General features: G+C 40.4%; 1 protein-coding gene, 1 long non-coding RNA gene and 1 pseudogene across 5 annotated transcripts; 1 reads left to right on the top strand and 2 right to left on the bottom strand.

Annotated features, from left to right (window-relative positions):
- Positions 1 to 7110: 7110 nt before the first annotated feature.
- Positions 7111 to 97167, bottom strand: ENTPD1 (ectonucleoside triphosphate diphosphohydrolase 1). Of its 4 annotated transcripts, XM_047824834.1 has the most exons (11): positions 96485 to 96519; positions 90690 to 90772; positions 51000 to 51127; positions 32027 to 32144; positions 29263 to 29413; positions 27116 to 27275; positions 26181 to 26420; positions 24719 to 24976; positions 13693 to 13809; positions 11790 to 11927; positions 7111 to 9795 (listed from the first exon to the last, which is right to left on the bottom strand). In XM_047824834.1, the coding sequence occupies exons 3-11, from the start codon at positions 51063 to 51065 to the stop codon at positions 9589 to 9591; spliced, it is 1455 nt and encodes a 484-aa protein (XP_047680790.1). In that variant the 5' UTR covers positions 51066 to 51127; positions 90690 to 90772; positions 96485 to 96519; the 3' UTR covers positions 7111 to 9588. The 4 variants fall into 4 exon arrangements, with proteins under 4 accessions (XP_047680790.1, XP_047680791.1, XP_047680789.1 ...); XM_047824835.1 differs by lacking the exons at positions 90690 to 90772; positions 96485 to 96519 and adding an exon at positions 96993 to 97167; XM_047824833.1 differs by lacking the exon at positions 90690 to 90772 and having other exon boundaries at positions 96485 to 96625.
- LOC125147697 (uncharacterized) lies at positions 73791 to 77476 on the top strand. Its single transcript, XR_007145270.1, has 3 exons — positions 73791 to 73951; positions 74336 to 74410; positions 75730 to 77476. It is a non-coding gene; the product is annotated as an uncharacterized LOC125147697 (long non-coding RNA).
- Positions 93647 to 94724, bottom strand: LOC125147696 (60S ribosomal protein L10a-like; annotated as a pseudogene).
- Positions 97168 to 120480: the final 23313 nt, after the last annotated feature.

Genomic DNA, 120480 nt, shown 5'->3' with positions numbered 1-120480 from the left:
TTTAGTATCTTCATGATGTTGTGCAGCTGCTACCACAATTTTGGAACATTTTCATCACCCCTCCCTCCCCCCAAACCCAAGCACAGTAGCAGTCACTCCTCTTTCCCCCTAGCTTCCACCCCCACCTCCCAGGCAACCACTAATCCCCTTTCTGTCTCCATAGATGTGACTGCTCAGGACATTTCATGTAGATGGAATGGTGTATCTGCCCTTGGTGATTGGCTTCTTTAGCATAATGTTTTTAAGATTGACCTATGTTGTAGTGTATGGCACACTTCATTTATTTTTCTTGCCAAGTTAATTTTTCAATGGTTCAATTTATTTTATTGAAAAAAAATTTGACAAGATTAAATTTTTTGAGCAAAAATATCTTTAATCCTAATGTTATTTTTGGTTTTTAGGTTTTGACCTATTTAAAAAACAAATCCAGGGGCGCCTGGGTGGCTCAGTCGTTTGAGCGTCCAACTTCAGCTCAGGTCATGATCTCACGGTTTGTGAGTTCGGGCCCTGCATCGGGCTCTGTGCTGACAGCTGGGATCCTAGAGCCTGCTTCAGATTCTGTGTCTCCCTCTCTCTCTGCCCCTCCCCCACTCACATTCTGTCTCTCTCTGCCTCTCAAAAATAAAGAAAACTAATAAAAAAAATTGTTTTTAATCAAATCCAAAATAATCCAGAAATAAAGATGGATAACTTTTTAGTACTTCCCCCCGAAATCAGCACTCCTTTACTAATTTGTCATATCCTGTGTGTAGTACTTCCTAAAAAAAAAAAAAAAAAAAAAATTCAAAATACTTGAAACCCATGCCATGTTTTTATATGACCTCAGATGCATGGCAGCTTTGCTTTCTCCTACTTGCTCTGACATTGGGAACATATGAGCACATAGTTCAGAGTCTTTTATGCTGACCCCCAATTTAACTCAGCCTTTTCTTTCATTGGTCTTTAAGTTACTTTTTTAACATATTGAGATATAATTCACATACCATAAAATTCACCCTTTTAAAGTATACAGGCAAGTGGTTTTTAATATATTCATAGAGTTGTGTAATCATTGCCACCAATTCCAGATCATTTTCTTTCCCTCAGAAAGAAACCTTGTACCCATTTCCCCTCCTGTTGGCCCCTCCTACAGTCACTTAATCAACAGAGTGACCCAGGCTCCCCTAAAACCTTGTTGTAGAGGAAAATAACTCTTGAACCTTGTTCAATTGGATTGGTGCCATCAAAGATGTCATCTGTCATTTTTTCCCTGATTAGGTGACATTTTGTCTTGGATATCTTGCTGCCATGTCATACTTCAACATACATGTAACCAAACAATCATTTCTTTACTTCCACACCACTCCTTCCCAAAAATACAAATTAGCAAACTCTTTAACTTTCCTGTTTCTCCTGAAAGCACCACTGTTAAGCCTGTCAGTCAACTTCAAATCCCTTGAGTCATCTCTGTCTTTCTGGTATCCTATATCAGGTCAAGGGCTAAAACCTATAGATTTTTTTCTTCTATAACGTGTCTCATATTCTCCAGGTCTTTTACCTGATTATTCAGCAGCTCGTCTCTTTTATTCTTTTTTGACCGGTTGTGCCTAAATGTCATTTTCATACCCATTCCAGGTCCTTCCTAAAAAAAACTTCAGTTCTCTCTGCCCTCTGCATTGTTTTTAATGTGTTTCATCTAAACTCCTTTCCATATTCTTCAAGGCCCAATTTAATCTGGCCCCATTCTCATCATACTCTTCTCTGTTTCCTACAACAAACCATCTCTTCACTATCTCACGAACATTCTTGATTCTGTAATAGCAAGACTAAAAATGACTAAAGGTACATTAATTGGGGTCTGGATATTAAAATTCTAAAACACTATAGATAATATTATGCAGACATGAGAAAAAGGATTTTGATCTATGAATGTTGATACAGGGCAGAAGAGCTGGGAGAAATCTCTCTGAGGCACACCAGGCCTTCAGTGAGTGCAAGGCATTTGTTCCCCAAAGGCAGATAGCAAGGCAGACAGAAATCTCCAGAGGCATGGAAAACTGACCCGAAAAGAAACCCTTGAGGAATGTTGTGTAAGAGAAAGAGTAAGCTTTGTAAATTGCACTTGAGCTGGCCCACTGGGACAGGCTGCCAAATGGCATTCAGGCTGAAGATGACCACTTATCTGAGAGTCAGCAGAAGGAACTCCATGGAATGCTAAAGTAGTGGCATTACCATTCAGCTTGTTGGAAATGGAGAACCTCAGCCTCACCGCAGACCTATGCAATCATTTTTTGATTAACTAAAATTAATATCTATTTTGGGGTATCTGGGTGGCTTGAGGCGGTTAAACGGCCAACTCTTGATTTCAGCTCAGGTCGTGATCTTGTGGTTCGTAAGTTGGAGCTCCGTTGTCAGGCTCTGTGATAACAGCGCAGAGTCTGCTTGGGATTCTCTCTCTGCCCCTCCCCTGCTCATGCCCGCGTTCTGTCTCTCTCTCTCTCTCTCTCTCTCTCTCTCTCTCTCAAAATAAATAAAAACTTTAAAAAAATTAGTAGTAATTCTTAGGTGAGTTACATACACATTACATTTTGATAAGCATGACTTTTAGGGTGCATTCTAATCCTTAAAATTCTACTTAAGTAATATGTGCGATCAGGGGCTGTGTGGTGAGCTATACAGAAACTAAATGCATGGTCCAAGAAGGAAAAGTTCAATGTAGGTAATCCAAGGAGGCACCACCAAAGAATCAGGAGTTGAGCTGGTCCTTAAAAGCTGGCGGAAGACGTAGATCATGTCAAAGATTAAAAAATATGGATACCGAAGCAGAAATAGTGGTATAGACCAGACTTCCTGGCAGTGGAGATAGAGATTAACTAGGACTATTACCTTAGTTCCTGCTAAAATACCTCTGAGGCCAACTTTTCAGAGAGAAGTCACGTATCTTCCCCTGAGGAGCTTAACTCAGACACCGAATAGAACAAATAGAATGGTCTAAGTGTTCTTTTATTTTTAAATTTTTTTTTAATGTTTATTTATTTTTGACAGAGAGACAGAGCACGAATGGGGGAGGGGCGGAGAGCGAGGGAGACACAGTATCCAAGACAGGCTCCAGGCTCTGAGCTGTCAGCACAGAGCCCAACGCGGGGCTTGAACTCACAGACCACGAGATCATGACCTGAGCCGAGGTCAGACGCTCAACCGACTGAGCCACCCAGGCGCCCCTGGTCTAAGTATTCTAATGCAGGCCCAGGGAAAGGGCTGCCCTAGCAAAGGGAAGAAGTTTATTCTGACTTGGAGATGTGAAAAAGACTTCACTGAAGGCATCTGAACTGAGCTTTGAAGGTAGAGTGGGGCAAAGCTGTTCCAAATTGAGCAAAAACCTGAACAGTGTTGGGTGAAGAGGCAGTCTATCGTATTTGGAGTGTAGGTAATGTCAGAGGGGTGGAGTGGGATGTAAGCCTGGAGACAGCTTATAGGCATGGATCAAAAAGCTTGAATGTCTGTTGGAGAGTTTGACCTTATTTTGTAGGCAATGGAAAGCCACCAGCAATTTTGTTAGGAAGCAATGTGATAAAACCTCCTTTTTATTTATTTATTTATTTATTTATTTAAATTTTTTTTTTCAACGTTTCTTTATTTTTGGGACAGAGAGAGACAGAGCATGAACGGGGGAGGGGCAGAGAGAGAGGGAGACACAGAATCGGAAACAGGCTCCAGGCTCTGAGCCATCAGCCCAGAGCCTGACGCGGGGCTCGAACTCACGGACCGCGAGATCGTGACCTGGCTGAAGTCGGATGCTTAACCGACTGCGTCACCCAGGCGCCCCTAAAACCTCCTTTTTAAATATATATGTATATATTTATTTTGAAGGGGGGAGTGGCCGAGGGAGAGAGAATCCCAAGCAGGCTCCATGTTGTCAGCATTGAGCCTAGCACGGGGTTCCATCTCACGAACCACGAGATCATGACCTGAACTGATATCAAGAGTCAGACACTTCACCAACTGAGCCATCCAGGCATCCAAAACCTGCTTTTTATAAAACTTATTCTGGCTTTAATAGGTTGGAGACGTGACCACCATTCCTGGTATCAGGTCTTTACTGGGGTGATAAGAAGATTGGAAAGGGGAATCAGAATGAAAAATGTTGCCATGGCAAAGTGTGCAGGTGCTGTTGATGAAGTTGATTCTTATCCTGGTTACTTGAGGCAGTCGTGGCTTTAAGTTATACAGTTCAGGCAGGGCAGGTTGAGGAGAACCAGTATGGTTTAGGTCACAGCATTCCTTACCTAGCTCTCAAGGCTTGCCTCCCCTTTCTTCTTAGAACTTCATTATAAGGAATGATGTTGTTTCTTAGGTGACTGTGTCTCATTTGTCATCGACTGATCCATATTCTCTGGTGAGCTTTGCTCTTCAACACACATTCAATAGGTATATTAAAATAAAAAGTCAACTCAGGTGCTGATGAGGGTGATGCCACTACTGTATCAACTTAAATTTAAAATCGAGAAATGTAGGGGCACCTGGGTGGCTCAGTCAGTTAAGCTTCTGACTTTGGCTTAGGTCATGATCTCGTGGTTTGTGAGTTCGTGAGTTCAAGCTCCATGTCGGGCTCTGTGCTGACAGCTCAGAGCCTGGAGCCTGCTTTGGATTCTGTGTCTCCCTCTCTCTCTCTCCTCTTCCCCTGCTCATCCTCTTTCTCTCCTTCAAAAATAAATAAACATTAAAAAAATTTTTTAAATAGAGAAATGCAAGGGGCGCCTGGGTGGCTCAGTTGCTCAGTTCGTGATCTCACGGCTCATGGGCTCAAGCCCCTCATTGGGGTCTGTGCTGATGGTGCGAAGTCTGCTTGGGATTCTCTCTCCCTCTCTATGCCCCTTCCATGCTCTCTCTCTCTTTCTCTCAAAATAAATAAATAAACTTAAATAAAATAGAGAAACGCAAAAGGTATAGCAGTGCTTCTGTCACATGTATAGTCTTAAATGCCAGTTTTCTAAAGAGAAGGTTCATGGAGGTACTCCTTTCCCCGTTACTAAAAAATCCATCATACCTGTGATAAAAACCAATTATATTCAGTTGTATTACAGTTCATGTACAAATAAAAACCCGGTAGTTAACTACACATTGTCCTAAACACATAAAATGAAGAAAATAGACACATGTTCTTTTAGGAAATCTACCATTTGGGAATATATGGCTAATTTGCAAGCTGCTAGAGCATCCTGATTGAGGCTGTGGAAAGAAGTGGCAGATTAACTGTCAATTACTTGAAAGTAATGACATTTTTAAAGAAGAATATTCCTTGACAAGATAAGTAGACTATAATTTATAGAAAACACACTTCATGTTTTAGTTTAAGGAGACACTGTGGTGGGTTCAATCATTGTGCCCCCTGCTTCACTCCTCTGTGTATTGGGATCCATCATCTGTGTCCTTTGCCTTATGACCTAGCCATTCCTCCCAGTGTTTCTCCAAATTGTCATGTTGGGCTTGGTCACATGACCTACTGTGGTCAATAGAATGTGAATGGAAGGGACAGGGGCCTGTCCTGGCCAAGGCTATATAAGAGGCCTCCCATGTTTCCTCTTACTGTCTTGTGTCCCTGCCATTCATTTCTCGTAGGAGAATGCAAGATACATTGGAGCAGGCCTGAACCAGACCAACTGCCTGGAGGAGAGCTGCCCAGCTGACATGCAGACCCAAGGACATGAAAATCAACCCATGGACATGCAAAATCATGGACATGGGCTTACTGTGGTAAGCCATGCAAACTTTAAGGTTGTTACAAGTTTAAAAGATAAAACTCAACACAAACTGAAAAGAATCATGGTTAGCGAGCACAACTAACTATAAGCAACTGTCCTGTTCTAACAAGATAATGATTATTAGAACCTGAATCAGAGAGAGAACGGACCAATCTGGGTGAAATTCAGCTCATCTTTAAAGCTGACGATAAATAAGAATATATTTTAACAGTAATTTTAATATAATAATGTGGTAACCTTTGTGAGCTATTAAGAAACTAACCTTTAATATTCAGATTTACAATTTGATTATAGGATATAATCATCAAAATTATCTTGTGTCATCTTTGAATCCAGATTAAACTTCCCGAAGGTCTTTCATCAGGCATCTTGGCCTGAACAACAGGCATCTCTGCCTTCACAAAAAAAGGCAGCAAGACCTGAGGAATAAAGTGAAATTCTGAGCTGAGATCTTAAAGAAGAATGATGTTTTAAGAATAATGTTTTAACTTCATATATAATAAATAATAGCAAGATGCTACAGTGTCTATAGCTGTTTCTTTTAATCCCCCCTCAGTAGAAAGACAAAGGATTCTTGCCTGTGTCTTTTTAAGCCTTGAACGTATTTTTAGACATGTGCTGTCCAGTGGAGTAGTGACTAGTCATACGTGGCTGTTGATCACTTGAAACATAGCTGGTCCTCGTTCAGATGTGCTGTAACTGCAGTGCACAACAGCGGGCTTCAAAACTTAATGTGAAAAAACAAATGTTAGTGATTTTTATATTAACTACATGTTGAAATGATAATACCTTGGATACAGTCAATTTCTTAAACTCTTCTTAGTTCCCTACTTTGCACCATCTCTTGCAGAGATTTTGACTGATACAACATTAAAATGAAGTATACTTTTAAACACTTTCATTTATATTGCATTTTATATTTCTTATTAAAGAATTGGATAAGGAGAAAACTTTCTCTCTCTCTCTCTCTCTCACACACACACACACACACACACACACTTCATTCTTTTGTCTACAGAAGTAACCATTTCTGATGTGGTCCACAGAAAAAAGTTTCCCACCTTCTAAAGGAATGGCAGAACTAAGTTTAGGTGAAGGGCCAGGAAGGAATGGTAATCATTTATAACCAGTGGCCAATTCAGTATTAAAACCAGTTGACAGTGACCCATTTTATTTAGCCTTTCTCATACAGAATGGCCCAAAGCAGATTCCTGAATCTGCCACAAAACCATCTTTCCCTCCAACAGAAATGAGATTAGGTTGTGCCTGATGATCATCTCCATGACTTGAGACTTAAAACAAGTGGAATTTGGCTCCCGAATACCTTAATGCACTTGTTTTGGACCCAGGCCGCAAGACAGAAATGGAATAAGAAAAGATTTCCATGTTTATTGAAGGAAAATTGTGGATTATAATTCCAATTTGCCAAAGGACGGTGTTTATAGAAAAGACAGAGCAATAAACTTGGGACAGAATACATGAATTTGAATATCCACTCTACCATCTACTTGTCTGTGTGACCCTCATTTATAAAATAGAAATAGTACTTATGCCCTCATGGGGTTTTTTAAGAATCAGAATAGAGAATGTGCGTGACAGGGCTTTGTGTATGTAGACATAAGGAAGAAAGGAGCTGCTGTTGGCTCTAGTTATATGACTTTTTATTTTCATCGGTATCATCAACTATTATTTATTTGATGCAGAACTGCTATGCAGTGAGCAAGCACTATAATTAAGAAGCCAGGAATATGGGGAATCCTTGATTAGCATCGTATGCCACATATATCACCATGCAAAGTACGTGAACAGAGTATCGGTGTTGCTATGACAGACTTTGTGGACTTAAAGCAATGTTAAATCACAGGTCCATCAGGGAAGAGATCATATGTCTACTTCCCTTTCTACCATGCCTGTGATCCTTGTATTCATACAGAGTTAAGTGTGTGCTTAGAAGTTATAAAGAGACAGTCTAGTATATTTGGGAGAGAAAATAATGGCTAAGTGCATTGCAGGCCTTAGGTCAGCCACTTGGGCAAGTGACTTACCCTCTCTGAGCCTCAGTCTGCTTCTGTGAAATGGGAGTGGTAGTGGCTCTCGTCAGATTGTTGTAGGGATTGAATGAGAGAATGGACGTAATGCATGGAAGCACAGAACATGGGGACACAACAAATGCTCCATAAATACTAGCTGTGACAACAGAGCCACTTCTACTAATAAAAAGAGTTTAAACGTGCCCAAACTTGGCTTCTTATTCCTAATCAAAGTACAACAAGTTCAATTGTGAGTAGCAGAAAAGAGAAAGTTCCTGTTCTCAGTTTTATTAAGCTTGTATTCACCTGGATGTTGTAAAAAAAAAATGACTTAGTTATCCAAGGGCATTTGGCTTCCAGTTTGTGGGAAAGCTTTTCCTCCCCCACCCCACCTCCTCCCTGCATCAGCTCAACAGTCGTCCCCAGATCCAGAGATGGGAGCTTGGGACAACGTCAGAGTAACACGTCACCACTCCACGCTACTCAACAGGTAACTCTTATAGCAGTCATTAAAGGAAGAAGGTACAGGGTCTCTTCACGTTTATGTGACAAGGTCCATAGCTGCTGCTTCTCCCACAAAATAGTCCATGGAATAAGTAAAGAGATCCCATTCTTGTGTGACAGGAGTGGCAACAACACTTTCAGACCTGGTTCCTGGCACACTTTGATGAGTAAATGCCATGGCAGTGAAAAGGCATGCTGTAGCTCTCACTAAATTAAACCCTGTGACAGTAAGGCCTGGAGTGGCTTTAAAACTCAGTGGGCATCTTGTGGTGCAATTGATTAGCATATTTGGCTATTAAGTAGAAGGTTGATGGTTTGAACCCACCCAGGGGTGGTCTTGTCTCCAGCTAATTTCTGGGTGGGCAGAATATTCTGGAATTAGATAGTGGTGATGGTTGCACAACACTGTGAATATGCTAAATGCAATTGAATTGTACACATTAAAATGGTGAACTCCATGTTATATGTATTTTTATTACAATAAAAATAAAAGCCCAATAGATATACTGAAGGCTGCATTTTCCAAATTCTTCATAGTAATTGTATTTTTCTTCCTGACATGTTTACCTACCATATAGTATGCCCTTATATCTGAATGCTTATATGTCACGTCAGCTTTTAAAAAAAATCTCTAGTCTGGGGGTCCTGTTCTGTAGCATTTTGGCATCACCGAGGAACATGTAACTCATCCACATCCCTGTTTTGGATTGGCTCAAGTATTGTATTGATTACACAAGCACATAAATTCCCTTGTGAGACTCTTTGGCTCTAGCACATATTTGTCTCGTCTAGAAAATTCTCCTGTGCAAACAGCAGGCTGGGAATGAGATGTGTGTTTGCCCTCTCCAGAGGCATTGTATGGCGTTCTTAATAAATGGGCAACAGGAGAAAGAAAGGGTCTTTGTGAGTACAGCTGAACCGGTTCCTGAGATTCTTCTTTTAGCCAGCGCAGCTTCCCAGCGCAGGACGCAGGACCCTCAGTTCTTCAGGACAAAGTCAGGATTGTTCTTTTATAGAGCTAAGATCATGAAAGGCAGCAGGTCTTCCAGACCTACACAAGCACAGAGTACAGAAGAGAAAAGGGGAGATGGGAAGGACTCACAAAAGAGACGACGTCTGCAGGGTAGTCCTTGAGGCAGGTGGTGGTGAATACCTCCCATAGAAAGGCAGCAGCAAAAGCCAGGGAAGCTCCGTGCTGGTCAAGACTGGCCTTGGTGAGCAAGGAGGGATGGCTTTGAACACCACTGTGGAGGAAAATGCTCCCTGGGCAAGTTTTTTTTCTCACTCCAGCCAGCAGATTTCAGCTGCTCCTGCTATACCATGTCTTTCCAGAAATATGAAGGCTTGTGAAAGATAAACAAGCCTATGATGGCCACTGCAACCAGGATCAGGGAGAAGAGGACCATGAGGAAGACATATGTGGAGTGGGAGAGAGGTGTGGACAGCGGCTCCTCAGCGGGGATCATGTTGGTCAGGTTCAGCATGTAGCCCAGAGTCCATCCGACACTGCTGCTGTGGATCTGCAAAGTGGGGGAAAGGCTGTTGCTTCTGGCCAGAGGGTTAGATGAGCTTTCACACAATCCCATCCATAACACTGATAGAGCAGGTGGAGAGGGCCGTGTCCAGTTCTCTTAATGGATCGTGTTTACATTCTAAGCTGGGAATATGGTTGTGGGGAAAATGGAGCCAGAGCATGTGATTAAGGTGAGTTGGGGAGCCTCACTGTTATATTCCTGAAATTCAGAAGGGAATTTGGTGAATAACTGCTCAATTCTCCTGCTTCTGCCAAGAAGAACTTACAAAGTTCTCTGGTCAAAAGATAAGAGAATAAAGACTGTTTCTGGTCTTTACCATCTATGTCAGGCCCAGGAACTTCATCCATATGTAACCAGGACATCTTTATGATTCAAAGAGGAAAGACTGGGGAATAATCCCAGCAAGTCTGTGTTACTTTGTGGAAGTTGGAAGACTGTACATATGCATGAGAAAGGATTCTTATTAAAGATAAAAACACGCCCTGGGCCTGCCATCTTGGATATTTTCCAGTCACCTCAAAACATACTGGAATACAGATAGTCTATGAATAATAAATAATTTTGAAAATGTTTTTATTACATGAGTTGTGCATGGTCATGGTGGGAAAATGAGGTTGTACAGAAAATCCTAAAAAGGAAAATTAAAACTTCCTATACTTGATCACTCAGAAGTTGCTGCTATTACCTTTTCGTGCTGCGGCCTCCCAAGTCTTGTCTGTGCATGTTTTTTTCGTACAGAACATGTAATTAAACTGTATAGCTCATGTCTCAAGGCATCATCACTGGCATGAACCGCCTTATATGTTTACTTTTACTCACTTTATCCAATTATTTATAAATCCTAGAAATGGAGTAATTGGATAAAATGATGTGTGTATTTTAAGGCTCTTAGCACATATTGCCAAAACAGTCTCCCGAAAGGTTGTGCCAATTCACATTCCAACCAATTTCCATGTGGAAATGCTCCTCTCCCCAAACCTTTACCAGTGCTGAGAATAATTTGTAAAAGGTCCACTTCTCTTGGTGGGGGAAGGAACCTTATCTGACTTCCCTTTATGGGGGTGGAGGGGCGGGGGCAGGGTCAAGGAAGGCTCAGAGTTAGAGAAGTTACCACCTGGGGTTTAGACATATTAGCTCATTCACCGAAGTTCAAAGAATAGAAATCACTCATAAATTTGACATAAACACATCCTTCAGAGAGACAAAATAAATTGTGACAAAATGAAAGACCAGGATATTAAAACAAGGAAAAGATTTGCATTTGAATTAGCAAGGTCAACATTGACAAGAGAATAGTGAAAACAGTATTCTTAAGGCTGCTACAGCCCTGTGCTTCAATGCTTTGCTTTGCTTGAAGTCACCATATTTAATAAAGGGAGTATTGTGTTTTGCCATTAGTGGGTATGGGTCGAAAAGGTAGAGAGTTGCCCATCAGTGTAAATGTTTCTCTATGCCTGGTACCTGCAGGTGGCGCTCTGGTAAAGCACAGCCGTGAGGCTGCTTCTGTAAGGCTGACGCTAACCTGACTTCACAGTTACTCATCTCCTTCTTTACACTAAGCTTTCAATTTACTCAATCTTGATGAGCCCTGATGAGAAGCCATGATAATCATTTGGGATGATTTGGGATAATCATTTGGGAAGATGGCCTTTGGGATGGATGTTGAGGTCAGCAAACAGAATCAATGAGGCTACTGAAATTCTGTTACATTACTTTAATATCTCACTGTTTGTTTTATAAGGAATTAGTCACTGTTATATGAGCAGAAAGGATTCTGTACAGGTAGTGCTCCTTAGATAGGTTATCCTCAACTGGCCGGTCAACATAGGAGGGCCTGACACAAAATGTCAGCTTGGGTTACAGGTGAATGGTAGAACAGGACACCAGGCCAAACTTAACAGGCTGACTCCTACCTCTTTCAAGCCCAAAGCTGCCTCAGTCACCCAATCAGCCCACAACCCAGCAAGTACCCAAATTACCTTGCCCATGAAATGAATATTCTTCCAGGAATCAGCTGTGAAATGATAGCCATTCAGAAGGAGAGAGAGGATATAGGCTCCAGAAAAGCAATATTCACTCAGGTACTTCTCCTTCACATCACCAAAATATGTCTTCAGCTGGAAGTGAAGTGAAGGAAATATCACACATGTACAACAGACACCTCTCCATGGCCCTCTTTTCACCATCGGAGCTGAGCAATTGAGGAGAAAGGCCCAGCCCAGCCAGGCCTGAGCGCTGGCCTCTCCAGAGGGCCTTAGGAGGGGGCTGCACTCCTTTAGCGGATGCAGGGGCTCACAGTTTAGGGTCTGTTATGCAAGCTTTTCCTCCACTGGGTTCTATGAGATAGTAATACGTGCTCCCCTGAGTGTTTTGTTAGCTGTAAAGTGCTGAGGTATTTTGAGGGGCTCTTTCAGAAAGCTCTGAATACCCTTCCTTCCTGTTCTAACTCAGAATATGAGGGAGAAGTCCGAGCCTCTTGCGCAATCTTCCTTCCTTTTCTGGTCAGTGCCAAGGAGAAGAGCACCCATTTTTAATTAATTACACCTCTTCAGAATGAAAGCACCATTCACATTTGCAATCCTGTCAACTTAAAACAGCTGTTGTTTTGACCTACCCCTAGATGATCTTTTTTGATTAGAGTAGACCCCATACCTCTCTCCTCCCTGGAAACTTTCATCAAGAAGTACTAGATTTTGGGGTGCCTGGGTGGCTCAGTCAGTTAAGCGTCCGACTTCAGCTCAGGTCATGATCTCACGGTCTGTGAGTTCGAGCCCCACAATGGGCTCTACGCTGACAGCTCAGAGCCTGGAGCCTGCTTCAGATTCTGTGTCTCCCTCTCTCTCTCTGACCCTCCCCGGTTCATGCTCTGTCTCTCTCTGTCTCAAAAATAAACAAACATTAAAAAAAAAGAAGTACTAGATTTTGAATGACTCAGTGCTTCAGACAAGAAAAAATTTGTGCTTCAAATTTATGAATAAGTAGGAGATACCTTGGACCTGGGCAGTGGAGAAAGGGTCTTAACACAATGGCATTTATAGCAGATTCTGTGAATTCCCTGTCTTCCTTGCTCATACAACTCTGATTGGGGGCTGGGAAGGGGAATGTGTGACAACATGCCCAGTCCAGGGAGTACCTCACACTGGATCTAAGGCTCTAAGCCTGTCCTAATATCCTGCACCCTGCTTTCCCAGCCAGTCCTGGCTAACAAGTAAGAGAAAGACTGCTCAGAAGCTTCTAGGATAGCTTATAGTTTCTTGAAAAATGGAACAGATGTATCTGGCTCTACCCTTCTGACCTTGAACGTAACTGTGATCTCTGAAGCCACAACTTGTGTCCATGAGAAGATAGGCATAACAAGAGAATTGAAGGGGCGCCTGGGTGGCTCATCGGTTCAGCATCCTACTGTTGATCTTGTCTCAGGTCATGATCTCATGGTTCGTGGGTTTGAGCCCCACTTTGGGCTCTGTCCTGGCAGTGTGGAGCCTGCTTGGGGTTCTCTCTCTCTCCTTCTCTCTGCCCCTCTCCTGCTCGTGCTCTCTCAAAATAAATAAATAAACTAAAACCAAACCAAACCAAAACAAAACCAGAATTGAAGAAGTAATGGCTTAGATAGAGTCAACTGCTGACCCCATACCGGCAGCTGGCAACTGCCAGACTTGGTATTAGGTGAGAAAAGTAAGACCCTGTTTGTTTAAGCCATTGTGTGTCCAGTTATTAAGAAATGGCTGATGCACTCACTCCTACCTAAGAGCACCCTCTGGGCCTTTCTAACATGTTTGCTGGATCTTGGTCAGGTTAGCAGGACTTAAAGAACAGACTTACATCCTCTGTGACGTCAAGAGCATGGGGCAATACTGAAAGCTGCTATTTCCAGTCACTTACCTCGTTCCAAGGCTGAGAGCAGAACTTTTCCATACTGTCGATCACCTTTTCCTGAGTAGGGGTTTCCTCTGATGTAAAGTTTAAAAACTCCATCACATAGTAATAAGCTGAAAATGCCTGCAACAGAAAATGCAGTTTTGCACTGTGTCCAACACAGGGGGACACTGACTCACTCTCCAGAAGGCTGAACCCATGGTGAAGGTGCCTGGAAATCTCTGTTGAGTAAACTAATGAACAAAGTGATATTCCTGCCCCCAAAGCTGCTTCCTTCCTGAAAGAGGTATCATTTTGTTGCTGCTGCTTTGCTGCTGATGTGCATTTCTGAGCTACCGGGTAACTAATTTTCTCTATAATTTTAATGGAAGAGTCAGGGAGAAAGAACGTTGAGGGAGGAGAAGAGAAGAGAGAGGAACAGGTTTTAAAAATCCCATCTTTAAAAAACTGTGTATTGGGGCACTTAGTTGGTTTCAGCTCAGGTCATGATCTCACCATTTGTGAGTTCTAGCAGGCTCTGCACTGTTTCTGTATCTATTGAGCTGATCATGTGGGTTTTCATCCTTAATTCTGTTAATATGGTATATCACACCAGTTGATTTTTGTATGTGGAACCATAATTGCATCCCAGGGATAAATCCCACTTAGTCATGGTGTATGAGCCTTTCATGTACTGTTGAATTCAGTCTACTAGTATTTTGTTGAGGATTTTGGTTGTTCAAAAGTGTGTTATTTAATTTCCACATACTTGTGAATTTTCCAGTGTCCTTATGCTATAGATTTATAGTTTTATTCCATTGTGGGGAATTTTATACCTGGTGGGGCACCTGGGTGGCTCAGTTGGTTAAGCATCTGACTTTGGCTCAGGTCATGATCTCGCAGTTCGTGGGTTTGAGCCCTGCATCAGGCTCTGTGCTCAGAGCGCAGAGCCTGGAGCCTGCTTCAGATTCTGTGTCTCTCTCTCTGCCTCTCTCCTGCTTGTGCTCTCTGTCTCTCAAAAATAAATAAACTTTATAAAAAGAAAAAAGAAAGAAAGAAAGAAAGGAAGGAAGAAAGAAAGAAAAGAAAGAAAGAAAAGATACCTGGTATAATATCAATCTTCTTAAATTCATTGAGATTTATTTTGTGACTTAAGATGTGATCTTAGAGAATGTTCCATGTGCACTTGAGAAGAATATATATTCTGCTGCCCTTGGGTGGAATGTTTTGTATTTGCCTGTTAGGTCTATTGGTCTATGGAGTGGTTCAAGTTGCTATTGTTCTATCTGTTATTGAAAGTGAGGCACTGGGGCGCCTGGGTGGCCCAGTCAGTTGAGCATCTGACTCTTGATTTTGGCTCAGGTCATGATCCCAGGGTTGTGGGACCAAGCCCCACATAGGACTCCATGCTGAGCATGGAGCCTGCTTGAGATTCTCTCTCTCCCTCTGCCCCTCTCCCCTGCTCATGCACTCTCCTACAATTATAATATTGCTGTCTCTTCCTCCCATCAGTTCTATCAATGTTTGCTTTAAAGACGCAGGTGCTCTGATTTGGGGTATATACATAGTTATAATTAATGTATCTTCCTGGTGAATTGGCCCTTTATCATTATATAATATCCTTCTTGGACTCTTGTGAACATTTTTGACTTAAAATATATTTTGTCTGATTAAGTATGGCCACCCTTGCTTTCTTTTGGTTGGCACTTGCATGGAATATCTTTTTCCATCACTTCACTTTTGGCCTATGCGAGTTTCCTAAGTCTAAAGTGAGTTTCTTGTGGAACATATAGTTGGATCTTTAAGCTTTTTGTATAGTTTGATTTTTTAATAATAAGCATGTCTTAATTTTTATAATTAATATTTCCTTAAGTTGTTACATTTCAGAACACTTTCCGAAATTACCCCTAGAGCTCATTCTACCAGCAAAAGGCTTAATGAGTTAAGCATCTAAAAACTCTCTTGCTTTTGCTAAGGCATGACATTTGCTTTTTAGATAAGTAAATTATTGTGAAAAACATTAACAAATAGAAAATTTGTGTAGGCAGATAATGCAAAATATTGAGTCTTCAGTTTGTCACCAGGAATTCCTGGTCTATGCCACCACCTACCCCCAAAGCTCTTGAAGATTGTTGCCTGAACTACAGAAACCTCCCTTAGCATCTCAATCCTACTCTTACTTATTTTTCAATATATAAAAGTTACCCTCTTCATTTCTTTCCCTTCAAAATACATATGTCTTAATAATTCTGGCTTATTAGAAAGTTAACACATGTTTGTTGTATAGAATTTAATTATTACAAGTTAAAAATAAAAGTTTCCCTGGGGTGCCTGGGTGGCTCAGTGGGTTAAGCATCCTACTTCGGCTCAGGTCATGATCTCACCACTCATGAGTTTGAGCCCTGCATTGGGCTCTGTGCTGACAGCTCAGAGCCTGGAGCTTGCTTCCAATTCTGTCTCTCTCTCTCTCTCTGCCCCTCCTCCGCTCACACTCTGTCTCTCTCTCTCTCTCTCTAAAAAATAAACATTAAAAAAATAAAAAGTAAATAAAAGTTTCCCCTTCATCTACCCATTCCCTAGAGAGAAACAATTTTAACAATTTAAACAATTTAAAAAATTTTAACAATTTTGCTGCTTAATCCCTGCAGCAAATATATATGTAAAATATTAAAATATATGTATATATTTTTACCTAAATGTTATCATACTAGACACATTGTTTTATAATCCTACTTCATTCCACTTGATAATAATACATCATGGGCAAATTTCCCTGTAGATTTTACCTTACCCATGTAAATAACTATAAAAGGTTACTATGTATAGCTATATCATAATTTACTTAATCTCCTATTCATGAGTATTTAGGCTTTCTAATATTTCACTATTATAAATAATGCCACAATATACTTACATCTTTGAGCCTTTGCATTGAGAGAATTTCCTGAGGGCAAAATGTTTGGTCATAAGGTAAATATATTTTGTGAGTAGAAATATGCACTAAAAGACTGTTCATAAAGTGGTACATAATATCCCCAAACTGGAAACAACTTAAATGTCCATTAACTATAGAATGAATAGATAAATGTTAGTGTATTTTTGAAAAATGTTTATTCATTTTTTGAGGGGGGGAGGGGCAGAGAAAAGGGGAGACAGAGGATCCAAAGCAGGCTCTGAACTGACAGCAGAGAGCCCAGTTTGGGGCTTGAACTCATGAACCCTGAGATCATGACCTGAGCTGAAGTCAGGTGCCTAACTGACTGAACCACCCAGGCACCCCAGTTTTAGTGTATTCATGCAAAGGAATATCACATTGCAATGAAAGAATGAACTACTGTTACATGCAACAACATAGATAAATCTCAGACAATACTGAGTGAAAGAAGTGTGACAAAAAAGAATACATACTACGATTCCAAGAATTAGCAACACTAATCTATCCGGATAGAAGTCAGGCTAGTAAGTATCTTTAGAGGGAGTGGGTCAACTGGGAGAGTGGGTAACGGAACCTTTTAGGATGCTGGGAATGTTCTATATCTTCATCTAGATGATGGACTCACAGGTGTAGTCCTTAACAACTATCAGGCTATGGCCTTAAAATGTACACACTTTACTGCAAGTATGTCAGACCTAAAAATTTTAAAATATCTATACAGATCTTATGAGATCTTCTTTCAAAGACTCTTAACACTTTATAACTGTAGGAGATAATTTTTCCCTAAAGCTTAAAATATGCTCTATTTTCTTTGAGTCCCAAAAATGGTACTTTATAAGCCCCTCAAACAGGGTTATTCATTTCCTCCAAAGCCTGGAATTATTTCTTTCCAAACCCCTGAACCATATCTTCATCTTTAATCTTCCTAAAATTACCATCATTTTCCTGTACTATACACAACTGAGTTTACAGATCATAAACCTCAGACAAAGGCATCTAATGATCAAAACGCTATCTTTAAGCTTGGGGGAAAACTTTTGGAATACTAGAGGCAAGTCTCCTGCCTGCCCACATGGAAACAAATTGAAGTACTTATAGGTCTCTGAACATGCTACATGCTTTTCCACCTCCATTCTATGCATGCTGGTCATATCCCTAGAATATTCCAAATACTAAAGTGCTCTTACTGAAATATACAATATTCCAGGCATTCTGGCAGGCCTAGAAATAAAAAGATAAAAAGTATACCATCCTTCCCTTCTTCCCCACAGTGGGGGAGACTGACATGTCAACCTATAAAGACCATGCCCATGCCAGCCAGCCAAATTTTGTGCAACTTTTAATCTATACAAAAATGCAATACATGTATTCCTGTTCAATTTAACTTAGCTGGTTTCAGTGCAGCGTCTATCTTCTCTCAAGTTTCTTCTTGTTTTTGTGATATCAATTACCAACCCTCCTCCCTGCTCCCCCAACTTTGGAACATCTCGCAGGGAGCTTTCTGTTTACTTTGACATGGCTTCTGAAACTATGCTCCTTAAAATCTCTCCTAATTGGAAAATTCAATAGCCTTTTTTTTTCATTCCACCTCTTCCTTGACTTTTGGCTGCATATCATTCATTCATTCATTCATTCATTCATTCAACAACTATTTACTGAATAACAACTATGTTCCAAGCAGTGATGGAAATAGATGAAAATCCCTGCCCTCTAGTGGAAGACAGCATAACCCAAACAAGTAGCAGATGGTATGATGGACAATAAATAAGTGCTATAAAAATAAAGCCTTTTGTTACATACTCCACATATACAGAGCCTTTATTCAGATTAGAGAAGTCCATAGAGTAGGTATTGTTCATTTTCTAATTTCTTCCAGTCCAGATGCAATTTGTTTCAGGGGTCATTTTTTTTTTCATAAGAACAACGATTGCCTAGTAATATAACTGGCACTCCCATCTTTATCACGTTTCCGGGGAAACAAATCCAGAAAATTAACCCAAAGCCAAAATTGTCTATAAAGGAAGGAAGGGGGCTTGTCAAATCATTTTCCAAAGATCCAATGAAAAACCTATTGATAGTACTTTGGAATAAAGATTAAATGAAGTATTTGTAGTCACAGAAGGAACAAGTATTACAGTTTAGTCTCAAGATTCCACCCCAAACTGACCACTTGACATGTTCTCCTATCCTCCTTGTTCTCACCTGACTACACATGTAAACTCGCTTCTCTAGTGTGGCTGACCTGCTTGTATTACTAGATATTAGGTTTGCTCTGCCCTGGCAGGAAGCATTTTAGAGGCAGGCATAGTATCAGTTTCAGGATCATCTGTCTCTGGCACATGTGTCTACATTTGCTTCCCATCCATCTAAACAGACTCACCTCTAACGCTTGTGTGACATTCATTCCAAGCCACTGCCCTGCTTGGGCTTGTGGTTCTACTTTAATCTCTGGCTTCTAGGTACCTTTTGTTCTAGATTAAGAGTTCTTAATGTGGAGCTCAAAGGTCCATCTCAAGGAACCATGATATCTTTTAGACTGTATGCAAAATTTGGGCATCCATTTTTCTGCTTAGAAGATCCTTAGCTTTCAACACATTCTCCAAAGAGTCTTGTGATCCCCTGAAGAGTTAAGAATGATGGGTCTATTGAAGACATTATGCTAAGTGAAATAAACCAATCACATAAAGACAAATATAGGATTCCACTTATACGAGGTACCTGGAATAGTCAAATTCAGAGCAGTTAAAAGCAGAATGGTGATTGTCAGGAGCAGAGGGGAAAGAAGAGTGGGGAATTAGTGTTTTGTTCAATGAGTGGAGTTTGTTTTTGGGAAGACAAAAAAGTTTTAGAGGTAGATGATGGTGATGGATGCACAACGTAAATGTACTTAATTCCACAGAATTGTACTCTTGAAAGTAGTTGAAATGGTAATTTTCTATTATGTACATTTTAACACACACACACACACACACACACACACACACACACACACACGGCTGGTCTAGACAACCCTTATATTTTGATGCCAGCTGTTGACCTGACTGTGCAGGTTATGATTCAGAGTCCTCTCTCAAAATAGAATCAAGTAAGCAATATGCAACTGTGAAATAATGCCATTATATAAGGAATAGAAAATAAAATAAATACAAATATGCCCTTCTATTACAAATACCTGAATCAAATTTGAAGTAATGTTTTAAACTCTCTCAGCCCTAATATCCTCAGCCACATCTACGTCCACAGGAACTGGGAAGATAAAGAGTTAGCTTTCTTAATGTTTTATCCCTGCAGGACACCTTCAGCAAACTGCTCATAGTTTAGGTGTCCTGGCTGGACCCGACCTGCAGTCTGGTTCTGATATTCCTTAAGGAAGAAAAGCCTTGTTAACACGCACCTGAATGTGACTGTCAGCATCTGTTTATGGATCATTATGAGAAACACCTGTCTTAGCTTTTCATCTTGGCTCTAGATGTTTGACCAGCTTCCCTTTCTGGGTCCTTCCCCTTCAGTCTCCTGCATACTGATGAAGTCATCTCCTTTACATATTTTTAATTTTTTTTTCAGATCATAATGTTATTTTTATATTCCGTATAGAAATAGACTATAGAAATTACTATTCCTCTGTAGCCACAATAGAGATCAAGTCTTAGAATCAGGGGCAAATCCTGCTTGCTGTTTGAGCTGGGAATATGTTTATTCATCTTTCTTTCTTGGGCAGTTGTGCTCCAGAATAAGGTCATCTATTTCTCTTCTGCTCAGGAACCATTCATACTCAAATTCATACTTGTTTTTTCATTTTATATATCTGTCAATCTTTTCTGAAAGTCTTCATGTGTCAAGGCCTAACTGATAGTTTTCCTGGCTGTATATGCTCTTCAGAAACCCACTCAGGTGAGTTTTAGTATCTAAGCTGGCCTCTTACATCCCTTGGAAAAGTCTCTTCTAGGGTGGAATATTGTTTATACAAACATGCATTGGAATTGAACTCACAAAAATTAAGTGCTGATGAGATGGGATGGGATGATAACGTTTAGGGTGAGTATTTTTTCCTTTATTTATTTATATTATGTAATTAAAAAGTAATCTTAACCCTATTCAGAATGCTTCTATTTGGGGAGGTACCTGGGTGGCTCAGTCGGTTGAGTGTCCGACTTCAGCTCAGGTCATGATCTCCTGGTTTGTCAGTTCAAGCCCTGCATGCATCGGGCTCTGTGCTGACAGCTTGGAGCCTGGAGCCTGCTTCAGATTCTGTGTCTCCCTCTCTCTCTCTCTCTCTGCCCCTCCCCAACTCACACTATGTCTCTGTCTCTCAAAAATGAATAAACATTTTAAAAGTTTTTTTAAAAAAAGAATGCTTCTATTCATAATCCCAAGAGTTATACTGAATGACAAAACCACCTTCTTCTTTTAATACCTCATGAGGATACACTGCTCAAAATCAGATGGTTCAAGGATACATCACCAAGTTTCTTCCTATGGCTGTGGTAGATGACTCTTTAAAAGTCTGGAAGAAAAAAAATCATTCTGATTCTGTTCTTGGGGTATGATTTAGGAGACTCCATACATCAGATAGACATTCTGTTGCCAGAATGGACCTAAAGGCAATTATTAAGGGAAATGCTGACTTAGTTCTAGGAATTCCTGACTTTGCCTTTAGGTACTAAGGGGGATGGCCTGTACTACTGAGGTCAAAATCTGTGATCAGCTTCTTAATCTCCATGTTAGGAATTAGCCTTACTTTATAAACCTTTAATTGATTGGTGTCTATAACCTATGGGCCCATATTTAAACAGCAACTGAGAATAGTAACATTCTAGGCCATCTTTAGAGAACATATAGTCTCAAAAGGTCAGCTCCCCATCTTCCAGTTTCCAGCTTAGATATTTATGAAAGAGGACTTGAAAGATACATGTCTCCCCCTTTTCCAGCTACTCTGAATTCTTCCCTTCTATCAAGCTGAGTATCTATCAAAGACCTACTGCCTCAGTCCATTACAGAATTTCTATGACTGAGTTGGCTTTTTAATATTATGCCTCTAGCTTATAGTTGCTATAAGAAATTGCAATTAAAAAAAATATGGTCAAAGACATTGTCTAATGAAATCTCCTTTATAAAATATCCTTGGGAATCAATTGTGGAATAGCTCTGCTTTGTCCTGGGACCCAGTATGCTGGGTATAATGAAAACTATGTATCTTGCTATGTCTTATTTTTCCCCTTGGCTACTCAGAAGCTCAGAGCTAAATACACACACACACACACACACACACACACACACACACACACGTGTGCGCCCCCCCCACAAGTATATGTATACATATGGAAACAAACAAGTGTTTAATGTTCTTTAATTCCAGTTCCCTCTTGAATTTGTTTTATATTCTTTCTTGTTTATATAAATGATACAATGTGATCTTTAAAAAATTTTTCTAAATTACCTCATAAATAATTCTCTACAGATGTTCCCTTTTCCTTGTTGGTGTTTCTGATTTGCCTACAAATTGGATTCTGTCTAGCAACCAATGTAGTCAAACTGAGAAAAACAACATCGACAGTTTTTTAATACCCTATTTAAAGAGTAAGAATTAAATCACCAGCGCTGAATGTAATTGTGGCAAACATTCCCTCCCTGCAAATTCTCTGTGGCTTGAGAATACCCAGGCTAATTGGTCCTGGAAATAATTGGAATGCAACTGGATTTTTGTGTTGCAAATAGTTGTGCTTCCAGATGAAGAACTTGGCAGTGGGAACTTCTGCAGGTATAACAGCCGAGGGTGAGGACCATTAGGACAAAGGGCTAACCTTACTAAGGGCCCACATGGTGCTAGGGTATGTTAGCTTTCTGCTACTGGTGGTGATATGCTGGAGGTGGCTCTTATCCACTCACAAGAGCTAATGTTAAAATTTCAAGAGTTTTTGGGCCAGCTGATATTATGGTGATTAAAATGGGCCATGGTAGGAGTACTACCATGTAAACTGGCAAATGCCACAATTTAGCCCCTCCATCCCCAGAGAGCTGGTTGTTAGACATTTACTAGTCCACCACCACTTGTCTGGCTTATCACACACAACTAGCAAGGAGACAGGTAATTCTGTCCCCGTTTTATAAATGAGGAAGCAGACCAAAAAAGTTTTTTTTAGGCTTTAGGGAGAAATTACAGAGGGGAAAAAAAGTTCTGTAACAGAAACTGCCAAAGCAGGAATAGGTACAGGTACAGTGCTGACCTTAAGGGCTATATTCAGAGAAAAAAGATCTTATTCAGAGGAAAACAATGAGCTAGTCTAAGGAGACTGCCAAGTAGAGGTTCAGAAGGCTGTAAGGAGAACAATTTCAGCGAGGGACAAAGAGACCAAACAAAAAGGCATCCAAGGGGAACTCAAGTCTCCTCTACCCCTTCAACTCCACTTCTCCCTACCTGGTTGGAAGAATCACATTCAAAGGCAAGAAATTCCACCACCACCACCCTCAAGTAGAAAGGGTTTGCTCATGCTTGAAGACAAGAATTGGGCTATATTTCCCTGGAGGTGAAACTTTCAGAAAAGTTAAAAAGTCAGTACACAATAGTACATTTCTTTTCCTCCAGATGTACTTCCTATCAGTGACCGGAATGGAAAGGGCCCTTGGCTGTCCCCAGCACCCCTCGCTACCTTCCTCCTTTTTGGGTCCCCCTCTTTTATCTTCCAGCAGTTAGATCCAAGGCAACTGCATTGGCTCAGAAAAGTCCAACATGGGCTGCCAGTGCCAGTTCAGCTATAGGGCATCCAGGTGAGGTTCTAGTTGGTAACAAATTTAGGTTCGGAGCTAACTAATCACCAAGCCTTACTCTGCCAGGCATTGTTCTTGCATGTTATTTCCATCAGGAACCTTGAGGGGAGGAGGAACTATGGTCTGAGCCATGGGTAAGGTAAGCCTGGATCCATGGTACCACCCACTATTGTTTTCCCAGAGACCGTGGGAATGAAGAGCTCATATAGTTGACAAGTGGCAAATCCAGAATTTAAAGCAGGTACTCTTACTACAGGGCCTGTGCTCTATCCAGGGAGCTCTTTCTGTGACATTGGGCTGAGCCAGGAGACCTTGGGTGAAGCTCTCCTGCGGGGGTCCCATAGGAGAGTTGAACCTCTCTCCTCATATGCTGATCTGTTTTCTGGGAAAGGGAGAAAGAGTGTGAAGGCAGATAAAAGTCCTTTTTGTTCTATGAGTGATATCTTAAGTAATTAAGTAATTAGTTAATAATTGGTCTTAATTGATGGTAGCTAATTTTGCAATCTATTACTAAACTATGATCATAATGCTTGGTCTCCAGGACCAAAATATGAAATCTGAATTATGAGTAGTTCAAGCAGCACCTCTTCTACCTCTGCTCAAATATTTTGTCTTATTCTAGAGTAATTAAAAAGGAATTTGGAGCTTGGATTCAACTAGTCCCCCAGCTGATCAAAATGTAGTATAAATGATGCTATCTTCAATATTTCCTTGGGATTTCCTAAGTTTCTACTTGAGTTTATAGAGGAAAACCTTTAGCCAAGACATCTAACTGCTACATCTCCTTCTTCTGACATTCATGAAGCCACCTATGGCAGATCCCAATGGGTGTGCCTATCCATCAGCCAGCTCGTTCTTCTGGCTTACAGATTCCTGATTTTACCCATGTAGAGGAACACAATATGTGTAATAAAGACTCTCTACTTCCAAGGATGAACAATGATTAGTCTAAACCAAACATGGTAATCCATTCCCCCTTGTTCACAGATGGGTTAGAAGTGTGTATTTCATCAAATTCTGGCCAATGGCATCTGAAAAGACAGTTGTTGGCACTTCTGCAAAATTGGACAGAAATGTATGCAAGAGAAACTTCCTCCTCCCCTGCTTTAGTTTTGCATATGAAACAGAAGCTGCCATCTTAGCACCACAAAAAAGGCCAAGAAGATAATAAGAAAGCTGATCCAAGACCTAACATCGTTAAAACAAAGACTTAACCCAGAATTATCTACTTCAAGGCTTATTATCATATGAGACAAAAATAAATCCTATTACTTAAACACCATGTAGACATATACTCTATAACTTGCAACCCAAATCATCCTAATCAATATACCTTATTATTTTACAACTTACCCCAAAATCCCCGTGAAGTGGTGGCAAGAAAATCCCATTGAAGGAACAGTGGGAGTAAGGGCAGTAACTAGTGTTGAAGAGTTCAAGGATGCTTTCATGGCATTGTTGATAGTTTCCAGTGCCTTGGATTTGAAACTCATCGAATGGAAGAGTCACCTCAAATCTCTTGGTGCAGGGGCCACTGTAAAGTTCACTTACATTCATTACTATTTCATATCCAGGGTGAAAGCATGGGTCCCTGAGGATTCCATTTGTACCCTGAATGGAAAAATCACATGAAGACATCATGTGCAAATATGTTGGGTACAAAAGCACCACTCTGCCTTCATTTATGTGTAGGAATTTTACAATATGTTAGCGTTGGCATCAATATACCCTTGCCATGCCTTTTTCACCCTTAGGAATAGTCAGATTTGTATAATAGGCACCAGAAGTGGTATCAGATGTAAATGAACTTTCACTATTCATAGAAAGCTAATAGAGTTCAAGCTGGAAGAAATGCCATTATTTTGGAATGTCCCCTAGTGCTTAGTACAAATGAAAGATTCACAAGGAAAACTCTCAAGGCTCTCACAAGTCCAAGCTGGGGTAGTTCTCCAGGAGGAGTCTGCCCACACCCCATCCCCACTTTCAAGCAAAAAATCAGAAGCTCCAACAGCTGAAAATGCCTTAGAGCATTTAAGCCAGGAGTACCAAAATGACTTTTAACCCACACCTCAGTATGTTCAAGAGAAGAAAGGGGGCTGGTATGAAAAAAGGCTTAGTAGAGCCTTGGGGCTCAGTAGGTATCTCTCAGTAGCTCCTATTCCAATGGGAGGTGCCTTATTGACAGTGCTTCTGAGAACCAGAGTGAGAGCTTTGGAGGAGAGCAGGGAACTGGTTGCCCTTTCAGGGGAGACAAGACTCAGCTGGATGTGACATCCTTGCTGTGTGTGTCAGGGTGTGCCTGGTACTCACATGATTTTGAGTGTGTTTAACTTTTCTTGTCTTCAAGAAACAAAAAGCGTCTGGGGAAAAGACTTGAAGTGTTGATGGATAAATTCTGTTTTCCCTGAGTGTTTTTCTCCTTCTCTCCAGGTTGTTTCTAACAGCCCTGTTTTCTGCAGTTTGTTGGAAATGGAGACTAAAAAGTGCTAAAGAGCTTATAAATTGCACAATCCCCCAACAATACTCTAGCATGTAGTTTTCACTGTCAAGCCCACAGGGGTGAGAAATTATTTGCCAAGAAAGGATTTGAGTTGTGTCCTTGGAGACAGTGCAGTAAACAAACACAGGAGGTGATGTCTGGATGGGACGATTCACAGGGGTCGACCAGATGTAGTTAGATATCCTGTTTGAAAAGGTTTGGAAAGTACAGTAACCAAGTTCAGACCAATTACTGAAGTAGAAAGAGACAACAACAGGATGTGGGGGCTGGTGGCCCAGATGTGGGGAGGGTGGGTCTGGATTCAGTTAAACTTGCCTGAATGTCCTTGGCCAGTTTCTGCCTGAGTGCTTGATCCTTCCCATAGCATAAGAAGCTGTGCGTGTACACGCTGTAGTCCTTGCCATAGAGGCGAAAGTGCAGAGCGTTGCTTGGAGACTCAATCCTCTCGTTTTGGGGCACAAAAGTGATTTGTGTAGAGGCTCCCCCAAGGTCTAAAGCTCCATAGGTTCCCTGAGAATTGCCTCCATTTGGCTTCAGGTTGAGCCAACTCAATTTCTGAAAGAGAGTACCGTCATCAGTGGTAGCAGTTTCTGGACACCTTTGTTTCACACTATATCTTGGACTCAGGGACTTTCTAAGATGAAGAAAAGGGGGCATAAGGTGACACAAAGGTCACTGAAGGCTCCTGAATCTGGATAAGATCAACAGCAGGTTAAGGGACTTTGAAGATAGAGCTCAGACTGCAGCAACATAGAAGTGGCATAGCCAGTGTTTATGAACAAGGAATGTGGGCTGAAAAGACTCAAGTTCAAGTCTCCACTCATTTGCTCATTAGCTATGTGACCTGGAACAGAATAATTACCTTCTCTAGGCCTCAATTTGAGACTCCTAAATGAGGGAATTCCTCATATTGTTCTGAAGATGGAATCAGACAGTACATGGAAAGTGCTTAGCACAGCACAAGACACACAGCACTAGGCAAATATTTGCTATTTTTATTTTTAATGATAGATTTTTTACTTCCTCTCTGTCTCCCTAAGGTGAAAGTATGATTTCCTCATCCTCCAAGAGGAAACGTTCTTATACTAAAATTCATCAGAATACCGCTGGTGACCCTTGCAATTGTGGGGATAAATTACTTCATCCATTCATCCATCATTCATTCTGGCTACCTATCCAAATCCTGCCTGAGATAGCAATGGCAATGACCTCCTGGGAGCTACCTCCCTTGGGTGCTGTGAGATAATCACCTGAGTGAATTTTCCCAGCAGATAGTTGATAGTAATCCAGCCATAGGCACCTTCCTCTTGGCCAGTGATGATTCTAGCACCATGGAAGTCAAAGTGGTAGTTGTTGAGGCTCTTGGTCACCACACTCAGGACTTTGTCTGCCAACTTTTCATTTTCCATCCTGCACAAAGAAGAGCTGAATTTACCGGTTTTGTTGAATAACTACAGGTACTCATTTCAGTCAGAGCTTCCAGCAACACTCCTAGGAAGCGAACCATAACTTGCTGGAAGAAACAGAGATAGAGATTCACCCACACAGCTGTCTGAGGAGCCCTCCTTTTGGGTGAGGCAGAACTAGTCTTTTGCCCCCCCCCCCTCCAAATCCAAATCCTTCCAGTCCCTATATAGACTTCTCTTCCTAAAATACCATTTTTTGTTGTTGCTCCCTGGCTCCAAGATATTATCAAAGTAATTTTAATTTGGGGGGCGGTGATGGCTGGATATTGGTTATCACCACACCTATAGATGACGAATGCTGCATTAGCCATTGCTGGTGGCTTCTAGCTAGTTCCAGAGTCAGGCTCTGCTTGAGGTTTTTAATTAGGGCTGTAGTAGACACCAGGTGGCAAATGTCCTGGGACAGATACCAAACCTCCATTGGAGCCAGACTGGGAAAAAAAATCTTATTCACATTGAATCTCAGTTCTTGGGTCTGTTTGAGACATGGAGACCTAAAGAAGGAATCTTCCAGGGTTGTCATAACGAAGATGGGATACATCTGCTTCTGAGATCTAGACTACACAATGTTGAGAGCCTCTAGGTCAGAGAATGCTGTCTTCCAACCACAGCTGAATCCTCTCATCACTCATCTGAATAGCTTCACACCCTTCCTGTGGCTGCCTCATCCCCAGTTCTCCTCCCTCCCAATCCACCTCTCTTCCAGTGTCGTCATTTGTGTACCATCCTGTAATGGCTACCCATTATCTCCCAGATGAACACCAAACTCCCAGTGTGGCCCACAAGGCACTTCATGCGCTGGACCCTGCCTCTTCAGAATTCCACTTAGAATCCTGATCCTCCCATTTACCACGTGTGTGAATTTGGGTGAGTTACTCTACACGTGTATGCCACAGCTCCCTTATCTGGCTAAGAATAGCCAATAATACCTCCTCAAAGAGTTATAATGATTAAATTAAAGCACAGCGCTAACATAGTAATGGCTCAACAAATACAAGCTGCTTCATAGCTATTATTACTATTGTTTTTATTATTATTTTACTATATGCAGTCTATGTTCTATCAATGCAGAACTATTTATGGTCCTCTGAATATGCCCTGGTCTCTCACTCATCCCTATATTTGCACTTCTGTTAGAACGCAAGCTTCAGGAAGGCAGGGACTCTGTCCTCTTCACTGCTGTGTCCCCAGCACTTAGAACAGTGTCTGCCACATAACAGATGTTGGAGAAACATAGGTAATAGAACGCGTGACATCTTCTCTGCCTTTAATATGCCCTTCCCCCACCCTCCAGCTTGTCCTTCATGAATCAGTTCCTGTGTTTCCTCTTCCTATTCTGGGCAGGGCCAAATGTGCTCCCACAGCAGCTCTGAACACTCCTCTGTTGAAGAACTGATTGCCTGTATCGAAACTCTGATCTCCTTGAGAGCTGAGTCACCTACTTTCATGTCCCAGGACAGAGTAGGCTGGCAAAACATGCTGAATGAATGAACGAGCGAACAAAAGATAACGCACACGGGTACTCAGTGGTGACCAATGAAGATGTGCTAGTTGTGACTATTTGTGTCTTGGGACCTCTGTGGGTCTCCTCTGGTCTTCCTCCTCCCAGATATTGGATAGCTAAATTGGTAGTCTCAAATCCCAGAGTACAGAGGCTCAACATTTCTCTCTTTGTGCCCCTGCCCCCTTGAATTCTCTGGGGGCAGACGGGCAAGAGGACCTTTTAAAATCATACTTTAAACTCCCACCATTACACATACTAAGAATTTGGGAGTTTTACCCACTTCCTGAGATCTTCTTTCTAAAGTGTTGCCATTAAGGATATCTAAATTTGGGGTGTTAGGGAGGTGTGGCACTATCGCGTAACTTCAGAGGCTCTCACAATGCCAAGCCTAACCCCCAGCCCTCTTTGTCCCCACCTGTTGCTATACCTGAGCAACCGCATGCCTGCCGTAGCTCCCAGGTAAACAGGCGTCCCTTGGTGCTGGGACTTTGGAATCACTTGACTGGCTCTTTCCATGCATTCAGTCAGATAAGCATCTATTTCGTTTAATCTTTGAGCATATCTTGAGATTCCAGGACCTAAGGAAAGATGTAGAAGCAGATGACAATCTTTTTTAAAAGTACAGGACACACTTTGATAATATTAGAGCAAAACACTGGTGTCTTTAGAGACCATCAAAGAAGACAGCTTTTTGGTGTGATATATTAAGTTATATATGATGTGATATATTACGATATATTAAGTTGGTGTACTTAGAGGGTGACTCTCTGAACCTGGCCTTGATAAGATCTATTTTCAGGCCTCAGACTGGGTCTGTCCACTGTTCAATAATTTTGCCGCTGGATGGCGCAATTTTCACATTCAATTGCGTAATCTTCCTTACAGGTTCTCTCAAAGTTTAATGGGGATCTCACAGACAGCTACCCTAGAGAGCTGCTTTTTGATGATTCTTCTGTAAAGTTGTAACTAACACTAATGCCTAGAAAAATTAAAATAAGCACAAGGTACACTGGCTTTTACTGAAAAGACAGGAACTGCTACTAACTAGCTATGTGATCATGGCCAGTACCTAAAATTTCTGAAGTGGAGTTTCTTCCTTTGTTAGAATACGTGTCTCAGAGATTTTTCCACTCTGAAACCAAGTCCCCCTAGTGAAACTATTTTTCCAGTGTTAGAGCAAAACTAACTGTTGCTAAGAAGAGGATTAGAGCCAAGATTCCTTAAGCTTTTTGAAGTTATGCTTAACAATTTCAGCTCACTTTAAAATAAACATCTACACCATCAGTGCTTTTTAGTGAAAATGTGAATTAAAGATAATGGACAGATATGTTATCCATATCTTTCACAGGTTTTTAAAAGAGCCTATTTACTTAACAGTAATGAAAAATCAGCTCTAAGTTATCAGTTTTGATTCAAAAAGGCTAGCCTTCAAGAACTGGAGGCTTTCCACTCAACTTTCATCTAAATATTTGATTAGAGAATTCTCTCTTTTGAGAAGGGAAAAGCCCTGCGCGTGTTAGGCCAGACACACATGGGATGAGTCTCAGAAGAAAGGTAGCTACTAAATTAAAAAAGCTACTAAATTAAAATTTTTAAAGCTTTTTAAAAAATGGAAGGCAGTGAATTAACTAGAAGTCAATAAAATGAGGGATTTGGGCTTTAAGAAATGCTTAAAGTACCATCTCAAAATGGACGAGGCCAACATCTGAGGACATCAAGCTACTGGGTAAAATGACTTGCTCTCTTGAAAACATCTCCTCTCTACCACTTTCTTGGAAAACTTTGAAAATTGGGGGACCTCACAGGCCATCAAAGTAAAAGTCAATCTTCTTGGAGCTAGATTACCTGTCTGACTAAAAATATACATTGGGCCCCTGACTCAAAAGGCCAAGAGAGATTAAGGTAAAAGAGCATGGTGCAGTGTGGTAACATTCAGTGCATGTTGGGGTATTGGGTGCATGGAGTGGAAGGAGCTGAATGGACAACTCTAACCTGTTCTGTGACCTTAGGAGAAAACTAACTAGGAACAAAAGTCAGTATGTAATGCGGTGATTCAAAGTAGCATCGAGCCTGGAGTGCAGTTAAGAGACCTAGATTCTTGTCCTGGTTCTGTTGCTACCAATAAGTCACTAGTCTTCCAGGTTTTTGCTTCCTTCTCTGAGAACAAGATTGAAATGACCCACGAGGTCCTTTTCCAGGCCTAGGAGTCTATGATTTTGGCCTTCCGTGCCTATGTGAAAACTAAAGGCTTTTGAAAATTTCTTCCAAGCTGTAGCTTAGGGGACCAAGATTAAGAGTAACAATTCTTTGGACCAACAGCATCAACATCACCTGGGAACCTGTTAGAAATGCAAATTCTGGGGCCTGTCCCAGACCTACTACCTACTAACTCTGGGGGTGGAACCCAGCATCAGTGTTTTAACAAACCCTCCAGGGGGTTCTGCTAAAGATTCAAATTTGAGAACCACTGGAGAAGTCGTGGGTTCAAAGTTGAGCAGATCTCCATTTGAACCCCAGTTCCATCAATTACTAGCTCAAAGCAACCTTAACAAGTGGCATAACCCCTCTTAAGCTCAATGCCCTCATTTTTATTTTATTTTATTTTATTTTATTTTATTTTATTTTATTTTATTTTATTTTTTAAAGTTTATTTATTTTGAGAAAGAGATAGCATGAGTGAGGGAGGGGCAGAGAGGGAGACAGAGAATTCCAAGCAGGCTCCGTGCTATCAGCGCAGAGCCCTACACAAGGCTTGAACTCATGAACCATGAGATCATGACCTGAGCCAAAACTAAGAGTTGGGCACTTAACCAACTGAGCCACCCGGGCACCTGATCCTCATTTTTAAACCATGGGACTAATATTCCATATGTCAAAGGGAGACCATGAAGATGAAATAATGCATCTACAGCACTTGGTGCATGGCACACAGAAGTGTCCAGGTGATGGGAGCTACCATATTACTCAAGGGTTTTAAAGTTTGTTTCTTCCTCAAGGGCTCCACCATTAAGGACTGATTTCAATATTATTTTTATAATGACAATACAATAGCAACAACAGCAGCTCCACTATGTTCTTTTACCCAACTTCCTTTTTCTCATGTGTTCCACTTGTCACACATGTTCTCATGTATGTTCTCCTCATGTTCCCATGCCCCACTGTCTCCCGTCCCCCCTTCTCCTTCATCTTACCTTTCAGCTTGCACTCTTCGATCTGGTGCACCACCCCTGTGTCATTCTCCTTTTCCGCTGGCCACTTATAGATGTACAAACTCGTGTGAGAAGAGCCTGCATCCAGCACAATCCCATACTGAGAGTAAAACATATCAAGAATTTATCAGCATTACAATATTCTTCTCCATACTCAGCTTTCAACAGAAAGGAGACAAAGATAGGAGTTTTCAAAAACGAAGAGAAGGATTTTAATTCAAGACAGACATGGGGGTGGAGGGGGTATGCCTGGTGTCGCCCTGATCACAAGACCTACCAGGATACCAATCCCTCTAGAACAGTGGCTCTTAATGCTGGTTGCACATTAGAAATATCCAGGCCTTACCCAGGATGGGGCCTGAGACTCAGTATGAATTAGAAGCTTCTCAGGTGATTCTAATGGCCAGCCAGGAATCAGAACCATATGCTGAAGCAGCTAAGACAATATGGATGGAACAGACAGCCATGAAACCAGCAGTGCCCAAACTTATGTACACACTGGAATCATGTCAGAATCACCTAGAGAGCCTCAGAGGCTACTGATGCCCGTGTTCCATCCCCAGATATGTGGTTTAATTGGTCTGGTATGTGGCCTGGGCTTTGGAAGAGACACATGGAAAATACTAAGCGTGTTTACTTTTTAATTATGAATATAACTATATATTGTATTCAATAAAACTTTTAAAATATGTATTTTCATGTTTTGGGCTTTTGCATCTAGGGGGTATGAAAGCAAGAATAAAGGAAGAAAGATGATGGGAAGACAGGGGGAGAAGTCAGTATGGGAAAGAACTAGATGGTCAGAGGAGAAAGGGGGAAAGAACAAAGTCCTCACATTACATTTCATGAGTACGTTAAATGTACCAGGGAGATGTGCTGTCAAAACTGTGCTGTAGTGTAGGTACTCTTTTTATCCGTGCTATAGCGGTAAGAAACTAAAGTACAAAGAGGTTAAGTAATTTAGTCAAGATACAGAGCCAATAGGTGACAGAGCCTGGATTTGGATCACAGTCACACCCAAGACCTCATGCTGTATATACAGACAAACACAGGAGCAAGGGCAGAACAACAGCTCTCAAACTGATCCCCTATTAAAGGCTTTTAACAAGGGGTAACTACAGCCAAGTGCACAGATTTTAGGTGTGCATCCCAATGAATTTTTGCATATGTGCACATCCATATACACCACCACCAATATCGAGATTCAGAACATTTTCTACTCCTGAGAAGGCTTCCTAGTGCCCCTTTCAGTCAGTTTCTCCTGAGGGTAACCTTTGTCTTGATTTCTATCACCACAGGTGAGTTTTGCTTATTTCTGAGCTGCAGTAAAGAGACTCACACTGTGTGTCTCCTTTATGGGTAGCTTCTTTTCCTCTATACTGTCTCTCAGATGCTTCCAGACTGTGTGCAGCAATAGTTCATCCTTTTTGTTGCTGTGGAATATTTCATTTTTTACTGCATGCACTATATTTTTATCCATTCTATTTTTGGTGGACATTTGAGTTGTTTCCAGTTTGGGACTACTGGGCATATAACCGCCAGGAACATTCTTGCACATGTCATTTTGTGGATATAAGCTCTCATTTCATTTGGATATCGACCTAGGAGTAGACTGCCGAATGCCTTTTTTAATTTATTTTTTTAACATTTCTTTATTATTGAGACAGAGACACAGAGCATGAGCAGGGGAGGGGCAGAGAGAGGGGGAGACACAGAATCCGAAGCAGGCTCCAGGCTCTGAGCTGTCAGCACAGAGCCCGATGCGGGGCTCAAGCGCACGAACTGTGAGATCATGACCTGAGCCGAAGTCGGACGCTTAACTGACTGAGCCACCCAGGCAGCCCCCGAGTGCCCTTTTTGATCATCTCCTCTTCATCTTTGGTTACATCCCTAAGTTAAATCAGGAAAAATGCCATGATTGAATAACAATGTCTGCCATGATTTTGTGAGGAGAGCATGAAAGCACATGTACTTTTATTTATCAGCCCTATACTAGAGAGAAACATGAAGGAAAGCAAACGGGGAAGCAGAAGGAAGAGAAAAAGAGGAAGCATTTCTAAAATGTGAGCCAATCACTCTCATCACACTTTGCTACTGTGGACCTCAAAGTGTGGTCTGCCTCTTGATAATGCTCAGCTCAGCAGCTGTTTTATATATATCCTCTCACACTGTCTTATTACTTGGTAAGAACCTAAGAACTTCCAGGGAGAAAAGAAGACAAGAATGAGGATTCAAGAGACCTCCCTGGACCACTGGGAAGAGCTACAAGTGGACTCTGCTGAGGTGTCAAGCTTTATTCTGTTTTTCCAGATTAGGGAATATCAGTGTGCAGCAGTGGGAGGATCCTTGACCCTCCATAACCTCCACAGTGTTCTCAGCTTAGTTACACACAGCAGGACTCCCTGTGGCAATGAGCATTATGCCCTTAAAAAGAAAAATGCCTGTATGCTTGGCAAGAAAGCAAGCTGGACAGACTCCTCTGCAAGCAGGCTTGCAGTGAGAGGAAACCACGAATTGACTTAGGTATTGGCCACTGCTGGCAGAGAGGGGAATGCCTGGGGTCTGGGGCCTTTGGAACCATGGGAAGCCTCCTAGAGTGGAGAAAGAGTCTCAGAGGTTGCACAGCAGAAAATCCTGTTGTTCCCTAGCAGGGTCCGTGAATCCTTCCCGCCAGAAAATGTTCCAACCACAGCAGCAGATGATAAAATCTATCAAGGCAGCAGCAGCAAGCAGCCTCTATCTGGAATCAGGACATTCTATTCTTTGTTGACATGAAGGTCACTCTTCCAGTAAAGCAAAGGAATCAGCCTTACTTCTATCAGCCTGCTTCTCAAAAGCCTTACACAGGGAGGTGGCTAAGAAACGATTGTTTTCACTACATTTCACTTGTCAAGTGTTTGAGAAAGTGGAGTGTATACTGTAACACAGGCATTGAGGACATTTCACCTTGTGTATACAGCAGACTGGAATGCTAATCTGTTGAACGGTGCCAAATATTTTTTGTCTTCGGAAGTGGTTTGCAGAGTAAAGAATTGGCATCGCTTGCTGCTTGAGGGACAGATAAAGCTTGATTGTATGAACATTCTGTTTGAACATTTTGGAAGTCTGCCTTTCATTGTTACAAAACTGTCAGCATTTTTACACATTCCCATCTTAGAGCTAGAAGTTCATTCCATCTAATCTTTGTATTTGATAGATGAGAAACTATGTCCGGTACAATTTGACAACTTGCCTAACAAGTCCAGATAGTGAAGGCCTTAGGAGACCCATGTGGGGCCCAGGTGGCCACCGCCTTTTGTTTCTTTTTCACAGCAGCATTTCCAGTGCATGTTCCAGCGAGCACAAAGCCTGCAAGGATCCAGGCAAATAAACCTTCCCAGAAATCTGGGGAAAGCTGAATGTGCTCTCTCTCTTCCTCTCTCCTGGGTTCATAAAACCCACTAGGTAGTGAATGCTTCACAGAAGTCTGGTGGTGGAGAAATTTGCCTAACTTTGTTTGAGCCAGCATTCCCTAGACTCCATGACAACAGAATTCTGTTTAAAATAAAAATCTCCACCCAACAGAAATGCTTTGACAAATGCTTTGTCTTGTGCCATCCTATCACTCTTACCCAGTGCTTCTGTAGCTCATATTTAAAACACTTCTAAAAGCCCCTGTGAGTCTGTTGTTCACATTAAAGAAACATCAAAGATTTGTGTGATGATGAAGAGATACGATATTCCCCTAGTATTATTTCAATATTACTTTCTATTTTAAATATTTATTAAATAGCATCTAGGAAATGAAGGGGAGAGGCGTAAAAAGATACTTAAGATCCTACCAACTAGACATCACCGTCATTTTGATTTATCTCCTTCCAGTCTTTCCTAAATGCATAAATTTTTATATAGCTGAAATCTTACTGTTGTATACAATTTTATCTTAGGCTAGTTTTTGATCATGTCCACGATTTAAAAATCATAACCAATCTTCCTAAGCTATGTTGAGTGAACAGAAGCAGTGCTCTAGAAAAAGGAACAATACTGGGGCGCCTGGGTGGCTCAGTCGGTTGAGTGTCTGACTTCGGCTCAGGTCATGATCTCGCGGTCCGTGAGTTCGAGCCCCGCGTCAGGCTCTGTGCTGACCGCTCAGAGCCTGGAGCCTGTTTCAGATTCTGTGTCTCCCTCTCTCTCTGACCCTCCCCCGTTCATGCTCTGTCTCTCTCTGTCTCAAAAATAAATAAACGTTAAAAAAAATTAAAAAAAAGAAAAAGAAAAAAAAAAGAGAAAGGAACAATAAAAATGACCTTGCTTGGTTCATGGAGAGGCCAATGTAGGGCATTTGGTGAAGACCTGGAGGTACAGGTGACAACAGACCCTGAGCCCACCGAGAGGGGTCATGTGGAGGTGGGCCAAAACTCTCCTTAAGATGGAAGTAATTCTACCTGCACAAATGTCACAAGTCCAAGAGTCTGAGTAAATGTCCCTAGATGTGGGGTAAACAGAAAACTGGAGCATCAGATGATCTACTTCTATTCCTGACTCTGCAGAAGTGAGATATGCAACTTCAGTCTTCTCATTCAGAAGCACCTGCCATGACACTGACCAGCCCTCAATTCCCTGGAGGACAGGTAGCTTCTGTTCCACAGCCTTGGCCCAGAATGCCCTTCACCTGAGATGCCAGCCTTCTCTGACCTTCTCAGATTTGACTCTACCCTCCTAATCCATGGCTCAGAGTACCTGTACTTTTGCTCTAAAGACAGCACTTACCATGACGTGTACTACATGTCTGTGTGGCTATTTGCTTCATGTCTGTCTTCCCCATAAGGATGTGGTACATTGTTCAGTCAGCTCTATTTTGCTTACCATGGTATAGCCAGCATCCACCACAGTATACACTACCACGTGTTAGGCACAAAGAAGGAATCAACAGACAATTGTTGTATCGAATGAATGAATGAGGGGGGTTAGAATTATATGGTTCCTGCACTCCTTCCAGTCTCAAAAGAAGTTAATATTCACAGCCCAATATAAAGTAGTGCCATCGGGGTTGAGTTCCACCACCACTACCACCACCACCCAAAAAAAACCCGTAAGCCAGGTAACATGGGCAGCCATGGGATAATTAACTTCTCTTGGTCATTTCAAACATACTGGTTCTTTAGAATCTTTCTTAAAAGTCTCTGTAGCTTTAGTTGTACTTTTAGCAGCCTCCTCAGTCTGTTTCAGTGAGTCCTTTTGAATAAACAAAACTAATCCTTTTGAACTTGACTCTATAAACAAATCAGGTCTCCATTAGCTACAGCAATGCCGGCAGGGCCTATAAACAATTGGAGACCATTTTCTGCCTTTTTTTCCCCTTTAATTGGAATTACTAGACCTTCAATACAAACCACAGTTTTATTGCTTTTGTTTGTTTAATTGTGGTAAAATACACCGAACATAAACTTAACCATTTTAAGTGTACGTTCAATGTACAGTTCAGTGGCATTAAGTACATTCACACTTTGGTGCAAACACCACCACCATCCATCACCAGGGATTGTTTTTTAAACAAGACAACATTAAAATCCAGTGGAGTACAAATAATATAGACATTTTCTGGGAGTATTTGAGATTGACAATTGGAGCAAATCCTTCCAAATTCTCCATAAAAAGATACAATCGCACAATCACAAATGCTTAACGAAAAAGACCACTTTAATTCCCTGTGAAAAAGCAGATATACTGGGACAGGCTCAGCAACCTTAACAGATTAGCAGCTAACGGCCTTCCCTAGAACTCATCTCCCTCAAAGTAGTGTGGACAGCTGGTCTCCACGAGGGCTTCTGATGTGCTAGATACTCTGATAAGTGAGCCACTGGTATTATTCCTTATAATCCTCACAACCACTTCCATTTTAATATGAGGAAACTGAGGCACAGAGAGAGAATCCTACTTGCCCAAGTCTCATAGCAGAAAGTAGCAGATCTGAGACTGAAATCAAAACCATCTGGTCCCTGAGCCAGCAGGCTTTCCACAGAAGTGGCAGCTGTTAATGAAGGCATGTGGTTTGGTACTGGGTCAGTCTGGTGCCTTTGAGAGAACCCTGTGGGGATCTGTGTGTGCCAGAATGTAGAATGTTTGTGCTATAAGGAATATCTGGTAACTCGCTAAATGCCAGTGTTCACTAATGAGCAGGAAATTAAGGAAGTGATGAACTGAGCAGATCTGAAAAGCTACCTCCCCATCCAGGTCCACTAGGATAAAGGCACTTTCCCAGGGGGCACGTAGTTCACTAAGGCCTATTTTTTGAAAGCCATCATTGCATACCTATGGGACAGTTGGTTCCCAGACTTTAAGGGCATGGGAATGTCCCAGAATGCATATTCAACAGGTAGGTTTTTCAAACCCTGCAACCTGAAGGTTCAAACTGAGTTGGGGCTGGGGGGACGGGGGTGGAATAGGGAACCCTGGTCTCCAGGGGATTTGGAGACAGAGGCCTGCCTCCCATGTTGACAAATCTTGCCATCAATCTGGTTCTTCACATGCTCTTCACATCCAAGTAGGAGGCAGTTTAACCTGCGTAACTCTATTCACTGAGCCAGCAAACTTCTATGAGGCAACCAAGTCAGATGCTGTGCTGGTTATAATTTAACATGGATTTTGTGATTATTTGATTAATGATTATCTCTTCCACTAGACTATAAGCTCCATGAAAGTAAGGACTTTGCCAGTCTTGCTCATTGGCATAAACCCAGGACCTAAAATAAGAGTAGATGGTCTGTTTTGTATCTTAAAATCCTCATATATGGACAAAACATAAAAAACTCTTAAATATGCAAAACAAACAGAGGGTTGCTGGAAGGGTTGTGGGAGGGGGGATGGGCTAAATGGGTAAGGGGCATTAAGGAATCTACTCCTGAAATCATTATTGCACTATATGCTAACTAACTTGGATGTAAATTTAAAAATAAATTAAATTAAAAATAAATAAAAATGTTTAAAAAAGAGTAGATGGCCAATGACTATTTGTTAAGTGAATAAGTTGAGTAATGAATAAAATGCATGCAATGACATATGAAATCCAGGCCCTGTCCTCAACATGATTACCACCTCAGTAGCTGGGCAAGTAAACAACACATCAGTACAAGAAGGAGTTCTTGTGTTTTTCTAGATGTGGCGTGGGCATGAGGCCACTACTTCTCCAGTAAGGCAGAATCCAAACTGGGTCAGGTAGGAAGATGACAGGACTGCATCAGCAGAATGGGAGGGTTGACCTGGGCTGGGTTAGACAAGGGTGGGGTAGATGGGAAGAAGCAGGGATAAAATGGCAATTTGTCACCAGGCAGACAGGCCGCAAAGATGATAATATATGATCTATCAATCCTGAGTGTCCACAGTGGGCCAGGACTCCTGCTCAGCACTTCACGTTTGCATTTATTTATCCCAATTAGTTCTTGCGGTAACCCATGAGATACTGAGCCTTGTGCAAGAGAACCTCAAAGGCCCTCATTTTGTTTATCTATAAGATGAGGATAATCTTTCATTCCTTAGAGCAGTCCTGGAAGAAAAAATGGAAATGATTTATAAACTGCAAGCACTATATTAGAATGATAGAATTCCTCAGGACTTGGTCCTTGCCCTCTTCTTGCTTTTTACCCCTTTCCTATAATTTCATATACTTCTAGGACTTCACTACATCAATGCCATAAGAACCATATCTTTAGTCTAGACCCATACTGTTCAATAAGGCAGCCCTTGAAATAGCCCTTGTGGCTATTGAGCCCTTGAAATGTTGACTACAGGTGACCCTTGAACAACACAGATTTGAACTATGCAGGTCCATTTATACATGGATTCTTTTCAGTAAATACAGTACAATACTGTAAATGTATTTTCCCTTATTATGATTTTCTTTTTTAAATTTATTTATTTAAATTCAAGTTAGTTAACATACAGTGCAGTCTTGGTTTCAGGAATAGAACCCAGTGATTCATCACTTATATATAATACCCAGTGCTCATCCCAACAAGTGCCCTCCTTAATGTCCATCACCCATTTAGCCCATCCCCTGACCTAATTACCCCTCCAGCAACCCTCAGTTTGCTCTCTGTATTTAAGAGTCTCTTGTGGTTTGCTTCCCTCTCTGTTTTTATCTTATTTTTCTTTTCTTATGATTTGCTTCTTTCTTCTTTCTTTCCTTTTCTTTCTTTCTTTCTTTCTTTCTTTCTTTCTTTCTTTCTTTCTTTCTTTTTGAGAGAGAGATAGAGAGCACAAGTGAGGGAGGGGCAGAGAGAGAGAGAGGAGACAGAGAAGCAGGGATTGTGCTCACCCAAGTGGGGACTTGAATCCACAAACTGTGAGATCATGACTTGAGCTGAAGTCAGATGCTTAACAACTGAACCACCACCGAGGTGCCCTCTTCTTATTTTCATAACATTTTCTTTTCTCAAGCTGACTTTATTGTATGAATACGGTATATAATACATACAACATACAAAATATGTGTGAATCATATTTTATGTTTATGTTATTGGTAAGGCTTCTGGTCAAGAGTAGGCAATTAAGTTTTTGGGGAATCAAAACTTATACATGGATTTTTGACTGTGTGGCAGGGAATGGTACTCCTAACCACCCATGTTGTTCAAGGGCCAACCATAGTCTGTATTAACATGTGACTTAAGTTAAAAATTGCATTGGATTTTGAAAATAGCATGAAAAAAGGAATGGGAAATGTTTCATTAATAATTATTTTGATGGAATGTTGAAATAATATTTTGGATATAATGAATTGCACTACATTAAAATTTAATTAATGCATTTAATTACATCGTTATTAAAATTAATTTCACCTCTTTCTACTTTTTAAAAGTGCTGCTCCTAGAAAAATTAAAATGTGGCTTGCATTATACTTCTCATAACCAGTGTGGGTCTACACCTCTTCTATGAGGTCTAGATCTGATTATCCAACTGCTTTGACATTTCTCCTTGGATGTCCAAGACCTCAAAAACAAAAACATTTTTCTTCAGAAACTTAACTCAAAACCTTCTCCCCCTTCCAAATTACTGTAATAGCCTAGTCTCCTACATCTGCTCTTATCCTCCCACCCTCTACTTCATTGCAGCCAGAGTGATCTCTGCAAAACACAAATCTGGTGTTACTGTCCTTCCCATTGCTCTTAGGATTAAAACTAAAACCCTCAACCTGATTTGCAAGAAACAGACTGCACCACCTCTCTCACCATCTTTATCTGTGAGATTCTTGGACTTGCTTTCCTTTTGCCTGGAATACTCTCTATTCGTCTCTACCTCAGCTAACTTCCTCTTATTTATTTATTTATTTATTTATTTATTTACTTACTTACTTATTTATTTATTTATTTATTAAAGTAGACTCAAGCCCAGTGCAGAGCCCAATTTGGGGGATGAACTCACAACACTGAGATCAAGACCTGAGCCAAGATCAGGAGTTGAATGTTTAACCAGCTGAACTTCTCAGGTGCCCCTAAATCAGCTAACTTCGAAAAGTAAGGTATGTTCATTCCTTTAAAAAAAAAAAAAGGTTTTTTTTTAATGTTTATTCATTTTTGAGACAGAGACAGAGAGACAGAGAGACAGAGAGCATGAGTGGGGGAGGGGCAAAGAGAGAGGGAGACACAGAATCTGAAGCAGGCTCCAGGCTCTGAGCTGTCAGCAGAGCCCGACACGGAGCTCAAACTCATGAACCTTGAGACCATGACCTAAGTTGGACACTTAACCGACTGAGCCATACAGGCACCCCTAACTCAGCTAACTTCTAATCATCCTTCAAACATTATTGTAAATGTGATTTCTTTCAAGGAAGACTGCCTGGCTTTCACTTGGTGGCATTCAGCACAACTATAATTAATAATTTGTGCCATCTATTAAATGCGTTTCCTTCCCCAGATAGTAAGCTCAATCATATCTATACTGGCTTCCCAATTGTGTAGCCCAGTGCCTAACAGATACTTAATACATAATTGTTGATACATGAATCTGTGAACAAAGATCTGCTAAGTAAGGTATGGTCATAAAGAGATGATGTTATATATTTTTATTTTATTTTAATTCCAGTATAGTTACATACAATGTTATATTAGTTTCAGGTGTAGAATATAGTGATTCAACAATTTTACACATTACTCAGTGCTCATCATGATAAGTGTACTCTTAATCTCCTTCACCTATTTCACTCATCTCCCCACCCAACCTGCCCTCTGGTAACGATCAGTTTGTTGTCTATAGTTGAGTCTGTTTTTTGGGTTGTCTCTTTTTTGTTTGTTTCTTAAATTCCACAGATAAGTGAAAACATATGGCATTTGTCTTTCCCTGACTCATTTCATTTAGCATTATACTCTCTATCTTTAGCACTATCCATGTTGTTGCAAATGGCAAGATTTAATTCTTTTTATGGATGAATAATATTCCATATGTATGATATATATACCATATATATGTGTGTGTTTTCCACAGTGCTTTCCACAGTGGATGTGCCAGTTTGCATTCCCACCAATAGTGCACAATGGTTCCCTTTTCCCACATCCTCACCAACACTTGTTGTTCTTTGTGTTTTTGAGTCTAGGCATTCTAACAGGTGTGAGGTGATTATCTCGTGGTTTTGATTGACACATCCCCGATGATAAGTGATGTTGAGCATCTTTTCATGTGTCTGTTGGCCATCTGTATGTCTTCTTTAGAGAAATGTCTGTACACGTCTTCTGTCCATTTTTAATCGGATTATCTGGTTTTTTGGTGTTGAGCTGTATAAGTTTTTTATATATTTTGAATAGTAACACTTTACTAGATATGTCATTTGAAAATATCATCTCCCACCCAGTAGGCTGTCTTTTTTTAGTTTTGTTGATTGTTTCCTTTGCTGTGCAGTTTTTATTTTGAAGAAATCCCAATAGATTATTTTTGCTTTTGTTTCCCTTGCTTCAGAAGACATATCAAGAAAAATGTTGCTACATGGGGCGCCTGGGTGGCGCAGTCGGTTAAGCGTCCGACTTCAGCCAGGTCACGATCTCGCAGTCCGGGAGTTTGAGCCCCGCGTCGGGCTCTGGGCTGATGGCTCAGAGCCTGGAGCCTGTTTCCGATTCTGTGTCTCCCTCTCTCTCTGCCCCTCCCCCGTTCATGCTCTGTCTCTCTCTGTCCCAAAAATAAATAAACGTTGAAAAAAAAAAAAGAAAGAAAGAAAAATGTTGCTACAGCTGATGTGAAAGAAATTACTGCATGTGTTCTCTTCTAGTATTTTTATGGTTTCAGGTCTCACATTTAGGTCCTTAATCAATTTTGAGTTTCTTTTTTGTAGTCCAGTTTCATTCTTTTGCATGTATGTGTCCAGTATTCCCAACACCATTTGTTGAAGAAACTTCTTCCCATTGCACATTCTTGCCACCTTTGTCAAAGATTAATTTACCATATAATTATGGGTTTGTTTCTGGGCTCTTGATTCTGTTCTAATGATCTGTGTGTCTATTTTTGTGCCAGTACCACACCATTTTCAAGAGTACAGCTTTGTAGTATATTTTGAAATCTGGGATTCTGATATCTCTGGTTTTGTTCTTCTTTTTCAAGATTGCTTTGGTTATTCAGGGTCTTTGTGGTTACATACACATTTTTGTATTGTTTGTTCTTGTTCCGTGAAAATACTATTAGTATTTTGATAGGGATTGCATTAAATCTGTAGATTGCTTTGGGTAGTATGGACATTTCAACAATATTGGTTCTCTCAATCCATGAGCATGGAATATCTTTCATTTGCTTGTGTTATCTTCAATTTCTTTCATCAGTGTTTGATAGTTCTCAGAGTACAAGACTTTCACTTCCCTGGTTAAGTTTATTCCTAGGCATTTTATTTTTTTGGTGCAATTGTAAAGGGATATTTTTCTTACATTCTCTTTCTGCTACTTCTTATTATTGTATAGATATGCAATGGATTTCTGTATATTGATTTTGTATCCTCTGACCTTACTGAATTCATTTATCAGTTTTAGTAGTTTTTTGGTGGAGTCTTTAGGGTTTTCTATATATAGTATCATGTCATCTGCAAATAGTGAAAGTTTTCCTTCTTCCTTACCAATCTGGATACCATTTTGTTTCTTTTTCTTGTCCGATTGCTGTGGCTAGGACTTCTAGTACCATGTTGAATAAAATGGTGAGTGGACATCCTTGTCTTATTCCTGACATTAGGGGGAAAGCTTTTCACTATTGAGCTGTTAGCTGTGGGGTTTTTTTTAAAGATATTATTTTTAGGTAATCTCTACACCCATAGTGGAGCTTGAACTCACAACCCCAAGATCAAGAGTAACATGCTCTACTGACTGAGTCAGCCAGGCATCCCAGCTGTGGGTTTTTTATATACAGTCTTTACTATGTTTATGCATGTTCCCTCTAAACATACTTTGTTGAGGGTTTTTGTCATGGATGGATATTATACTTTGTTGCATTCTTTTTCTGCATCTATTGAGATGATAATATGGTTTTTATCCTTTCTCTTGCAGATGTGATATATCATGCTGATTGATTTGTGGATATTAAACTACCTTAAAGCCCAGGAATAAATCCCACTTGATTGTAGTGAATGACTTAATGTATTGTTGGATTTGGTTTGCTAATATTTTATTGAGGATTTTTGCATCTATGTTCATCAGAGATATTAGCCTGTAGTTGTCTTTTTTTGTAGTGTCTTTATCTGGTTTTGGTATCAGGGTAATGATGGCCTCATAGAATGAATTTGGAAGCTTTCCTTCCTCTTCTATTTTTGGGAATAGTTTGAGAAAAATAGGTATTAGCTCTTTAAATGTTTGGTAGAGGGGCATCTGGCTGGCTCAGTTGGTAGAGCATGTGACTCTTGATTTTGGGATTGTAAATTCGAGCCCCACGTTGGGTGTAGAGATTATTTAATAAAATCTTTAAAATACACACACACATACCTACATACATAGATGTTTAGTAGAATTCATGTCTTAAGCCGTCTGGTCCTGGATTTGTGTTTGTTGGGAGTTTTTTGATTACTATTTCAATTTCTTTGTTGGTAATAGGTCTACTCAAATTTTCTATTTATTCCTGATTCAAATTTGGGAGGCTATGTTTCTAGGAATTTGTCCATTTCTTCTAGGTTGCCCAGTTTGTTGTCATATAATTTTTCATAATATTCTCTTATAATCCTTTATATTTCTGTGGTATTGGTATTTCTCCTCTTTCATTTTTTGATTTTGTTTATTTGAGTCATCTCTTTCTCTCTCTCTCTCTCTCTTTGATGAGCCTGGATAAAGATTTATCAAGTTGGTTGATCTTTTTAAAGAACCAGCTCTGGTTTCATTGATATGTTCTATTGTCATTTTTAGTTGCCACTGAGTTTATTTCTGCTCTAATCTTTAATATTTCCTTCCTCCTACTCGTTTGGGGTTTTGTTTCTTATTCTTCTAGCTCCTTTAGGTGTAAGATTAGGTTGTTTATTTAAGATTTTTCTTGTTTTTTGAGTTAGGCCTGTATTGGTATGAACTTCCCTCTTAGAACAACTTTGCTGCATCCCCCAAATTTTGAACAATTATGTTTTCATTTGCATTTGTCTCCATGTATTTATTTCCTCTTTGATTTCTTGGTTGACCCACTCATTGTTTAGTAGCATGGTATTTAACTTCCATATATCTGTGCTCTTTCCAGATTCTTGCTTGTGGTTGATTTCTAGTTTCAGAGTGTTGTAGTCCAAAAAGATCCATGGTATGACTTCAGTATTTTTTAATTTATTGAGACTTGCTTTGTAGCCTAATATGTGATCTATTCTGGAGAACATTCTGTGTGCACTTGAAAAGAATGTGTATTCTGTGGGCACCTGGGTGGCTCAGTCAACTGAGTGTCTGACTTTGGCTCAGGTCATGATCTCGCTGTTCATGGGTTCCTGCTTCCTACTTTTCTTACTCCCGCCTATGATCTTTCCTTACCACTCAAAGAGATCCTCCTGGATCTGGATTTCTGTTTCCTTCCGTAGATTCAGGAGGTTTTCAGCTATTTCTTCAAATAAATTTTCTGCCCCCCTTTACACTCTCTTCTCCTTCTGGGAGCCCTATAATTCAAATGTTTTTATGCTTGATGGTGTTGCTGAGTTCCCTAAGTCTGTTTTTATTTTTTTCTCCCATTCAGCTTGATGGCTTCCCATTACTCCGCCCTCTAGGTCACTGATCCATTCTTCTGCTTCCTCTAGTCTACTATTTATTCCATCTAGTGTATTTTTTATTTCAATTTGAGTACTTCATCTCTGATTGGTTCTTTTTTTGTTTTCTATTTCTTTGTTAAGGATGTCACTCTTTTCTCAAGTCCAGTGGGTATCTTTATGACCATTAATTTAAATTCTCTGTCAGGCATATTACTTATCTCTGTTTGTTATCTCTTGCTGTGATTTTGTTCTGTTCTTTTCTTTGGGACAAATTCCTCTGTCTCCTCATTTTATCTAATTCTCTGCATTTTTTTCTTCTCTGTGTTAAGAAAGATAGCTACATCCCCTGTACTTGAAAGTAATGGCCTTATAAAGAAGAGGTCCTGTAGTGCCCTGGCGTGCAGTGTTCCCTGTTCACCAGAACCTGGCACTTCAGGGGTGTCTCCTATGTGTGATGCATGTGCCCTGCTGTTGTGGCTGAGCCACTTTTTACTTCAGTCCAATTATCTGCAATGGCTCTCTTTGCCTGTTGTGGGCAGGGTTTGGTCCCTGTGCTATTAGTGGGCCAGTCTGGGGTCACCTTTGGCTTGAGTTGAGTCAGACCAGGGGTTGGCCAGAGATGCATTAGCACAAACTGCAGGGTGTTTCTTGTGTTGTCTTCTGAGAGACTTTCATTGGTTGAAGGGGCCCACAGTCAGACCAGATATCTGCCCCAGCCCACTGCTAGGGCTGCAGGCAGACTGGTGTGTGTGGTTATCTTTTCTCCCTGGGGCAGGAGTCACTTTGGAGTGGTGCTGGGTCATCAGGGCTGCTTACACATTGCTGGGCTTGTTGCACCACTTTGGATGGGCTCTGGTCAAGGGCATATTGGACGGGGCAGGTACACAGAAGAATGTAGGGCTGGGGGGCTGGGGCACACAGTGTTAGCAAGGTTTGTGTAGGTCTGCTGTGGAAGGGGACCTGTAGCCACCAGAACCAAGGCTGGCTGGATTAGAGGGAGTAGATCCCAAGAAGCACTTGGGAGCAGGGTGGGTTGTGTTAGCAAGGTCTGTTGTGATAGACCTGGAGTGAGACACCTGCATGTCCTCAGGAGAACACAAGGGTGGGGGCAGGCTGTTAGCAAGTTAGCTAGTGTTGGAACAGTGCTGGTTCACAGGTGTCCATGTGTTTATGTTGGGAGGTGGGGGAGGGAGATGGCATCTACCAGCTCCTTTGTTCCTGGAGAAGTCTCTCAATGATCCCTACCCTTCCAAGCACATGCTCTGAGATTAGTAAACAAATCTCCCTCCTGCACACCCCAGGTGATTTTCAAACTGCTGCTTCTAGGTTGTATCTCCAGGGGCTGTTTGTTGTGCTATCTTTTTAAGGCTGGGGACTTAGTTTCCTCTCACCATCCCAGCTCTTCCAGAACTGAGCTCACTAATTTTCAAAGTTCCAGGTGTAGGCCCCTGCTTCACATGCAGGATCCCCGTGCCTGAGGTGCTTGGTGTGAGAGTCTTGTCCTCTCCCCTTTCCATGCCTGTATTGTTCTTCCCTCCCACAGACAGTCGCACAGTTCCATTTAGCTTCTAAACACATCTCTGCCCTTCCTACCCTCTGCAATGTGGTCCCCTTCTCTACATTTTTTAAAAATTTTTTTTTAACTTTTATTTATTTTTTGTGACAGAGAGAGACAGAGCATGAACAGGGGAGGAGCAGAGAGAGAGGGAGACACAGAATCTGAAATAGGCTCCAGGCTCTGAGCTGTCAGCACAGAGCCCGACACGGGGCTCGAACTCACGGACCGTGAGATCATGACCTGAGCCGAAGTCGAACGCTTAACCGACCAAGCCACCCAGGCGCCCCTACCCTTCTCTACATTTAACTGTGGAAAGTCTGTTCTGCCAGTCTTCAGATCACTTTCTTGGTTACTTACACTGATGTAGGTGTTATCTTGTTCCATGGAACAAGATGAGCTTAGGGTCCTCCTACTCCATCTTCCCCAGAAGTTTGATGTTATACATTTTTCAAACAAATGTACCAGGTACAAATATCAAAATAAGTGTTATTCTTTAAATCATTTTTGAAAGGAAATAAACTGATTCCAACAAACTACTCAAAGCACTCAAGTAGCTCATGATATTTGGGATGATCCTGGTATTAGTTTACAAACCACCCAAGAAAAGAGTCTCGTTTATTGCTCCTTATTTTAGATTATATAATATTTAATCATATACCTTATTCATCAAACTTAGTTTTGAATGATTTAAGAGATATTATCAAAGAGTATGCTCCAAAGCAGCAATGTCCAATTAAATTTTCTGCAGCAATGGAAATGTTCTATGTCTGCACTGTCCAATTTAGTAGCCACCAGCCACATGAGGCTATTGAATACTTGGAATGTGGCTGGCACAATTAAAAGACAAAATCTTTCATTTTAATTAACTTGAGTTGAAATAGCTGTATAGGGCTAATGACTATCAAATTGGGTAGCATACATAGCTTAAAGCCATCACCAAAGACAAGTGCCTAAAATACTTTTGCCCTCAATATATGCCAGCAATCTTATTAAAATTAATGTATGACCTTAATAAATAGCTAACTTGCATATATAAATTGATCTTTGTGTTAAATAAACCAGTGATATTGCTATAAAGATTCATTTCATATGCCAGTGCCTACTCTTCAAATACTCATACTTTTTATTTAAAGACTTTGTTCCATTTTGTGGGTCCAGTACAACACAGAATCACAACAGAGTCAATGGTGACCACTGTGATTGCAGAAGTATTCTTTGGGAACACGGAGCTCAGGTCTGTCATGGATTTTGCCTCCTAGACAGTCCCCCTCTCCAATGATGCAATAATGAACATGTAAAAAGGTCAAATCAAGAAGGCATGTACTTTTGGAGCTGGTAAACAAATAGCAGAACCAAGATGTCACGAGACTTCAACTGTGAGTGAAGTTTTGCCAAGAGAGCCGACATCACTCAACATTAAAAGGCAAGAGACCATCGACAATGAGATAATATCAGCCTTCTGTGCTGACAAAGGGGCTGCTGTGCACAGTTCCACTGAGTTGAGTTTGTGTTGCAAAGGAATGCCAATGTAATATCCAGGCCTCTGCTATACAGCAACTGATTTGGGTGGGTGGCAAAAGTTTTAGAAGCCCGGCATATGCATCCATCTTTCCAGTCTCACAGTTTAGTAACTTCAAATACAAGAAAATATACTTTTGAAGATGTATTCCAGAGCCTCCATGGTCAAGTTAACTTCTGAACATATGTACAATTCATGTACATACGTGCCAATATGTACAACATTAGCATATTAATATATTCTGGGCCATTTTAGTTTTATTTACTTGTAGATTAATTTCAATGAAAGTTTAAAAAGGTGTGTTTACAACATAAATTTACATTTACCATGTGCTTATTACTTAACAGATTAAATAATGACCACATTATAAGGCACTCATGAGACATTCATGTTTTAGAAATTTTACTTTGATGAGTTTGAAAGGAAGCAGAAATAAATCACAACAGAGTTAATGACCCTAATTATTTTTAAAAATTTATTTATTTAATTCAAGTTAGTTAACATACAGTGTAGTATTGATTTCAGGAGTAGAACCCATTGATTCTGTCACTTACATATAACGCCCAGTGCTCATCCCAGCAAGTGGCCTCCATAATGCCCATCACTCATTTAGCCCATCCCCCCAACCTACCTCCCCTCCAGCAACCCTCAGTTTATTTTCTGTGTTTAAGAGTCTCTTATGGGTTGCCTCCTCTGTTTTTGTCTTATTTTTCCTTCTCTTCCCCTATGTTCATCTGTTTTGTTTCTTAAATTCCACATAGGAGTGGGGCACCTGGGTGGCTCAGTCGGTTAAGCGTCCGACTTCGGCTCAGGTCATGATCTCACAGTTTGTGAGTTCGAGCCCCACATTGAGCTCTGTGCTGACAGCTTAGAGCCTGGAGCCTGCTTCAAATTCTACGTCTCCCTCTTTCTCTGTTCCTCCCCTGCTCATGCTCTGTCTCTCTCTCCTTCAAAAATAAATAAAAACATTAAAAAAATTTTTTTTTAATTCCACATATGAGTGAAATTATATATTTGTCTTTCTCTGACTGACTTATTTCGCTTAAATAATACACTCTAGTGCCATCCATGTTGTTGTAAATGGCAAAATTTCATTCTTATTTTCAATGATATTAACTAGCTCTTCAAATGTTGGAAATTTCCCAAGAAATCTGTCCACCCATGAATTCATTTCAAATTACTATATTCGATACATGTATATTTTCTTTGCATTTTTAAAACTGATTTTGCTTCTTTCTTTAGTATTTTGGAGATGAGGAACAGATCTTCTCCACATTCTTTGACCTTCAAAGTGCTTTATACAATGCTAATAAATTTTATTATTTTGGTGACAGTAGTAATTGAATAAGAAGAACAAAGAGTACAGTGTTGTGACACATCCACAGTGAAACAATGAGTAAGAAGTAGAGATAGTACTAGATCAGAGAATATCAGCACAAAATATTCCCACAAAATACTAGCGCATATCTGGATGTAGTGAATTAAGTATCTGTTTCTGTTAAAGTACTAATAATAATTATTGCTGAACAAGCATAAACACAATTCTCTTCCTACCACTAATTGATTCAAGGCATTCTCTCTTCCAGAATGAACATTGTTTCCATTTTACCCCCTTAATTCAGTGGATATTGACTTGCTCCTGAGCTGCCAGAACCTCCACTCCTCCTGAAAGCTCTGATTTACCATAACTTCCTTCCCTCGCCCAACCCCAACCAGACCCCCTCAAGATTTGATTTACCTTAACATTTTCTGGCAATGGTTTGTTCTGGGTCAGCCCCACAGCGATCAAAGCAATCACAGCCATGATAGAGGAGAAGCCAAGGATGATCAGTATATTTCTAGAACAAAAACTCTTCAGTTCAGACTCTAAAATCAAAAGCATAAAAGGAAATATCAGTAAGAAGTCAACAAACATTGACTTTTCCTCCACTTTCTGTATGGTCTTGTGCTAGCTATCTGGAGACATCAAAGATAGATTAAGGTCCATCTTTATTCATAAAACACTTGCAAAGTAATAGGTAAATAATTCAAGAACAAAAGGATTTGTTTGTTCTGTGATGAGGACCAAGACTGAATTAGTGGCTTTGGTAAGGAGAATGGACAGAATTGGGTCAGTGGTCAGATAAGGAATGAGGAGACAGAAGAATCCCAAATTGGCAGTTTAATAGGTCATATAGGTCTATCAGGACACAAGTAACAAATAACAAAAAAGCAAGAATCGTCCTCATTTCTCAAATATACCACAAAATGTTTAAGATGTTAAAAAGTATTTTTAAAAAAAGATGTTAAAAAGTATTCAGAATATATCATCAAACATGAAACTCCCACTACCTCAAGATATTTTCTGGCTTGATATCCCCTTGCATTTCAGCCACATTATATGTTGTAATTGGTAATAGCATAGAGGCTGTGGAGTTTTGAACATATCATCATTCCCATTATCTCATCTATTCTGTTCTTAACCTGTCATGGGACATAAAAAAGCTCCAAGCAAAGAATTAGATAAAAGGCAAAAATTACTTCGATCATTATGAAGACAGCATATAGCAGAAGTGAACAAGAAATGGAATGCTGCCCACTCCCTCCATTCTAACAACTCACTCTCTTCCTCTTTCAACTTCCCAAACTATCCCTAAACTTTTTTCTTAGACTTTGAAGAAGAAGGATAGGATAAAGCAATAAAGAAGCACGTGAAATGAGATGGGTTCTACAGAAGAGACTGCACTTCTCTAAAGACAGGGCATGGGATTAAAACAGCTGAAAGAGGAGCCCAATTGAGTCTTTCCCTCTGGGTTTCCCTCTTGATCATCAGCAGCTACTGCATACTGAAACAGGAGTTCCTCCTTAAGCTTTTGAGCAGAAGCTTGGATTTAATCCAAAGAACTGTAACTGCATGGGTCTCCAGTCTGCTCATCAACCTCTAGTATCTTGACCAATCTTTACCCATCAGACCAAACAGTACAAAACTTAGGAGAAAAAGTTTTAACAAAATCATTAGCTACTGCTTCCAAACACAGCAACAATAGATGAAATATACAGCACTTCCCCCACCCCTTCTCCTTCTCAAAAGAACTTCAATTTTGTTCAGATGCTTGCCATTCCTCCAAGCGGTCCACATACCTCATGGGAAAAGGATACAACCCTCAAGCTCAGGGTCAAGCCTGATTGTTGTGCATAATCTCATTCCCTCACCAATGACTAGTTCAACAATGGATATGTACCCAAAAATAGTCCATGAGATCCTAGAGGAAGGCTGCTGGGGCAAGTTCAGGAAAAGAAAGGCAGCATTCTCGTCTTCCTCAGACATTACCCTGCCTGGATAGGATGACATCCAATGATGGCAGAACACAGAGACGGAGAGAACTTAAGTTTTTAATGGCATTTTGTACTGGTGAAACAACAAATCCTGATCCAGTCCTCCCATGAGACTTATGCTTTGGCCCAGTTAGAGTCAATATTTTAATACTTTGAAGCCAAAACATCCTAATATAACTGGTATGACAGAAGTCTGTTTGATGCCAGGGTTCTGGAGTCTGGAAAAGAGCATCCCCTAGGTACTACCTGCCTCAGTTCCCAAAGTTATGATATTGACAATCACAACTCGTAACAAGCAGCACTTTGGATGAACAATTACAAATCAAATACCAAGGGTAGCGCACTGCAGCAATGTTTCTACTTTAATTGAATTTTGAATGCTCTACTCCCTCAAGCTGTTCCCAAAAAATCTACCTATTAAGTTGTTTTGTTCTCATAAGTATGACAATTTTGCTTTCTCACTTTCCTTCCACATCCATTGGGCACTAATCTTAGTGGTGAAAAAGACCAACAAGGTCCCCACTCTTTGGAGTTCACAATCTAGCTGGGGAGATAAATAAACCAGAACAGAAGTGACAAATAAGTGACTTCAGGTCATGATACATGCTAAGAAGAAATTTAAACTAAGGAATGTTTACAGTTTAATGGAAATTAAGTAATGGGATATGCAGCAAAGTTGTGGTGGGAGAATTAAACTGAAGCAGGAAAGCCTCTCCAAGAAGGTGACATTTGAGCTGATACCTGGATGTTGAGCTATGAGAAGGAGTAACAACATTTCAGAAAAAGGGGACAGCAACTGCAAAAGCCCTGAAGTAGGAAACAGCTCAATGTGACTGTTTCTTCAATTTCCTAATGAGATTATTTACTAACATCATTATTCCTGAACAGTTGGAAATATACTTTCCCACATTTACCCAGGTTTTCGATGACATCCATATTATTAGAACGTATTGAAGACTTTCATCATATTCTTATTAAAGATAAGACAAGAAAAAGAACTTGAAGAGAAAGCTAAGGAACTTTTCATACACGTTTTTTAAAATAAACCAAAAAAATAATGGCTCAGTTTGTTTTTTATGTAACTGGCTAGATTCCCAGGGAGGAGTAATTAAAATACTACCATGTTTTCTATGGATTATGGCAGGTAGTTTTCCAAAGCCCTGATCACATGCAGGAATCCAGACTCTTCTTAGGAGGTGGTCCTAGATGTACCACTAAACACAAGGGTCCAGGTGGGACTTAGCTGTGTTGTGCTCATAAAAAGGGAACCACTTAGGTTACTACCCCTCTTCTCTGGCCCCCAGAAACCTTTCAGATGTCATGACTGCTTTTATCAAATCCTGTTATGGAAAATTCACAGTGACTGTGTCTCCCAGACTCCTTGAAAAGCCCTTAATTTGCCTTGTGGATAACAGAAATTTGGTTTCTATCACACTATGTGAAATACGATTTCAAAAACCAATTTCAAGAAACATTTTATATCAGAATATCTAATGGCAAAGTGTTGTGTTTGTTTTCCTTTGAATTGTCTCACTATACTGGAAAATTCAAGATTATTACTTCCTTCTCATTTTCCCCTTTCATATGATGAGCAGGGAAATGTTTCTATTTAAGATGAGAGAACCAAGTAGAAAGTTCAGCTCTCACTTGAGACACAAAACTGAAGGAAACCCAAGCTTTGAGAAAACCGATTGATTTCAAGCCAATCAGCTATGTCTGAGGAAAAAAACCAAAAACAAAAAATGATGTTTTTATTCTTATGCAACAGCCATCCTGACATCTATAGTTAGCATCCTATTAAAGTGAAGATCAGTCTTATTTAGTTTTGTCCTTAGCGAAAATTCTGCTGAACAGAGAAATCCTGGCATCTCTACTTCATGATATCAAAGATGTAATATCTTAAAATTTTACTATATGAATAAAAAGATTTGGAGTGTTGGAAGATGTGGTGGCTTTCAGGCAAAAACAACCCAAGTTTTACTCTGCAGATCCTGTGTGACTCACTAGATTCAGACCGTTTCCAATTTGATGGGTCACATCCGGACTAAGCTTGGCTCATCACATAGAAGAAGAGCAAACACAGACAAGCACTGGTAAGTAAACACCAGTAGAGTGCTGTAGCCCTTGATGTGGGCATTGACAAAGCCCAGTGACAGGACAGTCACTGAAGTTCAAGGGACTGGTCCTAATCTGGCCCCACCATTCCCCCAAATCCCAGCGTCAAAGTCCCTGCTCCATTTCTCCTATCTTCCTTCTTTTCCATCAAGTAGTTGTTCTTGGTGACACACATTTAGGTTGTTCTCACACTTCAGGGTTTTAAGATCTTTCTCAATTCTCAGTTCATTCCAGGTGCCTTAGACCCACCCTCTTCTGTGGTGATATCCACTCTGGTCCAGTCACTTCCACCTCTGCTACGACAGACCTTTCTTATACCTTCCACCCCTTCCAGTGCCCTTCCCTATCAGAATCCATCCATGTATGGCTGCAGAAATCTCCCATAACTGACATTCCCATGGTTCTTCCTGATCAAGAGTCTAAGGTAGCTTCCTGTGGGCTGTCAGATGAAAGCCATACTGATCTACCTAGACCTCTCAACCCTCTGGAAATGTAAGCCCTTTCTATCTCACCATTCCAAGAAGCAGATGTTTTTCTTCAAGATCATACTGCCTGACATCATGTTCACTAGAATGTAAATATCCTGAGTGCAGGGACTTTTCTTCTGGCTTGTTCATTGCCATATTCCCAGTATAATGAATAAATAAATCTTCAGATTCTTCTCCTGAGAATCTGAAATTTCTATCACTTAGAATTCTATTCCCCTCTTTCTCCACTTCTTTTTCCTTGTCTCTTTTAAAATCAAGCTCAATAGCCAGACTTCAAGCTGTATTACAAAGCTGTAATCATCAAGACAGGATGGTACTGGCACAAAAACAGACACTCAGATCAATGGAACATAGTAGATGACCCAGAAGTGGACCCACAAGTGTATGGCCAACTAATTGTTGACAAAGCAGGAAAGAATATCCAATGGAATACAGACAGTCTCTTCAGCAAGTGGTGCTGGGAAAACTGGACAGCGACATGCAGAAAAATGAACCTCAACCACTTTCTTACACCATACACAAAAATAAACTCAAAATGGATGAAAGGCCTAAATGTAAGACAGGAGGCCATCAGAATCCTCGAGGAGAAAGCAGGCAACAACCTCTTTGATCTTGGCCACAGCAACTTCTTATTCAACAAGTCTCTGGAGGCAAGGGAAACAAAAGCAAAAATGAACTACCGGGACCTCATCAAAATAAAAAGCCTCTGCACAGCGAAGGAAACAATCAGCAAAACTAAAAGGCAACCGACAGAATGGGAGAAGATATTTGCAAATGACGTATCAGATAAAGGGTTAGTATCCAAAATCTCTAAGAACTCATCAAACGCAACACCCAAAAAACAAATAATCCAGTGAGGAAATGGGCAAAAGACATGAATAGATAGTTTTCCAAAGAAGACATCCAGATAGCCAACCAACACATGAAAAAATGCTCAACATCACTCATCATCAGGGAAACACAAAGCAAAACCACAATGAGATGCCACCTCACACCAGTCAGAATGGCTAACATTAACAACTCAGGCAACAGCAGATGTTGGTGAGGGTGTGGAGAAAGAGGATCTCTTTTGCACTGCTGGTGGGAATGCAAACTGGTGCAGCCACTCTGGAAAACAGTATGGAGGTTCCTCAAAAAATTAAAAATAGAATTACCCTACGACCCAGCAATTGCACTACTAGGTATTTATCCAAGGGATGCAGGTATGCTTTTTCGAAGGGGCACATGCACCCCAATGTTTAGAGCAGCACTATCAACAATTAGCCAAAGTATGGAAAGAGCCCAAATGTCCATCGATGGATGAATGGATAAAGAAGAAGTGGTATATGTATACAATGGAGTATTATTCGGCAATCAAAAAGAATGAAATCTTGCCATTTGCAGCTATGTGGATGGAACTGGAGGGTATTACGCTAAGCGAAATGAGTCAGTCAGAGAAAGACAAATATCATATGACCTCACTCATATGAGGACTTTAAGATGCAGAACAGATGAACACAAAGGAAAGGAAGCAAATATAATATAAAACAGGGAGGGGGACAAAACAGAAGAGACTCTTAAATATGGAGAATAAACAGAGGGTTACTGGAGGGGTTGTGGGAGGGGGGATGGGCTAAATGGGTAAGGGGCATTAAGGAATCTACTCCTGACATCACTGTTGTACTATATGCTAACTAACTTGGATGTAAATTTAAAAAAGTAAATAAAAATTAAAAAAATAAAATCAAGCTCAATAGGAAGCTTTGTTCCCATCCATATGCTTCAAAGCTCAATTGTTCCAGTAGTTCTCTCTCCAGGTGCTGCTTCTGGATACTTAATGGATTGAGCCATTTGTTTGGGAGGTCTATAGCTATTTGGGGAGGGGCTATGCTTCATTTGTTTTTTCAATTAGTCATTCAATAATTATTTATGGAATGTATTATACTGTGCACTAGACCTGCCCTAGGCTCTAAGCTACAGCAATGAACAAAACAGATAAGCATCCCCATCCGCATGGTGCTTATATCCTAGTCTGGAAGAAAAGACAATAAACAAGATAAGTAAAATTTAGAGTATATTACATAACCATAAGGGCTAAGGAAGGAGGAGAAAAAAGCAGGAAAGGTGAAGAGAAAGGATAAGTTTATTATGAAAGGTCTCTCTGAGATGGTGATATTGATGATAGTCAAAGATGTGAAAAGAAAGCATGCATACCTGTTGAGCAAGAGCATTTAAAGCAACCAGAATTGCATGTGCAAAGGCCCTGAGGGTGAGACAGTGCCTGGTCATGAGGTCAGTGTGACTGGAAGAGAGATGCAGGGGAGAATAATAAAAGATTGTCAGGTGGGTAACTGGGTTGCTTGCTTATAGGACCTTGCAGGTTCCAGCAAGGTTTTGCCTTATTCTAAGAGATCTGACTTATTTCTAGTCATTTGTATTATCTACAGTCAGCACCGTAAGGTAAATAAGAAATCATCAAGGGCCTTTAAAGTCCCTGGAAAGGGAGGATGTGGCCTTTTAGGCAGCACACACCTGCCTCTTGTGATGAGGTGCTGAGGCTACCCCAATGAGGTCAGGTCACAGCACAATCACACAACCAAATATAGGCAGACCTGGCTCTGTTGAAGAAAAGACTGTGCCAAGACCAGGTGAGATGGATCCAGGAGGAATAAATACTATCACGTGGGAGGTCTTCTCTATACCTTCTGGCCTTGGTGGATCAGGACCAGAGAATCTTTGCTGAGAGAACAACATCATGAGGGTTCACTGAGCCAATAGTCACCATGATCCATGAGCAGAATGCTAAACTCCACAAACGTCTGAAGGGTGGCTCAAGATATAGCAGAGCCCAGACAAGCTCACCTTTGCTCAGCCTGAGTGTCCACTTCCTCATGTGCAAATTGGGGTCCATAATAGTACTTACTTCATAGGGTTGCTAGGTAAGATTCAATGAGCAAACAATACATAGCAGCCTATACTTCAAGAGCCTTCACTGTACTCCAGATTCTGTTCTTAGCACTTTGAATATAGCCACCCATTTAACCCTCACAACAATCCTGTGACGTAGATGTACTATTATCATCTGCATCAATTTCCTAGGGCTATCAACAACAAACTACCACAAACTTGGTGACTTAAAGCAATAGAAACTTATTCTCTCACAATTCTGGAAGGCAGAAGTCCAGAATCAAGGTGTCAACAGGGCCAAAGGCTCTGGAGGAGATTTCTTTCTTGCGTCTTCCAGTTTCTGGTGGCTCCTGGTATTCTTTGGCTTGTGGCTGCATCTCTCCAATCACTGCCTGCACATGGCCTTTTCCCCTGTGTCTGTGTGTGCTACATTTCCCTCTCTTTTCTTTTATAGGACACCACTGATTGGATTTAGGGCCCACCCTAAATCCAGAATGAACTCATCTCAAGATCCTTAATTACATTTGCAAAGACCCTTTTTCTAAATAAGCTCACAATTTACAGGTAGGTACTATCATCATCATTACTGTCACTCTACAGATGAGGAAAGTGAGTCACAGAGAAGCTAAGTAAGTTGCCCAAAGTTACACCGATGTAAATGTTGGGACCAGGAAGTAAGCACAGGTATTCTGGACCCAGAGGCCAGGCTTTTAACCACTGCCCTACCCTGCAGCACATGACTGAGGCTTAGTACAGTGCTTGGCACATAGTACTGGTGCTGTATGTGGGAGCCAGTCCCATCATCCAGAAGTGAAAAGTGACTGACTTTGAGGATTTGGCTATAAGAGTGGTCTGGACTGTTGTCACAGGTGACAACAGACAATGTTTTACCTTTAAAATAGAGTCTTCAGTCCCTAGGAGTCAGAAGCTTGGAGCTAAGTAGCAGAGGCTGAGATTGTAATTCCCCAAGAAGTTAAGGGACTTGGTCAAAGTCATACATTTTGTTTGTTGGTTTGTTGGTTTGTTGGGGGGGGGGGGGGTGCGGGGAGGGGCAGAGAGAGAGAGAGGAACCTGAAGCAGGCTCCAGGCTCTGAGCTGTGAGCACAGAGCCTGACGTGGGGCTTTAACCCACAAACCATGAGATCATGACCTAAGCCAAAGTCAGACGCTTAGCTGACTGAGCCACCCTGGTGCCCCTCAAAGTCATACATACAGACGTGTGGCAAATGGCAGAGAGGGTTTCGATCCAAGTCTCTCATGTCCACTCCACTGCCTCAGCCATTGCTCTGCATTAGGGACATGTAGAAATAAATTACTCAGCTTCGTTCCTTGACTCAATGCAAAAGAACACACCCCAAGTTCTGTTCAAATGGAAAGATCATATTTCATCTCACACCCCCCATATTTTCCCAATTAATAAATCAGGAGTCAAATTTGAGGACAAAGCTGTTTAATTTGGTGGGGTTTTTTCCTGTGTTTTTAAGTCAAGGAAGTCAGTACAATGTCAACAAATACACAAATGCTAAAAATAAACTGAAAGGCCTCAATGATGACTAGTTAGTTAAAGGGCAAAAGGCAAAGGAGAGGGAGGGAAAACACGATTGATCCAGGCTTGGGAGACATGGGCAAGAAGACAGATCCAGAGAATAAGAGGGGAAGGGAGAGGTGGAGGATGGGAATGCAAAGAGAGGGAGAGATGATTAATTGAGTAAATTACCCATGCCCTGTCCTACTGATCCCTTGAACCACAGACTTCAGAGGAAGCTATTTGCTTCTATTTATGATCATTTATTCCTAATCTTTGAAATGTTAATTAGCTGGTTAATTTCAGCCCACAACTCTTTAGAAAAGGAGCACATTTATCTTAACAAAGTGGCTTGGCTGGTCCTGAGTGAGCCCCATCTGAGGCTCAGCTTTGGGCAGGAGGAGCCCAGCTAGGGACACTCAGGCAGTGGAAATGCGAGTAGGGGTGCTGAGCTCTTCCTGCAAATTGGATTCTGCCACCCCCATGTTCCCCTCTCCAAGGCTCTTGCTGTGAGCTGTGCTCTTTTCAGATTAGCAGCAAGTAACTGACTTTGCATTTGGTGTGCCTGACTGGAAAAATTGTTAATGACTGCAAAAATCAAATGCCAATAGGGGCTCTATGTATGAGAAATAAGGAAGCAAAGGAGTCTCCTTCCTCGCTCTTCTCCTTACTTCCTCCCACCATACCATCTACCACCTCACCCACACCCCTTCTGGCCTCTCCTGAATTATTTTGCCCATAGACTGCATGGAGCACAATAAGTCTTTGTGGTCATCATGGAATCCCGTATTCAAGTATAGGGCTGGCAAGGAAGAGGGTTGTTTCCAGCAAAGTGACATCACTGAGACTGCAGACAGGAATTCCCTGTGTCCCAGCCAACAAGTGTAACAATCTCATGTATTGATGGTCTTTGCACTAAGCATATTGCTTTCACTAAATGAATCCTCTTCCACAACTGAATTGAAGAAATGCACCCTGGGGACTCTGCCCTTTCTCAGAGCAGCTGCATTTGTCAATAAGCTTTGGTTAGTTTCAGCCAGTGACAAAGACTATGAAAATCTGTACTGGCCATATATCACCAGCGTAGGGGGTCAGAGCCAAGGTGGAATAAACTGACTCACTCAGGTTACCTAGACTTACAGTCCCCTGTGTTCTATACCTTACATTCATAAATTCTCTCATTTCTATCTCCACATCTTTGCACCCATGAGATATAAAAGTCAGAAGCAACATAAAAATATTTCTGCAGGAAAATATGCCATAAACAAGGTAAAAAGTTACAAAGTACGAAAAATGTTTGTAACAGCTATGAACCAGTTAGTTTCCTTAATATATAGAGTCATTAAAAATCATTAAGAATATGATCAACCTATCTAAGAGAAAAATAAGCAAAAGCATGAATAGGCACTTCAAAGAAATATATTCTTAATATATTAAATGTATTCTCAGTGTCCTTAATTAAAGAAATGCAAATGAAAAAATGGGATAACTTTTATCACTTATCAGAATAGAAAAGTTTTTTTTATTTGATAACATTACTAAATGCTTATTGGAATGCCCCCCCACCCCCCAAATACTGACAATACCAAATGTTGGCAAGGATGTGGAGCAACTAGAACTCTCATGTTGCTACCCGGGATGCAACATGGCACAGCCACTTTGGAAAGAGTTTGGCAGTCCTTTATGAAGTTAAACATATAATTGCCATATGACCAGGCAACCCCACTCTTAAATATTTATCCAAGGAGAGTTAATACATAAGCCTACGCAAAAACCTGTACCTAAGTATTTGTAACATCACCCCAAACTCAAAATAACCCAAATGCCTATCAACTAGTGAATGTACCCAAATTATGACACAATCATACAGTGTAATTCTACTCAGCAACAAAAAAGGAATAAACTACTGATAAATGCAACAACATGAATGAATCTCAAAAGCATTATGCTAGGTGAAAGAAGCCAGACTCAAAAAGACTATATACTGTAGGATTTCATTTATACAGTATTCTGGAAAACGCAAAACTAAGGACAGAAATCAGATCAATGGGTAGAGGTTCAGGAACAGAGGACTGACTACAAAATGCAAAAGGTCATGAGGGAACTTTCTGAGATCATGGAAATACTCCGTATCTTGATTGTGGGGGTAGTTAGATGACTATATACATTTGTTTAAAATTCATAGAACTGTATACCTAACAAGGGTGAGTTTTCAGTAAGGAAATTCAATAGAGAAATTCTATTTATCAACAAGGAAATAACAAGGAAGTGGGGAAACAGGCATTTCTTACATGTTGGTGAGAGTAAAAATTCATACAACTTTAGTGGGTGGCAATTTTGTAATATGTATGAAAGAGTGAAGTGTACATATCCTGTAACCTAAGAATTCTACTTCTAAAAATTTAACCTGCTAATGATACTTATGAATATATGAAAAGATGAATGTATAAGGATGTTTGGTGCAGCATGATTTGTAATAGCAAGACTAAAAATGACAAAGGTCTATTAATTGGGGTCTGGATATTAAAATTCTAAAACACAGCAGATAATATTATTCAGGCATGAAAAAAAAGATTTTGATCTACGAATGTTGATACAAACTGTCTTCAAAATATTTTATATATGCAAAGCAAAATGTGGAGCAATATGTACAGTATGTTCCCATTGGATAAAGGCATAGACATCTCTGGAAGAATATGGATTCGCTAGGACTCAGGACTCAGCATATAGTCATACTCATGGCTTAAGATTTATTACAGTGAAAGGATATGAAGCATCAGCAAAGACAAAAAAAAAAAAAAAAGCATGGGACTACGTCTAGGGAAAACAGGTACAAGCTTTCAAGAGTCTTCTCCCAGTGGAGACCACAGGACATACTTAATTCCCCCAGCAATGAGTTAGAACAACATATGTGAAATATTGCCTACCAGGGAAGCTCACCAGAGATCTAGTGCCCAGGGCTATCACTGGGAGCTGATACATAGGCACTTTCCATTCAGCATACACCAATATTCCAGACGGAATTCCTTTCCCAGAAGGAAAGCAGGGGCTCAGCACAAACCACGCTACCTGCACAGTACAAGCACAGCAAGCCATCCCCACCAATCCTCAGAATGGTGACAACTCTTCTGAAACCCAAGCCCCCAGACACGATCAAAGGGATTCAACCCAGCAAGCAGGTCCTCTCAAGGACAGCAGTCCCAGGTCTGCATGTTGATTCCCTTCTGCACCAAGCAATTCTTAAAATATTTTACCACATGACCTTCCTTACTCCTTCCCTCTCTCCTTTTCCTCCCTCCTTCTCCTTCCTCTTCCCCTTCCCTCCTCGTTTCCCTGAGTAATTTAAAATTCTTGATAGAAATTCCTGAAAACCCAGAGGCTTTGAGTTGAAGAAGAAATATTTACAGAGGGTTTCCAGTTTAGAGTAAAGTGGCAAAGATGCTAGGAGCCCAGAAGTTAGGGAATGAGTAAATGGGAAGTTTTGCATTGGTGGTTTGATGCTGACTTTACGGATTCTCTGCTCACTGCCACCCTGCTACCCACTGACCAACCTTGATGAGGCCAAGTAGCCACCTCTGGATCCCCACTCATTCATTCTTCTCAGGTCATTTAATCTCTTTTGTATTCTTTGAGGCAGAACTTTGGGTGGATTCAGAGCTTTATTTTGAGGGAAATTTGGCATCTCCTCTTAGGTACCTCTGCTGTTATGTAAATACAAGAGGCAACACCTCTCTGGATAAGATATAGTCAAGTTTCTAAATTCTCTGGTAACCATCACAGATCATCAGTATTAAGCAGCTGGCTCTCTCTTTAACCAGCAACACAGAATATCTGCACTTTAGATACTTATGTGAGAACTCAATCTCAAGTTGAATAAGTATCTAGTTCCTGTCAAGGGTGTAACAGATACAACTGATATTTGGGAAGGACAACCTAAGAGTCCCCCAGATTTTTTTAGTTTATTTTCTGTATTCACTTAGGGAGGCGGAAGGCAGGAGGCGTTACAGAAAGGTCCCTGGATCTTGGAGAAAGGGGTGTCCTTCTAGGGTAAAACTAGTAAGACCAACACATAACCAGATGAGAGCAGGTCCTACCAAAATTGCCCACACTTTTTTTTATCTTAAGTGTATGTTCAGTCCTGTGACTTAAGTATTTCCTCAAATCCAGAATACAACTAAGAAAGTGGTGTCCTACTCAATTTTGTACCCTGAATGAAGAATTTGTAAATATGGTGAGGTGGGGTCATCTGTGAGGAGTGAAATGGCAACTAAAAGAATCAGACAGCATGGTGTGTCTCCAGCATGGTCTGGGGGAAAGCTGCCTTCGCCATGGAATCAAGTATGCCACTTCCCTGAAAGTTCTTTCTCCATAGTGATGAAGGATGACCCCTCTAAGATAATGAGACTAACCTCCCTGACTATGATTTCATGTCCACCAAGCTGTCTTGCCACAACTAACAGGGTAAAAAATGAGCTGATCATTGTTAAACAATAAGTGGGTATTATGCCTTATACACTCATCATTTGCATATTGAGTTTCATGGGATTGTCATTCTTTTTATTCCGTAAAGCGAAATAGATTGTCTTTCCCTTTAAGATACAGGCTGTCTGTAGAATATGGATGCAACGCAGAGACCACCAAAGGCATGTGTACAGCACATTCTATTGACTTCTTGCTCACACCCATACAGTCTGCTATCTACTTGCTCAGACTTACAGAGGTAGGAGGAGTGCAGCCAGACAAGGAAACAGACTTGGGGGGCCAAAGCAGACAAGAGTGATTCCATATGCTTTCTCTTCTTTGGAGTTATAATATTGTTCTGAATGGAAGGGAAAGTGTCTCTACCTCAGCATACCACAAAAAAGGAAGCGTACATTATGGTCCTTGGAAATGATGGCTAAAATAGTTCAAACTCTTTATAGAAATTCCTGAAAACCCAAGTACTCTGGGGAACACTTGAATTGAAGAGGAAAATTTTACTCCACCTTTTGGGAAAGTCTTTGTTGCCTAGAACTGACCTCTGGGAATGACACATTGGTAGACCCATCTTTAGGGATGGGATAGTTAAGTTAGATAACAAAGAAACTATTGGGCCCACCCTCTACCTATTCTCTCAGGACTAGGTGGGGAAAGGCCACTTCCTCTCTTCTTAGATTTTTATATGGTTACTGGTATGTTCATTCCACTTCTCTTGCCTCCAGCTCTTCCCTCCAGCATCTCCAGTGACCTGACCCGTCATGCCCCAGCAGTTCTTAAGATGTGACTTCCTCTAACTTGTTTTTTTTTTCTCCGTATACTCTGGGCATTCCTAAATTCCACCTCCTCACAACCTACTCCCTCCTTGATCCACCACACCTGGCTTCTGTCCCACCATCCCACTAAAGCCACTCATAAAACAGTCAATGGATGCTTTTCAGTATTTACATTTCCTAGAGACTTTGACACTGTTAATTTCTTACTACATAAAGTCTCTCCTTTCTTGGCTTCCATGACACCAGGCTCTCTTGTAATAGTCCTATTTCTCTGACCCCTGGTTTACTGGCTCTTCTTTCTCACCATACCCTTTGAATAGGGATGTTCCATAGTGTTCTGAGAACCTTGGCTCATTTCATTTTATATACATACACTCAACTCAAGGGTGATGACTCCCTAATCTGTATGGAGATGACTCCCTAATCTGTATGGAGATGACTCTCTCATCTATTATCTCCAGTCCAGAACTTGCTCTTAAGCTCCAAATCTGTAATTCTAGCCACCTACTGGACATATTTGCTTTAATGTTCTACAGCCAAAATCACCACGTTTAAAACTTAACTGTCTTCCCCACACTAATTTTTCTCTATAATCTGCTCAGTGAAGGTCACCACCATACCACCAGTGTCCCTAAACTCCTTCTTCTCCCTCTGATCAAGCTCCAAGTTTTATTGATTCTACCCACTAAATATCTCTCAAATCCTTTCATTTATCTCTTCTTGCCTGGACTTCTACAACAGCTTCTATAGAGGCCCTCTCATATCCAGGCTCTTCCCCTTCCAGTCCATTTTCTACTTTAGAGCCAGCATGAACATCCTAAAAATGCAAACCTGATTCTACAATCCCACCAGTGTGAACTTCTGATTCTCTGAGCAATATCTCAAAATAAAAGCAAAACTCTTTAACAACAGTTTGGAGGCCATGTCCCCAGGTATACTTCAAGGTGTTAGTTTCTACACTGGCCCTTTTTCATATCCTTATGCCTTACACAATGTTTCTGCTTCTTTCTTCTGTGTAAAACACTATTCTTTCCTCTCACTTCTTTTTTTTTTTTTTTTAATTTTTTTTTGTTTCAATGTTTGTTTATTTTTGGGACAGAGAGAGACAGAGCATGAACGGGGGAGGGGCAGAGAGAGAGGGAGACACAGAATCGGAAACAGGCTCCAGGCTCTGAGCCGTCAGCCCAGAGCCCGACGCGGGGCTCGAACTCCCGGACCGCGAGATCGTGACCTGGCTGAAGTCGGACGCTTAACCGACTGCGCCACCCAGGCGCCCCTCTCACTTCTTTATCTAACTATCTTCTGGGGAAATGGAGGCTGAGAGAGAATAAGCAGTTTATGTGTCACTGCTTCCAGAAAGTCTTCATGAAAGCCTCTGGCCCTTCCTCTGCATCTCTCTCATGGTACCCGTGCACAGTGCTACAACGGCCTTTAACTTGTGTCAGTTTCCTCCACGAGAATAAGTGCCCTGAGAACACAGAGTATCTTTTAGATCTTTAGAAACCAGCAAAGGGTCTGGCCTATGTCAATACTCCATATATCAGTTCAGTTGAATAAATGAATGGATAAGATTGATTTGAATTTTTAGTATACATTTTCCATCAAGAAAAAGGGTGGGGGGCTCGAATATTTCAAATGTTTTACTTCTCAACTCCATGGTTCTATTTTTAGTGAGCTGCCAGGAAACCTCAACTTCAGTCTGCATGTACTGTAGGAAGCAAGAGGACAAATGTTTGGGTAGTAAATCCCAAATCTGGATCCCAGTGCTTAGTCATAAACTCCATGGAATATTTTCTCACTAAATTACAAAGAATAATAGCCCTAAATGATAGGTTTTTAATAGAAGGAACTCCACATCTGGCTGGTTCTTTCTAAGCAAGTACGGTTAACTCTACATTGTCTCTGGCAATGAGTCATTCTGATTAAAGAGAGTATGATTAAGTAGTAATGCATCTCCTTTTTTATGACTATGTAATAATCTCATAGGATAAACTCTCAACTCTGCATCTTACTAGTTGTGTGACTTGGGCTTTATAAACTTTCTAACTTTCTAAATCTTCATTTTCTAGACTAAAATTTTTAAAACATCCATCACTTACTTTGGGAAGTTGATGTGAAGATGTAGTGAGCTCTGTATGAAAAGAGTGATTAGAGTGATCCCAACGGACCCCATGGCCTCAGTTACTACTGTCAATGTGTGGGAAATAGTTTAACTTATGTTTAGTCCAGACATACATATTCTTGACTTTTTGGCTCCCTCTTTGCCCTTTCAGCTTGGATGACTCACAGACACCTCAAACCCATTCTACTCAAACAGAATGCATGTTTCTCTCCTCCCCCCAAACCTGTTCTTCCTCCGACTTCCCATAGTTCAACATTTATAGTTCAGTGAACATCTCTACTGAGATCTCACCCAGTTGTGATACCAAGAACAGCATCATCCTCCATTTCTTCTTCACCTTCACCCTTCACACCCAAACAACCCATTTATTCAGGAACTTTTTCTGAGACTTTGTGTCTAGTCCTGGGTCCTGCCTCCCAAAGATTCTGATGCCTCCCCACCCCCCTCCATCACACTGCCACCTCCTTAGTCCAACCACCACCACCTCCCACAGCAGGCTCCTAACTCATCTCCCTGCATCCACTCTTGCCTCTCGACAATTTACTTTCTATACTGAAGCCAGAGTGATCTTTTCAAGGTGCCTATATGATCACATCACCCACTAGTTACTTAAAACACTTCAGAGCTTCCCATTACTTTAGAATAAAAACCAGAAACCTTCATGTAAGCCATAGGTTCTGTGTGCTCTACCCTTTCTGGGTTTCTAGACTCTCTTATCACCACTCTTCCCCTCACTCTGCCTCCCCTCAGCCTCACTTCACCACTCTCCCCCTGCTACAAGGTCCTGGCACAATTTTTTTACTCTGCCTGGAACATTCTCCTCCCACTTCCTTTGTTTAGCTATTTTCTACTCAGCCTTCAGATCCCAACTGAAAGTGACTCCCTCAAGGACGCCTCAGGGAACCCTTTTATGAACTCACTCTAGCAGGCCCTCTGCATGACACTCGAAACTTTTCTATCACTTAAATCTATCGTAATTAATTATCTACATACGTAAGTATTCCACCACACCAGCCTCAATGCTGGCTGCATATTAAATTCACTGGAGAAAATACCAACTCCTGCGTTCCACCCCAGACAAATTAAATCAGGATTACTGCAGGTGGGGCCTACACATTGCAATCTTTTAATGGCTCCCTGGTACATCTAATGTGTAGCCGAGGTTGGGAACCACTGGTTCATGGGCAAGGACCATGTCTGCTTGTCCACAACTTCATCCCTAGTGCCAAGCACACAGCAGTGTGTGCACACAGTATAGGCACTCAATAAATGGCAATTGTACTTATGATTGTTATTGTTGTGGCTGATATGGTTATGATTAAGATCGTAACTTTTTCACATTTTTGGTATCTGTGATTCTTTACCACGTAACTCCAAGAAAATAAACCTGTAGCAGCTAAATTATCTTTTAGCTGATATTATTAAATCAGCTGAATTATTAAAATTCAGCATGTTTCTTCCATTTTCCTGTCAACACAGACCTTCAATTGAGGACTGACCAGAACCTACTATATAATGTTCTCACAATAAATCACATCTCCAAGGTGAAACAAAATACAGCATATTTAAAAATCCAATTCATATCATACAATTCCTTTTTATGTAGGTATGTATTCATAATTATAGTCATCTGAATAATGACTTTTGAATTTTGTAATGACATGAATTAATTGGATTGTCCACTGCTTTATCACTCTGATTCTATTTGATTTTACTCTTCCCTGTTTGTAGTTTTTCTCTCCTGTCACATGACCTATTTTACTAAGCAAAATACTAACCCCACCCCCACCTTGGCTCGGTGGTTAGAACTGAAGTTCCTTTGGCTTGCAGTTTGCCTACGTCAAAGGGCAGGCTCTGGGCAAGTCCTTTAGAGAACATTCTAAAGACACAGTTTCTGTAATCCAGTTCTCAACCATAAACCCACTCAAAATCACCTACGTGTGTTGTTAAAACAAAACTGCTGGACCCTATGCTCAGTTACTGATTTACTATGTCTTGGCTGAAGCCAGAGAATTTGCATTTCTAATAAGTTGCCAGGTAACGCTGCTGTGGCTACTCCAGGAATCATACTTTGAAAACTACTGCTTTAATTCATAATGCACTCTTAACTACACCCTAGTCAATGGTGGATATTTAAAAAAATAGTTGCAGAGCACTTGTGAGGCGTACTAGGGGTACAGTCAGTGAAGACCATCCAATTTATTCTTTATATTTAAAGCACAACTCTGGGCATTTCTCCTATGATTTCAGAGGGATTTCCTCTGTGCTATTTTTGTAAATGACTCAACATCTCCCACCTATATTTCTCTTTTGATGAGAAAGAGATCATGAAAGCAGCATGCCTCTAGCCTGTTCTTAATAGGGAATCCCTCAGCCACCTCTAGCCTACTTTTTATTAAAAAAAAAAAATTTTGGGGGGGCACCTGGGTGGCGCAGTCGGTTAAGCGTCCGACTTCAGCCAGGTCACGATCTTGCGGCCCGTGAGTTCGAGCCCCGCGTCAGGCTCTGGGCGGATGGCTCAGAGCCTGGAGCCTGTTTCCAATTCTGTGTCTCCCTCTCTCTCTGCCCCTCCCCCGATCATGCTCTGTCTCTCTCTGTCCCAAAAATAAATAAATGTTGAAAAAAAAATTTTTTTTTAAATTTTTTTTTGGGGGCGCCTGGGTGGCGCAGTCGGTTAAGCGTCCGACTTCAGCCAGGTCACGATCTCGTGGTCTGTGAGTTTGAGCCCCGCGTCGGGTCTGGGCTGATGGCTCAGAGCCTGGAGCCTGTTTCCGATCCTGTGTCTCCCTCTCTCTGCCCCTCCCCCATTCATGCTCTGTCTCTCTCTGTCCCAAAAAATAAATAAAAAAACGTTGAAAAAAATTAAAAAAAAAATAAAATAAAATAAATTTTTTTTAATGTTTATTTATTTTTGAGACAGAGAGAGACAGAGCATGAATGGGGGAGGGTCAGAGAGAGGAAGACACAGAATCTGAAACAGGCTCCAGGCTCTGAGCTGTTAGCACAGAGCCCAACACGGGGCTCAAACTCACGGACCGTGAGATCATGACCTGAGCCGAAGTTGGCCGCTTAACCGACTGAGCCACCCAGGCGCCCCTCTAGCCTACTTTTTTTTTTTTTAATTTTTTTAACGTTTATTTATTTTTGAGACAGAGAGAGACAGAGCATGAACGGGGGAGGGGCAGAGAGAGAGGGAGACACAGAATCGGAAGCAGGCTCCAGGCTCTGAGCCATCAGCCCAGAGCCCGACGCGGGGCTCGAACTCATGGACCGTGAGATCGTGACCTGAGCTGAAGTCGGACGTTTAACCGACTGAGCCACCCAGGCACCCCATCTAGCCTACTTTTTAAAGGCAGCCCTTGTTCACTATCCCTGAAGCCAGCCAGATTTGGGAAGTCACCTTCGAGATTGTTTAACATCATGGTGAGAGGGGGACTGAAATAACAGTGAGGGAACTTCTAGGAAGCTCTTCAGAGAAACAAGGTTCAAAATCACTCTAAGAGGTTTCAGCAGGGATTTGGGAGAGAGGTAGGGTAAGGGATTCGCAGGCAGCCCAAAGGAAGTGAGCCCAACACTAGCACCCCAGCAAGATGCCCGGCAAGCAAGACCCCGTGACGGGAACCAACAGCTAGAGGGAGCATGAACTGTAACCTCTGCTGATGCTCGCTATGCCAGTATGACCCACTCAGATGTATACACAACACAGCTTCACTCTGCGAGGGGGAGGGACTAAGATAAGAAAAGGTCTCTTGTGCTGTCCTCATTTAGGGGCCAGGGGGCAATTTTAGGATGATCAACCACCCCAGTTTTCCTGGGACCATCCTGAATTTAGCTTCTTCTTCAGACCCCCATGTTCTTTAGTCATGCTCTCATCCCCTCTACCATTCTCACTCAGCCTCATTCTTACCTTCTTACCAAAGACAGGGGCACCCCCTCTTCTAAGATGCACTCTCTCCTCGTAGCCTCTGGCACTTTCAGTCTCACTTAATCAATTCTCTTTTCTTCCCTGAGCTCAGTTTTGTGTCTGACTTCACTGTCATCTTTAGGCTTTCCACCATTTTGACTTTTTAATACTCCATGAATGTGGTACATATTTTTCAGATCAAAAAAAATCTCAAAGTGGAAAAAAGCTTAGAGTTCATGCACTCCAAGGTTCCCAGCCCCAAATGCACAGGAGAATCTCCTAGAACTTTTTCCAGTCCCATCCAGAGAAACTGCATCAGAGTCTCTGGGCTTAGGGCTCAGGCACTAGTCATTTTTAAAACCCCTCAGGTAATTCTAATGTGTAGCCAAGGTTTCAAATTGCTTCTAAGCAGAAAATCTACTTCTACGGAATTCTTGAAAGCTGGGTATTTAACCTCTGCAGTATCCTTCTCCACTGACAGAAATACATGTCCATGTAGTGCATGCTTTTGGCAGACATGGCTAATCTCTAGGAAGCTCTTTATCACGATGCAAGTTTTGTTTCATTCTAACTCCCACCCACTGATTTCAGCTTTAAGCTATGATGCAATGCAGTATGTTTACTTCTCTTCATTAACAATTTTAATCCACAAAGATACCCAGTTTCACACTGTTGTATATTATACGTTTTTCTCATACTGAAGTACTTACAAGTAAAATGATATTATATCTGGGATTTGCTTTAAAGTATTCCAATACCAACAATAAAAAGACCTGGTGGAGGGGAGAGCAACAGGGAAAACAAAAATCTCAGAATATTGATAGCTGTTGAAGATGGGTAATGGGTATATAGAGGTATATTATTCTTTTTGGTTTTGTTTTAAATGTTCTATAAAAAATTTTATGAACCTCTTGCTGAAATAAAATACACTATTTCTATGAATTTGAGAGACTTCCAAATTCATTAACTCTAACATCCTCCTACGCATCTTCCTAATTGGGGCAATTTGATATAACTTGATTTAATAAATTCATGCCAGTTTCAAGTGATTGGGGCTTTCTTTTTTAGTTGCTAACAAATCTTCCATATTTATTTTAAGACTTTGCCAAGAATCAACCTCATGTGGAGTTTCCTGAACCTATCCTCCTCATATTTTATGATTTAGGTTACTAACTCTGAGAACTTAAAGACCATCATGTCTATAAAGTTCTTTAAATTCATTTAGAAAAATCATGGACTCTCTTAATAACTTCTCATCTGTTTTAATGACTTCTTAATGAGGTATGTTTCACTTTGAATTGATTGAACTGCATCTTTCTAGACTCAAGCAAAATAGAAGTTCAGAGGTTCCAATTCTTTTGCATAATCCATTACCATTGTGAATCCCTCTTCCTGTTCATGTCTTGCACTGAACCGTAATCAAAATAACTTTTTTGTTATCTTTAGCATTTTTTCCTGCACGCCTCATCTCCAAGTGATACTTAGCCCAAGGGATGCTACTTTTAAAAGAATTCTCCTAGCTTCTAAACGTTCTTCTCGACTACTTGCCATCTTTTTTCTCTATTGTACAAATCCTTGGGTGGGGGGGAGGACTTTATTTTATAAAAGCCATGGTGATCATAGAAATTTTGAGAAAATGGAGAAATATATAAAATAAAATTAAACTCACCCCTAATTTCTAAACTCCTTATCAAGGTCCCTCTGGTCAAATAAGTATTTTAAATGCCTTTCACTTCCCTTACCCATTAAGATTACTTCTGATCACATAATCTGATTGCTCATTTAGTTGGTTATATCACTTTTAGACTCCTATCCTTTTGAGCCATATTCTTTAGCAAATCTGACCATGAGATCTCACCTATCATTTTTCTGATTTTTTTTTAATCCTTCTTCCTAAAAATTGAGGCCAAGTGCTGGTTGCCTTGTTTTCCTCCTTCAAGATTATTAATGCCTAAATCAACTATTCATTTCTCCTACTTCTTAGCCATATCTTTCTTTTGAATCAGAATTAAATCAAAGAAGATGGAAGAAGGGCACTAAAATCCTCCTCTAACTTGCAAAAAGTATCTATGAGGAATATTAAGAATTTTTCATATATTTTTGGAAAATTAGATTTCCAATCAATATCTAGGTAAAGTTACAGTGTTTCAAACTTTCATAATTGAAAGGGGTTGGGTGGGGGGTAATGAAGGAAAGTGTTGCCAACATCTACTGTGATCTTCATGCCAAGCGCTGTACTAGGCACACCACATAAAAATTTTTTTTCTCATTTAATACTCTTAAAGGAACTATAAGTTAACTACTGTTTTAGTTCCTGTTTTACAGATAAGGAAAACGCAAATGAGACAGATTAAGCAACTTCCCCAAGACCAAGCTGGCATAGTATCTTTGAAATACTAATTATTAGAATATCTGGTTTGCAAAGACCTCCTTTAGTTGGAAAACTCCATTCACAGTTTATTTTGCTTCTGTCTTTGCTTTTTAATAGAAATACTTCATCCAAAGCTTCCACCTGACTAGGGTGGTTTTATCTTATACTCATACAACAATGTCGGTTTTCACTCTCCCTCCTTTGCTCTCATCCAAAGCCCTGCAACAAGCTTCCAATCTCATGCTTTTGTATTTTCATACAAACAATATCTTAACATTCCCTCCTTACTCTAAAACACTTATGACTTTAAATAAGAAATAGAACTCACTGCCTCCAATCAGTTAGGAGACCCACCCTTCTAAGCCCTGTGACATGTGGAGCTTCATGTTTAGGTAGAGTAAAAGTATATTTATTTCAATAGGTTAAACTTTGATTCGAAAAAAAAATGAAGATGGTCAAAAGAAAGCTTGAAATTCTAGACTTATCAAATTTCCTTAAAAGTTGTATCAATGAATCATAGATGTATTCTCCTTTTTTCTCTCTCCGCCCTTTTCCTGGAAATTAATGCAGCTTATTATGCTTCACATTGGAAGAGGCAAAGAGCCATAGCCTCACACCTTTCCATGAATTATTCTAAAGTTGGCAGCAGACTACCTAAATGAAAAAGCAACAGCAAAACAACACCCAGAGGTTACAGGAGCTGGGATCTTGAGTAAGTCACATTCTCAGTCTTTGTTTCTTCAACTGTAAAAGGAGGATTAACAGTACTACCTATTTGATGGAGTTGCTAAAAGAATTAAACTGAATAATCTTTAAGAAACTCCCATATGAACTGTAAATTCAATGATTATGATTATTATGATAATGATGATTATAGCTTGCAAGGCCATAACTTCATTTGAATCAATGTATAAAATCAAATATGCAAATGCGCAATACCCAAGTAACCAGAGGCTTTTTACATCTGTAAATGGTGTTGAAAAGTGTTTTAATTTCCCAAATTTCCAGGATTCTTCTTTTTCTCATGATAGAAAAGCCTAGGGTGGGTACAAAGATTCCTGTCACTTCACCATTTGCTGATACTTTTTCTCACTAGACTTGGTGGTTTGGGAACCAGGTTTTGCTGCTGACAGTACATTGGAAGCCAGAATCTAGGACTGAGCCTGGCTTGGTGAGTATCAGTCCTGGGTCACCCTATTCTTTGGAAAGCAACATCAGCTTCAAGTTCTAGAATCAGGGTTTGCCTTCTCAGGCAAAGAAAGGGGATGCTGTAGGGAGGTTAGGGAAACCCACACCTTCTCCCTCCCCTGCTGATTCTGCCCTTCCTCCAGGCTTGTCTTGCAGGCTCCTTTCAGGGCAATATGGAAGTCCTTGGGCTCAAAGTACACTCTCTACTCCACTGCTTCTCACTCTCATTTCCAATTCAGGGGAGTAAAGAAATACTCTGGGGCCTTAAAGTGGAAGGGAGTTGTGTGGTTCTTCACACCTTAACGTGAAATGTTGAGATGGACTGTTCCCCAAACCTGGCTGTGGAAAACCTGAATAGAAAGAACATGGGTTTGGAGGCAGTATAGGAGGAGGGCAAGGGACAAACTATCCCTTGGGATGCGTTGGAGGGAAGGGACTTTGGCAGCACCCAGGCACTGGGCAGCAGGGTGGGAGGACATAAGGCTCAGGATATAGAAGAGAGGTCCAGAAATGAAGCTCTCAGATACCACATCCACTTCACCAGCACCCAGTTTTACCAAGTACCCACCCTGTCTCCTTCCTGCCTCCTTGGATGGAAAGAGCAGCACTGGAAAACTCTCAGTTTCATCCTCACAGTTACCATTTGTTATGTGCTTGCTGGGTACCAGGCACTATGCTAAACACTACGTGCACCATCCATGAAATCTTCACAACACTATAGATATCATTAGGCCAATTTGCACTTGAGGAAACTGGGGGTCAGATGTTTAGTAATGTGCTCATTGTCACACAGTAAGTGCAGAGCTGGAATGTAAGCACAAGCCTGTGTGATGGTGGGAACACTATGCTCTTCGTTATTAGGAGGAACTGACACTCATTTAACTCTTCCCTTTTCTATCTCCTCCTACCCCTCCCCCACCTACCACCTACCCACTTCCTTCAGTCAAGTATGGCCAGTTAACATAGCCATCTTCTAAGAAGGTCACCACAGGTGGTTTCTGCCTCATAAATGTCTAGGTTGGGTTTTGTGGCTGCTTTTCATGTCCTATGACCTTATGATCTTGGCCACAATAGACTACGCCAACAACCACTGCTTGAGCCACGGTTGGGCTTGCATTACCTCATTTAGCCCTCTGAACAAACCAATACAAAATTAATCATATTGTACTGGTTGAGAACACTGACTCAGAAAAGTTAAGTTACCTGCCTGCGGTGATGATATAGCTAGTAAGAGGCAGAACTAGGATTGGAGGTTTGGTTCATCCAAATGCTTGAACATTCGGCTCTACCTCTTTTTCTTAGGAGATCAATGGAGTTGGCCTGGAACAAGAAACCCTCTCGAATACAATTTGTGACAATAGAAGGGAGTTTTCCAGCCAGTGCATCCTGTGCAGCAGGAGACACAGAGACAGAATCAAAGAAGAGCTGAGTTTTGGCAATGGAAGAGAAATCAGGGAGGATGACTTCCACAGTGGCTGCCCAGTCATGCGGGCTGGCACTATGCCCTCATCAAAGCAGTTCCTGCCAGCTTATATGCAGCAATAGAGTCTGTTACCTGTGTTTTCTGACTTCTCCAAATGGGCCTGTCAGCCCCTATCACCCCAGATAACCTAACCCAGTCCTTGTCACTTATGCCTCACACATATCCCTCCCTTAGGCTTAAACTCCCAATAACACACCCCATCACTATCTTGTCCTGTGGGAATGGAGTGGCGAGAGTCTTGGAGCCCTGTAGACCCTGATGCTTGAATCCTAACCCCACTCTGACATCCAGCTTTACTTCTTTCCCCAAGTAACTCTTTCCTTCCATTGTCTGCCAGCTCCAAGAGAAAGAGTATTAGGCCTAGGGGTGCTTTCCAACGGGCCCTGAGTGTTTGGGGTGTACATCAAATGTTTTCTGGGGGAACAGCAAGTCAAATGCCGTATGCAACTCAGAAGGCCATACAAGTACAGAACCTCCATATCCTGGGTCCACCAAGGCCTTGGAGTGACTGGGGAATGAAACTAGAATCCTTTTCCAGGCCTTCAAACCCCACAGTTAGTCCCACTGTCTGCACAAGACATCAGAGCTCACAGAAGTCCCCTTGTCTCTGAGGTTGGCCAGAGGAACAAGCTGCTAGTGAGTATCAGTGCTAGAAATGCTGGCAACAAGCAGCATAGGACACTTTTTTTTTTGAGTTTTATTTTTTTATTTTTTTAATATGAAATTTATTATCAAATTGGTTTCCATACATCACCCAGTGCTCCTCCCAACACATAGGACACTTTTAATGCTCCTATAAAGCATGTGTATTCTGAGGAACTTACACTCCTGAGCAGCTGGGGCTACATCTGTAAATGTCACACATAATGAGCTGTTCCAAGAAAGATCCAGGAATACAAAAAGCTTGATTTCCTGGCTCCAGTGCCTCCCCTTGGAAACCTTCTCCTCTGAGGACAATTTGGCAAAAGGTCAAATTGGTAACTTGACCTTTACACACACACACACACACACACACACACACACACACACGCATATGCACAGAGAGAGAGAGAGAGAGAGAGAGAGAGAACAAGAAAATCACTTGGTTATATTAAGCATCCCATCACATTCCTCTCTCAGGAAGGCAGGATAGACAAAAAGAAAAAATAATTGACAAGGCACCTGTTTTTTTTACATAGATCTACTTCTTTCTAACTCTCTTGCAGGTTCTCTTGCTGTTCTATTACTTGGTAACCAATTGCCCCAGCTCCAAATCTGTTCCTCCTTTCCATAATCATAATATCTAGAAGTTGAGTTCCCAAGGCAACCACAAATATTTGTTATTCTTTCTGCCATGTGATTTTCCCTAAAAATAAACTCAGATATTTTTCCTACCATCAAAATGCCATGAAGAATGTTAATGGATATTGCTTTTTTATGCATACCTGTGAAATAAAGAAGGTGTAATGCTGCTTAGGCAAAATTTCCAGAAATACTGTGAAAGTCCTAAAGTGGAACATAATATAAAAGCTGGGGTGTTAGATTGTTCTATCTTTAAAATGGAACAAGGCATGGGGGAAAGGATTAGAGCAAGCTGTTATACATATGTTCATGCACCCAAACAAGCAGAATTTTTTTCCTTTTTAGAAAGGAAATAGCTGAGTGCCTATTTGCTCTGAGGTCTCATACAGATTTCCTTCGAAATGTCCCCTTGATGTGCCAGCCAAGGACTCCCAGAGATCTCTATTTGAAGCCAACAGAACTGAAACCAATTAACAAACAAATTTGTTTTCTGTTCACATGTGTCTCTGGGGTGGGTGACCTTTCAGAAATCATGGATAAAGTCTCCATTTAAGGCTCCAACACAGTAATGACCCCACTACACAAATCATTGTGGCTTAAGGGGGGCTTCCAAATTAAAGGAGGTCTTGCAAATGGTAATGTCACAATGGCAATAGTGATAGAAAACTTTACATTTCAATTATCTCAACAACAGTTTGCAAACGCATTTATGTTCCCTCTCTTTTTGATCCTCAGAGAAACTCCCTAGGACACACACACACACACACACACACACACACACAGTTCCATTTTACAAGTATGCAAAAGCTGAGGCTGAAGAGCAAGGACACTTGCCCCACCTATATGCTACTGGGTGTACAACTCAACCAAGTCTTCTACTTCCAGTCCCATGTCTTTTTATCCTGAATATTCTTTATGCCTCCACCTCACCATACCTTCTATCATCCAAGAATCCTGAAACCAGTAGAATTTGTGATACAGAGGACCAGGAGTTAAACAGGCAGACTTAAGAGTTCTTAGAGAAGCAATTCATAAATAAATAAAATAATGGAAAGACTGTGGGGGGTGGGGTGGGAAGGAAAAAACAAAGCTGAGATGAACTAATGCAGGATGCAGTCACTAACACAACAGGGAAAATTCTCTCTCCCTCCTTCATATCCTCTCTGCTCATGACTGTCCTAAGACCTCGGACTTCCCCCAAATGGCCCTATAATAACCCTTTCCTCCAATATTGGAAAGTCTCTTAAAATATTTGGCTAACCTTGATTGACCAAACGCAGGTTTCCAATTTTTCTTAGAACTACCATATTAGTACCAGTCATATTCATGTCACTATTTCTTTTGACACATGTTCTTTATACAACATGGTCTCTGAATCCTTTCCCATTCTGGACATACCCACCCACCCAGTTTGTCAACATCTCACTTCCAATGTGATGCAGAAAGGGAATGTACCACCCATAGTGATTTCCAGTTCTTTACTCAATGAATCAATTAAAAGTAAACAAATTTGCACTGAATCATGAGGGAACTTTTTGAGTGGTGGAAATACTCTATATATAGCTCGATGGGTCAAAAAGTGTTGTTGTGGGGATAAATGAGATAGTGAAAATCAAGCACTTAGCATAGGTCTTGGCACAATGTAAGTCCTTTTATGAACCACTCCCTGCAAATCAATGCCTTCACTGCACTCTCTCTGAAGTATTATCTTCAGTTCAGAGCAATGTATTTTTTTAAGTTTATTTATTTATTTTGAGAGAGACAGAAACAGCATGAACAGGGGAAGAGCAGAGAGAGAGAGGGAGAGAGAATCCCAAGCAGGTCCACATTGTCAGTGCAGAGTCCGATGCAGAGCTCAAACTCACGAACCACGAAATGATGACCTGAGCTGAAATCAAAAGTCAGACACTTAACCAGCTGAGTCACCCAGGAACCCCCAGAGCAGTGTATTTTGAGACAGACAATAAATTGGAGGGCAGAAGTTTCAAAGGAGAGACAGAAGCTCCTACTCACAAAAGTTCCATTAGCAATTTGTTCCTCTCTGTTTGCGCCTGTCCAGCTTTGCTCTACTCTGGTAAAGACACAACAGGTTTATCTCCTGAGGTCAATTCCACCTAATTCATACAGTATATTGGGAATTTCTTCACCATAATGGGAGAGCATCTGAAAACCCATGTTGCTTCCATGCCTTGGGTCAAGTGTCCTGCAAAGAATTTAACCACCCCTTTGGGAGAATCTGGGCAAACCTCCTTAGGTAAATTCATCATAGAGTACATTAGAGTCTGGCCACCCAGTTCCTGGTCCTTGCTTCATTTCCACCTTAGGATTAGAGTCAGACCACAGATGTTGACCAAATTGGTAGGGGAGTGACCTTGTATGCTGGTTTCAGTCCACTACTTTCATGTAGGATCTGAATTCAGTTTCCAGTGACCTCAGACAGACATTTCTGCCCAATGACTTGGCAACAGACCAAGGATGTACTTCCCAGATGCCCCTGCAGCTGGACCCCCACCTTGGATCAAAGCCCTTGAATACACCCATGGTCTGGATCAAACATGACTTTATTTGTCTCCCTTGGACACAATGACCTGAGCTACCTACAGGAACTTCCTTTTACTCTCCCCATCTACAAAGAGCTTCAGGTACATGTCATATCTATGGATGTTCCATTTAGAACACTGACAATGAGATGAAAACATTACAAAGAGCAAACATATGAGCTCATAAAGCAAAGCAACCTACTGAAGATTTATACAGGGACAAATTTATTGAAGATGTATGGGGCAAATAGGCTTCAAAACTTTAATAGACCTAAAAACTTTACTAGTCACTGATATCTTATAATTTCATTCGTTCATTCATTATGTACTCATTTATATATTCACGCTTGCACTGATTTGAATAACATTTGATTGTCTGGAATGTGCTTGGTACTGGATATATAAAGTATGAATAAAACTTTATAAGATATATAAGATATACATAAGTATGTATAAGATGTATATAAGTATTAATAAGATATATAAAGTATGAATAATCCCTGCTCTTAAAGAACTGTAAGAATTAATGTTCAGAATGTCAATGTCATCGCCTTGATCTGTCAAATAAACGTTTTTATCCTTGGTATGCTCTGTTAAAAGAAACAGATGTAATACACCTCAGTAGGTTATATAAGATAATTCTATTCAATAATATTAGCTATAATTAGCACAAAATGTAATGTGTGAGCTTCAATTCTCTAGGTAATAGCATTATCAGCCTTGAGCGTGGTGTTTCTAGGACTGTATCACACCTTTGGCCTTCCTAGCTATATGGTATTGGCCTCACTTCCTCAGTTTTAAAACAAGAATAACAGTATTTCTCATGTCATAAGATTTTTGTAAAGGTCAAATGAGGTAATGGGTTCAACGTGCTTAAGATGGTACCTGGAAAACTCCTGTTTACATTGTATCTTCCTTTTCAAATTTGCATATGATAGTTTTTATTTATGTAGTTTACATTAACAAGATCTTTCCATTTTTTAATATCACCTTAGAACCTCCATTTGGGGTTAATATCTAAGGTCAAGAGCAATTGGCCTTATAAAGGAAATCCTAAGTAGTAAAAGCAATAACCAAGAAGGACAACATACTCATAGCCCTAATCAAAAGGAAGTAAGTAGAAGTAAGCAGCTCAGAGTCTCAGAAATTAAAACTTGTGAGACGCTTATCAAAACTATAACCTACTAGGAAAAGATGTTAGAGCATATGACACTCTCTTAAGTTAAAACTAAACCAACTGCAGGACACATGAATAAAGTGACAGGACCCCAGTCAAGGCTCAGGCTTTCAAAGCACATCTGGACTCTGTATTAAGTTTCAGACAACACACTTAAAGTGAGACCTTAACAGCCTAGAACTGATCTGAAGCTTCCCAAAAAACAAAAGTGTTAGCCAACTGGAACTTGACAAAACAGTGAAATACAGTAGGAAAGCTGAGGCCTCTTCAGCTGGGGAATGGCAGACACGGAGGAGTCATGACAATATCCTTTCAAATATCTGAGGGACTATCCCACGGAAAGGGATTTAGATCTGGCCCACCTCTATGGCTCAGAGGGAAGTACTAGTGCAAATGGCAGAAGGAAGATGCAGGAAAGGAGAAACATTCAGTTAAATTTTAAAAAGAGCAAATCTTTGTAACAGATCTATCTCATATAGTAAGAGAACTCTATCTGGCATTTAGGAAAAGTAAAGTATAGGAGGGCAAGCAGAGACTCTAGGACTCAACAGAGAATTCAGCTTGATCAAGATGCTGGACTGTGGATTTGGCTGGTTTCTGATAACTTTTTCAGACATCCCTGGTAAGAAAAATAAAGCAGTGATATACTTTCTAAGACATATTAACCATAAAATGAGGATAATAATAACATTGACCTGACAGAATTGTGTAAAGATAATAATCATATGTGGGAAAAGACTTCGATGGGAAAGACTAAAATGAAAACAAATAAACAAGCCCAGAGGAAACAGAGGGGAAATTTTCAATTATTATCCTCACAGAGATGAGGAAAAAATTGCATCTGTGAGACCAAAAGAGTGCACAATTTTGTTTAAATAAACAATTAGAAAATAAAAACAAGTTTTTAGAATTTTAAACTACAACAACTGAAAAATGAACTTGACAAATGTCTTTGAAATTTTAAGGATAAAGTTGATAAAATATCCTAGAAGGTAGAGCTGACTGCCAAAGAGGATGGGGAGAAAACACAAGAAATTAAAATTATTAATACAAGAGAGACAGCACCTGACTAATACACCTTCCAGAAAGAAAGATCAGAGAAAACCACGGAAAGAAAATTATCAAAGAAACCATATGAGAAAATTTCCCAGAACTAAAGGACCTGAGTTGCCAGATGGGAGGGGCTGAATGCCCAACACAATAGATGAAAATAAACACACCCCAAAGTACATCACTATACATGTTTAGTACATAAGGGATAAAGAAAAAATCCTAAATGCTTCCTAGAAAACAGAGGGTGGGGTGGGAGGAACAAGTGGCAGAAAAATAATTGGGAATAAGAATAGCATCAGACTTCAAAAATCCAAAAGACACAAAGGCCTCAACATTTTTAATCCAATGCACCTTTTCTCAGGAAGTACCAAAGGATGTGCTCCACCCAAATGAGGTAGTGACCCTAGGAAAAGGAAAATATGTAGTACAAATGAAGAATCAAAATCAACAGTAGAAAGGTCAGGGGAAGAAGTCCACGAAGACAACCATGCAGCAGTCTAGAAGAGCAATGAGCTTAGATGGGGATAGGACAACAGGTTCAGAGAGGAGGTTTTAAAAAAGAACAGACAAGAAAAGAAGGACAAAAAAGAAAAATTACTGACTACGTAGGAAAGTGTATCAAAGGGTTTGCAAAAAAGGATTACTAATAGAGAGACACTGAGAACTAAGCATATAAAGAAGTGAGAGGCCTTATTAATGTCAGTAAAAATAAAAAGTCCTATAGGAAAGAACATCTGAGGCACAAAAAATAATTAGTCATGCTAAAGGAAACATTGCATATGGATTTAACCGAAACTTGTGACATCGCGATGGTGTGGAGAAGGCAACCCTGCAGGAATGTAAGAAAGCGAACCACTCATGGGGCACCTGGGTGGCTGACTTTGGCTCAGGTCATGATCGCACAGTTTGTGGGTTCAAGCCCCACATTGGGCTCTGTGCTGACAGCTCAGAGCCTGGAGCCTGCTTCAGATTCTGTGTCTCCCTCTCTCTCTGGTCCTCCCCAACTCATACTCTGTCTCTCTGTCTCTCTCTCTCAAAAATAAACATTAAAAAAATTAAAAAAGAAAAAAAAAAAAAAAGAAAGGCACTCAGCTACCAAAATAAGCAACAGAAAGCACAAATACCAGAAGAGATTCTGAATCTCTTTTCTCAAATCCTTTCTCTTCCCATCCCTTTATTAACGTTGGTACTTGTTAGGTATCATTCTTCATCCTCTTCTGTTTTCATTCTCTACCCTTTCCAGGGAGATTTATTCATGCCCATCCTTTCCAACTCCAACTCTCATTATCTCTGGATTTTGGACAGACCTCTCTAAGCTCTAGACCCAAATTTCCAGCAATCAACATAGTATCTCTGCTTGATGTCTTATAACCATCTCGTGTTCAGCATGTGCCAGGATGAACTTGTTATCTCTCTCCTCCTCTGTCAAATCTACTCTCCTTCCCCACTTCCTAGCCTTATTTTATAAGCACTTACTGACCCAATCATTCAAATCTAAACTTGAGAATAAGTCTTGACATCTCTCTCTCCTTCTCTCCCAACAAACCACTTAGCTCTCTACTTCAGACTCTATAATTCAGAAAATTGTCTAAATCCAGCCCCTCCCATTCATTCCTCTGCCCCCACACCCTGCACCATCAATGCCTTAGTGCAAGTCCCCATCACTTCTCGCCTACTGGGCTACTGCAGAAACCCAATACGAGTCTCCCTCCATCGCTCACCAATCTTGGTTCATTCCCTAGAATGCTGCCAGAATGATTTCACAAAGCCAAGTCTTATGACCACCAAGCATGATGGTAGCATAAGTGAAAATACTTTGCCACACTCCCACATTTTTGTGAAAATCTACAACTATGCCTTAAAAGAAATGGGATTTTTTTCCCAAATGAAAAGCCGCTGTATTCGAACTAAGACATGACACTAATGGCCAGCATCATCTCTTCTGAGACATGGCAGCATAACCAGGCACAAGTAAGTAAAGGCCTTAGTTGGCCCTCCTAAACACCCATTAACTTAGAAAGAACAAACGCACATTACGGGAGAAGAGCAGCAGAGTGTGATGGGAGAGGCAAGGGTAACTCTTTGAGAAGTCCCGGGTTGGTTGTTTTGTCTCGCTTTGTTTTGTTTGTTTGAGTTTGTTTTTGCCTCTGTGAATTGGCAGCCATGTGTCTACCATGAGTATAAAGAGATCTTAGAATTGATCTCCAAAAAAAAAGGCATTACTCAGGCAAGGCACTAAGCAGTGGAACAGCTGCTCACTCTTCAGTTCAACATAAATTTGCTGTCAGTAGGGAAGGGACAAGAGAAGAAAACAGGTCCTAAGAAGGGTCCTTCCTGGATGTCTTTATGCCTCTGGACAATAACATTGAGAGAATTCTGACAACTATAGACTGTCCTCTCAAACATGACTAAATAGTGACAGGACATTTGCCTTCCTTCCTGGATCTGAGTTAGGTTTTTTTGGCTAGAGGACTGAAATATCTTCCCACATGTAGAAGGGGATCTAGCACTTAGTGACTGCATTCTTCCAGGATCCAAAGGGAATTTGAGGGGGCCAAGGGGAGACTATGCATCCCAATCATCTCTAACACTGGGCTAGGATGAATCTCCCCCAACACTTCCTTCAATTCTTTTTAGAACAAGGTGAAAAATACACACATTCATTTGTACACACATACAAAAGGAATCTTTTTTTTTTAAGGGTAAGGCCTTAGACTAAATAAATTTTACAGTAAAGTAGAAAGAACGATGAAGGAAAAGCTTGCCTCTAAAACAGATATGATGCAAGAATGAGAGAGAAATCTTTCCTTGTTTATTTTTTAGTTAGATACAAGAGGATGTTGCTATGAGAAGAGAACAGACTAAGATAAAAGATTTCATGGTAACCAAAAACACTGCAGCTGAATGAAAAGTTTATATTGGAGATAATTAAGGAAAATTGCATCAGTGACATAGAGCATATTGTAGGAAAACACTCTCAGAATACAAAGAAAAACCAATGAAGGAAAGGAAAGAGAAAGAAAGAGAGAGAGAAAGGTAGATGGTGTTCAGAGATTAGAGATCCAAATAATAGGTCCTGGAGGGAAAAAATGAACAAAGCAGGAACACTGACAGGAGTTATGCCAAGAGAAATCTTTCTTGCTCCTAAAGAAGCCCTGAATTTGGCAATCAAGGGGGTTTACCATATTCTAGGCAAAATCTGTGAAAGGAAGTCTGTACTCAGTTGTCTTGCTGTAAGAAGTATAAAATGTCAGGACTAGAGAACAGAAGAACATTAGGGCTGGAAAACAGCTGTCCTCAAACTTCTCAGCACCAAATACCTCAAGACAGTAGAAGAATATTTCCAGTTACAGGAGGGGATAAGATGTCTATATTTAGACAAATTGTCACCCTCTTACCACACTGATGCCCTTTCTAAAAAATTACTTTGGTATGCTGACTAGAGCATTATGAAGAGAAACAAAATTAAGAACTCAAGGATGGGATTGAACGCATAATGAGAAAAGACCTATATTGAAACCAATTAAATCCATGGAGGGATGAGTATAATTATTAATATCCAAATAAAAAGGAAAAACTTATTAAATAAATGCCTAATATAGTTTGAGATACTAGAATTTATAATATTATGAAATTAAATAATTAAAATAAGAAAGGAAGACCAAGGGAAGCAAAAGCTCTTAAATTCTTACCTTTCATAACACAGCCACAATTACTCTTGTTTTTACTTTGATATTAAGATAAACTTAAGCTCAGGAATGTTTTTATTTTCATTTAATATATCCACAGACAAAAATAAAAATAAGATATCTGTTATCCACAGCTTTCTAGAAATATAGATAAAAATAAATAAGCAAAAGTGCAGAGTCCATATAGCAAAAAGCATAATATGAGAAAACATTCAACACCAGGGAGAATAAAACAAGAATGGTACGTAAAATAAATGGGAACTAATATAAATTCCTCCATGAAAACTCCAGAGACTCTCCAGAGACTCAACTTGGATTTAAAAAACCAATGGTTCATGGGGCGCCTGGGTGGCTCAGTCAGTTAAACGTCCAACTTTGGCTCAGATCATGATCTCACAGTTTGTGAGTTCGAGCCTTGCGTCAGGCTCTGTGCACAGCTTGGAGCCTGCTTTGGATCCTGTGCCTCATTCTCTCTCTGTCACTCCCCCACTTGTGCTCTCTCTCTCTCTCTGCCTCTCAAAAATAAATACATGTAAAAAAAAATTTTTTTTTTAAAGCCAATGGTTCATAAAGGATGCATGGAGAATAAAATGAAAATTCCAGCTGGCTTCTTTGCAGAAATTGACAAGCTGATCCTAAAATTCATATGGAAATTCAAGGGACCCCAAATAGTAAAAACAATCTTGAAAAAAAGAACTGACTCTGATTTCAAAACTTCCTACAAAGTTATAGTAGTCAAGACAGGGTGGAACTGACACAGAGATAGACATACAGATCAACAGAATAGAGCTGAGAGTCCTCACATTTACAGTCACTTGCTTTTCAACAAGGCTGCCAAGAAAATTCACTGGGGAAGAGAATAATCTTTGCAATAAATAGTGCTGGGACGACTGGATATTCACATGAAGTTGGGCCTCCACCTCATACTACATCCAAAAATTATTCAAAATGGATCAAAGACCTAAATGTGAGAGCTAAAACCAGAAAATCGTTCAAACAAAACATAAGTGCAAATGTTCATGACTATGGATTAGACAAAGGTTCCTACTCCAAAGAAGATCTACAAATACCCATTAAACACACAAACAGATGCTCAAAATCATTAGCCATCAAGGAAATGCAAATCAAAGCCACAAGACACCACTTCACGCTCAATATGATGGCTATAATCAAAGATCGATAAAAAAATAAAAAGGGCTAGGTAAGGATGGAGAGAGACTGCAACCATCACACACTGCTGGTGGGAATGTAAAATGATGCAGCTACTTTGGAAAACAGTCTGGCAGTTCCTCAAATGGTTAAGCATAGACATATGACCCACTTCTTGGTATATATCCAAGGGAAATTAAGAACATAGATCCACACAAAAACTAGTCCATGAATGCTCAGAGCAGCATTATTCATAATGATAAAAGGTAGACACACCTCAAATATCCACTAAGTGATGAATGGATAAAATGTGGTTTATCCATACAGTAGAATATATGATAGGAAATGTTCAGAAGAGGCAAAACTTTAGCAGAAAGGAGGCTGGTGTTTGCCAAAGGCTGTGGGGGGAAGAAACGGTATGTGGAGATGGAATGGAAGCGACTAATGGGTACAGAGTTTCTTTCTGGGGTGATAATATGTTCCAAAATTGATTGTAGCGATGAGTACACAATTCTGTGAACGTAGTAAAAAACACCGAAAAGTGGATGTTAAGTGGGTGAATTATGTGGTATGTGAATTACATCTCAAAATAATAGTAAGATCAACAACTATGAGTTCAAATCTCAACTTCAACACTGACCAATGGAGAGACTTTTGCTAACTCACTTCTTCAGTCTCTCGTTTGTAAGACAGGGACAGTAAACAGTACTGATCTCCAAAACTTGTTTGAGAACTGAGTTAACAGCTGTAAGGTGACTAGAACAGCAGGTGGCCCAATACACACGGAACCTGTAGGTTAACTAACTAAAGTCACCACTACTTCCACGCATTAAAAACTTACTGTATTCGTTTCCTACGGCTGCCATAAGAAATTATCACCAACTTGGTGGCTTAAAGCAAAATACACATTTACTCTCTCACAGTTTCACAGGTCCAAAGTCTGAAATCAGCTTCATTGGGCTGAAATCAGGGTGTTGGCAGAGCCGTTCTTCCTTTTCCATCTTCTAAACTCCATTCCATGCGTTCCTTGGCTAGTGGCCCTCTCCCCCACATTCAAAGCCAGAGGCACAGCATCTTGCTTCAGTGGTTACATTGCCTTCTGTGACAAATCCCCCACTCCCTCCCTCTTATAAGGATATTGGTTGCATTTAGGGCCCGCCTGGCTAATCCAGGATACTCTCCCCAGTTAAAGATCCTTAATTTAATCACATCTGTGAAGACTCTTTTTCAATAGGACATGCATGAATTCTAAAGATTAGGAGCTATAATCTTTGCAGCCTACTTCGGTTACTATATTGACCAAAAAAGAAGAAAAAGAAAGTAAATCTATGGGGAAAAGCTCTATTTCTATGAAAAAATCTATTTCTCAACTCACCAAAAGAAAGCAATAAAAAGAAAACATAGGGGCTCCTGGGTGACTCAGTCAGTGAAGCATCTGACTCGATTTTGGCTCAGGTCATGATCTCATGGTTCGTGGGATCGAGCCCCACAATGACAGCAGGCCCCACGATCGTGACAGGCTCCACAATGACAGCAGGATCCTCTCTCTCTCTCCCTCTCTCTCTCTCTCTCTCTGCCCCTCCCGTGCACTCTCTCTGTCTCTCCAAATAAATTAATTTAAAAAAATATTTAGGGGCGCCTGGGTGGCGCAGTCGGTTAAGCGTCCGACTTCAGCCAGGTCACGATCTTGCGGTCCGTGAGTTCGAGCCCCGCGTCAGGCTCTGGGCTGATGGCTCAGAGCCTGGAGCCTGTTTCCGATTCTGTGTCTCCCTCTCTCTCTGCCCCTCCCCCGTTCATGCTCTGTCTCTGTCCCAAAAATAAATAAACGTTGAAAAAAAAATTAAAAAAATATTTAAAAGAAGACATTAAGCAAAAGATGGTACCAACAACGTTTTTACATAGCTGAAATTAGAAAATATGAGTACTGCGCTATTAATTTCTGTTAACTAACCCTGTTCACTGGAAACAAGGGTTGTTCGGGTCCTATCTACCCTGTCTTTTGAGCACGAAGCCTAAAAAATTATTTTACTGATGACGCATCACTTCAGATGTCTTTTTGTGCATGTGTCTGAGTCTTTATCCACTTAAGCAATACTGTTTCAGTTTTATGGTTCAGTGATTCTGACCCCACCTCTTAAATCCTGCCAAACAGTCCCACATCCTGGCTCTGGCCTCCTGGAACCTGCCATGGTTACATGAAACAGAGAGGCCGGGTAATTCTCACTCACAGCCACTGCATACTTAGCCATACGAGGCTCAGCTGCTTCAGGTGTCACCTGAGAACTTCCTCTCACCTTCTTGTCTCTTTCCCAACACTGAATTACTCCTTCTCTGCATCTTCTTGACCTTCCCTCCGTACTCCCAACTTTTCATCATGCCCCTACTTTTCTAACAAGCCACAATAAAAATGACTCAGGTCGCATTTCCCCACCAGAACCAAAAATAATGGATATTGACTATCATTTCACATAGGAGAAAATTATGCTTGGGGAGGGGTTACCATATGATTGAAATGACTGGATAGATTTTTAAATACCCACCCTTATGTCTTAAAAACAGAATATATCTCCTTTATAAGCATTCACAAAAAATTCACTACATGCTTAAGTACAAAGAAACCTCAGAAATTATAAAGCCATATTCTCTATCCATTGTGAAATAAAATGAAATTTTAATTAAAATTAATAGTTTAAACAAAAATAACAATCACTTGGAACTTAATATATATTATTCTGGGTTAAAGAGACCATAAAAATGCAGTATCAAACTATTTTGAAAACCACAGCACCACTGATAAAAGTGTATTGGATCTATTTATAGCTATAAGTCTTTGTACAAAAAAAACACTAAGGGAAGACTCAGAAAAACTGTTGTGAATATAGCAGAAAAACTTGAATATCTTTATTTGATGAAGAGCTCACATAAATTAAATTGAAAACATAAAATCCAAATAAGTAATAAAAGGGCAAAGGATATAAACAGTATACAAAAGAAGAAGGACATTATGTTAAAAAACACTGAATTTACTGGTAATTAAAGAAATACTAATTTGGGGTGCCTGGGTGGCTCAGTAGGTTGAGCATCCTACTCTTGATTTTGGCTCAGGTCACAATCTGACAGTTTCATGAGTTTGAGCCCGATGTTGGGCTCTGCATTGCCAGTGCAGAGCTTGCTTGGGACTCTCTCTCTCTCTGCCCCTCCCCTGCTCATGCTCTCTCTGTCTCTCTCAAAATTAATAACAAAATTAAAAAAACACAAATTAAAATAACATAAAAGTAGATAAGATTATTTTTTAAAACAACACCAAAGCTGTCAGGGATGCAACAAAACAGGAGCTGCTTGTGGAAGCATGAAATGTCCACCCTTACAGAAAGCAACTTGGCAACAGTAATCAAGAACTTTAAAAACTATTTACAAGTTTTAATCTAGTATTTCTACTTCTGGGACTCTATCTATCCTAGCATGCAACCCTACATATGGAAAAACTTTATGCATAAAGACGTTTATTGGAAATGGTAACAACCTAAATGTTCAATAACAGGAGAATTATTAAATTATGGGACCATAAAAATTGTGATAACAGAGCAAGGCTAAGATAGAAATGTTCGTGCTTCACTGCTATGCTAAAATCCAGGCTTTAAAACTGTATGTACCTTTCTGACAGCCTAACAATCATAATGCCATCTCATAATTTTTCAAGATCCTAGCCAAGAAAATGCAAAAAGAAAAACAACACAGGCATAGTAAAAGGAACTGCAAGGAAATACACCAAGATATTGTCGGGAATGATTGTTTTTCTTTTCTCCCCTAATCTATATTTTCATGTTTTCTTTAACGGGCATGTGCCATATTACTTACACTCTCGCGGTCATAAAGAATTGTCCACATACCTTCTATGAATCAAAAGGAAACACTTCTTTATGAAGGACATGTACTGCCATTGTTCCTGGGTCTCTAAAGTCATGTTGATATTCTAGCACAAACACAACAGGATGGAAGCATGTTACACAAACTCTCCTCTGCCTTCTTTTCTCCAACAGCTTCTTTTTTCCTCATAATTCCCTCAATTTTCCAAACTAAAGAAATTCCACTGGTCCTCTCTGCACCCACTTCCCCCCTTTGCACCTAGAATCATTCCCACCTCACTTCTGCAGAGTGGGTACAATGCCCCAGGCACACTATTCCCAGTCTCAGAGCCCTGAGTCCCTGCTACCCCTACTCCATGGTACTCCAAACATCCAGGAAAGGGTTCTAGAGACAATACTTCTCCAGTACTTCTCAGGTTGGAGACAGGGAATAAAAGCAGGGAGACTTGGAGCCATGGAGAAAAAGTGGGCAATATTTAGAAACTCTTCACAGGGCCTTTTTAGTAATAATAGTTTGTGTGCGATAAATTCAGACTTCTTTCTTGTATGGCAAATTAGAGGTTAGCTTCCTGTTCTAGGCCATGTATTGAATAAACGAATAAACCCTTCATTTATTGAAGACATAAATGGCCCCTGGCTGAATGAATGACCGAACGAATGAATGAATGACATTTCCCATGATCCTGCAATGACATAGGTAATCTGTGACTCAAAGTCTCCTCTGGCAAAGGAAACAAAAACAAAATCAAACTATTGATATTACACCAAAATAAAAAGCTTTTGTACAACAAAGGAAACCATCAAGAAAACAAAAAGGCAACCTACTGAATGGGAGAAGATGTTTGCAAATGACACATCTGACAAGGGGTTAATATCCAAAATATATAAAGAATTTATACAACTCAACACCAAAACAAACAAACAAACAAACAAACAAACAAAATAATCCAATTGAAAAATGGACAGGAGACATGAACAGACATTTTTTCAAGAAAGACATACAGATTGCCAACAGATACACGAAAAGATGCTCAACATCACTCATCATCAGAGAAATGCAAATCACACCACAATGAGATATCACCTCACACCTGTCAGATTAGCTAAAATCAAAAACATATGAAATAATAAGTGTTGGTGAGGATGTGGAGAAAAATGAATCCTCATGCACTGTTGGTGGGAATGCAAGCTGGTGCAGCCACTGTGGAAACCAGTATGGAGCTTCCTCAAAAAATAAAAATAGAACTACCATATCATCTAGTAATTCCACTACTGGGTATTTACCCAAGGAAAATGAAAACACTAATTTTAAAAGTATGTGCACCAGGGACACCTGGGTGGCTCACTCAGTTGAGTGTCCAACTCTTGATTTTGGCTCAGGTCATAATCTCAAGGTTCGTGAGTTTGAGCCCGGCATTGTGCTCCACGCTGACAGTGCAGAGCCTACTAGGGATTCTCCCTCTCCCTCTCTCTGCCCTTCCCTCTCTCCCTCTCCTTCTCCCTCTCTCTGTCCCCAAAATAAATAAACGTTGAAAAAAATATATATATGCACCCTTATGTTTATTGCAGCATTATTTACAAGAGCCAAGATATGGAAGCAACCCAAGCATCCATCAATAGATGAATGAATAAAGAAGAGATGGTAGGGGCACCTGGCTGGCTCAGTCAGTGGAACACACAACTCTTGATCTCAGGGTTGTGAGTTCAAGACCCATGTTGGGCATGGAGCTTACTTAAAAAAATGAAATAAAGAAAGAAGAGGCATTATATATATTCAATGGAATATTAATCAGCCATAAAAAGAATAAAGACTGAGATCTTGCCATTTGCAACAACATAGATGGATCTAGAGGGTATAATGCTAAGCGAAATAAGTCAGTCAGAGAAAAACAAATACCATAGGATTTCATTCGTGTGGATTTTAAGAAACAAAACAAACAAAGAGGGAAAAACAAAAATAGACTCTTAAATTCAGAGAACAAACTGGTAGTTGCCAGAGCGGGGGATGAACTAGGTAAAGGGGATTAAGAGTACATTTATCATCATGAGCACCAAGTAATGTATAGAATTGTTGAATCAATAAAACTAATATAACTAATATAAACTAATATAACTCCACATGTTAATTACACTTGAATAAAATAAATGTCCCCTCTTCCTATACTATCTCTGGGCCCTTGGCCAAGTGACTTCCCTCCTCAGCTATGAGATGCAGAAACCAATATCACAGGTTTGTTGTGAAGATTCTATGACACAATGCATATAAAAATTACAGTGCCTGGTACATAGTAATCAATGTTAGCTCTTATTATTAACACTTCACAGAGTCTGGTTTCAGTTAGAGTTGGTTGTATATATGTCTGTCTTCCTTCACTAGACTGTGAGCAAACTGTTTACATCTCACCCATCTGGCATGGGGACTTACAAATGGTAGACACACAATAATATTTGTCAAATTGCTTTGAAGGCATGCCAGGAAGAGGAAAGGGAGGGTGCTGGAAACAAGTTTAACGTACTTTATGATTTTACTCAGGGCCAACCTCTGCAGTGTATGTTTTTCTTCTATTACCAGAACACATTGTCTCGGACTATAAGGTTGCTATTAAAAGGGGCTGGGGAGGCACTATTTCTGGAACCAGATGCTCTGTTCAGAGATAGTGAGGTTGTGCTATGAGGCATCTGAAATCTCCAGTTTGGCTCCTGGCTGAATGGGGAGTGGGGGCTAAAGTTCTGCCAGAGCTGGACTGGCCAACCTGGGTACCCTGGCATGGGGCCACATCAGCTCTGATGATCAGCCTCCTAGAAGGGATGCATCTTGTTTCTCGGCGTATTCACTTAGGGGGTATCTTAATAGAGTGAATAAAAGAGCGGTATGTACCAGCGGGAACTCTACTGAAAACTCATAGGTCCCCTTTTATTTCTCATTTATTTTTTTATTTACTTACTTATTTTGGCAGCACTAGGGTTTATTAAACTGTGCCTTAGTACAGGTACTGGGGCTTGCCCATGGTATTCTTGAAGTATCAAAGCTAGGAGGTTCTGCCAATTCTTCTTGAGCAATGACACCAGGAAATTGACAGCTAAGTTAATGTTGTTCACAAGCTCATCATCTGTCGTCTTCATGTGGCCAACTTCACTTCATCTACTTTGACCACTATGTTCTCATTGTAGGCCAGCAAGGAAGGGAACTTGCCAGGCTTAGTCAGGCCTGGACCCAGGATTTGTGGGATCTGCTTGCTCAGAGATTCTAAAGCAAAAAAGGCATTATACTTCTTGGCCAGCTTCTTGACTAATTTTTTATTCTTGTTGAGTTTCTTCAATGCCTCAATGTCCATGTGGGGAATAACCATAGCCTTGGCCTCATTACAGTGCTGCTGGTCCCCTAAAACACATACAGAGAACGTGGGGCAGGGAGTGGACGTAAGCCTGACGTTGCCCAAGAAGAATTTGTCCTTCAGAGGGTTATAGTTCTTCAAGCTGACCTGCAGCTCCACCATCTCCCAAAACTCCTGGTGCTTGTGCTGGCTGGTTCCTGGGCAGGACTTCCCGCACCGCCTCATACAGGGTGTCACGGGAGACTTTGTTGCTCATGGTGCCATGCACCACAATAATCAGAAAAGAGTCATAGGTCCCCTTTTAAACTAGCCTTCTGATTCTTGGATAAACATCAGCTAAAAAAATAATACTTAGTTTGCTAAATATTTGTTGAGTTCCTATTATGTGCTAAACATTGTACTAGACACTGCCAATCCAAAGGTGAATAAAGAAATTATAATCAGGGTAAGGGGGAGGAAATGCAGAGGACAGCAATGTGGATGAGTATCATGAGCACCAGCTTAGGCGTAAGCAGTGGAGGTGTAGAAACATCCAAGTCAGGGGTTATTCTAAGGCTCAAGGGAAGGAGAAGGCATGAAGTGGCAGTTGGTAACCAAGATAAAGCTTGAAAGAATGATTGCAACAGCTCACATTTACTGAACACATACTCTATACGTCAGATCCTGTTCTGAGAATTTTGCATAAATTCCTCAATTAGTCTTTATAATAACGCTATGAGGTAGATATTATTATTCTCTTCATTGTATAGATGAAGAAACCAAGGCACTCAGTTAGTAAATGGTGGAGCTGGGATTCAAATCTAGGCAGTGGGGCTCCAGACTGAAGGGGAAGGAGAAGGCCAGCTAGGCCTTCAAGGCAGAAGCGAGTGCCATGTAACAGTCTGAGAGGGCGGAAAGAAACAAGGTCACTTGGGGAACTGAAAGTGGCTGGGGGTGGGGACCGAAGTTCAGAGATGACTGGGCTCACTCTGCAGGTTAGAAGGGAAACCAGAGGGAGGGTATTTCTGGTCTGGACTTGGAAAAACTAGCTGTGTGATTACTGTCACATAACCCCTCCTGGTCCCACTCTCTTCCTTTTGTAAAAGGGTAAAATTAACAATACCTGGGGGTCTATCATAGAGAATGGCCATGAGCACCAAGTGAGAAAATGTATGTGAATTGATAGCAAAGCACAGATTCCTTCTCAGACTTGAGATTTCATCAGTATCATTTCTCCCAGCAGCTCAAAGCTCTGCAGACTCCGAATCAACCACATGTGGCCGTAGTAGCCAGAGCCTTCAGGAGGTGTAACAGTGAGAGTATAGAAAAAAAGCCTATAGACCCTGAGTCCAAAGACCTGTATCTAAATTCCCCATTCACTAACAGTGTGATCCCAAGGCAAGCAACACTCTCATTATATCACCACCATGTGGAAAATGGGAATGATAATGATAGCACTCACCTCTTAAGTTGATGTGAGGAATAAATAATACAGGTAATGTGTTTAGAATAGCTCCCGGCGCAGAGTAAAGACTTAGTAAACATTAATAGCTTTTATCACTATCATTAAGAACCCGTTGACTACTCATCCCATTGCTCTGCATCCTATGTGATAAAAACGTGTGGGGCTATCAGAAATTAGAGATGAAGAAGAAGGTTTGCAACCCTACACAACCACACTGCTGTGGAGACTCTCCCTGACTCCCATGGGCTGGCAAGCAGCTGGCTCTCCATCGTGGCAGAAAATGCCCAAAAGAGGTAAAAGAGAGCGCACACCATCTGTGCAAACTAGGCTGCTCTTACAGTTTTTAGACAAAATCTAAATATAGTCACCCAGATATGCCTTGCTTTTTTAAGATAAAACTGTTCACCCCTCCACTCCTTCACTCCACCCCCACCCAGACACACACCATACATATACACACATCCCAAGAAGCGGTTCGTCTTTTTTAAGACATACTGTGAGGTCCTGTTGTGACAGCCTCTTGCCACATTAACTTCTCTATCTAACTCCTGGCAGAGAACCCTTGGCTAATTTAACAACAGGAAAGCACGCAGGAAACTTGAGAACAAAACAAATCTCCTACACACAGAGCCCAGCATCTTCAAGCAAACTCGCTGAGGTACAGACCCGAAGCAAGATGACTCTGGACTATAAATGAGGCAGCTGCTTCTTAAAACCGCAAAGGGATGGAAGGAGTCATTTGCCGCTAAAACACTAGAGCTGAATGCAAATTGATCATGAATATTCATGAGCCCCTCCAGCTTACTCAAGAGCCACCCTTCACTAAAACCCCGGGGCTTTGCTTCCTAAAAAGTTTCCCAAAGTTCTTTCTCTGCCTCCTCTCTGAACGAGAGGGTGGGAAAGTTCATTTGGGGATTTATGCCTCTTGCTCTTTCAAGTACTTGCTTTTGGTCTGGGTTTTGGGGGTTTTTTTCCTTCTTTTTTTTTTTTTTTCCTTTGGTTTGTTCTTAAGGATTCAGATCAAATCAATTTGCTCTTACCCTTTCTATCTTCCATAATTGGCAGCTTTTGTTTTCTTCCTCTTTGCTCTTTATTTTTTTCAGCTTCTGCTTGCTGTGGTCGGTCTCAGTGAGAGAGGTACTCAAGGAACTGAGATATAACAGACCCTCGGGCTTGTGGGAGGGGCTAAATTAGCCGGCCCCGTTTCGGAAGGAACTTCAAACCCTATGTCTCTTTCATTGACTGGAAAGAATAGATTGGCTGAGTCCCGCTGCTCATTTCCCTAAAGCACACGAAGATTTGACCGGGTTGGGGTGGTCATTTTTCGTATTCTTAAAGCTATGTATGTTCAAGTGTCTCGCTCTCCCTCTCATTTTGTTACAGAAATCCATTTTTTTCTCTCGAGAAATGTTATCTTGGCTGCAAGCAAAAAAGCTATTTACTTATTGCAGTTTTGAAGCCAGATAACTAGAAGCTTGTTACCTGATACCCACTAGAAAAACTAGAAGAACTCAAGAACAGTTCTTCCTGCCCCATAAAGCTGATTACCTCTGGTCGGCTGAAGAGCAATCCCTTTTCCAGGCTCATTAGACCACAAGAGCAACAGTCCTGTCACGGATGGATGCTGTGGCAGGAAAAGTCACTGTGGCAGGAGAAGCCACATTATTGGTGGGAAGGCAGAGGAGGCTGGGAACCGCTATCCAGCTGTACTGATGCAAGTCGTCCACCTTTTCCAAACTTTAAGGTCCCACCTCCGAAGTCTTCGCAGCATGAACTGCCACACCCAGGCTTTGCCAAGATGAGTCAAATGCAGATAAGAGGCTGACCAAAACATTTTCAAATTGTGTATTTATGTTATTTTGAAATCAGGACAAGACCTAATTCTCCCAGAGGAAGGTTAAGTACTCAAGGCCCAAGGCTCGCTCCTTGGGCAAATTCTCCCTCCACATGGCTGTCACAAACCTTAGCATTTTAGGTCTGAAAACAGATCACAGACATCTAGTCTAACCAAGGTTAGAGAGGAGGAAAAGTTATGCCATCTGCTCATGTTCACACAAAGAGAGAAAGCAGGGAGGGGGTCTCTCTTTTTTGCTACCATGCTCCCCAGCACGTAATAAAGTTGCTCTACAGAGTAGGCTGTCGATAAATGTTTGATAGATGGTTGAATTAACGAATAAATAACAAAGCAGAGAGCAGATAGGATTTTCTGATTCCTACTTCATGCTTTTTCTACGTTGCCTCTCTAGCATGAGAATTTGTGTCTAAATGCAATTATACCATAAGACATTTTTCTTCATATAAACTACTAAATTAGTGACCACTATAGAGTTTTACTTCTTTTTCTTTAAAGATTTTATTTAAATTCAAGTTACTTAACATCTAGTATAGTACTGGTTTCAGAAGTAGAATTTAGTGATTCATTACTTACATATAACACCCAGTGCTCATCACAAGTGCCCTCCTTAACACCCATCCCCCATTTAGCCCATCCCCCAACCCACCTCCCCTCCAGCAAACTCAGTTTGTTCTCTATAGTTAAGAGTCTTATGGTTTGCCCCCTTCTCTGTTTTTATCTTTTTTTAATTTTTCCTTCCCTTCCTCCATATTCATCTGTTTTGCTTAAATTCTACATATGAGTGAAATCATGGTATTTATCTTTATCTGGCTGACTTATTTCACTTAGCAAGATACACTCTAGTTCCATCCATGTTGTTACAAATGGCAAGATTTCATTCCTTTTGATGGCTGGGTAATATTCCATTGTGTATATATATACCACATCTTCTTTATCCATTCATCAGTTGATGAACATTTGGGCTCTCTCCATAATTTGGCTATTATTGATAGTGCTGCTATAAACATTGGGGTGCATGGGTCCCTTCAAATCAGTATTTTTGTATCCTTTAGGTAAATACCTAGTAGTGTGATTGTTGGATCATAGAGTAGTTCTATTTTTAACTTTTTGAGGAAACTCCATACTGTTTTCCAAAGTGGCTGCACCAGTTTGCATTCCCACAAACAGTGCTAGAGGGTTCCCCTTATTCTGCATCCTCATCAACATCTGTTGTTTCCTGAGTTGTCCGTTTTAGCCATTCTGACAGGTGTGAGGTGGTACCTCATTGTGGTTTTGATCTATATTTCCCTGATGATGAGTGATGTTCAGCATCTTTTCATGTGTCAGCCATTTATATATCTTCTTTGGAGAAATGTCTTTTCATGTCTTCTGCCCATTTCTTCAATGGATCATTTCTTTTTGGGGTGTCAAGTTTGGTAAGTTCTTTATAGATTTTGGATACTAGCCCCTTATTGGATATGTCATTTGCAAATATCTTCTCTCATTCCGTAGGTTGCCCTTTAGTTTTGTTGATTATTTCCTTCACTGTGCAGAAGCTTTTTATCTTGATGAGGTCCCAATAGTTCATTTTTGCTTTTGTTTTCCTTGCCTCTGGAGATGTGTTTAGTAAAAACTTGCTACAGCCAAAGTCAAAGAGGTTGCTGCCTGTGTTCTCTAGGATTTTGATGGTTTCCTGTCTCACATTTAGGACTTTCCTCCATTTTGAATGCATTTTATTTTATTTTTTTAAATATGAAATTTATTGTCAAGTTGGCTTCCATACAACACCCAGTGCTCATCCCAACAGGTGCCCTCCTCAATGCCCATCACCCACTTTCCCCTCCCTCCCACCGCCCATCAACCCTCAGTTTATTCTCAGTTTTTAAGAGTCTCTTACAGTTTGCCTCCCTCCCTCTCTAACTTTTTTTTCCCCCTTCTCCTCCCCCACGGTCTTCTGTTAAGTTTCTCAGGATCCACATAAGAGTGAAAACATATGGTATCTCTCTTTCTCTGTATGACTTATTTCACTTAGCATAACACTCTCCAGTTTCATCCACGTTGCTAGAAAAGGCCATATTTCATTCCTTCTCATTGCCAAGTAGTATTCCACTGAATCTGTTTTTGTGTGTGGTTAAGAGAGTGGTCCAGTTTCATTCTTCCGCATGTCACTGTCCAGTTTTCCCAACACCGTTTGTTAAAGAGACTGTCTTTTTTTCATTGAGTATTTCTTCCTGATTTGTCAAAGACTAGTTGACCATATAGTTGTGGGTCCATTTCTGGGTTCTTTCTTTGTTTCATTGACCTACGTGTCTGTTTTTGTGCCAGTACCACACTGTCTTGATGATTACAGCTTTGTAATACAGCTTGAAGTCTGGAATTGTGATGCCTCCCGCTTTGTTTTTCTTTGGCTATTTGAAGTCTTTTCTGGCTCCATACAAATTTTAGAATTGTTTGTTCTATCTCTGTGAAAAATGCTGGTGTTATTTTGATAGGGATTGCATTGAATGTGTAGATTGATTTGGGCAGTGTGAACATTTTAGCAATATTTTTTCTAATTCATGAGCATGGAATGTTTTTCTATTTTTGTGCCTTCTTCAGTTTCTTTCATAAGTGTTCTATAGTTTTCAGAGTACAGATCTTTTACCTCTTTGGTTAAGTTTATTCCTAGGTATCTTATGACTTTTGAGGCAATTTTAAATGGGATTGATTCATTGATTTCTTTTTCTGCTGCTTCATTATTGGTGTATAGAAATCCCACAGATTTCTGAACATTGATTTTATACCTTGTGACTTTGCTGAATTCATGTATCAGTTCTGGCAATTTTTTGGTGGAGTCTTTCAGGTTTTCCACATAGAGTATCATGTCATCTGTGAAGAGTGAAAGTTTGGCTTTTTCCTTGCCAATTTGGATGCCTTTTATTTCTTTTTATTGTCTAATTGCTGAGGCTAGGACTTCCAGTACTACGTTGAACAACAGTGATGAGAACAGGCATTCTTGCTGTGTTCCTGACCTTAGGGGGAAAGCTCTCAGTTTTTCTCCATTGAGGATATTAGCTGTAGGTCTTTTGTATATGACCTTTATGATATTAAAGTCTGTTCCTTCTATCCCTACTTTGCTATATTTATCAAATGCTTTTTCTTCATCTACTGAGAGGATCATATGGTTCTTATGCTCTCTTTTACTAATGTGATATATCACGTTGATTTGTGAATATTGAACCACCCCTACAGCCCAGGAATAAATCCCACTTGATTGTGGTGAATAATTCTTTTAATGTACTGTTGGATTCGATTTGCTAGTACCTTGAGAATTTTGGCATCCATGTTCATCAGGATATTGGCCTGTAATTCTCCTTTTTATTAAGGTCTTTGTCTGGTTTTGGAATCAAGGTAATGTTGGCCTTATAGAATGAATTTGGAAGTTTTCCTTCTGTTTCTATTTTTTGGAATCGTTTCAGAAGAATAGGTATTAATTCTTCTTTAGATGTTTGATAGAATTCCCCTGGGAAGCCATCCAGCCCCAGACTTGTTTGTTGGGAGATTTTTGATTACTAATTCAATTTCTTTGCTGGTTATGAGTCTGTTCAAATTTTCTATTTCTTCCTGTTTTAGTTTTGTTTCAGGTAGTTTATATGTTTCTAGGCATTTATCCATTTCTTCCAGATTGCCAAATTTGTTCGCATATAATTGCTCATAATATGAGCATTATAATTGTATTTCTCTGGTGTTGGTTGTGATCCTCCTCTTTCATTCACGATTCTATTTATTTGGGTCCTCTCTCTCTCTCTTTGATGGTTAATAAGTCTGGCCAGGGGGTTATCAATTTTGTTAATCTTTCAAAGAACCACCTCCTAGTTTCATTGGTCTGTTTTTTTAGTTTCAATATCATTTATTTTTGCTCTAATATTTATTATTTCCCTTCTAGTTTTGGGGTTTATTTGCTGTTCTTATTCCAGCTCCTTTAGGTGTAAGGTTAAGTTGTATATTTGAGACTTTTCTTGCTTCTTGAGAAGGATCTGGTATTGCTATATACTTCCCTCTTATAACCACCTTTGCTGCATCCCAGAGGTTTTGGACTATTGTGTTTTCACTTTTTCATCCATGTATTTTGTAATTTATTCTTTAATTTCCTGGTTAACCCCTTCATTCTTTAGTAGGATATTCTTTAGCCTCCATGTATTTGTGGCCTTTCCGAATTTTTTCTTGTGGTTGACTTCAAGTTTCATAACATTGTTGTCTGAAAATATGCATGGTATGATCTCAATCCTTTTGTACTTGTTGAGGCCTGATTTCTGCACCAGTATGTGATCTATTCTAGGGAATGTTCCATATGCACTCAAAAAGAAATGTGTATTCTGCTGCTTTGGGGTGAAATGCTCTGAATATATCTGTTAAGTCCATCTGGTCCAGTGTGGTATTCAAAGACATTGTTTCCTTGTTGATCTTCTGCTTAGATGATTTGTTCATTGTTGTAAATGGAGTGTTAAAGTTCCCTATTATGATGGTATCATTATCAATGAGTTTCTTTAAGTTTGTTCTTAATTGATTTATATATTTGGCTTCTTCAAGTTGGGGGCATAAATATTTATAATTGTTAAATCTTGATGGATAGACCCCTTTGTTATGATATAGCGTCCTTCTTCATCTCTTGCTATAGTCTTTGGCTTAAACTCTAGTTTTTCTGATAAAAGTATGGCTACTCCAGCTTTCTTTTGATGTCCATCCCCTCACTTTCAATCTGGAGGTGTCTTTGAGTCTAAAATGAGTCTCTTGTAAGCAACATATTGATGGGCCTTGTTTTTTTTGTTTGTTTTTTTTTTGTTTTTGTTTTTTTTATCCATTATGATACCCTATGTCTTTTGATTGGGGCATTTAGTCCATTTACATTCAGGGTACTATGAATTTAGTGCCATTGTATTTCCTGTAAAGTCACGGTTGTTGTAGATTGCCTCTGTTCCTTTCCATTCTTTGTTGCTTTTGGTCTCTCCTGATTAAAGGGTACTCTTTAATAATTCTTGCAGAGCTGGTTTAGTGTTCACAAATTCCTTTAGTTTTTGCTTGTCTTGGAAACTCTTTATCTCTCCTTCTATTCTGAATGACAGTCTTGCTGGATAAAGTATTCTTGGCTGCATATTTTCCCCATTTAGCATATTGAATATGTCATGCCAATCCCTTCTGGCCTACCAAGTTTCTGTAAACAGGTCTGCTGCTACTCTTATCTGTCTGCCCTTGTAGATTAAGGATCTTTTGTCCCTAGCTGCTTTCAGAATTCTCTTTTTATCTTTGTATTTTGCAAGTTTCACTCTAACATGTCTTGGTGTTGACCTGTTTTTGTTGATCTTAAGGGGAGTTCTCTGTGCCTCTTGGACTTGAGTGCCTATTTTCTTCCCCAGATTAGGGAGGTTGTCAGCTATACTTTGTTCGAATAAACCTGCCCCCTTTTCCTGCTCTTCTTCTGGGACTCCTATGATATGGATATTATTGTGCTTTATAGAATCACTGAGTTCCCTAAGTCTATATTCATGATCTAATAGTTTTTCCCCCCTCTTCTTTTCAGCTGCATTATTTTCATAATTTTGTCTTCTATGTCATCTATTCATTCCTCTGCTTCTTTCATCCTTGTGATTACATCCAGTCAGTTTTGCATCTCAGTTATAGTATTTTTTATTTCTGCCTGACTAGTTTTTAGGTCTTTAATCTCTGCAGCAAGTGGTTCCCTGGTGACTTCTAGCTCTTTTTTTTTTAAAGCCCAGCTAGTATTCTTATGACTATTGTTCTAAATTCTTGTTCAGATATATTGCTTATATCTGTTTTGAACAAATCTCTGGCTGTGGTTTCCTCTTGATCTTTCTTTTGGGGAGAATTCCTCTGTCTTGTCATTTTGTCCAGGTCTCTGTCTTTTGCATGTTATGAAAGCTCGTTATGTTTCCTGCTCCTGAAAGTAATACTATATTAAGAAGGGGTCATACACTGTCCAGAGCCTGACACTTCAAGAAGTGTTTCTGGTGTATGCTGTGTGCACTCTGCTGTTGTGATTTGGCTGCTCTTTCCCCCAGGTCAGTCCTCTGCAGAGTTCCTCCTTGCTTGCAGTGGGAAGTGTTTGGACCTTTAACTAGGTGTGCTTTGATTTGTTAAAATAAGCCTTCCAGGTTCTCTATCTCAAATTATGCAGATTTTTCTTTTAATCTGCAGATAAATTTCCTAGGTGTTCAAAATGATTTGATGCTGATCTAGCTGTGTTTGAGGGACAAGGCAAGCCCACGGTCCCCCTACTACTCCACCATCTGAACTCCTCCCTCCAGATTGTTTTTGACTCTATATAGAAAATAAATTCTCCATGATACTTTAATAAAAGCAAGGGCTGCCTTTCCAGTTCAGGCATCTCTGTTACTTTGCACATTGCCTGGCACATAGTATGTGCTCAATAAATGTTTCATTTTTAATAAATCTGATTCTGTCCAACAAAACTCTTCTTTTATCTTACTAATGGTCCCTAGTTACATGATTTTGCATTTATATTAACTAATTATGCTAAATGAAAAATCCAATGGATGCCTTCCAGAGCCAGTTTAGACTCCATCTCTACCAGGGAATATTGGTTTGATATTTGTCTTATATGATAAAATTATTTTTAAGAAAGATAATGAGATATTTGTATAAATCAACAATTTTTATAATGGGTTTAATGATTGTTTGGTATCACTGTTTTGAAGAAAGATTTGAAAAACAGCATGTCCCCAAACATCCTGTGAACTATAGAATGGAAAACAGACCATCAAAGCTAGAAGGAGAAGGGAATGATCAAGTGGAAGATCAGAGTGGGTGAGGGGTTAGGTGGGAAAAACAAACAAACACCGAACATGTCAAGGAGAGCTCCACATTGGGCACTGTGGCAACAGTCCTCTATTTCAAAAAAAATAAAATCAAAGCAACTCCTATCTGTTCTACTTGGACATCACATTGTTGAGTAAAAGTCATTTTGACAAATGACTCATTTCTTTGTTAATGTCATCACAGAGAGAGAAACTATCAGGAGTAAAGTACTCAACTTCTAGTTCAACCAGAAGAGATAAAAATCTCATTATGTTAACTAGCTCTTCACAAAAATGTGAAGTTCATCCAAATTCAATATGCCGTAATAGAACCATGATTTTAGCCCCCAACTCATATTATGTGAACCTTTGACTAAATGTCAAATGCTTCTTATGGTAACATGTTCTGTTAAAACATACAGCAGTTAGAACATACTGTCTGATGGTCACACCCTCCTTGGCATATGAAAACACTATATAGTCCAGTGTTATTCATCCAAGAATAATTACAAAACAGATGGGATTTGTGTGTGTCTTTCCAAAGGCCTGAGAATTTATCTTAAAAACTAAATCTGAATTAAAAAATTGTTATAATTTCTCATGGTCGTGTTACTTGTAATGAGAGGTAGAAAGTAAAAACTGCACTCAGAGACAGAGTTGTTAGGAAGAAGTGAAGATATTTCTCTTTCTTTTAATGATAAAGTGATCTTTGATGAATTCTCAAAACGATTGAAGTTTCATTTTTTCTTTATCTTCAATCTCTCTCACTGAACTGCCCACATGATCTTTCTGAGGTATAAACCTGATAATGACATTCCCAGGCTTAAAAAGTCCTAGTCTCCTTATCATCCATAAAGCAAAATTCAAATTCTTATCATGGAATATATAAGGTCCCCCTCTACCTCTCTAGACTCATTTCCTGCCATAGATCCCTGTACTCCAAAACCAAATCATAATTCCAAACCCATTGTCCTTTCAGGACTCTGCATTTACATAAATTGTACTCATGCAAGACACCCACCTCTCCCAAAGTTTAACCTTCTGCTTCCTCAGTCACTCCCTCTGTTTAGAATGCTCTTTCCCCTCTTGCTCATGGGTCCTCCTACATATACCTCATGACTTAGTTTAAGTATCTAGTCTTCTGTGGGGCTTTCCCTGACCCCTCTACTGTCCCTCCCCCAAACACAGCACTGACCCACAGAAGAGATGCCACTCATATTATCATGATGTTTTATGATTTCACTTATAGCTCAGGCCACAAAACTTGGAGTCACATTGAATCCTCTTTCCTTACATTCCAAGTCAGATCCTTCAGCAAATTCTGTGAGTTCCATTTTCAAAATATATCTAGCACCTGACTCCTTATCATCTCCACTGCTACTACACTGGCCTTAGCCACATCACCTCTAACCTGGTTTACTGTGATAGCCTTCTCACTGGTCTGCCAGATTCTGCTTTGAAGCCTGTTCAGTCCAATAACAGCCCAGCACTAGTGATTCAGTTAAAACAAAAGATTATTCCTCATTCCTCTGCTCAAAACCCTCCAATGGCTCCCACCTATGCCAAGCAAACCTAAAGTCCTTCAGATAGCCTACAAGGCCCTCCCTAGCCTGCTCCCCATCACCTCTTTCTTTCCCACTACTTTCCTCTTCTTGCTCCCTCTGTTCCAGCCTCATATTCTTTGCACCTGCTGTTCCTTCTGTCTGGAATGCTATTCTCCCAAATATCCACACAACTCCTTCCCTCATTCCCTATAGGTCTTTACTAAATATTGCCTTCTGCCTCAGCACAAGATTGTGATGTCTAAATACTATTTTCCACTACAATGAACCAAATTCTTTGGGAAAATGGCTGATTCCAAGCCTAAGGTGGGAAGTATATGAGATTGGAATATTTTGTCATATCAGAAAGCAAAGGTACTATCTAAAACTACTAGGGTTGTGTCAAAGGGACTCAGGAACCAACTTCAAGTGGCTCCTACTAGCCAAAGTAGTAAAACTTTGAACAGCAATAAGAATGGAAACACATCAGATATGTTGATACCTATGTGTTCATAATGATAATCTAAAGGAATCATTGTTCATCTTTGGAACCAATTCATTATTCAGAAAACAAATAAAAGGAGGAAATACCAACAGTCAATATGCTTTGCTGCACAAACTGTACCACACAACAACCAAATAACTGATGAGGGAAAGTTTCTCCTTAAAGTATTCCAGATAATGAAAGAATCAAATTGATAGCATTAGAGTATCATCATTATATAAACATCTAAGTGATGAAGCTAGGTAATAATCATCAATGACTGCTGACATCACAAAAGGAGGTACAAACATTCATTGAAGGCCTCCTGAAGGAAGAACACACAGCACCTTCTGAAGTAGTCTTGCCAAAAAATTGAAGCCTCTCAATTTAAATACCAGTTTACAGGAAATATAGGGCACAGAAAACCATGTAAGAAGACACTTCAGGAAAACAATCAGTATAATTTAACCTTGAGGAAATACTACAAAACAATTCAATTCCTTTAACAAATAAATTGCGGTGAGGAGCAGGGGGCGGGGCGCCTGGGTGGCTCAGTTGGTTAAGCGACCGACTTCGGCCCAGGTCACGATCTCGAAGTTTGTGAGTTCGAGCCCCACGTCGGGCTCTGTGCTGACAGCTCAGAGCCTGGAGCCTACTTCAGATTCTACGTCGCCCCCTCTCTCTACCCCTCCCCTGCTCATGCTCTGTGTCTCTCTTTCTCTCAATAATAAATAAATGTTAAGAAAATTAAAAAATAAAAATAAATTGCAGTAAAGTCAAAAGAGGATGAGGTACCTACAGAATAAAAGAGATTTAAACGATATACTAACCCAAATGTACTATCTGGACCTTGAAATTCTGATTTAAACCAATTAATTTTTTTTAATTTTTTAACGTTTTTATTTATTTTTGAGAGAGAGAGAGAGACAGAGCATGAACAGGGGAGGGTCAGAGAGAGGCAGACACAGAATCCGAAACAGACTCCAGGCTCTGAGCTGTCAGCACAGAGCCTGACGCGGGGCTCGAACTCACCGACCGCGAGATCATGACCTGAGCTGAAGTCGGCCACTTAACCGACTGAGCCACCCAGTCGCCCCTGATTTAAACCAATTTAAAAGAAACTCCAAGATAACTGAAGAAATTTGAACACTATTTGGATATTATTTTCTAAAATCAAAGAATGATTCATTTTTAAATGTTTAATAGTATTGTGTCTACAATTTTTCAGAAATCCTTAGCTTTTGCAGATACATAGTGAAATATGTTCAAAAGAAGTCTTGAATTCACTTCAAAAAGAGGAAGAACAGGTAAGGCACAGCTGAAACAACAGTAAGGATGAGGTGACTGCTGCAGAAGTTAGATGCGAATTTGATTTACTATTTTCTCCACTTTGTGTGTTTGAAATTTTCTGATAAAAAAGAATCTCAGGGGCACCTGGGAGGCTCAGTCAGTTAAGCATCTGACTCTTGATCTTAGCTCAGCTCTTGAACTCAAGGTTGTGAGTTCAAGCCCTGCGTTGAACTCCATACTGGACGTGGAGACTACTTAAAAAAAGAAAGAAAGAAAGAAAGAAAGAAAGAAAGAAAGAAAGAAAGAGAGAATCTTGGGCAAAAAGTGGGAGATTACCTGATGATGTGCAATAATTATACGAGGGAATTGCTCCAGGGTCTTAAAGAACATGGCTGAATATTTACTGAGTCAGTAACTCTAATGCAAAACTGGCTTGGGACTGAAAGATAGCAAGGTTCAGTGGAAAAAACTGCTATAATCTGGCAAGATGATCATGACAAAATAGGCTGAGCGTTTCATCTGAGGAGCAAATAGTCAGATGAAAGAGATCATCCGCAAGACAAATAAAAGTAACTGAACAACAAACTGGTCAAAGCTAAAAAGCTGTTACACCAGTGTAAACCAAAGAAATATATTCGCTGTGCAGTTTGTAGCACAATAATCAGGCCCTCTCTTTAATGTGCAATATCCAGAATATGGTTTGACAACTTGAGGAACTCTCTATCCACCCAACAATGACCAAGCAATCAGGAACCACAGAAATCGGAGTAGTGATGGTAGCATCTGAGTCACTGGTAGGTGGTGATATGGAAGGTGGCTGGTAAAACGGGGTGGAGGATGGGCATTCTGGTCTCCACACTGTTTCTACTTCTTCACTAAAACAGAAGTTGAGGGCACGTGGGTGGCTCAGTCAGTTGAACATCTGACTTCTGCTTAGGTCATGATCTCACAATTCATGAGTTCCGGCTTCACATCGGGCTCACCTCTATCAGTAGCGCAGAGCCCGCTTCAGATCCTCTGTCCCCCTCTTTCTGCCCCTCCCCCACTTGCGTGCAGTCGCACGCTCTCTCTCTTTCTCTATCTCAAAAATAAATAAAGCATTTAAAAAATAAATAAAACAAAAGTCTATTGATAAAATTCATGTTAGGAGGTACTCTGGTTTTATGTATCTTAAAATAAATGTCATGGGTAACTATTAGAAAAATGACACGTTTGCCAACTCCAAGAATGCCTGCATTTATCCATTTAGCTTTTATTATATTTGAATATACTAACATGTTCTTCATAGGGGCATCTAAGTGGCTCAGTCGGTTGAGTGGCCAACTTTGGCTCAGGTCATGATCTTGCCATTCATGAGTTTGAGCCCCATGTCAGGCTTTGTGCTGACAGCTCAGAGCCTGAAGTCTGCTTGGGATTCCGTGTGTCCCTCTCTCTCTGCTCTCCCCTGCTCATGCCTGTCTCTCTCTCAAAAATAAATAAACATTAAAAAAATTTTTTTGAATTTAAAAAAATAAAATATTCTTCATAATATTTGAAACAGTGTTCAAAGCATTAATGCCGTTTTGATATTTTTTAAATATTCCTTGCTATAGTTGCTTTCAAGGCTAAAAGGAGACTGTAAAAGAATGGGTTTTTATAATTGATAGGAATGGTACATTATAGTACTTTGAAAATCATGTGGTACAATGTTATATCTTAGATATCTTACAGATCTAATCTCAGGAACTCATACATTTTTTTCCACCAGCAACAGACCTAGGCTCCATCTTCTTTCACTCCATATAAACCAAGATATTAAGTCAGTACTATTTGGTATTGGTGTATGAATATTCAACAAACAAAGTTTTCCAGCACATTTTGAAAATCATATTAAATTTTTTTGACACTATTTGACATTGTGCTTTGACAATCTATCAGCACTATGCATACATGTCTCATGAGAAGAGAAACACAGATTAACTTTACCGGATTGAATCTCTACTTCTCTTCCATCCATAATAACCTCTGCTCTGACTCTGTCTGCCTGCTAGCAGTTATTCAGAGATGATAAGAACCCCTGTATGGAGTAGGAAATAGGGAATAGAGGTGGATCCTCTGAGAGTATTTAGAATGCACATTGGCTCAGAAAATGCCCTTTCCCTTCTTTTAGGAGGAAAGTAGGAGAGAGACTGTCTCTCCAAGCAGAGCCATGATTCTCAACCTTGGCTTGCACATTATAATCAACTAGGGCACTTAAAAATGCTAATGCCCATCCCTACCCTCAGACATTGGGATTCAACTTGGTCTGGGATAGGGCTCAGGCAAGGTTTTCTGTTTGTTTGTTTATTTTCTTTTTTAAAAGCCCAGATGACTTTTGTTTGTTTGCTTGTTTGTTTTTAAGTAGACTCCACACTCAACTTGGTGCTTGAACTCAAGACATTGAGATCATGAGTTGGCTGCTCTACTGACTAAGCCAGCCAGGCACCCCAAAGGCCTAGATGATTTTGACGTGCTGCCAAAGCTTCAGAGTTAAGGAGATCTAGGTTCAAATTCTTACTGTGTGATCTTAGACAAGTTAATAAGCCTCTCTGCACCCCAGTTCCTTTATATGTAAAATAAAGATTTGGTTTTATTTATTTACTTTATTAAAGGTATTTATTTATTTATTTATTTATTTATTTATTTATTTATTTAGAGAGCAGACACAAGAAGGGGAAAGGGACAGATGGGAAGAAAGAGAGAGAGAGAGAGAGAGGGAGATAATCCAGCAGGCTCCACACTGAGTGTGGAGCCCAGTGTGGAGCTCCATCCCAAGACCCTGGGATCATGACCTGGCCTAAAATAAAGATTCAGACGCTCAACTAAGCCACCCAGGCACCACAAGATTTTGTTTTTAATCTATATCATAGATTCTATATCTGTATATTTAATCTATATTACTGTAAGGGGAAAAGGAGAAAAAATATATATAAGAACTCACTGCTAACAGAGACTCTAGGACATTGCTGGCACTCAACAAGTATGTCTTCCTTTCCTATTCACTTATATGCTAGATCTATGTTTATATTAAACAAAACATTATCTTCTCTTTGGTGTCTCTTGCTTTTTCCCCTCCAACGTCATCCTTTTGTTTTTCAGAAGTAAACCCAGGGTACCTGAGGAGAATGAGAGCAGAAGTCCCTTCCATCCTATAGCACAAAGGATCTCTCTACTTCTCTTCCCCAAATTTAAAGCAATTCTATATATTCAACAGCAACTGTGGGACTGGGGCCATGTTGAGAGAGGGGAATGGGTGGTGAAGTATGACTTGAAGAGAAAGGGGTGCTGACTTTGGAAAGAAGTGAAGTTTGCAATACTAAAAGCAAAAGGAACTATACAAAATACATTACTCTACTTGATAAAGTTTCCCATGAGGCTACTGGTTCATAATTCAGAGACTGCTCGCTGTACATGTATACTGGAATGGAACACTTAAGTAAATGGATGACGGTAGGAGTCAGTGGCCCTACTATTGGGGTGGAAGGTTACAAGGCAAGGGGAGGTGTCTAGAATGACCCACATGGTAATGCACTATAGTTGGAGACATCAGTACGAACTCATGAAGTTTACTTTAACATATAGACTGCTTAATATAGCAATATTTACAGTTGTGCATATATACAAGGTTCAGAGTACATAAATACTTCCTCGCTCTGTCAGCTGTGAGGGCCTCTAACCAATGATACTCAAGTAGCATGAAGCACAGCCAGCCCCTAGATCTTTGTATTCTAACACAATTCTCCTGAACTCCTGAAGAAATGGCTGATTCTAGGACTGGGGTAGGAAATACGCAAGGTGAGCCTGGAATATCTTGTGGTGCCAGAAAGTAAGGGAGTGATCAAAAAACCCCGCAGTGACAGTGTAGATCAAACTGACACAGGAGACAATAGCCAAAACTGGAAGAATTTGAGCACGAAATAAAATTGTAGTCAATTATAACCGGAAGTATAAAATAAATATCCATGAGTTTATACTGATATAAATTATTGAATAAATGAATGAGGGAGAATAGACAGATCTTCTGACAGGAAGAATTCCAAATAATTTATGTAGATACTCTGCCCTCTAGGAGATGGGGCCTAATACTCCTTAAGCACGAGCTACACACAGTTACTACATTCCAAAGAGTGGAGTATGGGAAGGGAAGAAGAAAGAGTGATTTCACAGTGGAGAAACCTGACAAATGCCACCTGAGCCAGGTGACCAAGATAACACCAACGGTAATAGGTCATGCTGATAGTGCATACCCTCGGTGTGATGTGATAAAACTGGCTCTTCATCTCTGTGCTCTTCCTCCCAAAACTGCATAGCCCCAGTATAATTATGAGGAAGGTGTCAGATAAATTCCAGTTGAAGAACATTCTATAAAATACCTGACCAGTACTTCTCAAACTTGTCAAGGTCATCAAAAACAAGGAAAGTTAAAAAAAAATCCCATTCAAGAGGAGCCTAAGAAAACATGAGGATTAAATGAAATATGGGATCTTGGAACAGAAAGGGAACATTATACAGAAACTAAAGAAATCTGAATAAAGTATGAGTTTTAGTAACAATAATGTATCAGTATTGGTTCATGGATTGTAACAAATGTACCATACTAATTTAAGATGTTAACTGTGCTCGCTTCGGCAGCACATATACTAAGATGTTAATAATTATGGGGGGAAACTGGGTATGAAGTATATGGGAACTTTCTATACTATCTTCACAACTTCTCTATAAATCAAAAAACTACTCTAAAATAAAAAGTTCATTTTTTTTAAATGTTAAGATAGGTGTTTAAACACAGCTGTTATACAAAAACCCCTTGCTGAAGCACATCTTTATTGAAGTAACTGCTAAATGGACAAGGTTTTGCAAAAGCATTTGTTCCACATGATTTCTTGGTCAAACATAATTCATTGTATCTACATCCAGCAAAGCAAAGTTAACTCTGGCTGTGTGCCAAGACATGGAACTAGCCTTGTTATGTAGCCTCAATGTGATAGTTGTAGTATTCAAATCTTTCCATCCATGACACACAATATTCCCATTGGTCTAAAAGTAGAAAAGCCTCTAAGTTGATTCTCCACTGGCTCAAAAAGTTTCCAATAAGTGCCTCTAGGGAGAAGTCAGAAACTCTGGGACCAGGGCAGGGCAGGAAGGAGTAAGCGACAGCTGGTTCAAGAATGTGAAAAAAATAATAATAAAAGGAGGGAAAATACTTATACTTCTCCAGAGTGCCCCCTTATATGGGGACACTGCCAGACAAATGAAAGTAGCTCTGAGATTGAGAAAAAATTGGAGTTAAGAAAAATGTACCACACTTCACCAACCCTAAGTGTTCAGGGTTGTACTTGCTAACAAATCAAAGATTCCCAAGGGCATAAATCTCTGTCTTTGAATTTCTGAACATTACTGGTCCTAAGAAGAAGGGGAAATTTTTAAAGAACACATAGCCTCTAGAATTCTATGCTCAAGACCTTAGCAGCATGGCTCACACACCCAGTTTTTGAAGACAATAATAGCCCACAATACCAGGCCAGTCTATAGCAGGAAGCTTGCATGCTGCCTCCGCCTTTGCAGAGATCAGCCAGGGGTGACAAGCCCTGGAGACAAAGCCAAAGTCAGGCAAAGTCCTGCTCTCCTTTACATTAGGCCCCTCATCCACTGAGGGCCAGCAGAGCCTGGATGAATAGGAGAGCAAGAAAAGATAATAGTAGTTTTCAGACTTAGCCTAGGTGGTTCTCGCAGTTCATCCTTCAAGATCTAGTTCAAACCTTAAATCTTTAGTCTTCCAACTAAGCCTCCCTCCTCCAAATTCTGAGAGCATAATTCTCTTCTCACAAGTGCCAAGTTACTTGGTACTTGCTCAATGCCTTGCATTGCCAGCTTCTTTTCATGTGTAATATATCTCATGTATATAACCTAGAGTTGACTTCAAATTCTTGAGTCTGACTCCAAATGCTTTTTCTCTCCTCCTCATCCATATCCTTTCATATCCCACGGCACCTAGTCTAGTGTTTTGCATATGTGCTTAATATATAGCTGATTTTGAGTGGCTATTCCGATCTCTCTCAAATTGCCATTAAAAAATTAAATATAAATCAGATCCTCTTCACATCTTACCCTTCTGGATAGCCACTCAAAAAACCCAAGAAGTCATTATGATTATGTCCAGCCTACTTAAGGTGAGAAGAACCCTGACTGTCACCAACTGGGTTATGCATTTCCCTGCCCAAACCAGCCTTTCACGACTCTGGTGACACAGGACTCCTTGGTTCCCAGACAAATGACTGCTGCATCCGGTTTTGGTGCAGGAAGATGATGTTATCTTAGCCTCCAGACAGTGACCTCTGGTCTGATCACGTCAAATGAACTCAACCCTGGATGCTCAGTCCCAGCACCCACCCCTGCCTGTGCCCTGGGTTTGCTTCCTCTCCCCTATCTCATTCATATCTGAAATTTCCCCCATCTTGAGAAAGGATGGCATGTATTCTTACCTGACCCCTTAGCATTTAGAAACCTAGGTACAGGAATTGCCAGAAAACATTCTAATCAGTAGATCATCACGTTCACAGAGTGAGTGAGTGAGTCCAGGGCCTAATGCAAAACAGCACCTTGCCTTTTCGTGTGAGGCTGCTGATCAATCAGTTCATGCGCTATTTACTCCAGTGAGCATCATTCATGCATTCATTTACTCAACAAATATTTAGTGAACACCTACACTGTGTCAGGGACTACCGTGGCATCAGCGTTCTCCTGCTCTCTGTGGTCTCCTTCATTTTCACTCCCTTCCCTTTCCACCTATCCTGGAGGTCCCAGGCACTAGTTAATGAGTTACATCAGGTGGATTCCTCTCACAAGGAAGCAGTAGGATTAGGTAGTGGTAGTAGTAGTAGGATTCCAACCTCCAGATACCGCAGCGCCTTCTCCTGCCAGTATGACCATCTTTCATATTTATAGATCTCCTGTTGTTTACTGCTTCACCAAAAATCTCCCTCTATATATCAGCCTGATGTGGGCCAGAAAAGAGGTGGGCTAGAAGGTCAGGAAATGCCACCTTGGAAATATTATCACAATTTTTTAAATGAGATAAACATGAAAAGGACAGGGGAAGGGGTTGAGGGGACAAGATAGCAAAGGGAGTTTCAAAGAATTCAGCAAAAAGATGGCTATTCTGCAGACATTGCAAGTTGAAGCAAAAGTCAATTTCGTGTCTGTTGAATTCAAGTAAATACAAAGTAAAATAAAAATTCCTTAGAATGAATTTTAGGATTGTGTAAATAATTAAACATTGGAAAAATTTTTTATTTTTGTTTTCTAATAACTGTCACTTCCCCAGAGAAGTTGTTCCTGATTTCCCAATCTAAGTCCCTCAGTTACACTCTTGCAGATCACTCAATTTTTTCTTCATAACATTTATTCAATTTGCAAAGATTTACTTATGAGATTGTTGCTGAATGTCTCCCTCCCACCCCTGACTACACAAGTTCCAGGAGGGCAGAAACCATTTCTGTTTTGTTCTCTACTGGACATGTAGGCCTTACACAGAACTTGCACATGAAAGAAGACCAGTAAATATTTGTTGAAGGAAAGAATCAAAATTCTGTTGCCTGGTTCTCTCCCTTAGACCATTCTGCAGACTTAGAGGTTTACCACTTTATCTCAGTAGTGTGCAGTGGCTTAGTTCAAACTCCGTACACTCGAGCAGAGGATATATGTACAAAGCTGTACATTTTAGCATTGTGTTTAGTGTCTAAAACAAAACAAAACAAAGTCAGGAAACTACCTGAATGACTGACTCAATTATATTCATGAGGGGAGCAGGAGAGCTAGAGTTTACACTTTGTATTTATCAGTGATTAGCCAAGGCTAGTGGGTGAGGTGTAAATTCTTACATGCTTCTGGGCTCCTATGAACACAAGCAAAGTATGTTCCAGCAACCTGAGGGCTGCCCACAAGGCAACCCAGGTGCAGGCTGTGGGGAGGGTGATTACACCAGGAGCCAGCGCACACAGAAACAGTAAAGAGATCTGAGGACCTATGGATGCAACCCTGACAAATCCGCTATAGGGAGTCTTGGGATTAGCATAATATCATTGCAAAAATCTATATAGGCACATCATGCATGAACATAAAGAAAGACATGGAAGGATCCTCCTTCTAGGGGAAGAGAGAGTAGAAATGGGTGGAGGAGTGGGAAAGGAGTTTACTGACTTTTCTTTATACATTTTTATATTATTTGCACTAAATATTAAACATTTTCATAAAAACTTTCAGGGAGCAAGTTAGCTAGAACACTTTAACAGGCGTGCCATTCCCAAGTAAAACTCCTCAGCACATGAATTGGTCACACAATCTCTTCCCACTCTGAAAGTTTTCTTATCTAGTCCAAAGTACGTGACAACCCCCCATTTTTAAATTCATTGTTTGACATATAATGGGCAATCTTCCACATTAAAAAAAAGAGTTTAGGTTTGCTGAATTATAATCTTTAAAAGTCAAATGGGAGTCTAGAATTAAATTAAAATTCACCTGAAATTGCTAGTAAAACTGGACAGCCACATGTAAAAGAGTGAAACTCAACCACTATCTTATACCATACACAAAAATTAACTCAACTTGGATGAAAAACTTGAATATAAGACTTGAAACCATAAAACTCCTAGAAGAAAACATAGGCAATAAGCTCCTTGACGCTGACCTTGGTGATGATTTTTTGAATGTGCCACCAAAAGCAAAGGCAACAAAAACAAAAATAAACAAGCGGGACACCATCAAACCAAAAATCTTCTGTGCAGTAAAGGAAACCATCAATGAAATGAAAAGGCAACCTACCAAATAAGAGAAAATATTTGCAAATCACATATCTGATAAGGCACTAATATCCAAAATATATAAAGAACTCATACAACTCAACAGCAAAAAAAAAAAAAAAGAAGAAGAAGAAAAAAAAAAACCAATGTGATTTTAAAATGGCAAAAGATCTGAAGAGACATTTTTCCAAAGAAGATATAGAAATGGACAACATGTACATGAAAAATGCATCTTTTAATCACCAGGGAAATGCAAATCAAAATCACAGTGCAACATCACCTCATGCCTGTTAGAATGGCTACCATCAAAAACATAAGAAATGGCCAGTGTTGGAAAAGGTGTGGAGAAAAGGGAACCCTTGTTCACACTGTTGGTAGGAATGTAAATTGGTACAGCCACTATGGAAAACAGTATGGAAATTACTCAAGAAATTAAAAACCGAACTACTGGGGTGCCTGGGTGGCTCAGTCAGTTAAACGTCTGACTCTTGATTTTGGTTCGGGTCATGATCTCTTAGTTTGTGAGTTTAGGCCCTGTGTCAGGGTGTGTCAGTGCAGAGTCTGCTCTAGATTCTCTCTCTCCCTCTCTCTCTGCCCCTCCCCTGCTCGCTCGCTCTCTCTCTCTCTCGCTCTGAAAATAAATTAAAGAAAAACATTAAAAAAATAAACCTACCATATGATCCAGCAATTCCACTTCTATCTATCTGAAGAAAATGAAAAGGATACCCTCAAAAGGATATCTGTACCCCCATGTTCATTGCAGCACCATTTACAATAGCCTTGATATGGAAGCAGCTTAAGTATCTCTATCAGTGGATGAATGGATAAAGACGATGTGCATATATATACATACACACACATGCACACACACACACACACACACACACACACACACACACAATGGAATATTATTCAGCCATAAAAGAGAATTATATCTTGCCATTTGTAACAAACAACATGGATGAACCTCGAGGGCATTACATGAAGTGAAATAAGGTAGACAGCAAAACACAAATACTGTATGACTTCCTGTGTATATGGAATCTAAAACAAAACCAAGAACAAACCCATAGATACAGAGAACAGACTGGTGGTTGCCAGAGGTGGGGGTGGGAGGTAGGAGATAAGTGAAAAGATAAAAAGAAAAAAGATGCAAATACCTATGGTGAAAAATAAAAATTATTTAATTAAATAAAATAAAATGTACAAATAAAATTCACCTGCGTAAAGTACTGTTACAAATAACTCATCTGAGTTGGCAATCAGATGGCAAGATACTTTCCACACAACACTAGGCATGCTCATGCACAATGACAAACAGCAAAACTTACAGTTCTGCCTGGAAACAGACAGATTTCTTTTGACATTGATTGCAAGACACATTCTGAATTTCAAAACATTACAAATCTGTTTTTATCAAGTGTTTTAGAATCAAGGATACACAGACTATATATAGAAAATGTCTCTAAGCCTACCCACTCGACTGTTCGCCATAATTTCTTGAGGAAAAACAGAAATTGCATAGAGGTCTCTGCTCTGAAGCCTCTGGAATGACAAAGAGAAAGCTGCCGCTTAAGAAAGGTGTCTGTGGGAGGAGGAGATGGGGGAGCAAAGGGATGTGCACTCTCTGTGCCATAATGCCTTGCAAACTAAACAGTTTTTTTCTGCCTCTATAATCTAAAAGATGGATAACATGGATTTTACAGAATATGATGCATATTCTCAAATGATACATAATGATTAGGGGAAAGTAGACAGAATTACCAGAAAATACTTCATCAATACTTGACTAACACATAAATTTTTACCACATGTACAATTATTTGTTACTACACTTTGTGTTATGAAACGGAGCAAGCTAGAACAGAATCAGTGAGGAAAATAATTATACCCCCTCCTCTATTTAACTGCACTAGCCTGGAAAAAAAATAAAAACTGTGAAAACGAGACTGCAGTGGGGTGCCTGAATGATTCACTTGGTTAAGCATCTGACTCTTGGTTTTGGCTCAGGTCATAATCTCACCCTTGGTGGGTTTGAGCCCCGCGTCGGGCTCTGCACTGACAGTGCAGTACCTGCTTGGGATTCTCTCTCTCGCTCTCTCTCTCTGCTTCCTGCATATGCTCTCTCTCTCTCAAAATGAATAAATAAACTTTAAAAAAGAGAGAGAGAGACTGCAGTCCTCACAAACAGCTAAAAATATGCCATGATTTATTGTAACTATGCTATAATGCTTCGCCTCCTGTGGAACCCTTGTCATATTCTACTTTTTGTCTTACGTATGCATGGAAGAGATTCAATCTTAAGCCATGACATTTAGGTATCCAAACATTTTTCTTATCTTTATTTTCTTTATATAAATTTAAGTCCAATATTAGCACCCTCTGAGCTGGCAAGAAAGCCCATCACAATCATTACTAAGGTTCCCTTACCTTCATGGTTTATACCAGAATTTGACAGAAGTGCATGTATCAGAAAATGGGGGAAGGTGGGGCACCTGGGTGGCTCAGTTAGTTAAGTATCTACTCTTGAATTCAGCTCAGGTCATGATCTCATGGTTCGTGGGATCAAGCCCTTAGTTGGGCTCTGTGGTGACAGCGTGGAGCCTACATGGGATTCTTTCTCTCTGCCTGTGCCCCATTATTCTCTCTGTCTCTCTCTCTCTCTCTCTCCCTCCCTCCCTCTCTCTCTCCCAATAAATAAACAAAATTTTAAAAAAATGAAAAGAAAATGGTGGAAGGACTTCTAATCTCTCACCTACCTTAACCTCTTGTTATTCTCACTGCCCAACCTTGAAATGTGACAGGCTATGTGTTCCAATGTTAACCATGAGTGGGGTAGGGCTGAAAAGGGGCTGTGCCTCAGCTAGAAGCCCTGGTACTTAGAGTGGAGCCTCCCTAAGGTGCCATAAGGCGACCCTTTCTGAGGTCTTAACAACCAGGACACAACCATGGAATAAGCAAGGGCCCCTACTACCCATGGCCCACCAACCTCCATCCCCTTCCCAGTGCTCCAGAATTTCTGTTCTTTCCTAGCCCTCAAGGGTACCCCTTTATTTCTTCCCCATTACCCTAGGTTTCAGAGCACCTTGTGTAATTTCAACAAGCCGGGGTAGGACTGGGCACCCACAATAATTAACATCTTAAAGTATTCTACCACTTATACTGGTGATGATTTCTTCCCACCCCAAATTTCCCTTCAGTCTTCACCCCACCCTCCATTGCTAGACTTGGAGTTCTGGAGGGCAGGGACTATTTATTACTCATTTCATTCCTCTAAAATATGTAACATGGGGATTTCCCCCCATGTTCTCAAGAAATCAAATCCCTCCAAATTTTTGTTGATGTGTAAAAAAAACTTATTTTGCTACAATTGAGAATAAATACTGTCACAGCAATGCCTGACATGTGAAACTAAGTACATGAGGCTGCTGGGTGTGGGAGCAGCTTTGCTGTAACTAAGAGTATTAGGTTAGCACATCATCAGATTGGCACTGCAGAGACTTTGAAAGAACTCTGCCTCCAAGAAGAAGAGCCAGAGCAGAACCAGATCTTCTCAAACAGCAATCATCCTGAAGAGCAACCTATAGATAACCCTGATGCTTTAATTGACATTATGGTGGTAGCCATTGCATTCTAATCATTGCTGGCCTGATTAGTGTTGTTTTAAATCTTTAATTATCTCACAGTCTGTCTCAAAAATTTTTTGAAGTTGAAGTGTGCCTCTGTGGCAGAGGGGTAAGATGTTCCCTCTTCTTATTATAATTTTCTTCCTAACTAAAACAATATCTATTGTTTAGCCACCCAGCATAAAGATTACAGTGCCCAGCCTGATTTGCAGTTGTGTGTACATAGAGTGGTGAATTACCTTGGGGCTAGCAACAATGGGTATCCATGACTAAATCTGGTCTGAAGGTCAAGGAGAGGAAGGAAGAGGTTCTTGGAACCCACAGAGTAAGCTGTGGTTGTAGGAGACGGCTGCCTGACAAGAACCATGTCTTCTATATTGGGTTAAAGTCACCCTGAAGCTGACCTTGAAGCTAAGATTCCACCACAAATAGTTTATTTAGGAGGCAATCCCAGGAGGTTCTGGAAGGAGATGGGCAAGTGAGACAGGACAGGGAAGGAGGCCAATACCAGGTGAATGGATTAGTAGATCACCACTGAGTGCAATTGGGGCTCAGTCTTGATAGGAACCCCTGGGAGATGGTAAAGACCACAGCCCAGAGTTTTCCCAACTAGGGGAGAGGAGGCTGCAATGT

Source organism: Prionailurus viverrinus, chromosome D2 (genome assembly GCF_022837055.1).
Source record: "Prionailurus viverrinus isolate Anna chromosome D2, UM_Priviv_1.0, whole genome shotgun sequence".
NCBI classification, from domain to species: Eukaryota; Metazoa; Chordata; class Mammalia; order Carnivora; family Felidae; genus Prionailurus; species Prionailurus viverrinus.
This window is presented reverse-complemented; position numbering and strand designations above follow the sequence as displayed.

Excerpts from the sequence above, each read along its gene's own strand:
- ENTPD1 (XM_047824833.1), bottom strand. Across the intron at positions 24,977-26,180 it reads AACTGGCCAAGGACATTCAG|GGTACAAATGGAATCCTCAG; the intron begins GCAAGTTTAACT and ends TTTTCCATTCAG. Across the intron at positions 13,810-24,718 it reads CACTTCACGGGGATTTTGGG|GCATTTTCAGCTTATTACTA; the intron begins GTAAGTTGTAAA and ends TTTCTGTTGCAG.